Below are 140,755 nucleotides of genomic sequence, written 5' to 3'. Positions count from 1 at the left end.
GAAATGAATCAGACATGAATCCTGCCCTAGAGAAGTTTATAGTCTATGAAGCACATGGACAAGGAAACAGACAATTATCAAACAGTACAATAAATGCACTGAAAGGTTAGGGAAGCCCCCCGAAGACTTTTGAGCTAAGTCTTAAAAAAGAGCATATGTGGGCTTCCCTGGTGGCGCAGTGGTTGAGAGTCCGCCTGCCGATGCAGGGGACACAGGTTCGTGCCCCGGTCCAGGAAGATCCCACATGCTGCGGAGCGGCTGGGCCCGTGAGCCACGGCCTCTGAGCCCACACGTCCAGAGCCTGTGCTCCGCAACTGGAGAGGCCACAACAGTGAGAGGCCTGCGTACCACAAAAAAAAAAAAAAAAAAAAGAGCATATGTTTACCAGGCATTCAGGGAGAGGAATTTCTAGGCACACAGAACATGGATTTAGGGGGGAATTTAAACCATTCAGCCATGAGGGAAGTAGTGGAAATGGTGTTAAAGAGGGAAGCCCAAATCCAGAAGGAATTGCCATGCTAGGCCCTGGAGTTGGAACCATTCTACAGGCACTGGGGTTCACCGAAGAGGAAAAGTCCTTGGCAGCAGTGAAAGAGGTTGTCTAGAGGGGCCGAGCAAATGCAGAGCCCATTTGGGGCCGTCTCCCAATGGGCTGAGTGCGTCAGACCAGGGCAGTGGCACTGGGATCGGTTGACTAAGAGACCTGCTGGATACAGGGACTGGAGGAGGCCATCTCCGTTTCACAGCGGGGGAGAGTGCAGGGGCAGTGCCCCATCCAGGTGGACCCAGAGCCATGTGGGGGGTTGAAGGCACTGCAGGGAGCTGTGGCTGTTTCAACCCACAGGCAGTCCCCGCCTCTGATGCTGAGGCAAGCTGACACCTGCTCCCAGGCCTTGAAGACTCCATTTCCCACTCCCGCCCTCTGCCTCGCTGACTTTGGAGGTGATTAGTAATAAAACTTTAACAAGCATCCATAGGTGTGTCTCCCTGTCACTTTTATGAGGCCATTTCCTGAGCAAAGATATAGGGGCGCCTTCAGCCTCTCCGAGCTGCTGTTTCAGTCTCCACCTCAGCCTGAGCAGGTCCCAGACAGCTGCAGGGGCTAAGTGGGGATGCCTGAAGGAGACTGGAACACAGTTAGCTCAAAGAAGCCCAGAAAAGGCAGGTGCCAGCTCCCTTTACGCCCCAAAGCTTTCTTCCTATGGACTGGAAATTGTCGCTGGAAAGCCTGGGGCCATTTTCCCTGCTGGAGCCATTACAAATCCAAAGGGCCCTCATTTCTCTTACCTTCCTTTCCTCCACCCCACGCGGCCCCTTCCAGCCTTGTCCTAGAGTTTCACTTTCTTGATTCATTCAATCAATATGTAGTCATCCAACGCCACCACAGAAGGAAGCCAGGGATCCCGTCAAGAGCCATACTTGCTCCCTGCCCTTGGGCTGCTGGTGACCTGATTGGGGCTGGAAATGGCAGACACCTACCAAGTAATCCAAATACACGTGATCGAAGTTCTCTTAGGCAAGAATAAAACGCTATGGTGGGAACCCAGAAAATGGTGCACTTGACAAGGCCAGGGGAATGAGGAGAAGATGGGGAGTATTTCACCAGGAAGGGGATGATGGTCCTGGGGGCCTGGGCCTCACCGAATAAGAAGGATTTTGTGAGCTGGAGCAGAGAGAGGCAGCCTCTTCTTCCCTGGCAAGGTCCTCAGTCTGCAGGGGCAAGGCCAGGCTGGGCTCGTTTGCTCTGAGCAAGCTCTAACTGGGCTGAGTGGAGGCTGAGCTGGGCCGCCGGGCCGTGGGGCCCCTGCTGCAAGGGTGACCGAAGCAGCACAGCGGTTGTGCAGCAACGGGCTCCGTGCACAACGGCTGAGGGCTTGAGGGATGCAGTGCTTTCCTCCTGGCCCTGATGGTGCCTCTTCCAAGGCCCTCCAGGGAAGTGGGGCCAGGTGAACAGGAAGAGCGGAAGCTGCTGCACTTGACACTTTGACTCCTCCCTTGTCCTAGAAATTCTTTATCACGGGGTTCTGTGACCCCACTCTTTCCTGTAGTATGATCTAGTGCACTGATGCCTGAGATTGGACAGACCTGGTTTCATATCTTAGCTCCTGAATTTGAATCTCCTGATAACACCCGAGGCAAGTTACACTCTCTGAACCTCCACCTGTGAAAGAGAGATAGAGAACCTACTTCAAAGGGTTTTTGTGAAGTTCAAACACAATGATAACTGTTGGGCACCGGAAAGCTGACGGCTTGTTTGCCCAGCACCACCCCCTTTCCCGCCTCTCCGAGTGCCCTTCAGTCTTGTTCCTGTGCTCCTTTTCTTCCACAAGACCCTTGGGGTTCCCCAGGGCTGATGGCTCCTCAATCCATATGTCCTCGTATTTCTCTCCTGAGTTGGAGACCCACAGGTCTAGGCACCCATTAGATTCAGCTAGTTCATCAGTTATTAGATGCCTATCCTGGGAGATCTCTACTGGCTCCTGTGGATTCAGAGCTGGTGCCTGCCCTCCAGGATTTATAATCCCACAGTTTTATCCAATGGCCTCAGTTTCTTCGTGAAGTTGTAATTGAGGTCATCTGCTAAGAGGGGTGGGAGTGGGAGGAATGGGAGACCAGAGAATGTTAACGGTTAAAAATAGCTGTAAAAGAACAGGTCTCAAATTTCCTCTTCCTCCCACCCTTGTTATTGCTACCCCTGTTTAGATCTCTGTCATCTCCCGCCTGGACTGTTGCAGTAGCCTTCTAACTCAGTGGTTTTCAACCTTGGCTAGATGTCTGAATCCCATGATGGGGATATTTTAAAAATCTGATGGCTGGATCTCTCCCCAGAGGTTTGGATTTCATTGATCTTGATGTGGCCTGGGCATCCGCATTTTTAAAGCTCCCCCGTTAATTCTGTTGTGCAGCCAAGGACGAGAACCACTCTCCTGTCTTCCTGCCTCTGTTCTCATCCCCTCTAACCTGTTGTCCGTCCCGTGTGTGGTCGGGGTGATCTTTACAAGTTTGGTCGTGCTGTTCCCTTTCTTCCTTGCCCTTCGATTTTCGGTTCCTCCAGCACAGGGACTGTACCTGAATCAGCTCCGTATCACAGTCCCTGGCGTGGGGCCCTCAGTGGAGAGCACCCAGTTAGCATTCAGTGAATGAACTAATGAATCGGTAACCAACAAACTGACAGATAGCAGTCGGTTCTGTTACTAGGAATACGTTGGGGAGCGACAGCAATTCACCACTGAGCCAAGAGGATAAGGCCAGTTAGGTACAGATCTGGAAGGCTGGGGAGAAAGCAGACCCCGGGGAGGGTGGGAGGGAGGAAGGAGGCAGTGAGAGGTCAGAAAGGCAGAGTTTCCTGAGAGGTGAATTATCAGAGGGACCACCATGAGTCGGGCAAGCACCTCAGCCCAGGAGTAATGGAGTTAGGGAGGAAGGCCCCGGCAGAGCCAGAGAGCGATGGAAGCTGCTTAATCTGCCCCCAGGAAGTGCAGGCTGGGGACAAGCAGGCAGGAGGCAGCAGGCCATTCCTCAGCGGCTAATGCCCCCAGCCTAACGCGATTACCCCTTCCTTCTCCCTCGGCCCAGGCAAGGGGGAGGTTGCACGGAGGGCAAGCATGCCCCGCAGCTGGGGAGGGTGGGGGCCACGGCTGGAGAAATCCAATCAGGAGTTCCACTTCAGTATTAGCCCGAGTTACCCATTTTAGCTGGAGGGGCTGGCAGAGCCTGGGTTAGGACCCGGACAGAGATGCTGATGGGAGATCTGTGAAACCCTCCATTCCACCCACCCCCCTGCCCCGGTGCCAGTGGGACTTGATCCGAGACTCCCATCCCACTGTGTGACCCAACCCTGCCGGCCTGTGGCCTCCCCTCTTCTCTGAAGACGATATGCCACCTCGGGGCTGGGCCCCCTGTCGCTGCTCCTCACTCCCCACCTCTCAGCCTCTCACCCTCCCTCTCTGCTCCACATTGATATAAATGGAGGCTTCGGCTGCCTTTAAATAGTCCGATCTATCAGAGGGGCATACGCTGCCCATAAATCTGCCGGGGCTGATGGCTCCCTAAGTGGACTGATAGGAGCTATTTCCGGCAAGGTGTTCAGTTACTGTGCCCCTCCCGTCCCTCCCCCCAGCTTGCCCTTCCCCAGGGGCAGGGACCCTTTTTGTCATCTGGTAATTGACGTTTTTTCACTTGCACTTGGTCCTACAGAGAGAGTGCAGCGCCCAGCCTGGCCCTTAACCGGATTAGCATTGGCTTTCAGAGAAGGCCCCTCCAGAGTCGACCTTCCCGTTCAAGAGATCAAGATCGAGCTGTTGGCTCAACAAGGAAGGGGGCCGAGGTGGGAGGAGAGTGCCCTGGGGAGCCAAGACTAAGTGGGGGTGGGGGGGGGTGGGGAGATGAAGTCCCTGTCCCTCTCTGGCTAAGCCTGCCTGTTTCCAAGGCCCGGGCCTGTGGGGCATGAAAGGGACCAGCAGATAGGCTTAGGAGTTGGGGGTCTCCATCCTGTTAGATCCATCTCCCCCTGCCCATCAAGGCTGCTTTGGGCTAGCCTTGAGCTTTTCTGGTCTAGAAATGACCTCTATTGAAGAGGGGATGGGGTCTCTCCAGATAAGTGGTATGGATCTGAGATAGAAGCTGGGGAAGACTCAGGGCTGGCTGTTACACAGTAGGGGGTCTGGGGAGCACATACATTACCTTAATTTGGAGGGCAACTGCTAATGGATAGATTTCCCTGAGGGAGGGAGGAGGACCTCTAGAGCTCTGCCTGGCCTCCTGGCCCCAGAGCCCTGCCTAGGGAGACATAGAGATGCCCTTGGAGGTCACCCCAGTGGCCTCTGGTCAAGAGGTCATGATGGCTGCTCAGAGAACATCACTAACATAGCTCTAGTTCCCATCCCATCCTCCTATTGTTTTCAGAGGGCAGAAAGCTGAGCCTGCCTGGTTATACAGGCCCAGGCCCTTGCCCCTGCCAAGGACTCCTAGAATATTCCTAAGGTTCTTGGGTCAAAAGAGGAGACAAAGCCAGAGATGGTGAAGGGCAGAGAACTAGCAGAGAATTATCCTGCAGTGTGTCCAGGAGGCACCTGTCAGGCTTCTCTCCTGAAGTCTGGGTTCTCTAGAATGGGATCAAGTGGGTGGGCCAGGATTCCATACCAGGGTGCAGGAGGTGGGATGTTCCTGCTATGAATTCTGGTTAGGGAACCAGGAAGAGTCCAAACAGAAGGCTTGGAAGAGTGTTATTTGGAACAAGACAAGATTTGCATATTACAGTGACCCCATTTCTGACCAGCTGTGTGGGATGAGGACACAGCAGAAGGTGAAGGGAAGGACATGTGGTGAGACTCCCAGCTGGGCAGGATCCTGGGGCAGGGACAGAAGTTGGCCACATAGCCCCTAGCCAGAGTCTTGGACCTGAAGGAGACTTTATCTCCTGCTCCAGGGAAGGGACAAATAGTCACAGCAGTAACAGACTGAGCCCTGGGAATAACGTCAAGAATGCCCATATCATGGCGGTTATTAATATCAACAGCACTTCTCACGAGATCTTTCAGGAGACTTGGAGAGAGCCTACTCTTTCTAGGTTGGGGGGTGGTAGGGAGGTGTGTAACCTTTGTTTAGGAGCAATCCAGAGAGATTCGGAGGTGGCCCCCAGGACCCCAGGGGAGCCTTCCAGAGCATAAGCATAGCTCTACATCCCTCCCTCCTTCCTTTCATTCATTCATTTATTCATTTATTCACTTGCTCATTCAATGCACTGTGTAACCTGCCTTGCGCTGGTGACTGAAGGTGGGAGGTTAACCAGGCCCAACTCTTGCCACAAGGAGCTCGAGTCTAGCAGGGAGAAACAGACTTGTAAACAGATGATGAAACCCAGCCTGTGAGCCCGGAGGTCCCTGATAAAAGCAGCCTGGAAAGCCCAGCCTCGCCCTGCAGTTGCAGACTCCACCTAGACTCCTGGCCATCCCTACTTGTTTGACCCTCATGCTTCTCAGATTCAACTCACCCAAAATTGAACTTGCCGTCTGTCCCCAAGTCTGTTCCCCCTTCAGTGTCCCTAACTCAGTGAATGGTGCCATAGTGAACCAGGACTCAGCGACCAGCCAAAAGTTCAGCTCATCCTCGATTCCCTCCTGACCTTCAATGTTCACATCCAACTAGTGATTTGTCAAGTGTCCCTTTTCCCGATGTAGTTAACACCGTGCCACTCCTCTGCTGAGAATCCTCCAATCCTCCTATTCCTCTTAGGGTAACCCCTTTACTGTGGCCACAAGGTCCTGCAGGAGCTGCCTCTCCCACCCTCACTCTGCTCCAGCCACACCGGCTGCCTGGCTGTTCCTCATTTAATAATATTAATAAACACTTGCGATGACATAAGTATGTGTTATTTACACGTGTTATTTCACATAGACATTTGTGTACGTGTTCTTGACTTTCCTCCCTGTGATCTTGAGAACACTGAATTCATCTTAACTCTTGTTGGATAAATTCACCACTGTAACCCCAGTGCCTGGCACATGGTAGATGCTTGTGTAATATCTGCTGAATAAATGAATGGGCAAATACCAAATGGAGTATCCCTGGATGAAGAAAGACCCTGGAGAAGTGCACTAGTCTAATAACTCTGCAGAACTTGGAAGGTGTTTTTCTACAGCCCTTGCACTCCTGGAGCTCTGTCCAGACCTATGACAATCAGAGACAGAGAGAACTCAAGGCCATGTGACTGACTGATGAGCAATGTGCCCATGACTCAAGGGGGCCCCAGCATCTGAGCTTGGTCTTAACGGATGAGGAGGATGCCCAGGCTGGGGACCGGTGAGGATGGAGTTATAGAGGCAGGAGAGGAGAGGCGTGTGGAAGGTCATTTGGGCTGAGTTGCATCTCTCCCACAGACACACTGTGTGACTTGGAATAACTCATCTCCCCTCTCTGTTCTTTTTTCTTTTCATTTATGGAATGGGATGGGGGGATTAGATGGAAAGATTTCTGGAGGCCATTCTTTCTTGAATATTCTAGGATGCTACACGAGCTGTTTGGGTGCAGACTGACTGGGTCTGGAAGCTCAGCAGAGGAGCCTGGATTTTTGGTCTTGTTGGCAGAACAGTTTCTAGGCAGAAAAGTTGGCCTCAGAACTTAATCCGTTTCAGGACTAGAAGCAAAAACTTCCTTTCTACCCTCCAAACAGACCTTGAGGTTTTTGGAAAATTGATGAAGACCAAAGACTTCAGTTGCGGGCAGTCTGGGTGTGGAGCTAAAGAGAGGTGACTGCAGCAAAGGCATTGTCCCCCCAAGGGAGACTCTGAAAAGGAGCTCTTTTCTGTTTTTAGACTAGCCTCTCTCCCCGCCTCACTCTCCCAAAAAATTATTGTAAAGAGTTATTGCCATTAGTACGTCTTTCCTACTGAAAGGAGAAAATCGCCTCATTCATAATTTATACCCTCAATTACTATTAATAAAGAAATATTTCAGCAGAAAATCGCCTGGGAAAATTACACGTAACATTGCATTAACATTCTATTTGAACATTTTCATCACATTTGTTATAGAGTTAATAAGAGGGATACGGTCCCCTGACTTCTTCATGAAATTATGGGCTGACGATGATAGTTTAATCTTTTAGACTTTATATAATATATTCACTTTACTAATTGAGCTATCCAAGGAGCAGTTAGAGATGTTCTTAAACGTGGAGACAGAGGAATCAGGGCCATGGCTAGCCTAAGCCCCACCCTGGCCATGCCCAGGATCTTTGCACCACCTCCAAAGGCAGCAGCTACCCTGGACCAGCAGGAAGGCGTGGGGGCTGCTGAGAGGGAACAGAGAGAAAGGGAGAAAGAAGACCATGGGGAGGTGAGCAGAGAGGAGAAAAGGAGACAGAAAGGGCTTTCCTTTCTAGACCTTTCTTTCCATAGTCATTGACTTACATGCCTTATGCCTTCATTGCCCTGGGCCCCAGGGGGAGCTCAGACCCATGATGGTCTGTGGGATGGCTCTTGGCAGTGGTCCTAGGTACCAAGAGCTCCCGGAAGACCGAGGGCCATCCTAGCACAAAGGAAGGAAGTGGGGGGTGGGCCAGGGGGGTGTTCAGGTCTTAACGGAAATGATGGGTGTATGTTTTGGGTAATGGGGAGGAGAGCTGAACCAAGTTAAGACCATTATTTGTAACTGCTTTGGTTGATGTGCTCTTCCATCCATTGCCTCAGTGAGCCCCCAGCAATGCTGGGAAGCAGACCCAGCGAGGGGTGTAGTTCCCACTCCCGACTCAGCTCAAATGGCGCCTCCATGGGGGCTTTTCTTACTCATCCCTTTCCTTGTCACTCTCTATGATTGATTTGGGGGGGAACATTTATCACTTCTTGAAATGGCTTGTTTTCTCCCCTGCTGGAATTTAAGTTCTCTGTCAGTGCCATTCAATGTTGAACACCCAGCACCTAGAACAGGGCCTGCATACAGTAGGCACTCTATAGGTGTTTGTTGGGCTGACAGATGTGAAGTATAGAATAGTCAGAAAATGTAGCTGAGACCACATAGTTCTGTCTGAGCAGAGACTAAAACTGAAGGCTCCTCCTTTCTAATTCACTTACAATTCTTGGCACCTCTTTTAATCTTGCTAACCTGCTATATCAGCCAATGGGAAGGTGTCAGACCACGTCTCACCACCTTCATTGCTTGGATGGGAACGCAGGCCACCATCAGCCTTCCTTGTACCCCTGCAATAGTCTCCCTGCTTCCTTTCTCACTCTCCTACATTCTGTTCTCTATACAGCAGCCAGAGTAATCCTTTAAAACATAAATCAGATTAGATTAATCCCTTGCTCCAAACTTTACCAGGTCTTCCTATCACAGACAGAGTAGAATCCAGTGTCCTTATCCGGGCCCACAGGACCCATGGTCTGGCCCCTGGCTCTCTTTCCACCCCCACTTCCTGCCACTCACCTACAGGCTCCCTTCGCTCTAGCCACATAGCCTGGCTGCTCCTTTAGACACCAAGTACACTCCCCATCAGGGCCTTTGAACTTGGCTCCTCTGCCTAAAACACTCTTCCCACAGATTCCCATGGTCCTGTTGCTCACTTCATTCAGACACGTGCTCAAATGTCACCTCTTCAGAGAGCCTTTCCCTGACCGCCTACCATCATGCTGGGCACCACCTTTCCCTGTTTAATTTTTGTTCATTGCATTTGTCCCTTTCTGACCTCCTATTGTATTTTTACTTGTTGATTGTCTACCTCCACCAGTACAAGGTAAGTTCCACGTTCACTGTTATATTTCCAGCACCTGGAACTGTACCTGGGACATGGTAAGTGCTCAATACATTTATGAATGAAATTTTGCTCCACTTTTCCCTGCACATACTCTGGGTGATCTCAACACACCCATGGAAGGGCTACTCCAATATGTCAATGGCTTCCAAATCTTAACTTCAATCCAAATCAGTCTCCTGAGGGTCCAACTCACTTTCCAACCACCTACTGGACATCTCCCCATAAAGATGTCTAAAGCACAATACAGCCGGCCCTCCATATCCGTGGGTCCCGTATCCACAGATTTAACCAACCGCAGAATCTGTGGATACTGAGGACCGACTGCACTTCGCCATTTTACATAATAGACTTGAGCATCCGTGGATTTTGGTATCCATGGGGGGTCTGGAACCAATCCCCCGTGGATACCAAGGACGACTGTCCTTGCAGAATTGAACGTCTCATTTTCCTCCTCTTTTAGTTCCCATTTCATGAAATGGCACCATAATCTTAGATGTCCAAACCAGAAACCTGGGATCATTTTTGACTCGTCCTTTCTCACTCATACATCCAATCTCCAAATTCTGTTTATCCGACTCTTAAATAGCTCTCAGATCTATCCACCTCCCTCCATCTCCAAGGCTCCTAGCCTAATCCAGGCCAGAGCCATCATCTCTCTGCAGAATTACTGCATCAGCCTCCAGCTGGTCTCCCTGCCTCCAGTCTCCTTTTCCTCTAATCCATCCTCTACAGGATGTTTTACGTTTTATCTAAAACATAAATCTTTGAGTCAGAGATAATGTCCAGGCTTCTAGCTTGAGGAATTAGATGATAATGACTCCTATCACATTAAATGGAAGAGAAGGCAGTTTGGGGACATGTGACATTTGACTGCCTTTGTGGCATTTTTTAAAAATAAATTTATTTTATTTTATTTATTTTTGGCTGTGTTGGGTCTTTGTTGCTGCGCACGATCTTTCTCTAATTGCAGTAAGTAGGGGCTACTCTTCATTGCAGTGTGGGGCTTCTCATTGCAGTGGCTTCTCTTGTTGTAGAGCTCGGGCTCTAGGCGCGCAGGCTTCAGTAGCTGTGGCACATGGGCTCAGTAGTTGTGGCTTGTGGGCTGTAGAGTGCAGGCTCAGTAGTTGCGGCGCACGGGGCTTAGTTGCTCCATGGCATATGGGATCTTCCCGGACCAGGGCTCGAACCCCTGTCCCCTGCATTAGCAGGTGGATTCTTAACCACTGCGCCACCAGGGAAGCCCCGCTTTGTGGCATTTTTTACCTTGACTGTCTCCTCCCACTAGGTGGCAGAGATCGTCTCATTTACCTTTGTATCCTCTGTGTCCTCAGCACCCAGCACAGTGCCTGGCACAGAGCAGGTGCTCGTGAATGTTTATTGCATGTGACTGTCACCCTGAAATTCATTAGAGAAGGAACTCTTTTGACATTCATGCCTCAAAGGCACCCCACCACTGCTATTATAATATTTATCATACCATACTGTAATTCCTGTGTATTCGTCTGATTCCTTGCTAAATGATGAGCCCCTCTTTCACAGATAAATCGTCAGCCCAAAGTAGTGCTCAGTAACATTTGTCAACTAAATGACAGCCTGACTCTCTCCCTGGGACATTGCAACATTCCATTTACTGGTCCTTCTACTCCTCCCGCGCAGCTGGCCTCCACAGCAGCAAGGCCAGCCATCTTGCCCGGCTGATCTCTGGCTCAGCCACTTCTCAGCTCTCTTGGTGTCTGTGACTCACTGCAACAAGAGTAGCTTTTGATCTCTGCCATCGGCTACCACCACGGAGGATCCTTCTCACCCCTCTTCTCTACAATATCAAGTACCCATGCCGTCTAAGAGAAACGTCTGTCCATACAATTTTGTCCTGTTGCTCTGCTTGTGGAGAGATGCTCCTGAGGAAGGATGATGGGGAGTTCACCAAGTAAACAATAAAGGGAAGGGTCCTCCAGGTGGAAATCACACTGGATGAAATGGACAAGTACAGGGAGGATTGAAAGAGGAGTTTTCTTGGACCTCATGGGGGAAAGCAGGTGGGAGAATAGCATGAAAGAAGACTGAAGAGAAAGAGAGGCAGCAGAACACGGGTTGCGGGGTGGGGGAGCTTATACTATAATTATAATACACTATAATAGAAATTATATAATTATTAAATTATTTAATAGTATTTAGTAGTAATAATAGCTGTTATTAATTGAATGCCTAAAATGTGTCAGGTGGTGTGCCAAGTGCTTTACATGCATTATCCTATTTGCCCTTCACTAGAACTCTGTGAGTTAGGTGCTAAGCAGTTTGAACTTCATCTCATTTATCTTGAGGGCATGGGGATCCATTCAGGGCTTGAAGAAGGAGAATTGCTTGGTCATATTTGTCCAGAGCTTGCACATGGAATGTTGCATGCAAAAAAAGGAGATGTCAGAGAGAATAGACTGGTGGTTGCCAAGGGGCAGGGGGTGGGAGAGGGATGGATTGGGAGTTTGGGATGAGCAGATGCAAAATGGTATATATAGAACGGATAACCAACAAGGTCCTACTGTATAGCACAGGGAATTATATTCAATATCCTGTGATAAACCATAATGGAAAAGAATATGAAAAAGAATGTATGCATATAACTGAATCACTTTGCTGTACAGTAGTATTAACACAACATTGTAAATCAACTATGCTTCAATAAAAAAAAGTGGGGAGATGTCAGGATCAGGAAAACCATGGGATCATTACTAAGCTATCAGTCCATGGGGACAACAGGCCAGAGAGAGGAGAAGAGGCCAGAATCCATGGGAGGAAGCTAAAGGTGGGCATCATGGAGAGTAGACCTTCACTACGAACCAGGGCAGAAGCCTGAACTAGGAGTCTGGAAGTTTGGAAGGATATCAGGAGGAGTTCTCTTGGATAGTTTGAGTTTAAGGAGTTTACATCCACTGACAGTTGGATGTAAGAGTCTGATACTCCCAAGAGAGTCACAGGGTAAACATAAAAATTAGAATCAACAGAATATAGATGGCAGTTGCCTCCGTGGGACCATATCCCCATTCAGGACAAAGCACTGGGCTTACCAGGCCCTTCATCAGTTAACCCTTGCCTACCTCTTGGGAATCATCCCTCAGTGTCCCCTCAGAGTTGCTCTCCCCTCCAGCCATACTATAATTCTTAGATTTCCCCAGCTGGACCATGCTGTTCCACCTGCAGGCCATTTCCTGGGCTTTCCTTTCTGGGAAAACTAACTTTTCCCAACTCCTACTTCAGACAAAACCAAGCTTTAAATTGCTTGCCCTTGAGAAGGCTGAGGTGCTAAGTCCAGGAGAACGTATATTCATCCTGTGCTTCCTGTAGTCCATAAGTACACCACCTCAAGCCCCTTCATGCTCCAGTTTAAGAAGCTTGGGTAGCATAGGCAAAAGCTTCCCAAGGCTTCACATCATTCCTTAATAAATTCACTTAGGGAAGACAGATCCAGCCATTCACTGGCCCCAGGTGCCTGAGAGCCTAAGGCCTCACCCTTCAGTACTATTTTGGGAGGACAAGAGAATAAGAGAAGTCACCGGGTCAGCCTGCCCCTGCACCGCCATTAGGGATTCTGCAAGTTCATTCTTCCTTCATTTAATGAGCACGTTTGTTTACTATATCTTAGATGCTGTTGCCTCAGAGAAGCCTTTCTGACCTCCAGGTCCAGGGAGGTGCCTCCTCTGTACTTGCTCAGGCCCCTGCACTCATCCCAGCCATAGCATTGCTCTCACTGGGTTGTTTTCTTTTTTTTTTTTTTAAGTACGTTTATTTATTTATTTAATTTTTGGCATCGGGTCTTCATTGCTGTGTGCGGGCTTTCTGTAGTTGCGGTGAGCGGGGGCTACTCTTCCTTGCAGTGCTCAGGCTTCTCATTGCGGTGGCTTCTCTTGTTGCAGAGCACAGGCTCTTGGCACGCGGGCTTCAGTAGTTATGGCACGCGGGCTCAGTAGTTGTGGCGCACGGGCTTAGTTGCTCCGCAGCATGTGGGATCTTCCCACACCAGGGATCGAACACTTGTCCCCTGCACTGGCAGGCAGATTCTTAACCACTGCGCCATGAAGGAAGTCCCTCTCACTGTGTTTTTCTTACCTGTCTCTCCCATTCGTCTGAGAGCTTCTTGAGAAATATTTGCTTAATAAATAGAATAATTGTGCCCCCACTATGTGTCATGCTCCATGATGGGCCCTGGGGCCACCAGGTTGACTAGGCCAAGGGCCCTGCCTTGAACGGCTGCCAATCTAGGGGCTTGGTCCTCATCCCTGGAGTTCAGCTATTTGACTTCAATGAATTACTATAGATCACTTCATCATAGTAACAAATGCTTTTCAAGTCTTTGCATATACATAATTTCCTTTGATCCTCAAGCAGCTTTGAGGGAGGTGGTAGATGAAGCAGAGATTAGTTCCCAGACCTGAGCTACCAGGAAGAGTGGGGGGGAGGAGTGCCATCTTTGTTGTCATAAGTTCACCACTTGAAAGAACAGAGATGGAGGCCATGGGATTCCAGCAGCTCTCCTTTGTCGGGGGCTGCTTAGGGCAGAAGTGTGGCTATGCGGCCAGGTCTTACTCCATTTTTCACTCTCTCCTGAGACATTGCCATCCGTGGCCCTAAGGCACGTAGGATCCCCTCAGCCTTCCTGCTCCTCAGCCTGAGATAGAGATTGAGGAACTCTGGGCTGAGAGAGGCCACTGGCTGGGCCCTGACTCGAGTTCCTGGCCCAGCCAGAACAGGATGGGCCCCAGTGTAAACCGGATTCGCCTTGTAAACAGCTGAGCAGCTGGGCTCCATCTTGGCAGGGGAGCTCCAGCAACAACCCAGCAGGACAGCCCCAGCCCAGCAGGGCATTGTCCAAAGAAAAAGGGGGGGAAAAAAGCTGAGTAAACAAAAAGGCTGGCCAGTTTTTTCGTCTCTGACTTGTTATTTCAGCCGACAGTTGCTGTGCTGACCGCGGGGCTGGGTTGGGCTGGGCCAGGCGAGTTTGGCTGACCGGGGCCAGGCTAAAGTCACAGTCAGCCTCTTCACCTCACCTCACTCTGCCTTCCCTGCTGGAGGCGCACTTCTGGGAAAGGCGCCAAAGATGGGGACTGCAAACCAGTGGGGACAGGCCCCAGGAGCTGATGAGAGGGTAAGGGGTTGGGCGTTTGCCAAGTTTCCGTGCGCACATGGAGGTAAGCGAGGTGCTGGGAGAACGTTAACAGACATGTGACTAGTCGGGGCCGCTTGAGTAACACTGTCTCCGACAGCACCGCTCTGACCCTGCAAAGCGAGCTCACTCCAACCTTCCAGTGATCTTGATCCCAAAGCCCCACGTGGAAGCCTAGGATTGTCATTCCTATTGGGTTCCACATCCTAGTCTTCCTTGGTCACTGCCCAGGTACAAGCCCCTGCAGGCTTCTCCCCTGTATTTTCATCCCCAAACCACCGTGCACTCCCTCCCCTTACCCACAGCCACCTCCCCTCCCAGCTTTTCCTCTCTGCCCCCTGAAGCCACAAACCTTGGCTTCTTAATATTCCCTCTACTTCCCAACTTAACTGAAATTCAACTCTCTTCAGAGGCTTCTGCTTCTCCTACAGCTCTCTTCAATAGAGGCCATTCATTCTCCCAAGATGTCAGCCTCCTTCTCCTCTCATGCAGCACTTCCAGACTGTCATGAGTCTACCCCCGTGTAAAAAGAAAATCCCCTTTCCCTTCAAGCTCTTGCCAGTTGGCTAGACCGTGTATCACTTGCTGTCTTCATAATCTACCAACTTCTTTGTTGTTCCCTGACATCTATACCTGTATCAGTCTTCTGTACCCTGTCTCCTTCCCTCATCTTAGGGATCTCAGGGCCCGTGAAATGATGAGCCATCCAGTACCTCAATTCTCAGGTCTTGATCGCCTTAACTTCAGTGACCTTTCCCACCACTTTATTTGTCCATCCCTGATCTAATGTCATTCATTCATTTCACACATGTTTAGTGAGCATCTACTCTGTTCTCAGCACCAGAGTGGTGAACAAAACCCCGTTGTCAAAGCGCTTTTGCTTTAGAGGCAGGAAACAGATGATGAAAAAATACAAGATAATTAAGAGGGCATATTATGTATTATGAAGGAAATAAATAGTAGGATAAGATAATGTGGTGGGAGGGACTCCTTTATATAGGATGATACAGGAAAGGACTCCACGTTACATGTAACATTCACGTTGAGAACTGATAGATGAAATGGAGTCAGACATGCAAAGAAGGATCCTAAGAAAGGAAAGAACTGGGTGGAATAGGACCTGATAAGGAGGCCAGAGTAGCTAGGATGTAGAAAGGGGAAAGTGGTACAAGAAGAAGTCAGAGAGGCAACAAAAAGCCAGAATATGTGGGCCTCATAGCCTATGGCAAAAAGTTTGGATATACAATGGGAAGCTACTACTTAAAGGTTTTTAGATAAAAGGTTTTCGATAAAACTGCATTACCTCTGAAAATGTCACTCCAGCAATCTATGCTTTCCCCCCTTTCACACCAGTACTCCCACCCGAGAGGCAAAGACGGCATCCATCAGGTTTCACCCCTGTATCCCTGGCACATGACTGGTTTCCAAGAAATATTGTTTGCATGAGGGAATGAATAATTGAATAAATTAATTCACAGTTGAACACCTCCTCTTTGACCTCAACAAGATCTCCAGTACCCAGTTCTAACATTTTCTCCCAGTGTAAAACCTGCTTGCTGTTTCTTTACCCAGATTCACCGCTGCACCTGCCCTGTAACATTACTCAGCACAGCCCTGACTCTGTATCGTTGCCATGCTCTATCTCTATGCCCAGAGCTGAGAGCTACTGAGCAAAATTATACAACTCTGCAGACATGTCTTCCAAACCATCTTCATCTCCGTGTTGACCCTCTTCTATCCCTCTATCGCTCTTGCAGCCTATTTTATCTAGAAAACAAGGACACCTACATACCATCCCTCAACTTTGAGCCTCTCTCTTCAACTGCACTTAGACTCTTTCTTCTCTCCGTCTCTTTTTCCTAGAGGACTACCTCCTCTTGCTCAGTATCATGCTCCTCTGCCTGCATACAAGTCTCCCTGTGGTCTGATCTCTACCTTTCCTTCCTCATCTCCCTTCATTCTGTGTCTTATCCTTTCACACCAAATCAGGCTGAACCCAATAGCCAACATAGCTAGTATGTATTGAGACCTTGTTATGGATCTGTCTCTGTTCTAAGCACTTTATATAAGTTAACTCATTTCATCATCACCATGACCTGTACTATACTATATGACTCTATAATATACTATCCATTCTATGCTACAACTGTCCCCCTTCTACAGATGAAGAAACTGAGGCACAGAGAGGCTAAGTAACTTACCAAGGTCACACAGCTAGTAAATGTTAGGGTTCAGATCTTGGCAGTCTGACAACAAACCTCATGCTTTTTGCTCTACTGTTTCTCTGCTGAGAGTACCCTTGTCTCTACTTCTTGGTCTAATTTCTACTCCTCCATAAAGACAGAGCTCATGAATCATTAACTCCAGGGAACACTCCCTTACCACCCTTCCCCAATCTCTCTCCCAGCACCCTAGCCCTGCTGCAATGAATATCTAGCATGTAGTAGATGCCTGATAAAAATTTTTAACAGCATTATTGAGATATAATTCACATACCATATCATTTAAAGTGTACAATTTAATGTGTGATAGAGTGTTTTTTGCTTTTTGCTTTTTTTTTTTGTATATTCACAGGACTGTGCAACCAATACCACAATCTAATTTTAGAACATTTTGTCCCTCCTAAAAGAAACCCCATTAGCAGTCAGTCCCCCTCTTTCCCCTCCACGGCCCTAAGCAACCACTGAACAGCTCTCTCTATAAGTTTGCCTACTCATAGCAACAGAATTCTTCAATCTGTGCTCTTTTGTGTGTGCCTGGCTTCTGTCATAGAGCATGTTTTCAAGGTTTATCCATGCTGTAGCATGTGTCAGTACTTCATTCCTTTTCATGACCAAATAATATCCTATTATTTATCCATTTATCAGTTTAAAGGCATTTGGGTTGTTTCCACTTTTTGACTATGATGCATAATGCTGCTATGGACATTCACATTCATGTCTGGGTTTTTTTTGTTTTTTGGTGTTTTTTTTTTTTGCGGTACACGGGCCTCTCACTGTTGTGGCCTCTCCAGCTGCGGAGCACAGGCTCCGGACGCGCAGGCTCAGTGGCCATGGCTCACGGGCCCAGCCGCTCCGCGGCACGTGGGATCTTCCCGGACCAGGACACGAACCCCTGTCCCCTGCATCGACAGGCAGACTCTCAACCACTGCGCCACCAGGGAAGCCCCACATTCATGTTTTTGTGTAGAAGTATGTTTTCCATTCTCTTGACTATATACCAAGTGAAAATTACAATCCCACCAGCAAATTATGAGGGTTCCAGTTTCTCTACATCCTCATCTACACTTGTTACTAGCTTTTTGGTTATAGCCTTTTGAGTAGGTATAAAGTGTTCTGACAAATGTTTTTTAAACTAAATATTAATCCAGGGTTTCTCAAGGAAGGTTGACATTGGAGTTAGGTCCTGAAGGGTGAGAATGAACTAACCAGGTGAACAAGGAGGACTGAGACACCTGGTTGCCAGGCAGAGGCTGTGTTTTCTCTCTGCTGGCTCTGAGCTATGGAATATCACAAAGGACCTGAAACCATGTTGATGAGACCTACAGAAGACATGATCCTAGGAGGAACAATGACTGAATCAGAATATCAAATGATCTTGATTGGCTCGAACAAGGGGTAGAATCTTACAGCCAGATGAAATGCAACCAGGATAAATATTTGAATTTGAGTACATGCAGAGGGAAGGGAGACAACGCTAAAGAAGCTCAGGGGGATTTTTGATGGTAAATTCAGAAGAATTCAACAAGTACTATGGCTACCCACAAGCAGCTGGTATCATCTGGACCCCAGAACAATGGAGGGGACACAGAGTTCTGCTTTACCCTGCATTGGTCAGATTAACTTGGGGGCCTACATCCAATGTGGGAGACTAGGCACTGATTAACAGCTCTAATCACGACCCCCCCAGAACACAGAACTTGACAGTCCGCCAAGAATGACACAATTCCTATTATTTAGTACCCATGACCTTCACAGCTGTCCTGGGAGCAGAATAATAATAATAGCTAATTGCTATTATTATAATAATATTATATATAATAATAATATTATTATTATAATAATAGCTAATAGCTAATATCGTTGAATGCTTACCGTGTGCCCAATATTTTTTGTTCCAAGTGTTTTACACGCGTAAACCACATAAGCCTTGTAACAACCGCGAGGTAGGTAAATAGTTCAGATGAAGAAACAGGTGCGGAGGGTTAGGTGACTTGACCAAGATCACACAGTTAGCAAGTGGTTGGACCAAGATCCAGAGCCAGACCACTGGAGAGTCTGAGCAAGCCGAGGATACAGAGGCTTTTTGGGAATCGGCACTAGTTGCTTCAGCAGGAAGGTCAAGGCTGGATCTTAATCTCTCCCCAGACTTGAGAAGCCCCAGCCTGAGCCTACACACTTGAGTACTGGTGCTGTGGGGCCTGGAAGGGGAGGGGCTCCATCACTGAGACAAGCAGCCTCTTACACGTGGGCTCGTTTGAGCATGAAGGGCAGGAATGGGGACAGACTGCGTGTTTGAAGCTATTTACTAGGATTTGGGGCAGTTAACTCTGGGCGCTTGTCTGGGACAAGCAGCTGTTTTGGGATACTGTTTGCTATTTCTGCCTCTCTCCTCATCCTAGGACCTCTGTGGACCTCCTCTGCTTGGGCAGGTCTCCACTAAGATCCTGGTCTGTCCTTGGACCACATCCTGAAGAACTTGTTCCAATGGGGAGGTTGTTCCTCTACCTAGTGTTATAATAGAGAAATGAAATCTCCAAAAGGTGAAGTACCTTCCTCAAATTCGTGTCACTGTTAAGTAACAAGGCTGAGATTTTGAACCTTGGGCTCTGACTCTCGATGCTTGCTTTTTTCCCCTTTATCATACAGACTTACTTTTCCTACCGTGACGATAGAAAATGGACATAACATTCTCAGTGGAACAGAACTGGAGTGCCGATAGGTTATGATACTTGAAGTTGGGTCTTAGTGGGGACCATGGACTAGAAATGCTCCATCTAGAGAAAAGAAGACATCAGGGGACATTATTGATGTTTTCAGATTCCCAAAAGGCTATTGTGTAGAACAGAGATCAAACCTTTTCTGTCTGAGCCCAAGGAGTTATATACAGCCCAGTAGGTGGAACTTCCAGAGAAATAGATTTTAGTTCAGCCTCTATGTGAACTTTCTAAACAGCCAAAGTTCTCCAGAGCAGACATGGTACCTGGGGATGCCTGGAGTCTCCTGGCCTTGGAGGTGTTTAGGCGGGCCACCTGTCAGGGATATTGTGAAGATGGGCTGGACCCTGAGAACTTTGAGGCTTTAAACAGAGTAATCTGGGGTTCTTGGCTCCAAGTCCAGCCTCTCCTGGCCTTCAGAGTTCTGAAAGCCTGAGTACCACACTTGCCACCTGGCCTGATCTCTCTGGTGTGTGTCCTTCCTGTCCAAAGCATCCTCCAGCTTCTCCAGGAGACCCAGGGGAGAAGACCAGCATGGTGGGTCTGCTACCACCATGTGGGTGGGTGACCAGTGGGTGGGTCACTGGCTCCTCCAGGTCTTGCTTTTCCTCTAACGTTGGGTAGACCTTCCCAGGCCAGGAAGTGGAACCACGGCCAGGTCCAGAGCCAGGGTCTGGGCCAGGGGAACTTCATGGGAGAAAGGCTTACCTATGCTCAAGAGCTGAGGTCTAGGGCCTAACCCTGGCTGAGGCAGGGAGTGCCCTGAAGGACTGGCTGTCTGGGGCTGAGGAGGGAAGGCTCATTTGAGAACATCTTCATTAGGATTTTCCTCTCGTCATACAGACTGTGCACCACACTCACACACATATATAACTATTGGAAAAACGATTTTAATACCCATGGCACATTGTCCTTGTGTGATATAAAATCCAATGACATGTGGCATTTGGAAAAGGTCACTTCTCCCATCAGGATTCATTAGCCTGTTTCAGCCTCTACGCCTGCAGGAGGGGTCCCAACTGCCTGTCCCCTGTAGCAGGGCCAGCTGGACAGGTGGAGCCCACAGGGACCCTCCCTAGAGAGCAAAAGGACTCCCCAGGGTGCTAGCCAGGGAATCCTTGCTTTGGCCAAGCTCCCTCTCACACATGCCTGAGGAGTAAGGAGGGGTGGGATCCAGAGAAAATGAAGTCTCTGGCCAGGCAACCTTGGCTCCGGGGTCTGGAGCGCATGGGAAGGGGAAAGACAGACCCACAGCCTCAGTGTTTTTCTAAGAGTATCATTCTCTGGGCAGAGGGAATGAGAGTTGAGAGGATCTGGAGAAAGAGCTGAGAGTACAGAGTGGATGCTATGAGGAGGTGAAGGATGTGGGGGAAGAAGGAGGCCTGGGAGGCCACATTGGGCAGGATCCTGGGCCTTCCTTGGGGACCCTGGACAGAACCTGGGGTCTCCTAGTATTTTATTCATTCCTCTTTGCCAAAGTGGAGGCCCAGGCCTGTCTTCTTACTCCACTCTTGTGTTCTGTACGCTCTTAGATTTCGTCTCTGGGTATGAAGCAGCTGCGCCCACTAGCCAGGTCTACGGGAACGGGCAGCATCTGTCAGCACTGGTGTGGCCGAGGATACACAAAACACTCGGCACTCACCTTGAGAGGTGATCCCCTTCCCAGCTAAATGGGAGCAGCCTGATCCTGGGGCTTTCGGGTTGTCTGTTGAGAGTTACCAATAGATCACAGAGAAGTCTAGTGTCAGAGTAGAAGAATGAGGACAGACAGAGGAAGAGAGATGACTTTGAAAACACTAAAACTGGGTCCCGGTGAGGTAAGAGGAGGGAAACAGGAAAGAGATACTCCCTGAGGGGAAGCCTGAGAAACCAGCACCCCAGCATAAGCAGAGAGGGCCCTGGACCCTGAATTGTGGTGTCAGCCCACTCACACACTCATGCACACCTTCTCCTAAATCTATTCTCGCACTCCAGTGTTTAGAGGATGGGAAAAGGTGAGGCCTCCTGCAAGGAGGCTAAGAAGGAGTGTCCTGTGAGGCAAGAAGAAAACAGGAGAGTGTGTTGTAAAGGAAGCCAAGTGAAATAAGTGTTTAAGAAGGAGGGAGTGATCTACAGTGAAGTTGCTGCCAGTAGAATCGATGAGGATTACAGAGACTTAACCATCGGAACTGGTAAACCAGGCATCTTTGGCCATCCTGGCAAGAGCACTTTCAAGAGAGGATTGGAGGGAAGGAAGAGAAAATGATGACGATTGACATCTCTTTTGAGGAGTTTTGCTCCTAGCAGCAGGTAGATACATTTATACAAAGATTCATTTGCGAAACATTTATCGAGGCCCTAATCTCTGCGAGGTTCTGTATTCGGCGTGTGTACCCAGAAGTAAGCAGCACAGACCTTGACCTTGGCAGCCTCACAAAGTAATCAGTGAATGAACGAGATGAAGTCTCCGTTCTCCCACTGACAATTTTAGCTTCATTTTCCTAACTGTTCACATAGAGATACTAGAAATCCCTGCCCTCTCTGCTTACGAAACTCAACACGTCCTAGATTTTCTAAACTGCCCCAATTCCAAATGTTTCGACCTATTATCACACCAGGTGGTCACACTGGGTTCTAATTTTTGATTTAGAAATTGTGGTCATTATGGGATTGTTGTGAGAATCAAAAGAATTAATCACATGAAAGTATTCCGTGACCTGCCAAGGACTCTATCAGTACGAGGCATTATTCAAACTGGCTTAGACTAGAGAGGCAGTTTAGTCACTCCCTTCTTTGTGCTTTCAGAGTAACGTGTACTTCCTCCTCTCCAGCACTGGTCTCCCTTGATTTTTAATGTGTTTCAAGGTGTGTGCCTCTCACACCAAATTGTGTCTGACACAGGGCCTGGCACCCAGTGTAGCTTCTCAATGAAGATTTATTGGATTTCTGAATGGATGGATAAATGGTGAGAGACATAGAAAAGTAAACAGCAAATTACAAAGACAGAGTAAAATGATAATTACATAGTTAACACTTACTGAGGACTAATGCTCATTTCTTTACATGCAGTACCTTTCATCCTTTCAGCTGAACTAGGAGGTAGAAGGTATTAATCTCTCTTACAGATGAGGCTCAGAGAGGTTAAATGACTTGCCCAAGATGCAGAGGTCCTGAGGGCCTGGGGGCTCCAGCTCAGTCTGGCCTGCCCCAGGCTTACAGAAAGTATCCTTTGGCCCATGGATGGTCCCTCCCTTAGCCCATTCAGTTCAGAGCCCAGACAATTGGCCATGAACCCACCACTGAAATCTCCCCTCCTTCACCAGGGCCGGCCAGGCCAGGCTAGTCTAACCCTACGCAGCCGCTAGGGCAGGAGCTGCCCAGAGCGTCATTCCTCTTTTACGGCCCTTGTCAAATTCCAAAGCAAGTTGTAAATTCATTAACCTCGAAGGGATTAAGCTGTACAGCTTACTTAGCACCATAAACAAGATCATTGGGATGTTGATTTTCCTCTTTTATTGCTTCACTTGAGAAAGTCTAGCTGGCTCCAACTCTGGAAACAGAAGTTGGCTCCCCCAGCAGAGACTGCTACTGTCCCTTAGTAGTTTGCTGGTACCAGCACGACTGGGATTTGGGGCTCAGGTGTAAGTCTCCCTGCAGGCTTGTCTTGACACAGCCAGAAGTAGCCACTTCTAATCCAGCCACCCAAGCCCCTCTCTCTAGAGCTGGCTCTAGGCATCCTGGGGAAAAGCAGAAGAAAAAAGCTCAGGTACCTACCTGCTCTCTAGGCCACCTGGCTCCCAGCAAAGATGGCCGTACGGAGGCATCTCCCTTCTCCTGGCTCCCCAGCCCCTGAGGCTTCCTCTAGCTCAGTTGTTCCGTAGTAAGGCTGCCTCTGTCCGTTTAACCCATCTCTCCCTCCAACAGATTAATGTCCCCCGTGGGCAGGAACTGTTCCCTCTCCTGGTGCTTGGGATCCCATTTCCTCAGGTCCCCTCTGAGGCCTAGCTCCAGCAATGCCCCTCTCTCTGGAGCCCCAACTGTCTTCCAAACACTGAAAAGAAACACACAATAGTCATTACGCAAAACAACCCTGTGCCACTCTCGCTCCTTCCTTCTGGTTCTTGAATGGCTTGTCCACTCTTTCCCTCCCTTTGATTCCTTAAACCCCTGCAGCTTCACGCATGTCCCTGCTGCTCCCTGACCCTGCTCTTGCCAAGATTCAACAACTACTCAAATACAATATACTGTCAAGTCCAAGAAGTGTATTTTACTCCTTTATTTGTATTCTTTCACCCAACAGATACTTAATGGGTTCCTAGATGCTGGTGACACAACAGTAAGCAAAAAAGAACAAAACTGAGAACCTGAGAGGTTAAATTCAGCATAAGCACAGTCTGCCAGCCCACCTGGGTTCATACTGGGCAAGTTCCTTAACCTCTCTGAGCCTGGCTTTCTGACCTCGAAAATGGAATGATCATAGTATCGTTGTGAAGATGGTTGTAAGGGTGAAGTGAATTATGGAGGCTCATAGCAAGTGCTCTAGCTACATTCACGTTACATAATTCACCTCATAGCACACAGCTGGCAAGTGGTCGGGCCAGGCTTTGGACCCAAATCTACCTGATTCCAGAGCCTTCACTCTTAGTGGCGTCAGCTACCCCCCTATTTTTCCTGCCTCCCCCTCACTCCCACCACCCTGGTCTATTTGGGCTTGGCCCATGGTAGTTACCTGGAAAATCTTTGCTCAATGTGTTCATTTAATCGGTTTGTTCTGTGTTTGGGGAGGCTAGGGGACCAGAACAATAGTTTGGGTTTTTTTTTAATTAATTTATTTATTTATTATTTATTTTTGGCTGCACTGGGTCTTTGTTGCTGCGCGCGGGCTTTCTCTAGTTGCGGCGAGCAGGGGCTTCTCTTGTTGCGGAGCACAGGCTCTAGGTGCGCAGCCTTCAGTGGTTGTGGCGCGCAGTCTTCAGTAATTGCGGCACGAGGGCTCAGTAGTTGTGGCTCACGGACTCTAGAGCGCAGGCTCGGTAGTTGTGGCACACGGGCTTAGTTGCTCCGCGGCATGTGGGATCTTCCTGGACCAGGGCTCGAACCCGTGTCCCCTGCATTGGCAGGAGGGTTCTTAACCACTGCACCACCAGGAAGCCCAACAACAGTTATTTAACAGATAGAAAAGAAGTGGAGGAAACGGAGCCATTTTGAAGAGAAGATAATTATTTCCATCATGGATATGTCCTTTGGGCAGTTGACAATTCAGATGGAGTTCTGGACAGACATCTAATTAGAGGCAGGTTTGGGAGGGGAAGCTGAAGTCCTCGAGGGTAAGAAGAGAGATTCTCCAAGAGCAGAGAGCACAAGAGTTATGGAGGAACTGGGAAGGGGCGACAAAGTATGGGAGTCAGGTGCACTGAAGAGGAGGGAGGGACAGGAAGAGGATAGGTGGCAGAGCAGGAGGCTTGAGGGAAAGCCACAGATGCTGTGAGAAGGAGGCCATGAGGTCCCTTATTCCAGGAGGCAGATGAGAAGCCGGAAGAAGATTAGGAAGGGAGGGAGGGACAGGGAGCAGCAAGATCAAGGGAAGGGCTGGCCATTTTTTTTTTTTTTTTTTTTTTTGCGGTACACGGGCCTCTCACTGTTGTGGCCTCTCCAGTCGCGGAGCACAGGCTCCGGACGCGCAGGCTCAGCGGCCATGGCTCACGGGCCCAGCCGCTCTGCGGCATGTGGGATTTTCCCGGACCTGGGCACGAACCCATGTCCCCTGCATCGGCAGGCGGACTCTCAACCACTGCGCCACCAGGGAAGCCCGGGCTGGCCATTTTAAGAGAGAAGTTACACACAAGTTTGAAAGGGAAAGAGAAAGGACTAACCTAAGGGCAAGACCCAAGAGTCAGAGACGAGTAGATGTGAGGGTGAAGCCCCTCTGGGGACAGTGGGAACGGCTCTAGAGGACAGTAGGCACTGGTTTTGGAGGAAAGGCAGAGATTCTGAGGCCTGGTAGGTGGAAGGAATCAAGTAGAGGGAAATGGCATTTGAGTTGAAGAGAAGAGTGGGGGCACTCCTTGTATGTGGTCATCTCAGCAACAGAGTAATAGTGACAACAGTGATTATAAAAACAGTTCCTTGAGTAGCTCAACTTGAGAGGTACAAATTGAAATCTTTACCCCCTCCAAACTTTACCAGCTATACCTCGTCAAATACCCTTTCTTGGATGGTAGTTGAAACCTGAACAGTATGGGCAAATTCCCCTGCTAATTCCCAATTACTTCTGCTTTTTAAAAGTTTATGCAATTTGAAATTCCAATCTCATTTCTGGCTTAAGGCATTCCTCTCCTGGTTTTTATTCCCCCTTCTACCACTGTGCAGGGTGAAGAGGGGGCCAAGTAAGCCTCTGGAGGATTGTCTCTCCCTCTGAACCAGCCTCCAGCTCCTCGGATGGGGTAGAGGGAGAGAGGGTGGTCTGGCCTCTCTGACCCCCTCCAGGGTGCTGCAGCCCAGCTGTCCCGTGGAATTACTATTTCCCTGGCTAACAGTTAGGGTGTGGGGCTCTCTGTAGAGCTGGTTCTCCTGTAGGGCACATGTGCTCAAATCACTTAACCTGCCTGAGCCTTAGCTTGCTTCCTTTTCTATAAAATGAGTAACAGTAGCTTCCACCTTACAGGATCAGCATTAAGGCTTAGACAAATGCTTGCGAAGCACCTTATACACAGCACTTGTTCCACAAATGGAACTCCCATTACCGGATGCACGAGGCAGATAGCTCCTAGGCATGCATGGGCATTCCTGTCTCTGTCAAGATGTGTGTGTGTGTGTGTGTGTGTGTATACCTGTGTGTGCAAGAGAGAGTTATGTGTGGGCCGGGAATGGGGCACCCTTGTGAGTCAGCTATTGTGTGTGTCATTGCCTACAGCTGACCCCAGGGCTGTAAATCCTGCCTCTGTGCCCACTGGAGTGAACACTTTATAGCCCAAGGTCAGGTCCGTGAATCATAAGCGGCCCAGCAGGAAGCAATCAGACTGAGCTGGGTGGGGCCAGGCCAGGGTGGGGTGCTGGGCTGGAGGCGTTCCCAGTATTAGGACCACTTGGAGAGGAGCCCTGGGCATATCCTGCAATCCCAGATCGCAAAGAGCCCGGCTGTTCTCAGCAGGGTTGCAGTTTCCCTGCAGCCTCCACCGGCAGGGTACCCTTCTCTACTGACAGCACCACTCACACTGAGGCTGGGGCCGCGGCCCTGCCCTCCCAGGACTGGCCTCTCCAGTATTCTGGGCGCTTGCACTGTGGGCGGGTGAGCCGCACTTCAGGCTCACCTGAAGTTGGAGGATGCGGGTCCTGAGCCCAGGATTCCCAGCCTGGTGGATATGGAGTGCCCGGCCCTTTGAGCCAGATGCTTTTATTTCTTCTTTTCCTTTCCAATCTGTCTTGGGGAAAGTGGCCCCAATAAGGCAGCCCTTTCACTCTGAAACCTTTTTATGACTCCAGCCATAATTAACTGGAGTAATAAAATTTTTCAAATCCAAATAGATATAATTAACATTTAATACCCCTGGTTGGTGCTGGTGGCTGGGCCCATTAAGAGCGCAGTATTGATTGAGAAGGTGAGCCAGCTGGGCCTGTTGCTGGGCCGGGGCAGAGGTGTCTGGAGCCTAGGGCTGCCTAGGGGCTGGGCCCCAGCCCAGGTGTGAGGAGGGTGGCAGGTGGCCAATCCCCATCCCTGTCTGGGGGACCAGGGTGTGAAGAGTACGGGGGCAGGACGGAGTCACCTTTGCCAGCCATCTCCCATGGCTCTCCCACCTTTAGACCCTGTGACCTCAGGCCTCCCTCACCACCATGCACTTCTCTACCAGCCCTCACACTGCCTTTCTGGTGCCCGAGGCCACCTCCTCTCCCAGAATGTATAAGGAGAGGACAAGGCCACATCTTCTCCCTGAAGAGTCCCCTGGCTTCAGGCATGCCTCTTCCCACTATTTCTCCTTTCTGACTCACTCTGCCGGGCTGGGTGCTTCAGGATGAACTCTAAACCCAGGAAAGAAGCCTTTCCTGACTCCCTGACATGACTTACACATCCCGACCTCCAACGGAACCTCACATGCCCCAGGAAGCTAGAGAGAGTGGTACAGTGGGGGGGAGCATTCATTTGAATCCCAGCCCCTCCACTTCACTGCTGTGTGACCTTGGACAAGTCATAAGCTTTTCTGAGCCCCAATGTGATTATCTGTGAAACAGAGATAAGAAGAGTATCCACCTCCTAAACGTGTAGTAACATCAACCTTAATCTCACTTATGTTTCAAGAGTCACAGGCGACAGGATTACTGTCTCCTCTTTACGTGTTGCAAAACAGGTTTAAAAAAGTCAAAATCCTCATCCCCGTGTCTTACACTTCTCTGTCTCTCCCAATAGTTAAATTTAATATATATTAAAAACAACATCTACACTGGGAACCAGAAAGAACAAGATGATTCTAAGATCAGACCACTGCCCTCAGGGAGCTCCCGGTCTGGTGGTGGTACAGTGCAGGGAAAAGGGGTGCACACAATCAGCTGGTTTAAGTTAAGGCTTCAAGGATAAGTGTGCAGGCTGTGAGCCCTGGTACAAGTTAAGAGGCAAAGTGCTGGAGGAGAAACAGGTGAAGGTCATGGGCCCAAGGCAAAGCCAGATATGAGGACAGAGGTATGACCAGGATGGACAAGGCACAATGGGGCCGATGTCTGTGGCTCTGTGACCATGAGGGTGCTGGCCCCTCCAATGGGGCATGGTCCTCGGAAAATGCATTTCCTGTGGGAAGCCCCAAGCTGGGGAGCAGGCACCTGGTGCTAGCACTCTCAGGCATGGTTTATAACATCCCAGCTCATCCACTCTTCATGTCAGAAGGGCCAGACTCCTCGGACAATCACCGACATGATCCCCGTGGTAGGGTGGGCAGCCTAGGCCCTGCTGGACAAGGAGTCTAGCTAGGGGGCTGAATGCCTTCCTCTGTCCGTCGTTGCTCACCTGTCCCCCTGCTCCCAGACTTACAGTCCTCTGCTCTCCATGAAGCTGGGTATTCCCTATCCTTTGGGACCTTCCTCTCAATGACCCCTTCCCAGCCTTTAGGTTGGGGCTTTCCCAACCCAATGGGGCCTTCCACCGCGGCCCTGAGGACTACCTGCTCTAGGATAGGTCTTGCATTGAACTTGAGCTCGAGTGAGTCTCTGCTTTCTCCACCAGCCCCCTCCGGAATGCTTGCTCCCAGCAGGCCCAGGACCGTATCAGCACCATCGCTGTCCTTGGAGCCTAGCCGCTCTCCCAGGGCTGCTAGCTCAGGGGTCCGTGGGGAGGGATACCGCTGACACCAGAGGCAGAGAATAGGAAGGTTGGGGCAGACGTTAGCCACCCCTCCACTCATTCTCTCGTTTGACATCATCCACTGCGCCAGGCCTGCTGAGAAAATAGAGAAGTAATGTGTAATGACAGTGTGGCCAGTGAGGCTGGGAGGCTATGGGGACACAGAACCCAAAGGCCCGGAGGGTACCGCTTCTAGAGGAGCTCACTTTGAAGCTGAGCTCTGAAAGGAGGTGTTCCAGGCAGAGGAAACAAAGTGTGAAGCCCAAAGGTGAGAGGAAATGGCCCGGTTGAGAAACCGAAGGAACTCTGTGTGACGAGAGCATCGGTGTGAGGGCGAGAAGCGGTGAGGCAGGCGGCTGGCCGGGCACGCAGTGGTCTCCACGGGAGCGCCCCGCAGGCCTTGCTGAGGAACCGGGCCCTTCAGGTCCCCGCACATGATGTGCTGGCGGTGGGACTTCCCGTATCTCGCTTGACTCCTCTGAGTCTGGGTTCCCCGCTCAGTGAAATGGGGGTAATAATCCCAGCTCCCTCACCAAGCACAAGACTCAGGCCGCTTTGTGCTGGGCCGGGACCGGCTTTCAGGGTGTGGTTACAGACATGGTCAAGACATGCCCTTCCACAAAGGGCTGTTCCAGTCACCAGCCTCAGTTCCCTGTCTAAACGCTGAGAGGGCTCAATAACATGGAGGGGGTCTATAAGTCCTCCTGGCTCTGACATGCCAAGGCCGTGTTATCCCTGCCTCACAGCGCACCCTGGGCCCCTGATGCCTACAGAACAAAGGACCAGAGGAGCCCCCAGCAGACTTTATCTCCCAGACTCCAGTATTCCCTCCATCCTCCTTCTATTCCAGCCACACACTGGCCCTGCTGGGCCGTCTCTCAGCCTCTGTCTTGGTCATGGCTCCACCCTTCCTTCTCTTGCCATCCTACACTCCAGACTTCCGGCACCCCCTCCTCCAGGAAGCCTTCCGCTCCTGTGCGTTGCGACCTCACTGTCCCCCTTAGCCCTTCTCACTTCAGCCTCGTAGTGGCATCTGCTGTGCCCAGCCTGAGAGCTTTGGAGCCTGGGCTGCACTTCTTTCCACAACCCCCAGAGCACTGGCTCCCAAACTTTGAGGGTGTTCCGGGACTAAGTTTGGAACTGCTCATGATAAAAATGAGAGAAAGAGAAAGGAAGGGACAGACCAATGGACAGAAGGAGAGAGGGCAGAGTCTCCCTTGAGCATTCCAGCCTGAGCCATGGTAGTCTTCACCCAGATCCTCCCTCAGCCCCGCTCCACAATTAGAACTGAGAACTAGGACATGGGAGCCTGGGGCCGTGGCGTTCAGCCAGGGCCTGCTGGTTGAGGCTGGGCTCAGAGGCCCGTGGCGCAGCTGGTACCAGGCTGTGCCTGGCCAGACCTCCCGGCTGCCCCGCTGTCTCTGGCCCTCTTTGCACATAACCTCCAACCCAACCCCCCACACAGCTGCCTTCCTCATGACACTGGCCTGTGTTGTCCTGATGACCGCTGACCGCTATGCCTGGGGGAGGGCTAGGCCCGCCCGGAAGGAGGGGCTCTAGAGCCTCTGGGCAGAGCCTCCCAAGGCTCCTGGTCCCCCTGCACTCCCAGGCCCACAGATGCTCCCCAGCAGGTCAGGAAGACATGCCAAGACCTACTCTGTGCAAGTCTCTGAGCTTCAGGTTCTGCACACTCTTCTCATTCACTTGGTAAAACAACCTGGGTGCCAGTATTATCATCCTCAGTCTCTAGCGATGAGGAAATGAAGACTCAGCTAGATCAAGGTACCAAAGGGTACATGGCTACTAATGCAAAGTTGGGTTTCAAGACCAGGTCTGTCTGACCCCAGAACTCATGTGCCACCTTCCCAGGCTCTTCCCTAACTCCCACTCCCCACATTCAGCTCAGCCCTGGCCCCGGGATTCTGCCTACGACTGAGCCACTAGGACAGAAAGCAGAGAGCGGAGGTGGAGGGGATGCCAATGTGGAAAGAGATGAGGAGGCCATAAGCTTGAGGGGAGAGGAGATGTTTCTGATGGGGGCACTGGGTCCAGAGCTGCCATGGTCAGTGTCTCCTCTGGGTCATGGAAGCCCAGTAGGCACCCACAGAACAGATCCAGGAACAGAGGCTACCCAGTCTCCTCCCCCTACACAGACCCCCATTAATTCCCACAATTCAACAAAGGGAGACGAGACCCACCCCGCCCCCCGCCTGTTCCCTCGCATGCACTAGACTTAGCAGTGGGCAGGAGACCGTTGTACCTACAGTCCTACACAGTCAGTCTTTGCTTCCTGATACAGATTACTTTGGCCAGATGTTTTTAGTGTAGTCGACAGAACACAGCACTGGACTCTAGGAGCCAAAAGTTTCACTTTTAAGCTTACTAGCAACAGACAAGTACTTTTACCTTTCCCTATCTAAAGAAACTGTCCCTATCTAAGGTGCTTAATATCCCAGGATATTAATAATAATAATAGCAAACACTTGACAAAGAGGGCTTATATGTGCCAGGCACTATTCGAATTACTTAAGCGTAGCCTTGTGAAATGAGTACTTTTAGTCTTTCCATTTTACAGATGAGAAAATCAAGGTACAGAGAAGTTAAGTAACTTTCCCAAGGTATTCAAAGGATCTTTTTTATGTAAATGATTGATGAGAAAGTGACTTATGAAACTATAGAGATATTTTGTAAATGTAGAAGTACTTTATAAATGCAGAGACCATTTTCCTAAATAGAGATATTTGTAAGTTGGCGGGGGGGGGGCTTTTTTTGGGACATGCAGGAGTATTTTTTTTATTACACGACGCCTCAGTGTGAGAGATGGTTCTTCTCTGATTGGACCCATCTCCTCTACTCCAGACTTGGGGAGTGGGTCACGGTGGGTAGCCCACCAGGGCAAGGCCAGATGGCTCCTATTGAAAACTGCATTCCTACTTAAAAAAATCACAGCATGTGAGACTTGGAAGGGGTAAATCCTTATAGTCCAGGTCATATAACTATCACCCCTGCAAGAATCAGCCTCTGCTGTGCCCAGGAGGGCTGGAGAGTAGATGGGGCTGGGAAAGAAGAAGTTTCCTTAGAGAAAACTTGATTTAGGTGAGAAGCCCCGGTGAGTGCTTTGCCTGCCCTACCCCAGCACTCACCGTTCTCTTCACTTCACCCCACACACTCACACACACGTACACACATCCTCCCTGTTCACCTGCAATCAGGGTTGGGCTAGTGTACATACTTCCTCCCCACCTACCCCACATCCAGGAAATGGAGCCCTTAGAACAGAAAACATGGGGTAAGACATGTTTCCCCAACAGCAAGGGGCCTTCCAGGAAGAGTGTGGGATGTCTGTTCTCAACTGGACTGCGGAATTGCGTTTTCTCTCTGCCTGGGGGCAAATGCCTGAACATTGCTGAGGTCTGGATGAGCTTGTTGGAGGCATATGTCCACCGATCCTACTGCCCCCCTGTCCTGGCTCAGGCTGGTATCTAGAAGAAAGGATAGCAGAGGACCTGGATGTTATCAGAGAGGACATTCAGTCTTGGGATAGAACTGAAGCAACGAGTAGCGCAAGCTGGACTTAAGGGGGCACGAGGACTGGGCTGAGGTTGGCATCGAGATATAGCTCTGAAGGTGGTAGCTGGGATTATTAGGGGGAGTTAGGATTGATTCAAGTTTAGATTGAAGTTTAGGATTTGAGCTAGGAGGTAGGGTTGAGTTGACTCAGAGGGCTGGGGTTAGGTTTTGCTTCAGGGTTTCCCTAGAAACTGCCTGCTTCATGCAATCCAGCTGAGCCCATCTCCAAAAAAAGGGACCCTAATAGTTACCCTTGGCCTCTGCTCTGGGAGCTTTACTGAGGAAATAGGAGTGAGGGTGAGCGTTGGCTTTGGAAGGGAGCAGAGTCAGTGTCCCCCGACTAGGGAGCCATAGAGGTTAGGATCTCGGTCCTCAGAGGGTGGTCCACAGACCAGCAGCATCAGCTTCGCCCAGGAGCTCTGTAGAAATGCAAAACCCTGGGATGGGCTCCAGAGCTATGGAATGAGAATTTACATTTTAACATGAACTCCCAAGTGTTCCACAGACATTTCCAGTTTGAGAAGCACTGGGGAAGCTTTCCTAGCAGGAAGGCCCGAGGTAGGGGTGGGAGAGGCCAAAGGACACCCAGCACCTCAGCCTGCTCCAGGGCCCCCTGCCTGACAACCCCTCCCAGTGCTGGAGCCACAGCGACACCTACTGGCCACGGGCATCTAGGCTGCCCCCTCCAGGACATCTGGACCCTATGGTCCTGCTCTGCCTGGCCTCTGCCCTGAAGCTGGCATTCCGGAGTTCTGGGGGTCTGGCTTCCCCAGCAATGCTGGAGCAGGTGTAGGATGGGCCAGGGCCTCAGGGTGGAGCAGGGCTATGTGCAGGCTGAGGCTCTGGGGTCTCCGTGTGAAGAAGGCAGGACAGGTGAGCAGGTGTCCTCCGGCACATGGAACTCAGGTCACATCCCAGCCCTGGCGTTCTCTCCACACTCAACAGCACAGAGCGCATGTCTGCACTCTTCTCTTAGGTCCTCAGCCAAAATGGACAGGGTGCAGCCTCCCATCCCAATCAGCATCCAGCAGATGCCCCAGTGGGACTTGAACCTTTGTCTAAACAACTCTTCCTGGAAGCAGGCTTTTAGGAGCTACAACAATTGAAAAGCAGCTCAGGGAAGGGGAGTTGCTGGACTATTTCTGGTCCAGGGTGGTGGCTGCTGGAGGAGACTCCCACGACAGAATTCTAAGTTAAAGCAGGAGGCTGAGGCCAAAGGGCAGAGGAGTAAGAGGATGGGGAAGGAAGCCAGCCCACCTCAAGGACGGGGCTCAAGGGACTCGCCCCAGGGGACCGGGCTGGTCCAGAGGGGCCCCTGGGTGCCAGGCTGCTGGGCCAGGTCCACCAGGATCGAGAGAGGGGCCTCCTTCTGGGCAGCAGTCATCCCCCCTCCCATCATCCCCAAATCTCAGTTATCGCTGGATGCCCCTCTAGTCTGCTCTCAGCTCTGAAGAGGGGTTTGCCTGAGAACCAAGTGATTGTGATGGCCCACCAGTGTCTGCATTAGTGGTGATTAGTTAAAACATCAGAGTCTAAACAGTCAATTGGTTCTAATAATTAATACTATGGCTCAGCTGTGATTGAGAGAGGGTGATGGAGAGAGAGAAGAGAGATGGAAAGAGGAGAGGGAGAGAGGATTGGCAGGGGAGCCCTAGCTCTTTAACTACCATTTCCTGACCCCCCGCTCTGGTCCTCCCCCCCCCCCCGGTCCTGACGCCCCCCCCGGTGCCAGGGCACATCTGGCTCCTGATTCTGTGCGCTTACAAGACTTTTTAATAAATTACATCACTGAGTTATCATAACCACCCTATTAATCTCCGTGTTACAGGTAAGAAGAATGAGGCACAGAAAGGTAAAAGCCAGTAGATGCTCAGTAACAACTTGGTAAATGAACAGATAAATAAATGCATGAAGTACCCAAAACTGAAAACCAAACCCAGGTTAGCCTGACTCCAAAAAGTTTGGGGGAAAAGGATTATGGAGGGAAGAATTTGCAGAGACAAAGGAAAAAAGAGAAAACACAACCACTCTTCTCTCTCCCACCATCTCTCTCCTTATATATGCACTCCTCTCCCACACATATTCCTCTCTGCCTCATCACAGAGATACACCTCTCTCTCTCTCTCTCTCTCATAGAAACCTCCATCATTCACCCCTCCCCCCATACTTCCCTCTCTCCGTGTGCCCTTGTGTCCCATGCACACTGGCCTCCGTAGTAAGTAAGCACTCAAAGAGCGCTTGGGAATTGAAATAAACACACCCACCCTTTCCTCCCGCCTTCCCGCACACACCCACTCTCTTGCCCCCTCCACGAGTCAGGCCCAGAGGCCTCCAGCTGGGCTGTCTCTGGCTAGGTTTGCTAATCTTTGAACTGTCCCCAGATCTGGAAGGGCCACAGGGACTGCCCTGCCTGGCAGGGGCGGGGGCTCTAGCCCTGTCTCCTTACTTATCCTGGAGCAGGCTCAGCCTCTCCCCACCCCCTCCCCAGGTCAGGCGCAGCGGCAGAGCCGGCGAGCAGGACGGCTGTGTGTGCCTTGCTATTAATCACCCCTCCTGGTCCGCTAACGAGGCTAATGCGGTAAGTGACAATAGCCCATCTTGGTTCCTGATTTAGGGGCTCAGGACGGAAGCTGGGCTCCTGGGAGCGAAGACGTGAATTCTCCACGACACTAAACCTTCAAATAAATCTCCAGTCAGAGAAGCCCAGGGCACTAAATCCCACGCGCCAGTAATTGAAACCCTTAGAGCTTTCCCGGGTAGGGAAATTGCTGAGAAAGAGCAACCAGGGGTTCCAGGTGGGGTGGCAGGGCAGCACAGAGGCCGCAGAGGGCCCTGCGACAGGGGAGGCTGCCGGGGACCCTCCCTGAGCACGTGGGTATCTGCCTGTCCTGGTGGGTATGTCTGTCTGTCAGTGTTTCCAGACGTGGGATTTTACTGTCTGGTGGCCACTGCCCACTCTCTTCCCACCAAGTCTATGAACACTTGGTATTTTTCTGGGGCAGCAGTTATGGAGTTTCTGTCTTTTGAGAGCCTCTGCCTATTGAAACCCTTGCGGCCTCTGCCTCTCATTGACCCTGAAAGCCAGGCTTCATTTAAGCAAAAGGAATTTTCAACATCACCTCAATTGCCTTCCTTCCCCTCTTCCCACCTCTCTCAGCCCCACCCACCCCATCTTTCCCTCCCCTTCTGGACATTCCCCTTCTGTACCTTTAAGTCCTCCTCCCATTAACTGGGTCACTGAATCATCCAACAGTCACTACCACTCTGTGCCAGACCTTCTCCAGGGTCCTGGGTGTACCAGGATGGGTCAGATAATTTCCCTGCCCTCAAGGAGCTCAGAGTCTACCAGGAGAGACAGATGGATAAAGAAATAACTGCAGTATTATCCGATGTGTGCAGTAATCGAGGTGTAGACATATAAGAAATATAACATGAAAAAGAGGAATTCCCTATCAGGGAAAGCTTCAGAGAGGAAGTATTGTCTGAGTGTGGTCTTAAAGAATAAACAGGAGTTACAAGTTGCCCACGGAGAGATGGATGTCATGGGCATTATTGGCGGTGAGAAGTATAAGTGAACAGCTAGGTCTTGTCCAGCCATACATAGCACACAGCATTGCTGGAAGGGATATGAGACTGGAGAGAGACTGTCTGATAAGGAGTTCAGGATTTCTGCTGTGGGCTTTGGGAGCCAAGGAAGGGTCTTAAGTAGCTGAATGATAGGATCCGATTTGTGTTTTTGGAATATCCTTCTAGCTGTAGAGATAGAAATGGATTAGAGGGGACAGAGATGCCTTAGGAAACTGAAGAGTAAAGACTGGAGATGATGATGCCTGAACGAGGGCACTGCAGAAAAGAGGAGGGTTCCGGGGTACTTAGGAGGTAAAAACAGCTACGATGTTGATTTACTGCATGTAGGGGCCTGAGTCGAGAGTAAGAGTCCGGATTGCTGATTTAGGGAATTCTGTGGGTGCTGGTGCCAGCCACTGAAATTGAAAAACAGGAGGAGGGCAGGTCTAGAGGAAGATAAGTCTTGTTTCAGGCACGTTGAGCTTGAAGAGCCTGTGGGACATCCACGTAGAGAATCTGGTGTACAGTGATACGTAGGGTTCAGGACTGGAGGTACAAATTGAGGAAATGAAACCAGAGTAGAGGTCACGCTGAGAGTGTGCAGAGAGGGGAGTGGATGGTGGCGAGGATGACAGCTGACATCAGAGGAAGGAGAGTGGTTGAGAGCATGGGCTCCATTATAGCACTGCCTGGGTGGAAAGTCTGGCAACACCACTTACCGGGTAACCATGGCAAGTTACAGAACTTCTTATGCCTCTGTGTCCTCATTTATAAAATGAAGGGGGTGGTGAGGAATGGCACAATGCCTGGCACACGGTAAGCATTTGATCAATGTTATCACTTCCCTTCCTCCTCAACTATTCAACTCCTACTTATCCAGCACATCTCATCTTGCGTCTCTTCCTCAGTGAAGCCTTTCTGGATTCCTCTGAGCAGGGCAGATCTCCATATTATAGGCTCCCATAACCCTGTTCACCTCTCTTTGACACAACTGCAACGTTACAGTTATTTGTAAAATTATTTTATTGCATGCTTCCTCACTGCTTTGCAGGCTCCATAAGGACATAGATTTCGTGGTATCTTTAGACCTTGGTGTAGTGCCTCACACATGGAAAACACCCAATACATATTTATCGAATTAATAAATGAATATAGCTGAAGTTCCATCATATTTGGCAAATGATGACCATCAAGGATCTGACTGAGAGCAGATTGATTGAGAGTAGGGTGAGGGGGTTGAAAATCAGACTGCAATGAGTTTATAAGTGCTTGGGAGATAAAGGAGTTTGGACAGCAAGCAAGACTCCTTGGAGCAACTTGGGTGAAAAGGGAAGTAGAAGGAAAGGGCATTAGCTACGATGCTAATGCCATAAGAAAGAGAGGGATGCATTGTTGGTACTGTTGTAACGGGGGAGACTCGAGGATGTATATGCTGATGGAGGGAAGCATGAGGAGGGAAAGGGGAGGACGCAGGAGAGAGGGGAGAACAGGACAGCTTCCCGAGGAATGTGGGCAGGAATGGGATTCTGAGTCCAGGAGAAGGGATTAAGCTAAAACAGGACGGTGAAAACCTCTTGCCCTGAAACTGGAAGAGGAAACAAGGAAGTGAGTTTGGGTCTGGAAGTTGAGGGAATTTGTGCCTAAGGACTTCAAATTTCCGAGTGAAGTAGGCAGTGACACCACCTAGAAAGAGAGAGAGGGACAGAAGATGGGGAGGGGGACTCGAGACAGTAAAATATTATTGGATTGTCTCTGTGGGAAGGGGAGACAGAGCTGACCAAGGGCACGGAAGAGGATTGCTTAATAGTGCTGAGATTGGAAACTATGAATTTTTATTGGCACATCTCTGCGTGGCTTTGTGATTTTCCCCAGCTGCGCTGAGTCGCCTGTGTGTCTGAGACAAAAAGGAGAATAGCTGGGTTGTAGAGAAGGCAAAGGAAGTAAAGAGGTTGAATATGTTGACAAGAGGGTGTTGCAGTGATGCGCCCTGGGGTCCAGGCTAGAATCCATGGGTAAGTGGTCTCAGGAGGTGGGAGGAGGGTAGAGAGAGAGAAGCAAGTGTGATGGGTACAAGGACATGAGAGGGCCGGGGGAGAGGGTGTTCTTTCACAGAGCAATTTAGGTTGTTGACAAGGTTCTCCAGGGGGAAGTGGAATACAGGACAAAATAACAGGAGCTGAGGAGGTCAGGGCAGTGACAGGGCTTGGGGTGACAGGTGAGTGTCAAGTCCATGGCAGATGTGGAGAAGGGGGATAACAGTGATGAGGGATGCAGCGTGGTACTTGCGCTCAGAGCCCGATGAGTGGAGAAGCAGTGCTCTGAAAGCGGCAGTGAGCACTAAGGAAGACACTGACCCCACCTCCTGGCCTGAGGAACCTGGAGTTGGAAGAAAAACAGCCAGCACTGGAGAGGACTGCCGGGAAGCGGTGTCTCTGGGGAATATACCAGGTTTCCGGGAAAGTGAAGAGAGGAAGTAAAGGGAGTATCCAGGGAGCGAGGATGAAGAGGATTTTATTGGCATGGTATTCAGTCCCAGAGGGCGTGATGGGAAGATGGTCAAGAGCCCCCACCCCCTCCTTTCCCAGCATCTCTCCTAGGACTGTCTGCATCTCTAGCCCACCTCCCCCCACTTGACATCACTCCTCCTGTACCATCTACTCCCCAGCCCACCTCCCACATGCATGTTCCCCATCCCACCCTCACGGCCCTCCCTCCTCTTCCCATACCTCCTCCCCAGTTCTCTCCTCCCCAAACCCTCTTCCTGCCCTGCCCCACCCCAGCCGGCCTGAGTGAGCAAGAACCCCTGCACCTTCATTTCTCAGGTCACTGCTTGGCTAATGGGCTATTAATTTGCTCAATCGTCCCCTGTGAGGCAAACTCAATTTCTGCCGGCCAGTCGTCCCTCCCTGTCGACAGCGTGATTGATTGGAGGAACAGCTGTCACCGCCCGGCTGCCTGCTCCCTGCCTCCTTCCCCACAAGTGCCCGCCGCCCCTCCTCCTCTGGCCGCCGCCCCGCGCCCACAGAGGCAGCGCACCCCTGCCACCTGCCCAAGGATCTGTCGCCAGCAATGAAAAATGACAGAAATATTTAAGGACAAATAAGGCTTCCCAACGCAATTGAAAATGATTACAGGCAGCTACAGATGGGGCCAATCTGATACGCAGCAGCAAATCAAATCGAATTTCCTTATCGGTGTATTATTTTAGGCGTTATCTGACACGTTGATGCAGTTATCAATTCAATTTCAGCCGCCGGTCCGCTGTTTACTGTCTCGGCTTTGCTGGGAAAAGGTAAACATGCTCAGCCCAGCAAATTAATTTCTGGCTGAAGCCAGAGGCTACAAAGAACTGCTCCGCAGGACTCACGGCCCCCACCTTGGCCCTGGGCTACAGTGGGCCAGGCTGGCTGGGCCTGGGGCAGGCCAGAGCTTGCCCAGAGAGCAGAAGCCCCACTAGCTGCCTGCCCCTGCCTGGCCCCATCCCCAAGCAGGATTCAGGGCTCCTAGCGGGCTGAGGTGACCGCTGTTGACTCCGCGGCTGGTGCCAGGGAGAGGTGAAGGTCTCCCATTAATTCTCAGCTAAAAATGACAAGTTCGTCTTGGACGACAATTAAATGAAGTCAGTAATTGATGCTAATTGATCTCCAGATGCAAGGGCTCCCCTCAGCCTTAGCAGCACGTGGCTGTCTTGCTCGCTCTGCCCACCCCAGCCCTTGCACACCCCCAGCCCTCCACTTCTCTCTCCTCCTCTCCTGGTCCTTGCACAACCCCCCTGGGCTCTGGGTCTCTGGACCCCAGAGGTCTGTGGGAGACAGCTGGCCAGGGCTAGGCTAGCAGGCAGTGCCCAAGGCCAAGAAGCTGGCCCACTGCCCACCCAGCCCCGCAGACATTTGTAATCAGTGCCCCAACTTCCCCCCCATGAGCTTAGAAGGCAGGTAACGCTGCCCTCCTCGGCGCTTCAGGATTTACTGCCCACAGCTGCTGGAGGTTCCCCCTTCATTTTTATAAGCCCATAGTCAGAGCCAGCAGGGGGTAAAGCACACTTGGATTTGCTTTACACAATCCAGTCCTAGCATTTTGGCTCCACAGCAAGGAAGACACTGGGGGAGAATGAAGTGTGTGGGGAGAGTGTCCGGGTGTACTCAGTCTACACTTGCATATATCCGTGTGCTCACATGTGTTCATCTAGATGGGAACAAATACCCACACTTGTCTGAGCACGTGTGTGTGCCAGTGCCCACACGTGTGTGTGTGTGTCCAGACATTTGAGAGGATATGTGTGCATGTCTCTATGTGGATATTGTCCTGAACTGGGCCCTTTTCTGCAGTTCATAATAAAGCCTAATCCCAGGGAACGCTGGGAAGCCCATCTGCCCTACCCACCACTGGCCTGGCCCAGCACAGGGCACTGTCTGGAAGTCATTAGCTAAGGGAGGAGGGGAACTTAGCTAAGAGGAAAGAGGCTGCAGTTATGTTTGGGGCAGCCAAGGTCAATGGTGTGAGATAGCTGTGACCCCTGAAGCCCCACCAGCCTCTCAACAGTCTGGCTGGTGCACTTGGCTGGAGCAAATGCTCACGGGGCCAAGCATTTAGGGTCCACGCCCAAGACTCAGTGAGCTTGATTATGCCTTGGCCCAGAGCCCTTGGTTCCAGCTAGAGCCCAAGCGTGAGCCTAGACTACCCACAGGCTGACCTCCTCCTGGCTGTCTTGCAGATGTTTGCCATTGGCCACCCAAGAGCCATGTCTGGCTCAATCCAGGCCCCCTCTATGGCTAGAGACAGTAAACAGCACCCATCACAATGGGGGTCAGGGCACCAGCCCGGCTCCTGTTTCACAAGAACGTGGAGCTGGCAGGAGGCCATGTGGAATGGGCAATGCCTATCTGAGTCTCTGCCAGCAGAGTAGAAGGGGAAGGGAAGATGGCAAGGGCATGTGGGCGTGAACATGTCACCCCTATGAATTCTACCTGAGTGTATATGTCACGTGTCAGGGAGCCAGTGCTGTGTGAGGGGGTCCTCCTTATGCAAGGAAGAGGAGCCAGGGAAGAAGAGCATATACAGTAGGATAGATGACCAGACCAGCCCAGACCAGACCAGGGGCGAGGTAAGGGCAAGGAGCCAGAGAAAACCCCCTCAATGTCTCCCAGCTAGCATCTGCATCTTCTGGGGGTTTAGCAAGGTCAGTGATCACTTATTCATTCATTCAAGGAATATCTTTTGGTTCCTACTTTTACTACTACTATCCTCTTACTTTGGGCTATGCCCTCTGCTAGACACTGGGGCTATAGCAGTAAACAAGTTACTCCCGGACCTCAAGAAATTTACAGTCTAAAGAGAGCAACAGGCACATGATAGGCAATTATAACACCGTGTGACCAGAGGTAGCGCAAGAAGCTGTGGGAACGCAGAGGATGCACCTAGTGCAGTCTGGAGGAGTCGGGAAAGGCTCCCTGGAAGAAAGAATTCAGAGCCTTAAAGGATGAGTGAGATTTAGCCAGCCTGTGCAAATGGTCCCTGCCGTACCCTTTTTGGTTGCTTGGCAAGCCCAGAGCAGAGACAGATAGGCCTATTTGGTTCCAAGTGACTCTGGAACTGCTAAAAATGTCACCAGACCACCAGCCACTGCCCTGGGGTCTGGGCAGGAGGGTGCACAGCTGTTTTCAGGGCACCCCTGGGCACTGGCGGATAAGGATAGGCCATAGCTAAATACACGTCTCCCCTCTGCCCGCCCCACCCCCACCTCCTCGATCAGGGATGCCTATTCATCCTGACAAATGATGACTTACGAACATGTAATGCAAACTGATTCATCATACATTCAAATCCACCGCCCCGCCCCAGCGGGAGGCCCCAGCCAGACAAGTGTATTACACGGATAATGTATTTGACGTATTAATAAAACCAGCCGCATTGCTGTGGCGCGGGGACTGGGTAATGCCAATATACGATGACAGATCACATATTGATGAAATCCAGATGTTTGGAATCATAGTCTTGGGGCCTTGTTCATATTGACTGAAGGTAAAAAATGCCATCTGTCAGCATGTTAACTCTTCATGTCCCACGCTCAGCAGAGGCACCAATCACGGTTTTCTGGAGAGAAGAGAAGGAAGATGGGAATGAGTGAGAGGGCAGAGTGGTGGCTTGGATGGATGTGCTGGGGTAGATGGGTGGACCCATCATGTGGACATGATGGGTGGAAGGGACCCTTTTCATGCCTTGTGTCCTTAACCTCTCAGCAGCATGCGACCCTATCAATGATGCTCCCCCCTCCTTGAAACTCTTCCCTTCTTGGCTTTGATGACATCAACTTGTTTTCATCCTCTTCTTGGCTGTTCATTCTTAGTCTTCAATGACTTAAACTTCCTCCACCTGTTGGAGTTACTCAGGGTTCTGTTCCAGCCTCTTCTTACGGTACACTCTGGCCCTAGGTGATCTCACCTACTCTTAACTTTTGTTAAGTATTTACCATATGCGAGACATTGTTCTAGACACAGAACATGCAGTGGTGAATGTCAGTCTTTATCTCGTCAGCATCTCCAGTTCTCTAATTCTAGCTCTGGCTCACATATAGTGCCTACTCAGCATTTTCACAGGGTTGCCTTAACAGTTCCTCAAAGTAAGTTTATCCAAAACTGAACTCATTTTCTTCCTTACCAAGCCTACTGCTCTTCCTCCTGTTCCACAAGTCAGTAAATGGTCTAACACCTAGCCGTTGCTCAAGTCAGGCAGCTTGGAGTCATCCTTGACTCCTCTCTGTCCTTGAACCCCCATGTCCAATCCACCCGCTTCTGTTCATCTCCATCATCATCCACATCATCTCACTAGAGCAGGTCACCTTCATGTCTCACCTGAGTTAGTCAGATAACCTCCTAGATGGCCTTCCTGCACTTGATCTTGTCCCCTTAGACCATTCTCCGCTTTGCAGTTAGAATGATCCTTTTAAGATGCAAGTCTGGGACTTCCCTGGCGGTGCAGTGGTTAAGAATCCGCCTACCAATGCACGGGACACGGGTTCGAGCCCTGGTCCGGGAAGATCCCATGTGCCGCGGAGCAACTAAGCCCGTGCGCCACAACTACTGAGCCGGAGCTCTAGAGCCTGTGAGCCACAACTACTGAAGCCGCGCACCTAGAGCCTGTGCTCCACAACAAGAGAAACCACGGCAATGAGAAGCCTGCACACCGCAACAAAGAGTAGCCCCCACTCGCCACAACTAGAGAAAGCCCGCGTGCAGCAACAAAGACCCAACGCAGCCAAAAATAAATAAATTTTTTTTTAAAAAAGATGCAAGTCTGATATGTCACTTCCCTGCTTAAAATTCTTCAATGGCTTCTCACTGTATGTTAAAAAATAATAATAATAAGCCAAAATCATTAACATAGTTGAAAAGTCTTCCAGGATCTGGCCTCTCTTTCATCAGCTCTCAGTGCTCTGCCCCTCACTCTCTGCTCCAGCCATACTGGACCCTTTTCAATTCTTCACTTAGGCTTTCTCCCCTCTGTACCTTCAAACATGCTGTTTTCTATCTAGAAACACTACTTCACCATCATTGCTTGACTGGTTCCCAGTCATTCTTCAAGCCTTTGCTGAAATGTCACTTATTTCTCCTCCCAGACCAGATGATATACTCCCATAGTTCCACGTACTTCCCTTGTTCTAAGACCACGCTGGGGATGTTTGTTGAATGTCTCTATCCACAGTTAGTTCTTAAGCTCCCTGAGGGCAGAGAGTGTGTCTGTCTGTTCATTACCGCATGGCATCCATACTGTAGCAGACCCATCTTTGGTACTCAGTTGACATTTGTCAGTGATTATTGAATCATTACCGAGGTGGGTGGATAGGTAGGTAGGTAGCTGGGTATTATGCAGTGGTTAAAAGCACTGGCTTTGGAGTCAGACAGATATGGATTTAAATCTCTGCTCTGAACCTTCCAGTTCTGTCATTTCATTGTTCTGAGCTCCGTTTTCCTCATCAGTGCGATAGAGACAGATTAATTATACCTATCTCATTGGACTGTTGTAAGGATTAAATGAGATTACATATTGCAGCATTAAACCTACAGCCTAACATATAATAGCACTCAATAAACTCTTATTATTGTTAATGGGCAGATAATGTTTAAGTGGATGGATGGATATATTGACAAACAAACCAGTAAATAGTTATATGGGTATGGATGGATAGGAAGAAGGAACTCCATGGAAGCCAAAAGGGCCAGGGTACCTACTGAGTGGTACACAATCTTGACCATAGCAGGGAAGAAGCCTGGATACAGGGCAAGGCCAGGCTGGTGTCAGGATGGGGTAGATCCAGGCACAAACAGCAAACTGTGCTAGTGTCCTACTAGAGATAATAGTGACTCAGCACACAGCCCTGATTTAACTAGATCCTCACAAAAGTCCTGAGAGTTAGTTGTTATTATCCCTGTTTCAGACAAGAAGAAACTAAAGCTCAGACGTGTTAAATGATTTGCCTAATGTCTCACAGCTAGTAAGAGGCAACTCTGTTGAACGTTGCTTGAAGGCTCTCGGTCACCAGGAAATGGAAGCCCTTCCGTCGGGATTGCAGGAGAAAAAGGGTGGAGCGCACACATATGTACACATAAACACACATGTATACACACGTACATACTCTTGAAAGTCCCAGCCTCCGTTGCCAGTTGTCATTAGAGTTACCCTCCCCCTCATTTTAACCCTCCCCATTCTTAAGTCAGACACCAGTCAGTCAAGCTCTGCCTTTTGTGGTCCGTGGAAAAAAGATAATGAATTTGGGGTTTGCTGCTTGAATAAACAGAGAGGCAAGAATGGAACCCACAGGCAGCAGAACTGAGACAAAACCAAACAGGCCAAGCTGGAGAGGCAATCACATGTTTGGGAGTTGCAAGGCGGGATGTGGGTTAGTGATCTAGGAAGGGAGGGTTTTCCCTTTGAATGAGACCCTCATCCTCCAGGGCCCAGTTCTGCACCGGGCCTCACTATGCAAGATGGCAGAGGAACAGCTGTGCCGGCCCTTGAGCTGCCAGTGGTCAGCAGTTCCCAACACAGGGGCACAACAGAGGGCTGATCCTGGACCCCAGGTACCTGAGGCCTTGATCCAAGGCTTGAGGGCCGGACTAGCTGGAGCCTGGCCCAGGCTGCACTGCCCCTCCTCAGCAGGCCTGGCCCCCGCTGCTTACAACCACAGGCAGTCACTTCCCGGTGGAGCCTGCGTGTTTTCTGGTGGGGAGGTATCCCGGCAGCTCAGAAAGGGGAAGGGACCCTCTGGAGGTCCCACGACTAAGGAGCCTCCACGCAGGGCCTGACTCAGCCCTGACTCTCTGCTCTTTGAGCTGGCGGTGCCCCGTGTGAGGCCGGGGATAGGGTCAGGCCGCTCTGCTCCCTGCTCTCCTCCTGCTTGGGTGATACCTGCGGCAGCTGGAGAGGTGGAGGTGGCAGGAGCGGCGGAGCCGGCGGCGGGGCGGCTGGAGGGAGGTGCGGTAATGAATGTGGACGGGAGGCGGAATGAGCGATCCATCTTTGCATGGGAGGGGAGGGGAGGGGAGGGGGCCGCGCGCCTTCCCCCCACACACTCACACACTCAATCAGGCGCTGTCAGACCTCCGGCCGCCTGGCATTTTGGTGAAGAATCTCTCAGCTAAAAATTGTTGTCAGTCCCATTTCCTCGTTATCAGTGCAAGGGCTGAGGCAGCGCCCGGGGATTAGCAGAAGCGGCGAGCGCCCGCACCGCCATCCACTGCCGATAACACCGGGCCTCCTGCCTCACCTCCCCCATTCATCATCTTTAGCAGTGACAGCCCGTCCCAGTCGCTGTCCCCATCCCCTCATGCTTCCCGCGTCTCCCCACGATGCTGCTCAGCCTGGCTCCTGACCTCCCTGGAGAGCTAGGCCTCCTGAAGAGGGACGGGATTCAACCTAGGCCCCTCGGACCTAGACCCACCTGTGGCCGAGGGCTTGGCCAGCTGTGGGGTGGGAGGGCGGGGTCAGGAGTGAGGAATGCTCTAGGAGAAGATGCCTTCTCTCAGCCCGCCCCTGGTGGGCTCGGTCTGCCTACCTGCGATGCTGGCAGCGGTGTTGGAGAAGGGATTCCTGCATTAGATGGGCAGCTGGACTAAGGATTTCTGGAAGCCTCTCCAGCCTGAGATGGACTCCCAGACACTGGGAACTGTGGAAGGGAAGAGCCAAAGGATGCCTAGGAAGAGTAGGGGGTTGAAGACTTTGTTCCCACCCCTGCAAGACCACAGCCCCTTCCTTTTGGCCATCCCCAGCGGTTTTATGGCCCGTTTTATGGCCACTGTAATGGCCCAGGTCAAAAGCTTCAGGGAGCTGTATTCTGGGAATTATGCAAACGAGGAGCAGGCCCAGGGCCAGAGTATGGATTTTGTCATTAAACCTGGGCAGGCCATGTCGTTAGTGCAGTAAAACCCACGTCATGACCACAGGTCTCAATATAAAATTATAGGGAACACAGCTGGGGAGGGGAAGAAGGGGGCCCACAGCCATGCTGACACCTGCCATTCCAGCCCTTGAGAAAATGGGGGTGGGATGGAGGGCATAGTCTGCAGGGTCCCTCTGCTGATCCCTGTGAGTGCTATTCCTGAAGCTGGGAGCCAGGAAGAAGACCCTTCCCCAAAAGGGAAACTGAGGCCAACCTCAGAAAAGTAGATCCCTGTCAACAAAGCAGATGAACTGAGGACAGGTATATGGGAATGCTGGTGCCTGCTCCCAGGTGTAGAGGGAGGAACCTGGGCTCTAGGAAGCCCTAAGAGCCGTACTTGGTATCCCAGGCTGAGAGGGGCTGGAATCCTGATATTTCCACCTCAGCTCCTAGCCCATGCCCTAGATCCTACTCTTTCTCCATTCTTCTCTCTTACCATTTCCCCTCTTATGCCCATACCCTTCCTCAGTGCTTGGTTTCAACAGCCTTGTCAACTCTCCCTTATTCATCCTTCATGCCTGCCATCAAGCAATGCCCACCCCCCATCCCCCCCGGCTGGGTCCTACCACCATCCTCTGGCCCCTTCCTGCCCACCCCCACAAGCACCCATTCATGCCTCCCTCAGCCCTGACCAGGGCTGCACTGACTGCAATCACTGATTTTCTTTTTCAGCTTTTCCACTAGTTTGTGATCTCCTTGAGGCCAGGAATGTGTTATCTTTATCTCTGAGAAAGAGATAAAGATATCTCAGTTTCTCATAGAATAATACCTGATGTAGAATAATTGTTTAATACGTGTTTGCTGAATGAATAAATAAATGAAGCAATGAGATCAAGAGCCAAGTTCAGAGGCCCCTGTCTAGTTCTGAGCCTCAGTTTCCCCATCTGTAAAATAAAGATAATGGCCTGCAGAATTTCTAGGGCCTCACTCACCTCTGAAATTTTCTGGCTGAATAAAGTTAGAATGAGCTTAGACTCCTCATCTCCTCACTCCCAGACCAGGACCACATCTGCTTCTTTTACTCAGAGCTGCCTTCCAGCTGTCCCCTGAGCATCTGAGGCCCAGCCACCAGGGCACATGATCAGTAGAGTCCCTTCCCTTCCTCACAGACCTAGCCACACCAACTAGAGCCATCCCGACCCCGACCCCGGCACACACATAGCCTCCCCAGCTGACATCCCAGCTCTGCAAAGGTCATCTTGCTTCTGGGGAAGTTAGCTCTTCGTTCCTACCTCCCCTCCTTCCCTTCCTCTTCTCCACTGTCTCATTTCACCGTTGAGCATCTAATCTATGCCAGGTCTTTTTTCTATTGTCTATAGATTAAAAGATGGTTAAGAAATGGTCCCCACCCACAAGAAACTCACAACTCAATCATTCATTCATTCATTCCTTTGCTTCCATTCTCTGCCTGGAACTCTTTTAAGGCGCATCTCAAATTTCATTTCTTTGGTTAAACCTTCTCTTTTTCCACTCCTCAAAACACACACCCAGAATGAATCACTCCCTCCTCTGAGCTCTCAGATGACCTAGTCTGGGCATCCAGGAGAGCCGTGATCACCCTCAGTCTTGTGTCAAAAGGAGGTGGGTTCTTGTGTTCAGCCTGAACTGGGAATTCCCTCAGGCATAGGGTTACTAGACTTAGCAAATAAAAATACAGGACGTCCCGGTAAATTTGAATTCTAGAAAATCGATGAATAAGTTTTAACATAAGTATATCCTGTGTAATAGTTGAGACATATTTATACGAAAAAATTATTCATTATTTATGTGAAATTCAACTGGGCATCCTGTATTTTATCTGGCAACCCTACTGAAGCAACCATCTTAGTCATCACTGGCATGGCCCTTTATCTCTCTAAAAGCTAATTTGACCCTCCCTAAGCACCAGAGGAAAGAAGAAGCAGGGAGAAAGCTGTGGCCTTAAGCTAAAGAAGTCCTTCCTACAATCAGAGTTTACATGGATAGACAGGGATGTTTCTAGATGAATAGGGTTCCTCAACACTGTGCCTGTTAGCAGAGGCCAGGGGAGCATTGGCTGGGGAGAGCGGCAAGGGAGGGAGTTTAGGTATCCCAGTGGGTGCACTAGGCAACCTGCAGGCCCCTTCCTAGCACCGTGTGCTCTGGTTACCATCAGGGACAGGGTGGGGACAGAGTTCAGGCTCCCAGTGGGCCCCCAAGTCAGCATAGCCAGTGCTAAACCCACGTGTGGTTGTGTATTGGGGGTACACGATTTGCAGGGCATTTTGGAGGGGAAGAGCTCAGAATCTGTTATACTCACAGAGGCCAATGAGGTTATCCAAGTGAGAGGGAGTGAGACCTGAACTGGGAGAATGTAGATTCCAGGAATATTGAAGCAGAATGGAGAGGACTTGGTGGTTAAATGAATGTGGGAAGGGGAGTAAGGCCAGGGAGGGGGCCGAGGGCGAGGCGAAGGTTACTGGCTTGGGTGACCAGGTGAATGCAGGTGTCTTTCACTGAGAAGAGCACTGCTGAAGAGGGCGGGGAGGGGAAAGTGAAGAAGCTGAAGTATTCAATTCTGGATTGTAGAGTTTCAGATTTTTGTGGGACATTCAGGCATTTATGTCCATTAGGCATTTGGATATAGGGGTCTGAAGAATACGGGAGGGATCTGGCATAGAGAAATGGATTCTGGAGTCGGCAGGGCACAGGTGGGAGTGATGGCCATAAGAATGAACAAGATCATCCCAAATGCAGAGGGAGGAGAGGAGAGGCCATGGAAAGAAGCATGGGGAAAAGTGAAGAACTGGGAGAGGATGCCACCCTGGCAGTCATCCAGGTCCTTTTCTGTCTTTCCCACTAAACTGTGAGCGCCTCAGTTTCAGGGACTAGATCGGATTATATTCTGTGTCCCCACCACTCTGCACTAAGCCTGGTTCAGTGAAGACATCAATGTTTGTTGAATGACTGCAGGAAAGAATCCCCTTTCTCCCTCTTTTCTTCCTTCTCCCGCTTTGGGGAGTGTGAAAGCAGTGAGGCTAAGGTAGAGACAGAGAGGGCCCTGGATACTCTGGCTGATGGTGTGGTTAAACAAGACCTGCTTCACTAACGTGTGAAATGAAGTGATCAAGGTTTGATTGCACAGAGCATTGATTGCGTCCTGATAGATTTCCGAGAGGGGCAGCAGGCTGGGGAGGTGCCGTGCACAGCCACAGCCTCTGGAACTGCAAAGCTGAGTGATGTTCATGGGCTCTGAGACCCTCAGGCTCACCCTTCCTCTAGGCCAAGAAGCCCTAGGAGGTAGCAGCCGGCTTGGGGTGGAGGACTGGGACAAGGCATTTCCCTCCACATATAGCCCGGCTTATATGTCTGTCTCTTCTTCCCTTACCAGGTAAGAAAAAGGCAGCAGCACTGTTTGACAGCCAGGCCCCTATTTGCCCCATCTGCCAGGTCCTGCTGAGGCCCAGCGAGCTGCAGGAGCATATGGAACAAGAACTGGAACAGCTGGCGCAGCTGCCTGCCAGGTAAGCCACCTGATGGGGAGCCTGCCCGCCGGAGGCCTCCACTCGGGGTTCTGGACAACAGGTCCCAGCCTTTTGGCACAAAGCAAGGCCCTGCTGCCATTCTCCACTCTGCTTTCAATCCTCAGCTCCACCAGCGGAATGGTGCTGCCTTTCTCTTCTTGCTCTGGTTTTGGAGATGTGAGGAGAGTGAGCCTCAGCCTCAAAAGGGCACAAGAGGAGCTGGAAAGGGGAGGAGCCTCAGGGCAGGGTTACGGAAGCAGGGCCCGGGCCTGGCAGCTCCCCCAGAAGTGCAGCCTGGGGTTGCCATCCACCTTCTCTATGAATCTCAAGGTCTGAAAGGTGACAATTTTGAGAACGTGCTCAGGCGTGTCCCCCCTGCTCCACCCCACCTCCCTTGTCCCTGCCTGAAGGACTGAGCAGAGCCTCCTCCCGGGCCTTGTGGAGGAGCTATGGTTGTTAAAGGCAGCAGAGGAGGTGTGTAGCAAATTACCCCAAAGCTTAGCAGTTTAAAGCAACCATTTCATGATGCTTGTGGAATCTGTGGGGTCAGGAATTCAGACAGAGCACAGAGGGGGTGGCTTATGTCTGCTTCATGATATCTGGGGCCCCAGCTGGGAAGACATGGTGGCTGGAAGCTGGGATCGCCTGGCTGCTTCATTCACACATCTGGTGGTTGATGTTGGCTGTCAGCTAGGACTTCAGCTGGGGCCGTAACCAAAGCACCTACACATGGCTTCTCCTTATGGCCTGTGCTTCCTCATAGCATGGCAGCTTAGGGCTCGAAAGCAAATGTTCCAGTCAACGAGATGGAAGCTGGACCACCATTTATAACTTAGCCTCAGAAATCACTTAACATCACTTCTGCTGTCCTCTCTTGGTTGAGGCAGTATTAGCCCACCCAGATTTTAGGGGCAAGGACATATACCCCACCTTTTGATGGAGAAGTGGCAAGCTTCTATTACAGAAGAGCATGTGGGATGGGAGACATGGTCATGGCCATCTTTGGGGGAAAGGGGAATACAGTCTGTTCCACTACTCCCAATCCCACCCCTTGTTCAGTTCAAGTCACCAGACTTGACTGATCTTCCTTCCTCTACCCTCTCACCTAATCCCCCGTGCAGGGTGTAGGGGACCAAAGGTGAATCAGAAATGGTCCCATGTAAGTTGGTGCAGCCAATATGGAAAACAGTATGGAGGTTCCTCAGAAAACTAAAAATAGAGCTACCATATGATCCAGCAATCCCACTCCTGGGCATATACCCAGCCAAAAGTGTAATTCAAAAAGATACATGCACCCCCATGTTCACAGTGGAACTATTCACAATAGCCAAAACATGGAAACAACCTAAATGTCCATCAACAGATGAATGGATAAAGAAGATGTGGTACATATATACAATGGAATACTACTCAGCCATAAAAAAACCAACGAAATAATGCTGTTTGCAGCAACATGGATGGACCTAGAGATTATCATACTAAGTGAAGTCAGAAAAAGAAAGACAAATACCATATGATATCACTTATATGTGGAATCTAAAATATGGCACAAATGAACCTATCTACAAAACAGAAACAGACTCACAGACATAGAGATCAGACTTTTGGTTGCCAAGGGGGAGTGGGGGGGGAGTGGGGGAGGGAGAGGGATGGACTGGGAGTTTGGGGTTGGTAGATGCATACTATTACATTTAGAATGGATAAACAACAAGGTCCTACTGCACAGGGAACTATACCCAATCTCCTGGGATAAACCATAATGGAAAAGAATATAAAAAAACATGTTTCGGGCTTCCCTGGTGGCCTAGTGGTTGAGAGTCCACCTGCTGATGCAGGGGACATGGGTTCGTGCCCCGGTCCGGGAAGATCCCACATGCTGCGGAGCGGCTGGGCCCGTGAGCCAAGGCCGCTGAGCCTGCGCGTCCGGAGCCTGTGCTCCACAACTGGAGAGGCCACAACAGTGAGAGGCCCGCGTACCGCAAAAAAAAAAAAACATGTCTCTATGTGTATAACTGAGTCACTCTGATGTACAGCGGAGATTGGCACAGCATTGTAAATCAACTACACTTCCATTTAAAAAAAGAAGAAAGAAAGAAATGGTCCCACCCTCAGGAGCTCATAATAGCAGAGTAAGGAGAGCCAAGCACTAGAAACCCTGAGGGATGGAGACTGCTCTACAGGAAGAACAGGAGCTGTGGGAGCATTGAGGAGGCAGCAAACCCAGCTCAGAGCAGAGAAGGCCTCCTAAGGGAGGTGAGGCCTGGGCTGAATTTTGAAGGCCAAAATACTAGTTGCTGTGTTACAAATTCCTCCAAAAATCCATGGCTTAAAACCGCAAACACTTAATATTTTGGTTTCTGTGGGTCATCAATTCAGACACAGCTTAGTTGGGTAATTGTGGGTAGTTGGGGGTAGTTGTGGCTTCTGGCTCAGTCTCTCATGAGGCTGCAGCCAGGATGTCAGCCAAGGCTGCAGTCATCTGAAGGTTTGACGGGGGCTGCAGCATCCGTTCCCAGGTTGGCTCACTCGCATGGCTGTTGGCAGGAGGCCTTAGTTCCTCAACGTGCAGGTCTCTCCACAGGGCTGCTTGAGTTTCCCTGTGACATGGCAGTTGACTTCCCACAGAGGAAGTGATCCAAGAGAAAGACTAGAGGGGAAGCCACAATGCTTTTTATGATCTAGTCTGGGAAGTCATACACTATGGCTTCTAATGTATTCTATTCTACTCACTAGAAGCAGGTCACCAAGTACAGCCCACACTCAACAGAGGAGAATCAAACACTATAAGCTGTTGAAGGAGAGAGCACCAAAGAATTTGTGGGAATACTTAAAACTACCACAGAAGACTATAATAATGATGATAATAATAATCCTGGTGAACACCGTGTGCCAAGAACTTTATATTATGTCAACTTATTTAACCTTCACAACAACCACTGAGCTAGGTAAAAATTATTAACTCCATTTTACAGATGAGGAAACTGAGGTCAGAGAGGTTAAGTGACTTCTCTAAGGTTGCACAGCCTGTGAAGTGGTAAAGATTCAAACCCAATCAATCTGACTCTAGAACCCATGCTTTTAACCACTCCCGCCTCCCTCACACACACACACACACAGACACACACACACACACACACACACACACACACACGCAGGACCAGCCTAGAACAGGCAGGGAGTGAAAGAAACACTCTTCTGCAATTGAGTTCCATACCTTGGCTATCCAGGAGTGTTTCTGGGTAATTTGCTCCCAGTAGAGGACTTCTCAACAGGAACTAAGAATAGAGGCAGAGATGGAGGGACCCGCAGAGCCTTGTAATCGCAGTGCACCCCTAAGGGTCTGGAGAATGAGGGCCAAAGCTCTCTTTCTGCCTCTTCCTTGGGGGCCACGCTACAGCCTAGTCCTTGTGGCCCCATCCCTGCACTGCCCAGGGCATCCACTTCTGCCCACAGAAGTGTTCCACCCCCACCCGTGACCCTGCACCAAACACTCCTCCCTCACGTCCTCTCAGAGCATCCCCTACGTCCACACCCTTCGGCCCACGTCCATTCCCTCACCCGGAGCCTTCACATCTGCCCCGCCCCTCACCGCCATGTCTTGCGTGCCCCACTTCTGTGCCCCTCTCGTCCAGGCCCAGCCCAGCACCCCCTAACCCTTGGCACGTCCCCCCCTCCTCAACCCGGTGTCTGACAGCCGGACAGCGGGATCTGCACAGCAAGTGAAATTCCCGTCGGATCGATAAAGCCGAAGCGCTGGCGGCGACGGGTCGATGGTTTTATCTGTCTCGGCCCCGCGCGCCCGGCGCGCTGACAGTCCGACCGGCCGGCAAAGGCGTTCAAGGGCAGCCGCGCCCTCCGCCCCCTCCTCTCTTCTCTCCCCCCCACCTCCCTGCAGCCGCTGCACCCACCGGACTGCAGGCTGGACCGGTCCGCCGCCGCCCTTGTGATTTATCTGGATTTTTAATTGGAAAAAATTTGCGACTTAATTGATTTCAGGAACTTGCCAATTAACATTGTAATTGGGTGCGCGATAAATTCCCAAGGAGCGTGTCATCTCCCTCCGGGCTGAGGGCCGTGGCGCCTGGGTAGCTCGGGGAAGGACCCAGCCTTGGATGCCCTTGCCCCGCCCCTGCCCGCTCTCTAGGAGGCAGGAGAGGAGAAGTGGAGGTTGGGAGAGGATGTGGCACCCGGGCTCCCTCCCTCCTCCTCTTCCCGCCATCAGCGCCGAGCTTTAAGCAGGTATTTCACAGATGGGGAAACCGAGTCCTGCAGGAGGGCAAAGCTTGTGTGTGCATCACTCAGAGAGTTCTGGTCAGAGCCCAGATGAGGGCATCCCCATCCACGGCATGTGGCCAGCAGTTTCTTCCCCAGCTCTCCAATTCTCCCTTTCTGTTCCCTTCTCTCTGCTCCCCTCCCTTTCTTTCCTTTCCTCTCCTCTCCAATTGTCCCCTCCCCTCTCTTACCCTGCCTTTGCCTCCTTTGCCCTCCTTCCCTTCCCTCAGCCTAGCCAGCTCCTGAGTCTGGATGCTGCTGCCAGGGTGCCTCTCCATCACCCTCCCACATGGCTGGTCCCAGAGGAGCTCTTCTGGGTGGGCCTGGTTTGTGCTCTGCCCCCTTCTGCCCAACAGCACAGAGCAGGCTGCTATTTTAGACACACCCAAGGGCTCACACAGAGGAGCAGGGACCTTCCAGCTCCCAAACTAGGGCTGGCTGTTTTTCACAGACACAGGCGCAAATGTATGTCCACAACATACAGGCACACGCACACAGCCCCATTCCAACACACATAGATGTGCTCACACCTAACCCCTAAAAGAACCACTTCCCACATATGCTCATTCCCACAGGCACAAGGGCACACAGACACAGGAAGAAGAGTCAGAACTCCCATTGGCAAAGCACTTACACTTTTCAAAGCACTTTTCCATTAGAGATCAGAGGCTGTGCCCACACACCCTCCGTCACCCCATCTTCTACCATTCCCCCTTTCAGTCCTGCATAGGAACTCCAATAGGCCCCAGGACTCGGCTACCTAGAATGAGAAGGGCAAAGTTAGACTGAGGACAGACAGTGGAGAGCCTTCGATGCTGGAGGGTGGTCTTGGAGGTAATGGGGGAATTAGAACATCAGTGAGCTGGAGAAGCCTATCAGAGAGCTGAGCTGTAGGAGAATCACTCTGGAGGCCAGTGTGGGACATGATTTGGGGGTAGAAGCAGGGAAGCAAGTGAGGAGGTTAGGCAGGGTCCAGGGGACATGTTGTGAAGCTGATCTAGGACAATGGCAGTGGCAGTGGGAACAGAGAAGGAATAATGAGAGACTGGTGGGGGGGAGAAGCAAGAGAACTTAGCTGATTACTTGTGGGGTACTTACTAGGAAGAGCTTTCTGACTTGGGTCACAGGAAGAGTGATGATGGCAGAGGAGCAGGTATCTGAAGGAAGGAGGGGACAGCGGACAGAGCTCTGGGCACGCTAAGCTTTCTCTAGGATGGTGATAGGGTGGAGACGACGTGTACAGACAGACAGGCAGGAAAATAGATGGGGGCTGAAGGCTGAAGGGTAGGTCGGGGAGTGGCCCCCAGTCTTCTCTGTGGCCTTCAAACAGGAGTTTCCACCCAGAGAGAGGAAAGAGCCTTGGATGCAGGAAGATTGCACAGAGCTGAAAGGAGGGCTTGGCTTGGTGGGGCCTGAGCTCAGAGACCTTTTCCTGGAGGCTTCCCTACTTTGAGATCTGGCCTGTAGGCTGGGAAGCAGGATCTCTGGTCAGTGCTTTAAAGGGGCTGGAAGGAGCCAGAGGGAGGCTGGGTGACTCTAGATGGGAGGCGGGGTGTGGAGATGGCAGTGCCCCCACCCCCACTTAAGCCTTATTTAAGGCCTGCCTGGGTGTTTGGTTGGGTAATGAACTAGATAAACAATTCCCCAAATAGATTAAAACGAAGTGTAACTTACAAAGGCGGCTGGTGATGATGGTTTATTCCCGGGCAGCACACCATTTCTTTATTTCCAGGGATAATTCAGTGTAAATCACCTTAATTAAAAGTGTCAGCCCAGCCCATGAATATTGTACTTAGGAACGCGTTTCCTGGGTCCCAGTTATAATTTAAAACCCATGGTTCACTAGGCAGCGAGTGACTAAGAAGGGAGGAAATCGTTGGGGGCGGGCTGTGGAAACAGGGAGGGACGAAGGCAGAGCAGAGTGGATGGGCTGGGCAGGAGCCCGGCTTCCAGCAGCTCAGGGCTCGGACTCTCTTCTCCAAGGTGGGCCCTTCGCCAGACTCCTGTGTCTGGGGGAACCAAGCACACTTGGAGGTAAGCAGGTTGCTGGAGGAAAGGTAGGGCAGTGGGGCGCTTGCTCAGGGAGAGGGAAGGAGTCTGGCATAGTACCAATCCAACTCGAGGAAAGGGGAAGAGGATTGCCAGGAAAAGATCCGTAGGACTGGCAAAGGGAGAGGCTGGACATCCTGGCCCTAAACATCTCCATTTCTATTCACCAGCGCAGTAAACTAAAGCCCAGAGTCAGAAGTACACTCCCCAAAGTGAAGAGAGAAAAAGAACTCAGAGCTCAGCCCTCCATCCTAACCCCTGAGTGTCTTTAGGAGGCTGTGTGGCCAACCGAAAAGCAGCACTTTGGACTCCGTCAGACATGAACTCAAATCCCAAACCCTGCATGGGCTGTGTGAGCAGAGAGGTGTCACGTAGCCTGCTAGTCAACTTTGTAAAGTTTTTGTGAAGATTTAAAGAGATGACACATCTAAAGTTCCTAGCCCATGCCTGTCATGTGTGGTGGGCACACAATAATTGTTCATTCTTTCCTCTTCTGTTTCACCCTGATCTTGCTCGGATAACACTCAGACTTCAGTCCAGGGGTCTGGCGAGAACAGTGTCATACAGTAGATGCCTCAGTTCTGCACCCGTTAAGTCCAGGAATGGGGCTGGCACAACGGTGACGTCAGCACTTGTTGACTGAGTGAAGGAAAGATAAAAGTAACAAACTCGCACCTAGCAGTTCCTCAAAAGCAGCTCAGTTTCCTCTCTGTATCCCTGGTGCCTGGATCAGGAGCAGGACCATGGGGACCATTTATAAACAAAATGGCACTGACTGGAACCCAGTCTGGTGGTCCTCTCCTGCCTGTGATGCCCCCACTGTGTGATCAGACAGGCAGACGGCTGTTTTTTGTTGTTGTTTGTTTTTTCAACATTTTGGCCATGTCCCGTGGCGTGTGGGACCTTAGTTCCCCGACCAGGGATTGAACCTGCGCCCCCTGCAGTGGAAGCTCGAATCTTAACCACTGGACTACGAGGGAAGTCCCCAGACAGCTGTTTTTACACTCAGATCTTAGCCTCAGCCTGCTGCTGCCAAGCCTTCTGGACCCTGCACTGTGATGTACGTGTCTGCTTGTGTGGGTGTGTATCCATGTGTGTCTACATTTGTGGGTGCACGTGTCAGGTGTGTGTTGGCGCACGTGGGTGTCTGTGCATGCTTGTGTGGATGTGGGCACAGCTCTTCATCCAGGCCTGGGTGACAGTTGTGAATGTGTTTTTAAGGACACATCTCTGGGAACAGGACTCTGTGTGCCTGCACCTCTTCGTGCATGTCTGAGCCTCCAGGTGTGACCACACGTTGACAGAATTATAGACAATGGATATGTGTGTATCTGCCTTTACACCAGGGTTTCTCAACCTCAGCACTACTGACATTTGGGGCTGGATAATTTTTTGTTGTGAGGGTCTATCCAGTACCCTGCAGGATGGTTAATCCCCTCTACCCACTCCATGCCAGTAGAAAACTCCCCGCCCCCACTTCTGACAATCAAAAATGTCTCCACACGGGGCTTCCCTGGTGGCGCAGTGATTGAGGGTCCACCTGCTGATGCAGGGGACACGGGTTCGTGCCCCGGTCCGGGAAGATCCCACATGCCGTGGACCGGCTAGGCCCATGAGCCACGGCCGCTGAGCCTGCGCGTCCGGAGCCTGTGCTCCGCAACGCGAGAGGCCACAACAGTGAGAGACCCACGTACTGCAAAAAAAAAAAAAAAAAAAATGTCTCCACATGTTGCCAATTGTCCCCTGGGGGGGCAAAATGGCCCTGGGTGAGAACTCTTACTTTATCCAAATCTGCCTATGCCTTTGCTCACATGTTGGGTGTGTCTATACCTGACCCAGTGTGTGTTCCCTGTGTATACACCACCCGTGTGTGCCTGGTGTATCTGCCCTGGGGGTGCGTCTTTTGTGCTGTGTGGATCTCTTGGGTGTGCTCTACCTGTACACCTTGTATGTGCATCTGTGTGGGGACCCTACGTGAATTGGCTGTATTGCCTCCTGTGTGTATCAGCCAGCGCCTCTGTGTGCATGTAATATTTCTGTGCGCGTGATAGCACGTAAGTGAACGTGTGAGCACAGATGTGGTGAGCACAGTCGGGGTGGCAGGGAGGGAGGGCCAGGAACAGGGATATTAATGTTTCTGAAGTGGATCTGATTTGATACGTCTTGTTCCATTGTCAGCATCTGTTTAGCGGGGATTTGTAATACTTCGTGGCTCTGGATCACTCATGCTTAGCGCAGGATTTGGCCTTGCATACCAATTTTGTTATTAAACACAGTCCTCGCCTCCCCCACAGCCCATCCATCACCTCCCACCCCTGCTCCCCCCACTCTGAGCCGCCCACCGTATTTCAGGGCCCAGCTACCGCCCACCTGCCGCGCCTGATGCCGGAGGGCCTGGGGCTGACAAATTGAATCAGGGGGAGATCATTCCTGGCCTAACGCAGTTTGCAGCATGTTGGAGGGAGAATTGACAAGAGCCATGTCAGTTCTATCACCCCAATCCCATAGGAGCTAAGAGCAGGCTGAGGACTGGGTTGGAAGGAAGGGGGCAGGACAGGAAGAATCCTCAGGGCTGATAGGAGCAGTCAGGTAAAGCCCCTTTCCTCAGATCCACGAGACAGCCTACCATGCCTAGTGTCAGTACCCCTGCCCAGGAGCCCACTCTGGCCCCTGATGGAGGCTGAGTGAGGCAGGGCCAGCTGGGGCTGAATGGGCTGGGTGGAGCTTGGCTGTGGGGGGCTGGGCTAGGCTGGCTATGTCTTCTCTCCTTGGGATCTTCTTCCTATTCTACTCTTACACGCCCTGGGCAGCAAGTGGAATGGTCACCCTGTTCTCTTCTTTCTTGGCAGTAAGAATTCCCTTCTGAAGGATGCCATGGCTCCAGGCACCCCCAAGGTAGGTGGACAATTGTGTTTTCCTCCAGCCCATCCTAACCTAAGCCCACTCAGAACTGGTTCTTGAGAAAAAGGAGCTCTTCTTGGATCCCCAGCTGTTTTCAGGGTTTGATCGTCAGCCTGAGGCCTCGGGCTGCCCTGTGCACTTGAGTACATGTGTGTATACATGTGAGTAACAGTATGCTCACCTGACTTTCTCTTCTAGTCAGGATGGGGTAAAAGCCAAGAATGACCTGGGGGTGTGGGGGACCCAGACACTAAGTCTGGGGAGACTCAAAGGAGGAAGGTGAGCTGTAGCAGGTAAAGAAAAATATAGAAGTGCAGGTCAAGACAGGTGCTGCAGGGCCTTAGAAGCCAGACCATGGGGTGTGTGCATGTGCTTTGTCCTGAGGGCAACAGGGAGCCAGAGAGGATGCTGGGCTCTTTTGGGGAGACAATCTGACCCTCTGAACAGACACTATGGAAGGGAAGCTTGAAAGCATCAGATGGAGAAAGGAAGAGTTAAGGACAAGTGGCTCAAAGGAAGGGCCAGAGGCCTCAGCAGAATGACATGACTTGTACCAAGAACTCCCATAGATGGCCACACAGGTAGATGGTACTGCATCCCCAAAGGTGATGATGTTTTGAGGGAGTGAGGAGCTGGGGTTGGAGGACTAAACACTCACTCACTGAGTGTCCTCTCCCCCACCCCTCAGTAAGGTGGCATCCTGTCTTATAAGTTCTCACAATGACTTGTAAAAGCAGAAATCCTCAGCCCTTTCTACAGGGAGTGAGGAATGAGTGCTGAATGGATACATTTTTTTTTTTTTGGCTGCGCCGCATGGCTTGCAGGATCTTAGCTCCCCAACAAGGGATTGGTCGAACCCTTGGCAGTAAAAGTGCGGAGTCCTAACCACTGGACCACCAGGGAATTCCCCAGAATGGATGAAATCAGTAAGGGAGTGTGTGTGGAGAGATCAGAGCAGAAGCCAAGAAGAGAGTCTGGGACTCCTGTGCTGGGGGTCAAGAGAAGGTCCCAGAGCCAGGGAAGGAGCAGAAGAGGAACAGTGATGAGTGAGGAGGGGCACAGGAGAGCATGGTGTCCCAGGATCCTAAGAGAAGAAAATTCCAAAATGTCTGGGCTGGTCAGCAGTCAAGCAGAAAAGGGCTAGAGAAGGAGGCCATTGTATTTAGAAGTCTTAAAAGCACTGGTGACCTCTGAGAGAGCAGTTTTGGGAAAAGGAGCCAGAGTGACAATCTTACTTCCAGGGGGTTGGCCTGTCTCCCCTGCAGGCCCTTCAAAAAGGTGGGAGTGGACTCCGCATTTTCATTCAGGAAATCACTCAACACAGCAAGCTGGACAGAGGAGGGGCAGGGAACCTAGCCCAGCCCTGGACTGATGCAGGCCCTTGCCAAGGAAGCAAAGCCCTCCCAGCCCTAAAGAGAAAAGGCGTTGGGGGAGAAGTGGGGGGCCACACCGGCAGAGCTTGGCCCAGGCTGCAGTCGCCAGTGGCTATGGTTAAGGCAGGCAGGTCACGGACGTGCTGCCAGGTCAGCCACAACCACTGACCCCTGACACCTGAGCATGGCCGGCAGGCTGGGGACTGGACCCCAGTGAGGCCTGTGTTCAAAGCACAAACACAGACACGATCCACGACCACACCTGGTTCCCCACATACACAGATGCACACCCACCTGGCCCCGTCAGAATACTCATACAGGAAGTCTTAAATATGTGCAGATTCCTGCAACCACCACCGCGGGCTCATTGATAATCAGACTTAGAGGCAAGGGCCACCGCTCACCCACTTCTAGATATAGGCTCACGCCCCCAAAGCTGCCTGTCTCAGGGTCTGTCCTCAGCCTGGAATGGGGCTTTAGGGAAGCAGGTCATGGGTAGAAGAGGCACGAGGTAGAAGGTTCAAGCAAGAGACTGAGAGGACAGGGAGGAGGGAGGGAGGAGGAGGAGAGGGCGAGGGGGCCTCAGACAAGATTGATGGCCTCGTTGCCATTAAGAAAAAAATTAGCCGGTGGCGGCTATCATATTAAAGGGTGAAGAAGCCGTGAATTATTTTCTTAAAGATCTTATCGCTTACAATGATAATTTTACCTTCCAAAAGGCCACTTTTAATGAGGCGAAGAGCCAGGCAAAAAGTCATGATTTAATGTCGGGATTTTTTTTTCAAAACACATTTTACTGCTTTTTGGTCCATGTTTAAAAAGCGCCAGTGACCTTTTTTTATTCCGCTTGCCCCAGGTGTAATGCTGAGGCCTCTCAGGGCTTCTAACCTAGAGAGAATGAAAGAGAGCACACAAGCGTGAACTTTCTCATGATGGGGGGGCAGGGGCCCCACGATGCTTCCCCTCCTCAGCATCCTCCTTGGGACCAGAGAAGGAAAGGCCATTGCCTGAAAGCCTACCTCTTTTCCGAGCTGGGGGCCAAGGCACCCACTCGGCCTCCCACTGGGCCTGGGTAGGTGAGGAAAGGGCTCCAAGTTGCAGGGAATCCCATCCCAGTCCCTGCCTGGCCTCTGCCCTCCTCTGCTCTTGTGATGAGGCCGAGTCAGGGAGCCCTGCCAGACCAGCAGCTGCTCCCCTTCCCAGGGCCCTCGCCTGAGGATGCGCAGCGTGGCCACCGCATGCAGGTCACATCCTAAGGCTCAGTCGGAGATGAAGGATAAATGGCTGCTCCATCTTTCCCAAATTGCTTTCTTTGGGCTGTCAGTGGCGATTTGGCATGGTTTTCTAAGCTGGGGAGGCCTCCTAGGGAATTGTATGCTTCCGGCTCTGGGCTGTGCAGGCTGGAAAAGGTGGGGGGGAGGAAGTATGGATTGCTTTCAGGCCTCCAGGCCCCAGTTTGCAGTTGAACAGGCCTTGGCAAGAGGCAGCAAGAGCAGGCTGAACGTGCCATGTGGTATTTAGAATTGCGGTGCTCGCGTACAATTTAAAGCAGACAGTTTATTAATCTAAACTGCGGGCATATGTAGAAGAGCCCATGCAGGACTGACATGGGGGGATTAATTTTGCTGGGATTTTTGCTGGGGTCATCGCCACAGTACAGGGATAAATGGAGCCAGTGTACATCCCTAGCTGCACGAAGGAAACTCTTACACACTATTTAATTTACTGTCTCCATAGCGGGGCTGCCACCAGCCTGTATTAGGGGCAGGCAGGGCAGCAGGGATGTGGCTTTACCCCCAACCCTTCAGAGGGGTCCCAGAGTCTCTGCTCACTATGGGAGAACAAAGCCTATATATAGTCTCAGCCCACTGGGAGGCCTGCCCCACTGGGACAGAGATTCGCTGGGGTGGAAGAGGTTGGACCCTCTCCAGGGGTCTCCACCCATCCCTAGGATCAAGCTATCCTTTCCCACAACCAGACTCTGGGGGCCCTGACCACATGCCTTCAGAATCTCAAGCGGTTTCTACCCCTCTGCCCTCCTTTTCTCTGCCTCTATCCCAAAAGCTCCATAGGACTGGACACTCTAGGGAACTGACTGTAGGTCTCATTCAGCCTGAGGCCACGTGTCCTTTTTCTTCTTCCAGTCCCTCTTGTTGTCTGCTTCCATCAAGAGGGAAGGAGAGTCTCCGACAGCATCACCACACTCGTCTGCCACCGATGACCTGCACCACTCAGACAGATACCAGGTGAGGAGGGGTGGGATGGGCCCTGCCTTAATAGGGCAGGCCTGGGGCTAACTCCTCCCATCCTCAGGATACAAGGGGAAAGGCCTGAACTGTGTTTGGTTCCCTCTGTGTCTAATGCTTCTAACTGAACCGAAAGGCACAGGTGTCAAGGAATGTGCCGTAAATAGATGGATTTTAGGGAGAGATGCCAAGGTCACCTGGGCTCAGGTGGGCTCTTCGGAAGCATCCCAGCCATCTGGAGGTCTCCTCTAGGGTTCCGTTTCGAGAGAGAGAGAGAGAGAGAGAGAGAGAGAGAGAGAGAGATATTGCCTGTGAGTGCCTTGGGCATAACTATACAATCCTAAAACATCAGAGCAGGAGGGGGACCTAAGGGTAATATCCCAGCTTATACAGACCTTATTTGTGGTAGGAAGGAGAAGGAGCTTCCCCCAGAAGCTTCTGAGGAGAGACAGAGCCCTGCCTTCAGGAGCCCCAGTCAGAGGGCAGAAAACAGGGCTTGCTCCAAGGAACATGCTATCTAAATGGCAGCACGGCTTCTCAGGCAGCCCTTATGTGAACAGGGAAACACAGCCCTGACTAATGCAAAGAGACAAGGCAGCAGGGACCTGTCATCTGGGGTAGAGAACCAGGGCCACTGCTGGTACACAGGAAGCCTTTCTTGGAATTCGAGGTCTTCTCTCTGGGCACTTTTTCCTCCTAGCTGACACAGCCTGGCGTCAGGGTGCAGAGTTTGGTGAGTGGAATACGGAGTGTGGGCTGTACACCAGCTTCAACTAGCACCTCCTCTGCTGGATGCCCTTGTCTGGGACTCAAACTGCAGAGCCCAAAGTGCCAGCCCTGGGGAGGGATCCCTGCTCTTGTGAGCCCTGGTTTGAGAAAGGCAGTCAGTCCTCACCCAAACAATCCTGATTCAAGATGGAGAAATGACCCAACTCTAGGGGATTCTGGGATAGGGAGACAAGGCTCCATCCCAGAGAATTCTATCCCAGAGGGAGACAGAGCCCTGCCTTCAGAGGCGGATCCTCTCTATTTCAGCCCCAGCAGTCAGCTCCACTATTTGTTGAACTAGGGGAAGAGTAACCATCAGGCATAGGATGGCATGCTAGGCATAGGCTAGGTGTGCAAAGGCATAGCACCAAGGCCTCTGTGATTTAGAGTCAACCTTTCCAGCTTCCATTTCTAATACTGCCTTCCGTGAATCCTGTGTGCTCACCAGATTAATGCTAACCACTCGTTGGCTGTGCCACTCCTTTCTTGCCTCTCTGCTTTTACACATGCTGCGTTTAACCGGGTTATTTTACCCCACCCCATCAAATTTCTATTCATCCCTCAACAACCTGCCCAACTTCCCTCTGCTCCGGGAAGCCTTTCCGGATTAGCTTTCTCTTCTCATGACCGCTTCATGCCCATGTTATTGCCCTGATCATCTTATATCAACACCCATTTAAGTATGTTTCCATTATCTTCTAGTATATAACAATCCATCCCAAAACTTAGTGGCTTAATACAACTCATAATCTCTCATGATTTCTCATGATTCTGTCAGCTTAGTAGGCCTTTCCTCATTCATTAAGCTCATTCAGCTAGAGGACTAGCTGGCCTAGAAAGTCCAAAATGGCCTCACCACATGTCTGGGAGATTAGGGACCTTGGTTTTCTTCCATACGGCCTATCATCCTCCAGGAGGTTAGACTGGCTTCCTTACTTGGCAGTCTCAGGGCAGTGTCATGCCAAGAGGGCGAAGGCCAAAGCTGAAAGGCCTCTTGAGGCCTAGGCTCTGGAACTCACAAAGCTAACACAATCAAGGGATGAGGAAATACAGCTCTTTGATAGGAGGAGCTGCAAAGAATTATGAACATACTTAATCTATCATGATGAGCCTGACTCTTGCACTAGACTGACGGGCTCGCCAAGGCCCCTTCTTTACTCCCTTCCTTTACTCAAACACTTATCTAGTACTCACTCATGCTCAGCCCAGGCTCCCTGCCTTCACGGGGTTAGATGTGCAAATAGATAATTACAGCCCAGTGTTTTAAGTGCTATGAAAGAGAAAATCAGAATAAGATTCACAGAGGAGGTAATGACTGAACAGGATGAGTAGGAGTTCACTTTGGTGGACCAGGAAGAAAAGATATTCCAGATCAAGGCAACACTATGTATGTGCAAAAGGCAGAGAGGTGTAACACAGAATGATGTATTTGGGGACCCACTAGCAGTTCAGTTTTGTTAGAATGTAAAACACAAGGGGAACTGGTAGAAAGTGAAGCTGGAATCCCCTGATCTTTACACAACACCTGGCATGTAGTAGTTGCTCAATTATGTTGGACTGTTTTTGAAAAATCATCAGACTTGGCCCTGAAATCAGAAGGTACTGGTTTCTGGTTTGGATTCCCATTTCCTTAGCCCCTGCGGGGTTACCTAACCCTTTAACCATTACCTCACTTTACCCTCATAGCAACTGTGCAAGCTAGGATTCACTGCCCCCAATTTATAGCTAAGGAAACAGGCCTAGAGAGAAGAAGTGACTTTACTAAGAGCACTTATGTTATAAGTAACCAAGTCAGGATTTGAACTTGAGTTTGTCTGGCCCTGAATCCTAGATTGTTTCTCAGCCCTGCACTGGGCTTAGGGGCTTCCCTCATAAATATCCTCCTCCCCACCCCACGGATTTCTCCTGCATGCCAGACCCTGTTACTGGATAGAGATGACCTCCCAAGTAGAAGGGACAGGTCTGTAAACAGTCAAAATATCCAAGTTCAAAGGAAAGCCAAGGGACTGTGAAAACTCAGAGGAAGCAACTAACCCAACCCTGAGGGAAAAGCGAAGTCATCCCAGAGTCCTGCAGGATGAACAACAAACAGTTATCCAAGCAGGGAATATGGGTGCATGGAGAATAATATAGCCCAAAGTCCAGAGTATGGGGTGCTCAAAGAGCTACAGGTGGTGTCAGGAGGGGAAAAGGAGAGAGCAGGAGTGGCAGAAGAAGAGTCTGGAGAAATAGGCAGAGCACGTCAGAGACGACCTGTATGCCACGGTGCAGATCTCAGTGGAGAACCACTAAAGGATTTAAAGGGGAGAAGAAAGAGGGTCAATTTTGCATGATACAAAGATCACACTGCATGTACAGTGGAAGATGGGTTACAGGGAGAAAAGCTGGAGATGAGAAGGCCAGATGGGAGACAGCTGCAAATTTAGAGAGCTCCTAAGATTATGAACCAGAGCAAGGACATCCAAGATAGGTATAGTCACTGAAGAAACACGCAGGGATGGCTGGCCTGTGCCCAGCGCTGTGCCGGGCTCTGGCTTCACCCAGGACTCACACATGGCCCCATACCTGGAGTGGTCAGCCCACCGACAACCATTTGTACAAGCCATACTGAGAGTAGAGATGGAATTAGAGAGGAAATGATATTTTTCGGTTAGGCCTGGAAGGGCGAGAAGGAGATACACAGAAGGGGAGATAAAAAGATGTAGGAGACCTTTAGAGGTAGACTCTGAGATGAAAGAAGGCTTGAGTGTGAGGAACTGAAGGAGGGTGGGGTCAAGGACGACTCACTCTCAACTATCTGGTGTGGGCACACCAGAGTGGATGGTGGTATCCCGTTAGAAACTGAGAATCCTGGAAGTAGGCACTTGTTTGAGGGATGCTGGGTTCCACTTTGGCCGCGTGGCTGTGCGTTGCCAGTGGCAGCTCCAAAGGTTGTCCAGAAGACAGGTGAAACGTTGGGAATCCTCTAATATCGGGATTGATGAAAGGCTGGGGACTGGGGAAGAGACAGTTGAGACTCGCGGTGAGACGGCCGCTGCGATCAGGAAGTCCTACGCTATCTCCCCAGCAAAGGGGTAGCCGCGCGGGAGGCGGGAGCCAGGCGGGGTTCCGGGACGGAAGGAGCCCCGCGCTGGGAGGGGCCGTGGAGTAGGGTGGGAGGACCTCGCAGCCACTAAAACCTGGGCGGGTTGGCTTTGCGGCCGGTGGGAGGGACCCCAGGGCGGCCTCAGCCTGTTGCTGCCGGAGTGCGAGCCGCTGTTTCCTGGTCCCGGTCCGGCAGCCCCCACCACTTCTTGAACTTTCACCCCCGGCGCGCGACGGCGGCGAGTCACGTGATCAAGGCCAACATGGCCGCCGCCGCCGTTGGGAGCTGAGGTGCCGCCGCCGCCGGGCAGCCGGGGGGAATCCGCCCGCATCGCCGCCCTCGCCGGCCGGGCGGCCGCGGGGCCCGGAGCGCCGGAGGCCGGGGCTGGGGCGGCACTGCGCGGCGGCCACGGGGTCCCGCTAGAGCAGCCTCCGGCGGCTATGCCGAAGGCCCGGAGCGGCCGGCGGAGCAGGGGGGCCGGCGGGAGGGAGGAAGTAGGTTTGTTTACGGGCTGTTTGGGGCGGGGCAGGTGTGGACCGGGGGCTGGGGCTGGGGCAGGGGCAGGGGTCGGGACTCGAGGCCGCGCTGACGCTCTCTTCTCTTTTTTGCATTTGCCCGGGATCTTTTCCCAGACCTTCTTGCGAGTGCGAGCCAACCGGCAGACCCGACTGAATGGTGAGTCTTGCGCGGCCCCTCCCTCCGCCCCACCCCCGGCCTCCTCCTCCCTCACTGCCTGCAGTTCTTGACTTCCCTGGGTCTCTTCGACATTAGGGCCCGCTGGCGGCTTCTTCACAGTCACAGCTCCTGAGAATATGCTGACCAAGGCGGCTGCCCTCAGTTTCTCCATCTGTCTAGTGGAGGTTATGGTCCCCAGCTCTTGCGTGAGCCTCTCTAGGCCTTGAAGAACCCTGGGGGTCAGTAAGTGCCAGAGAATGAGAAACAAGCCACACAATTCCACGCGGGAGCTCAGTTTTGAATTTGCAAACTGCTGGGACCTCACTGTACAAGCCGGCAGGGCGCTGAGAATGTTTTTCTTCCAGTTTTTAATCAGTGCCCAGTAGTGTGAATACAGCCTCTCTGCTGAGACTTGACAATGCAGTGAGATCTGGAGTTCCCACGGCAACAGGAACTAACTCATCCCAGGGCTTTTTGAGTTATCAGTCGGCCCACATTTCACAAAGGTGATCAGCGTGGGCTCGACAGCTCTTAGAGGCCTTCTCTGAAAGCACTCCGTGTATGTACTACCTGGCAGGCCACCATCCCGCCCCCCCGCCCCGTGCCCCTTTTGGATTCAAGCCTCTGGAACATTCCTATTTGCTGAACACAATTGAATGATCTAGTTTTTTGTGCTGGCTAGGGTGTGGTATATATGGGGGTTGTCTGTAAGGGGCTTGGGGGTCTCTAGGCCAACTGGTGAGGGAGGTCATGGACGTTCAAGATCCCCAGTTCCTGCCACTTGGTTTCTGCTGGGAGGCTGAGCCCCAGACTGGGAAAAGGAGAGCATTTATCATGGGCCGGCACCATGTTAAACACCTTTATCATAACTGAGAGGAAGTGTTAACACACATTTTGTAGATGAGGAAACTGAGGCTGGGAGAGGTGAAGGTGATTTGTTTATAAACCACACAGCTGGGATGTAACTGCGCCATGGTTTGAACTGGTTTGTTTATCTCCAGAGCCTGTGCTTCTTGGACCATGCCATGCTACCTCCTTGGCAATACTTTGACTTGTCCTACTCAGTGGAAGCCTCTAAGTAGGGAGCAAACTGTCCCTATCATGTTTTGGCAAGCTTAGTTCGGGACTTAGAAGATGAATGGCAGTAAAATAATCAAACCTCAGTTGCTTATCTGAGAATTTCCAGGTGATGCCCAGTCCATCAGGGACTTTCCTGGGACTACAAGGAATTTTCTGGCATGGGTGGCCTGGGCAAGGAGAGCATCCAGTATCATGCCTTCCTTGGCAATCCTATGAGATTCGTTCCTTTATTTAATTATCAGTGTCTGTCATAGTCTCCTTCTTACCAGAGAGGCACTCCCTTGAGCTTTAGGCCGGGTAGGGGAGGAACCTTTGTACTGGCACACTGCTCCATACAGGCTTCTAGAAGTCTCAGGGTACCTTGCTCAATGCCTTTCTGATATCTAGCATCCCTTCTGCATCCTAGCCCTGGGTCTAGAGCAGTGGTCCCCAACCTTTTTGGCACCAGGGACTGGTTTTGTGTAAGACAATTTTTCTACAGACTGGGGCGGTGGTGGGGGGAAAGGATGGTTTCAGGATGATTCAAGCGCATTACATTTATTGTGCACTTTATTTCATTACTATTACATTGTAACATATAATGAAGTAATTACACAACTCAGCATAATGCAGAATCAGTGGGAGCTCTGAGCTTGTTTTCCTGCAACTAGATGGACCCATCTGGGAGTGATGGGACCACCTCAGCTCCACCTCAGATCATCAGACATTAGATTCTCATAAGGAGCGCGCAACCTAGATCCCTCGCGTGCGCAGTTCACAGTAGGGTTCGCGCTTCTGTGAGAATATAGTACTGCCGCTGATCTGACAGGAGGTGGAGCTCAAGCCATAATTCGACCAATGGGCAGCGGCTGTAAATACACATGAAGCCTCCCTCACTCACCTCCTGCTGTGTGGCCAGGTTCCTAACAGGCCATGGACTGGTACTGGTCCGTGGCCTGGGGGTTGGGGACCCCTGCTCTAGAGTGTCAAGATGGCCCAAGCCTGAGAGTCCAAGGATTAGGGAAGTCAAGGTGAAGGAGTCTCGATCTTTGTCCACAAAATCAAGCAGGGCACCAGAACATAGTCACATAAATGAGCTACCCTGTATAAGGTATTCGGCTCTGAACCTTACACACAATTGAAGCTCTAAACTGTAACTTACCGACTCTCACCTACATCACCTTTCACCTGTGTCTCGCTCCCTAAACTGCATTGATGAGCTTTCCACCAGGGTCAGTATCCACAGGAAGTTCTTTCTGGCCTTGCAGTGGGGAACCCTTCCCTCCTTGGCTGGCTCCACCCCTACCCCCACCCCAGTCAGTCTGGTCTCAGAGTGGCTAGCTCTACTCTTCTTGCATCACAGGAGTGGATAGAGGGAACAGAGTCCCTTGTTTTGACCCCTTCCTGCTTCAGTGACAGGAGGGCTGCAGAGAGGGATTAGTGAGCTAATTAGAAATGATTGTATCTCTCGGCATTAATTAGCAGTGCTGTGGGCTTGCAGCATGCACTTTGGAATTGAGCCCCCTGCGGGACAGCATGGCAGGGAGCCCTCTGCACTGATTAGAAATGATGGAACAGGTTTGGGTAGGCACAGTAAGGGCTACCCTCTCAAGGTATCTGGGCTGTCTGACTCAGATCCTCTATACCTTTATGACTGGGCCTCAGTCTCCTCTTCTGTAAAATGGGACCAGTGGACATGAGAGAAATTTCACTGGGGTAATTCTACATAGGACACTAAGGTCTGTACCTCAGGGCTCTTGGCCAGGAACAAAGGGGTTTTAACTGATAAGTTAACAGCAGGCCAGATCAGGCCCCTGGAGGGACCTTGGATTCTAACCAAGAAATGTTCTCTAAAGTTATGCTTCTTGACTCTAAAAGAGCCTGTGGTCTTGGCCTTCTGGGGAGACACATAGCAAGTGCCAAGGAGAGCATCTTTGCTCACTGGATTCATTGAGCACTGCAGGTAGGAAGGTAAGGGTTGAGCTTGAGCCAGCTGTGGCCGAAGAGTGGACACTTCACTGGCCTAGCACCAATCTCCTCCCCAGGTGCTCTTGGCAAGGTCCAGTCCCCAAAGGAGCTGAAGGTGCTGCATGATGAGGGCCAGATGAGGCACTGAACAAAAGGGCTAATGGCTGGCAGGAGGTCAGGATGTGTCAGCTCCACTGGGACCTTGGGAACTACAGTGACCGTCTGCCTGTTCTATGCTTTGTTTTCGGTTTCTCCATGCAGCTCGGATTGGGAAAATGAAACGGAGGAAGCAAGATGAAGGGCAGGTATGTCCCCTGTGCAGCCGCCCCCTGGCAGGATCGGAGCAGGAGATGAGTAGGCATGTGGAGCATTGCCTTTCTAAGGTAGAGGGGCCATCACCACCTCCTTCCCCTCCCCTCCTTCCCCTGACACTAGCTGCTCACTGCCTCCAGATCTATGGGCTGTTGGGGTCTCTCTGTGGTCTCAGCAGCTTCTTACTCTCTGTTCTTTGCTCTCTTCCTTTGCTTTCGCTCTCCCACTCCTCCCCTGGGGCTCCAGTGGAAAACTATTGGGGAAAAGCCCAGGTCTTTGACCTCTAGATTGGTTTACTTCAAAGGAGCCCTAGAGCTGGGGGCCTGTGGGGCACACTGCAGCTCGGGGCTAGGGCTGTGCCTTCCTTGCAGGCCCTGGGGAGCAGGTAGGGACGGCCTGGGACCCACATGATCCTGCTCTGCTCTTCACAGAGGGAAGGCTCCTGCATGGCTGAGGATGATGCCGTGGACATCGAGCATGAGAACAGCAACCGCTTCGAGGAGTATGAGTGGTGCGGGCAGAAGCGGATACGGGCCACCACTCTCCTGGAAGGTGGTTTCCGAGGTACAAGCAGCTGACACATAGGCAGTGGCACTCGGGCGGCCAGGCCTCTGCTGGGTATCCATTTGTTGGGAGCCAAGAGGCCAGGGCTGGTGGCTGGTCATTCCACCACGTGCGAGCTGCTGCTGGTGGGGCTCCTTTGTGACCGTGCTGCCTGCCTGTGATGTGCATATTAAAATGGATGTATTTGGGTGGGGAAATGGAACTGTGAGGCTGTAGGCTAGGAGTGACGAGGGGGTCTCTCAGCCTCGGGTGATGCATTGAAGGTGACAGCCAAGCCACGTTAGCACCTGCATAAAATATTAAAGGGACGGTTATGCATTTATCACTCCATCCCTCTTAAGGCTGATAAATGAGAATCCAGCAACCTGCTGTACACCTCCAGCACTGGGGGCCCCGAGGGCTTCCAGGCAAACACATTGGATTCCCCCCCCCCCCCCCCCCCCCCCCCCCTCCCCCCCCCCCGCCCCTCCTCCTCAGCCCCATGTCAGGGAAATCAGTTACAGAGGAGAGAGTGAGTTATGGCAAAATTTGACCTCCCATGAGCTTCACGGGTGAATCTAATTTTAGCTCTGATCCCATCTCTTCTCCCTGGGCACCCTCTGCCCTGAAGCAAGAGGGGCCTGTGCCCAGCTGCTCCCTGCTTCCCTGGGACTCTCCCCCACTGCTGCAGAGAACTCTGCAGGACCCTGCCCAGCCCCACTACCTACTTGGCTCCTTGGAGAGATATAGCTTGGCCCAGTGGAAGTCCCCCACCCCCACCAGGTCAAATAGCAGACTGGTAGGTGCCCAGGGTCGGTATCCTCTTGTCAAAGCCTTCTGCCTTGGGCAGGGCAAAGGGGGAGCTGTCAGCCTCCAGCTCTTCTCTCTTTCTGTGCACAGGCACAGCTGGCACTGCAGCTTGTGGTCATGAAGTGATCCAGTCTGCTTCCCATCTGCCTCCAGTTCTCTGGGCAACACCCTTGGGAGTATTGCTGTGTCTGGTCCCTGGGGAATCTCACAGCAGCTGGGAGGAGGGTCTCTGCCTCACTGGGGCAGTGCTTCTCGGGCTGGTGCTGAGGATCGGTCCCCACAGTGCCATCCAGGGCAGACTGGCTACATGAAGGGGCCACGAGCCCAGGTGTGGCGTTATGCTTCTGGGCTTCTCTCATATTGCCCGAGCGTTTGGGGACAAGCCAAAGTGTAAATCAGGAAGGTTAATCAGGCCAAACCATTTCCCGAGCTTGAGCGCTGAGCTGGGAGGATGTCCGTTTGCCGTTTCACTCTGGTCCTATCCTGGAGTTTCCGAGTGTCTGAGGCCCAGGGAAGATGAGCAGCAAAGCCCAGGGTCCAGTGACTTGTACACACAGGTGTCTGTTCAGGGGCAGTTCCAGGATTCTGCTCTGGGTTCGCTCTGTTGTGGCTGCAGATTTTCATATCTTCCATTACTGCGGCAAGTTTTTAGTCAGGTTTCTTGGCACAGAACTGGACCTGGTGGCTTCTGGGCACCAAACAGGGCTTAGGAGGATGAAGCTGCATGGGGCCTGCTGCTACAACCAAGTATTTCCCAGGTGCTGGGACGCACTTGCAGAGCGGGTGTGAGGGGCTCTTCAGCCCTATGGGGGGGTGTCAGTTTTCCCTGAGTGTTTACACTGTGAGGTTGTTCTTTTCAAGAATTCCTGAGAGGAGTTCAAAGGGGGCTTTTCTTTGAGCGATTTGGAGAGCGAGAATGAGAGTGAGACTTGAAGAGGGAACGGGGGCCGGAGGTGCCTTTATCTGCAGAGAATTGCTCCGGCTTTCCTGATAGAAGCTGCTGCCGCCTCTTAAACAGCTTAGTGCAGTCAAAAGACAGGCAGACTTGAAAGGCTGTTTTACAGCGAGATCAGCAGGGGCCACGAGGCAGAGAGCAGGGCGCAGTGGAGCGGAGGAGGCTGAGGCTCCTCGGTGGGGGGTGCTATCAAAGGAGGCCCTGTCTGATCCTGACCGCCTCTGCCCCCGAAACCCTGTCTGCAGGAGCTGGCCATCTGTCAGTCTACCCTCCTTGGCCAGGACCGATAGGCCCCAACTCTTGGGGGGTTTGGTTGGGTGTGGCCCCGCCAGGCGGGCTGGTGTCAGTGTAGCGCATTGATCGCCCGCCGGGCGGGCTGGGCCGCAAGCCGGGCAGCGCGTGCTTAATGTGATTGAAAGGCAGTTAAAATGGCGGTGACCTTTTCAGGAGGAATTAGATTGCCTGCCAAGACCGGTTAGAGGGAGTGATAACGCTGGCTGAAGAAGCTGCCCAGCCAACTTCAGAGAGAGGGAGCAGAGGCAGGATGAGCAGGCGAGTGGTGAGGCCCATTTAAGCCAAGCTGTGCATGCTGACAGAACAGAGATTGCTGTTCTTGTTGGATATGAAAGAATTGCAGATAAGTTCCTGTATCTGATCACCCCCTATCCCTCCTTCCGGACCAGGACCCCTTCATCATCCTCAGCAAAGCTTCCCACCAGGCCCACTGGGAGCTGGTCTGGTGGAGCAAATCGGTTTCCTTGAATGTATTCTGCCGTGGAACCAGTGAACAAGCAAGAGGTTTTGGTGGGACACTTGGCTGAGGGGAATGGGCCTTGGAGATGGGGCCTGTGGTTACTGAGGGTGAGGCCCAGATTGCTTAGGCCTGGGAGTACTTGGAATTGGTATTTTAGGACAAAGCGAAGGACCAGACAGAACAGGTAAGCACTGAGATAGGTCCAGCTGGAAGTGGATCTTTAAGAATCTGAAGGACGAGAGAAAGTTTTTAAGAGAGTAGTTTGGAAGAAACTTTCAGTGACTAGGAAACGCTCTGGCCTTCTCAGTTCTCGGAGACGCCCTGGGCTGCGTGCCTAAGCTGTCGATTGTCCTCTCTGAACCTTAGGTTTGCTAACCTGCTACTGCTGTTTCTCCCCACCCAGAGTTAATAATTGCATAAAGGGCAGCACGTGGACCCTAGTATTTCACCAACATTCCCCTAAAAGAGCTCAACAGTTAGGGAAGAAAGATGCTCTTCTGGTGCCCTGTGCCAGCCCTGGGCAGAGCAAGGGACCTCTAGGCTGGGCCACAGCGGACACCTAATTATACAGCCCTTGGGGACAAACCCGCTCCTGCCTGTAGTCAACGGAGGTACGTGATGAATGAGCCCCAGCTCTCCTCATTGCCTGTCACCAGCTCCTGGGTCCCGGAGAAGAGACTAGTGGTGGGAGCTTTGGTCCCTCCTGTTTTGGTTGCCAGTGAAAGTTCACCCAGCTGGATTGGGGGAGCCTGGAGCTCATCATATCTGGAATGGACAGGCTGGACAGAGAATATGGAATGGTTGGCTTCAGATAAGGTCACAGTGATGTGGTGGGCACATGAGTGGCGAGATGGAGGGATTTCCCAGGAGGCAGCACAGGAAGTGGAAGGTGCTGCAACTCCATCTTTGAGCCCTGGAGGAAAATGCATCCCTGGAATCCAGCACTGAGCCCCTTTGAATCAAACAGGTGTTGGACAGGGATGATACTAAGAGAACCCACTGTCCAGGGCCTCTGCCCTGCCCCAATCCTGGCCTAGGGACTGCATCTTTCTCGAGTTCTTGCCTTAGATTTAAGCTGGTTCCATGTGGCCTGGGATGAGATGCCATGGAGAGGACAGGCAGGGCAGCTGTGGCACAGGTCTTTTAACTGGCTGTTGCTTGATAAAACTTCAGCTCCAGATTATGGGTCAAGGGGTTGAGAGGTGTTCTTAGCCCAGGGGCATGGAGAAATTGGCCTGGCCGTAGCTGCTGCCTCCTTTGCTGTGTTGGTTTCCAAAAGATAGGAGCCCCAGATGCTAAAAATGTCCCCCAGCACAGCCCTGCTGCCAGGTGCAGTCAGTGACAGGTGTTGGAACAGCCGACTGCTGCAGGCAGTGTTGGAATGGAGAGCGTTAGGGCTGCCACCTTCTACCTCCTTACTACCTTTAGTTATGACTGTTGCCTGCTGGGAGGGGCGAGAAGAGGTGGCAAGGAGCAGGGCACCTTCTTGTCCCCTGTGGCGACTGACGGGATTTAATCGCGTTTTGGAACACAATTGTTAAGCTGGGACCGGGGGAGTACAGGCAGAAGGAGTAAGTATCAGTGGTTTTAAACGGCGTCTGTCTCTCTGCGTCTCTCCTGACGTGAGGCAGTGAAACACGTTATCGAGGAGGCCCGGAAAGTGGCTAAGTGCGTTTGACACACGCCAACTCCCTGCCTCCACACTGGATAATTGCATTGTCAACTGTTCAGCGAGGTGGCAGGTGACACTGCAGGCCGATTGATTGTCCCGCATCGCAGCTCCCCAGACTGTCAGCTCCCCAATCGATGGCATTTACACAAGACACCGTAACTGCATCTGTAACTAATTCCAGTGTAAAACTCTCCGGAAGCTGCTGCTCTGCACCACCACCCCCAAACCACACCTTTGGAGAGCACACGCCTCCAGAGGCCCCAGGACTCCTTTCTCCCTGGGCTCTGGTTTTGTTGGGAGCAGCAGGTGAGGAAATCAATGGCTCCATTTTTGTGGTTTCATGTTCTACGACGTTACTGCCCCCAGTAAGCGGGCATCTCCAGTTTCTCAATCGATTATCTGATCAGTTGATCAAATTAATGCTGATTTTTTTCTCTCTCTCTCTTTGACCTAAGAAAAAAGGAGTTTATGCGAGGGGGGTCGTTTTTATAAAATTTAGGCTTTGCTTATTATATATGCACTTAACCCTCTCCCTTTCTATTGCTAGTGTCCAGTTGGAGGGAAGAGGTTTTTTGCACCGCCTGTCCTCCCAGGACCAGGCCCCCACTGCTGAGCATCACTGACTCTCAGGCTTAGTCTGCCTGTGGGCAGCAGCCCAGCCCTTTGTGCCACAATACAGTGGGGCTGAGCCTCAGCAAGGCGGCCTCCCTGGTAACTAAAGGGTACTCTGGGTCATCTTGCAGGTCCCAGGGGCAGAGTCCCTTCCCTGGATAGTAGCATCAGGAGTGGCAGCTTGCCTGTTATCCCTGGAGCTACACAGAACAGGAGCCAGAGGCTTGGAAAGGAGTACTCTGCGCCATCTTGCCTCTGAGTACTGGCTTGGGATGTTCCAGCAGCTGAGAACATAAAATGACTGTGGAGCCTTCTTCTCGAAGCAGGGTGGGGGGCGCAAGCTGGCAGGGGCGCTGTCTGCATAAAATGGCTTTATGGCTGTTTCTTTTTATTATGATTCTGCCAGAAGTCAGCAAGTGACATTTCATTAAGAAAATAAAGTTTAATGTGCTGGGAAGGAGGTTGGAGCTGGCTGGGGCAGCACAAGAGTGAAATTGGTGGCGGCAGCCTGTTCTGAACACCTGTGGGGGTAGGGAGAGGTTCCCAACATCTGTCTTTGCTGGGGGGTGGGGTCAGGGTCAGAGGAAGCTGCTCAGACCAGAGACAGGCCTTTTCCTTGGCAAACAAGATGTGTTGTGCTCTCCATCCTGCCGGGCTGGTCAAGGGAGCAGAAGGTCGCGGCTCACCCGAGAGCTGGGGTCTGAGAGGGAGGGTTGTGGCCTGAGAGGTTTCTCCAGGCCACCGGCTAATCAGGCCTTGGCCTTCCTTCCGGCACAGGGCTCCCAGGACCTAATAGAACAGCATTGTTGGCATTAAGCCATTACTGCTTGCGTGTGTTGTATGGCACCCACTGTGGGCCTGGCCAGCTCTGTGCTGGATGACGCTGAGATCACAGACTTGGGCCTTCATTCTGGTAAGGGACAGTGACAATACATGGTAATAAATGTGACTTTGGAGTTGCACAGGAGCCTGGATGGACGCCGCAGAAGGGACCCCTGTGTAGAAATGTCTGGGGACATCTCGTCCACACTCAGCACCTTGAGGGTAGGAATCAGATCTGGAAACACTGTCATCAGTGTCAAACCAGGCAGAGGGTGAGTTCGATAAAGGTTGAGAGAATGTTGAGGTGAGTTCATTCAGGAAGTATTTATAGAGCAACTACCATGTGTAGGCACTATGAATAGAAGGCATGATTGAGAAGAGTCAGGCTCGCAGAGCGAGCAGGAATTTGTTCTGTAGACCAAGAGGGAGATGTTTCTAGGCAGAGATAACAGGAAGTACAAAGGCAGGGGGGGCATGAGAAAACATGCACACAATAGCTATGTTCCACTGGAGTACAAGACCTGGTCCAGGCCTGGTAGGCGATGAGACTGCAGAGATGAGGACTTCGGCCACTGGGCTGCTTTACGTGTTGAGAAGCTAGGACTTTTCCTAGCAGTTTGGCGGTGCCCAGTTTTCTCAGCTTTGCCATGGGAGCCATACTGGGCTGAGGAGTGGTGCCAGGATTCTCAGCTTTGCTGCTCGCCCACCCAAAAGGCAGGGCCGGGCAGGCCCTGGCTAAGCCAAGGATGTGAGGCTGACTGCTGAGCTGCGTGTACTTGGGGGAGGGAGGTTGGCAGAGCTCGGGAGGTGCAGGCTGTAAGTGAACCTGACGGCTACATTGTGATTGATGGCGGAGTTTGTCTCCCAAACTGTCAGAGGGTTTATAGAGGTGCCATTCACCCACAAGGCGGGAATTGCTTGTCAGGACACTTGGCCGTGAACAGTAGACAGAGCTGTAACTTGGTGTTTTCTCAGCTTAATGGCCCTGCTGCTGACCTGCCTGCTGCCTCGAGTTTGTTGGTGCCTCATTGTGGAGGGCAGATGAGGACTGGCAGGGAGGGGTGGAGCCTGGGCAGTGCCTGGCCTCTCTCTTTCCCTGGTGCTGCTTCCCTTTGGGTTGGGTGGAACCTTTGTGAGACCAGAGACCAGAGGTGTAGGAGGGAGAAGAAGGATCAGGAAGAAAGTGCTTTCGAAATGGGCTTGAAAGGTGGAGAACATTCCAGATGGAGGGGAGAGCATGAGCAGGACATGGTGACGTTTGAGGTGCAGTAAGTAGTCTATCCGTATATGTGGAGCTTATGGAGTGAAGTGAGAGAAAGAGGGAAGGTGGAGAAGTGGGGGCATCCGGAGCTTAGCGTGTCTAACTGAGGAGCTGGGACTTGGTCGTGTATGCAGAGGGGAGCTGCAGACACTGCTGGAGCAGGGAAAAGAAGGGTCAGAGCTCTAAGGAACAGGGTGAAGGAACAGGCGAGAGGCATGACAACCCGGTACATGTCTGTTGCCCTGATGAGCATGTTAAGACCCTGGAAGTGGGAAGAATGAACAAGAAATTTCTGAGATCATCGGGCAGAACCCTGAGCTGCTTCACACCTCTGATTCCACTCAACCCGGATCCCATTGCTTTCAGCCCCTTTTGTCCCTGGCAGGGCTGTTCCACTGGCTCATGAGATGTGGTCTGAGATGGGGACCACTGGGAGAAGACATGGGCAGGGAGGGAGAAGTAGCTTTGTGGTCACTGGCCCTGGGCCACCAGGAAGGGTGGTCCTGGGAGTCAGACCACATGGCAGGTGAGCGGGCCTGGAGTAGCTTAAGCAACTCAGCGCCTTACATCACCACCGCCGCCCCTGGCCGAGAGTGCCTGTGGCTGTGCCAGATGCTCCTCGGTGAGGTCAGCTACCTGCCCGGCTCTTGGCCCTGCCTCCGCCCACCTGCTTGCCTCCATGGACTGCTTTGAGAAGCAGGTGTGCATGCTTTTTCTCCCTCGGCCATCCCTTCTTAATCCCTCTATAACTGCACTTGTCCAGGAATCTGGGCTGAGTGAGGTTGGGATGAATAATTAATGTCAGGCACTTCAGACACCAAATATTTGAACAGCTGCCTGGTGTTTTTGCTGGCGAGGACCTGATGGCCAAAACCAGGACGTTGGCTGGGGGTCCCGCTGTATGGCTCTGACAGGCCTTTGCCAGCCTACTCTCCCTTCTGGTAGACTTGTCAGGCTGGACCATGGGACACGGGATGCCCAGGTCCTGGGTGGGGGTGGCCTTGTAGACCTGAATGTCTCTGTCTTCTTCCTGCTCTTCTTAGACCTGGAAGACAGGTGTTCAGCAGGCCTAGACTAGATGTCTCCTGAGGACCTGACCTAGTGTATGAATGGGCTAGTTTATAAGCAGAGACCACTTGGAGCAGGAGGCAGTGCAGAGAAGGCTGAGGTATGCAGAGTGAAAAGGCCTGAAATGTCAGAGTCACGAGCACCCAAGTTTCTTGGCTCTCTATATCCCAAGCCCACGTTTCTGTTTGGCCTTGCCTAGCCCAAAACCTGAGCCGTACCTAGGGAAACAGAAGGGGTACCCTTGGACTCGTCTTGCTGGCCCCAGGCCCTCCTCATATCCTGCTTCCCACAGGCTCTGGCTTCGTCATGTGCAGCGGCAAAGAGAATCCGGACAGTGATGCTGACTTGGATGTGGATGGGGATGACACTCTGGAGTATGGGAAACCACAGTATCCTTGGGGCACTGCGGGACAAGGTGGGGCTGGTGGGACAGTCCAAAGGGAATAAGAAAAGTAGCGAGCACCTCCGGTCACTCATCCACACCCCCCCCCAGGGTCAGTGTCTCAGCTTGGGCCGGGGGAGCCCTCCTGAGGATTCAACCCTCATGGCCCACCGCAAACTAGGATCCATTGTCCTTGACCACCGTGCCAGATACACGGAGGCCGACGTCATCCCCTGCACAGGCGAGGAGCCCGGTGAAGCCAAGGAGAGAGAGGCACTCCGGGGCGCAGTCCTAAAGCAAGTGTGGGCACAGGCTTGGGTGGGGGGGTTAGAGGGATGGGAAGCCCTGAGGTGGGTGTCAACCCAGTACCCGCCCTCAGGGTTATCCTGCCTGCTTCAGGGCCCACTTCGTTCTTCCTCCTTCCTTTCCTCTAGTGGTGGCCCTCCCAGCACACGCATCACACCTGAGTTCTCTAAATGGGCCAGTGACGGTAAGTCCTGACGCAGGTTAGGAGTGATGGGGGGTGGTAGTGACTGCCTTAAGCCCAACCCCTCACCTGTGCTGCCCAGTCTGGCCAGAGTGTGAGTTGCCTCTCTGTCCCAGCAGAGATGCCATCTACCAGCAACGGTGAGAGCAGCAAGCAGGAGGCCATGCAGAAGACCTGCAAGAACAGTGACATCGAGAAGTGAGTGTTTGGCCAGGAGGGAGGCCTGGGGAACCACAGCTCAGTTGGAGGGCGAGGGGCCCTTTGCTACCAGGAAGGCTTGGTGCCCTGGGCACACAGCCGACGGTGGGGCCCAGCTGGTGCTGAGCATGCCTCTGTGAATTGATCGCTGGGCCCAGGCCCTGGGAGCCTTGGTGGAGGGAGGAGCAGTCAGCCTGCCTGCCTGCCCGCCCGCTGCAGAGGCCTCCACCCAGGGAGTGTGATGTATGGCTGCCCAGCCCAGCCAGCACACTTGATTCATCTCCAGTTTCTGTTTCTTAATCGGGAGCTAAATTGGTTTCATTTTTCTTGTCCCGGTGGCGCTTGCAGTGGGTTTTAGGCAGGAGTATTGGGTCTCATCACTTCTGGTAGGAATTTTTGGCCGGTGTTCTCAGGCAGGGGAAAAGGGGATCCGTTAGCACTTCTCCCAGGGTTGGGCAACCCCTGGCCTGGATCCTCAGGAGCCACCAGGATTTGAAATCAGCAGGGCACCTTACTGCCTTTCCAGAAGCCCAGGCAAGGCCAGTTCTGGCCCCAGGAGGTGGCATTGTCCAGTTCTGGCTGCCTGGAGCTGCTGCCATTGGCCATTGCCTAACTCCTCACACCCGCCCCTCCCTCCTCTCGAGGCTAGGTTGCCCAGGGTTAAAAGGCAACCTCTTCATTCCAGGGCCAGTGTTCCATCTTGCCTTCTGCCAGGAGAGTGGATTGCAGGCCGGTGCAGGGCCGGGTCGGTGGCCCAGGGTCACCTCCCATTTGTTTCCCTCCATTTTGTGTTGTCATAAATTCATTCCAGCCCGTTGTGGTTGATCAGTTTATCTCGGCCAGGGCCGTGAGTGCTGCTGGCATGATGTATGGGCCGCAGCGTGGGGCCCAGCTGCCCATGAATCACCGCAGCTGCTCCATGTCAGCGCCGGAGCGGGCCGCACGGGTTCGGCGCAACCAGCTTGAGGTGGGGGGGAGGAATGACGTATGGATGTTTATTTAATAATTCTCTCCTACTCCAGCTGAGCAGGGCGGGCGGGGCCGTAAGGGGCACCTACCCTCATCTGGAGGGGCTGCTCATAAATCAGAAAGACAAGATCATTAATCAGGGATGGCGCCCAGGGGGAGGTGGGGGCCAGAACCAGTGGCCATCCATGAAGGTCCTACCCGCTGAGGGCTGGGGGAGCTGGGGACTGTCCCACCTGTGTGAGCACAGGCACCAGTGGGCAGGGCTGTCTGGGATGAGCTGGGGACTGGCTTAGTCATGTGCAGAGATCTCCATTGGGTCTGGATTTGCCAAGATTAGGGCCCTTCAGTCCCCATGATGTCTCTCTTCCCCGTACACATTATGGGTTCCCATCCTAGATCTTTTTCACAACCTAGGGGAGGAGAAAGGCAGGAAGACATGGCTTCTTCCAAGAAATTCTCCACCCCATACCCTAGAGGGGCTCAGGAATAGCTCACAACCTACCTGGGTCAGGGGCCTGGAGGACTGGGTAGTTCACCAGAGCAAAGAATAGAGGCCAGTTATGTGCCGAGCAAATCCAAGATAGGGCGGGCTCTGGAATTGGATGTGGCCTTGGAGCCTTTGGAGATGGAAGTGGGAAATGGCTTCATTCTCTCCTGGCCCCATCCTTTTTGCCTTCCCAGCTCTAACTCATTCTCTGGTTTGGGGTTTGACAGTTAGTTTTCTACTCGGGTAGGCTGCCCCCAGCTCCAGGCCTTGGTTTCCCAATCTTTGAAATAACCTCATAGGATCAGCCTGGTCCTTGGAGAGGAAGGGAACACAGCTACCCATCCTTGTCTCCTTGTCAGGAACTTACCAACAGTCCAGGTGGGGATGGCACACAGAGCATTGGGCAAAGTGCCTGGGGGAGGAGCCAGCCGTGCAAGTGCTTGTGAGGAAGGAGGGGATGGTAAAAGCTTTCCAGAGCTGGAAAGTTGAATGGATGCTCCCAGGAAATCCGCCAATGCCAGGAGGAGTTGTAGTCAGAGCCTTTCTCAGCTTCCCTGGAGAGAGGCAAGGCAGAAAGCATCATGGACCCATGGAGTGATGGATCTAGAGCATCCCTGACATAGGGACACAGCCATCAGGAAGTCACATTCTGGGTTGCTGCTAGTGCCCTAAAAGAGAAAGGTCAGAGATCAAAGTTCATTGCTGCCCATGAAATGTTTCCCATCATCCTACCCATGCCCCCCCATTACCACTTACACCCAGCAGGGACAGACTACCTGTAAGCTTTCAGGCTTTCTGGGCCAACTCTCTCCCCTAAGCTGGCAAGACAGGCCACCCTAGGAGATGGTCCTTGCCCACACACCACCCTTGTGATTCTACCTCAGCTGATTGAATACACCCTTTAAACCTCAGCTCTTACCCTTTACAGCCCTCTTCCAACATTCTCAACAACTTCCTGTAAATTGCCAGTAAGATAAACTTTCCTCTCTGATTGCGGCATCTGGGGTCTTCTTGGACACAGTCTCCTTTCCCAGTGTAGCACCTTCTGCTTACTCAGAAGTGAGCCTTCCAGCCAGATGGGGCTCTAGGGCCTCTAGGCCTTGTTCCCACTGTTCCCTCAGCCTGGAGGCCTGTCTCCTCCTGGGTGTAGCCAGTGTAGGGTAGCGGTTACTTACACAGTTACTGGTTGATCACAGAATCAGTCTGCCAGGGTTTGAATCCCATCTTCCCCACTCTGTGAACCTTGGACAGGCTACTTTTTCTGTGCTTAGTTTCTTCATATATAAAATAGGAGTATTAGGATCTCATCATGGGGGTTTTGTGAGGTGTAAATAAGATAATTACTTTTAATCCCTCAGTACAATCCCTGGCATTTAGTAAGTGCTTAATAAATTTTGGCTCTTTTATTTGTATTATTGTCCTTATTATTCCCTAAAGCCTGTCTCCAGTGCCATCTTTTCTACTCCTCCAGGAAGCATTCTTCATCCTCTGAGCCTCTCCAGGTTCTGTTGACTTGTTTTAGGAGAGGTGGGAGGGATCACTCTTTAGAATAGTCCTAGCTATTCCCTGTTCAGTATTGCAGCTCAGAGAGTCTTCAGGAAGTTGTAGGGACCTTGTGCAGGGCTTGGACTACGGGTGAGGACCAACAGGACATCTGACATGTCTAGGAAGAAGCAACCAGGAGCCTTTGAGATAGGCTAGGACTGTAGCCCAGGGGCCTCATCAGTCCCCACATTTTTCACTCTCCCTGGGGGTTAGACCAGCTGTTTCTTCAGCAGATGTTTATTCATAGTCACGTGCCTAGTATGGGGCTAATGTTCAGAGTGTAGTGGTGTAGTGAGCAGCTTGCCCTCTGGGAAGTGAGTCTAGCAGTGACGGACATTTGTGGTTATACTGCTGTGGTGAAGTCCAGTACAGGGGCTGGAAGAGCACAGAAGGGGCAGCCACCATTGGGGTACTGGCTGGGGGCTTGGAAAAGGCTTCTGGGAGGAGGTGGGAACTGGGCCTGAATGATGAGATGGGACTAGTGAGTTAGGAGGTGGGGGTGATCCAGAAGCAGCAGAAAGTGCTGAGAGGCCAGTAGAGTGAAAAATGGTGGGGTGTGTGGGGAAACTCAGGAGTTTGGCATGGATGGAGCATAAAGTACGTGGCAGGGCCCTTGAGGGATGCGGCTGGCGGGGACCGGCCCGAGGAGGCCCTTGTGAGCTTGTGGAGAGTTTGGTGGAGCTTTATTCTGAGGTAGACACTAAAACGTTAGAAGTAGAAGTGGTCAGGTTTGCAGAATTGTGGGTGCCAGGAGAACAGAATGGAATGAGGGGACTGGGGTCTGAGAGGCCATTCAGGTTGATGGCACAATCCACAGAGGAAATCATGAGCACCTGGACTAGGGGTGGTAGCTATGGAAAGAAATGGAGATGCCAGAGATACTAGGAGCTAGATGACAGATTTTGGATGTGAGGAGTGACTGGGAAGACGTGGTTTGAGAATGGTTCCCAGGTGTCCGGTTTAGAAATTCACCAGGACGGAGGTAGAGGAGCAAGGAGAGGGTGAGGAGTGCAGTTCTGGAATGTGGAGTGTGCGGATCGAGGATATGGGTGGGGCGTCTAGCAGACAGCTATATATGCGATTCTGGAATTCAGGGGAGCTGTAGGCTGGAGGTTCAGGTTAGGGATGCCAGCCTGCTGCCTGCCCAGGTATGCCATCCTCTTTGCAGAATCACCGAAGATTCAGCTGTGACCACGTTTGAGGCCCTGAAGGCTCGGGTCAGGGAACTGGAGCGGCAGCTATCCCGTGGGGACCGTTACAAATGCCTCATCTGCATGGTGAGAGGAAGGGAACCTCGGGCGCCCTTGCTGAGGCTTCAGTGCTCCCTGGGGGTTGGAGAGGGTCTCTGCCCTGTGATCTGGGCCCTTCAGAGGGTGGGACAGCCTCAGAGTGACCCCTTCCTTCTCTGCCCATTTTCTCCCTAGGACTCATACTCGATGCCCCTAACGTCCATCCAGTGTTGGCATGTGCACTGTGAAGAGTGCTGGCTGCGGACCCTGGTGAAGTGGCATGGGGGTCGGGAGTGGGTGGCCATTTGGGGTACTGCCCAGATGTCCATGCTTGTGCTTGAGCCTGCTTCGGGGGAGGAGGAGCGAGGAGCAGGGGAGCAGAAGCATAGACCACAGCCCGAAGCCAGGATGTTCACCCCCAAGCTCACTACCCTCTCTCCTCCCCGACCCCAGGTTTATTAACTTCTCCCCACCGGTGGGTTCTCTTGCCTGCTCCCTTCCCCCATCCCCCCACCCCAGCAGGCCCACGTATGACGCATAGCAGTGAGATCCCGGGTCAGGAGGAGGCTGGGTGTGGGTAAGCAGGACCAGGGCCTCAGCCCCTCCCCCTCCCATTACTAAGCTCCTTCTGCTCCTGCCCCTGTTCTTCGCTCGGGAGCAGCCATTAAAATGTCGCCCGGAGACAGCAATAAAAGGCCCGGACGTGGGCTCTGTGTCCTGATCAAAGGCCGCGTGTAATCTCGTTAGGGCCGCGGCAGCCACAGCTGGACCCAGCCTTGTTCTCATTACTGGGGCTCCCGCTGCGGGCCTGGCCAGCCGGTTTGATCCTGGCGTCTCCCCAACACAGGAACGTGCCTGCCTGCTCACAGAAGCCGCGCATGCCTCCCCAGCGCAGGCGGGCAGGACCAATCCGAGGCCCCAGCACAGTGGTTCGGGGAGATGCAGCTGCAGGCCCAGGGGCTCACACGAGCAAATGTGCGGCACAGGGTATAACCAGAGCCCTCCCTGTTCTCCCTGCAGGGTGCCAAGAAGCTCTGCCCTCAGTGCAACACCATCACAGCGCCCGGAGACCTGCGGAGAATCTACTTGTGAGCTAGCCACCCCAGGCAGGCCTTGCCTCGAGTGCCCCATCTGCCCCGCCTGTGACGTGACCCCCCCTTGTACATACTTACACACAGGTTCCCCGTGTACATACATGCACACACGAATGCGCACACACATGCACACACACAGGACTCGAGCCAGAGTGGAGGCTGAGGCCCAGGCCCTGCCTGCTGGCTCCCACCAAGACTGGGGACCATACCTGTTCCAGGTTCCGTTCCCAGGGTGGGGCAGGGAGGTGGGGGTAGGGGGAGTAGCCAGGCAAGGCTCCTGAGATCCAGCACCCCCCCCCACACCGACTGACAGATGGACAGACAGACATGCAAACACCAGACTGAAGCACATGTAATATAGACCGTGTATGTTTACAATGTTGTGTATAAATGGGACAGCTCCTCACCCTCTATCCCGTCCCCTGCCCTTTGGTTGTATGATTTTCTTCTTTTGTTAAGAACACCTGGAAGCAGTGCCTCTTTCAGGGCTGGCTGGGGGCTCGGCCCATCCACCTCTTGGGGTGCCTGCCTCTCCCTCCCCACTCCCTCTCCCGTGGTTCTCTTCCCTCTCCCGTGTGCTCGGTGTTCAGTGGTGTATATTTCTTCTCCCAGACGTGGGGCACGTGCCCCAAGGGACATGATCCTCTCCTTAGTCTTAGCTCCTGGGGCTCCTCATAAGGAGTTGGGGGAGGGGGGAGGCACAGGAAATGGGAACCGAGCTGAAGCAGGGGCTGAGACTGGGGCTGGATGAGGGTGCTCCTGGCTACCCAGCCTTCTGCAGAGAACCTTTCCTGGGATTAGACTGCTGTTCCCAGGGAAAAGTGTTTGTCTCCCCTGCCCTTCTTGTGGGCCCCATGGTGTGATGCTGTGTTTGTATATTCTATACAAAGGTACTTGTCCTTTCCCTTTGTAAACTACATTTGACATGGATTAAACCAGTATAAACAGCTGCTGCCTCTGTGCATGTGTATAGGAAGGGGTGGATGATGGGGTGGTATGAACAGAGCCAGTTAAGGGGTTAATTCCTGGCCGCAGTGCGGGAAAGGACTTGGCTACGGGTTTGTAAAGCAGTGTGGGGTTGGTCTGCTCAGGGGCCCTGGAGCACTGTCGGTGGGGGTGAGGCCAGGACCTGGACTCCTGACTATTGATGGGTAGGGGCTCCAGGTTAATTCCTTATCGATGCAGAATCGTCAGCTCGTTAATCACAGAAGAGGTCAGAGCTTGGGGCTACAGAGGGGTTGCAGGCTCTATCCCCCAGTCTAGGGCTGGAACAGCTATAAGCTTGGGTGAAAACGTAAGCCCCAAACCTCTGTCCGTTTCTAGTCCCTTGAAGTGAGCCAGGGACCAAAAATGGAACCACCATCTCAGTCCCCTGTGGCTTCTTCTGTTCTCCATCCTAGTGACCAACAGCCTGGTATAGTTAACTGCCCAGATGAAACAAACAGTAGGAACCCCCTTTAACCAAAGTGGGCCTTTAAGTCAGGGAACTGAGGCTGGGCAGCCAGCACTGGAGATGGAGCTTTGTCAAACAGTTATCCCCATGGCTGCCCAGTGCCAGTGAGTGAGCAGCATTCTGGGTACTTGGGCAGGGGCTCAGAGCTGCAGATGAGTCCTTGTCCCCCACACACAGAAAGCTGTTTTGACAAAACAAGATTCTGCTAAAATTCAAGACCTCAGAGTATCTTTATGACTCCAGACTCCTCTCCTTCACACATTCTCACACAGCAGGCCCACCCTCCATCTTCCCAAATCTGACACACCTGTCTCCTCTGGGCTGCCCACAGTAAATATTATAGAATCAGGTCCAGTTGGCAGCTCCTGTCCCTCTCTGCACCCAGATGACAAATCATCCTGGTTGGAGTCCAGCGAAGGCCCTTCACAGGCCCAGGCCCAGCTTGATGACACCAAATATTCTGAAAGCAAGGATCCTGGGCCCCAAGATTTTAGGGAATGTATGTGGCCCGTTGAGGCGGAGCAGCCGCAGTGACAGCTGAGGGTTTGGAACAGAAATGGGCAATGCCCAGCCCCCCAGGCTGGCTCCTTTCGGCTCTCTACTCTCCCCTCTGCCTGCCCTGGACTCACGTCAGTGGGTGCTTGATGGCTGGTTACTTCCACCCTGGGGACCATATGCTAACAGGAGACGTTAACCCAGAGTGAGGGCATGAAACCCGCCCTGCTGTGGGATCCCTGAGCACTGTCGCGTGCAGCACTGCCACCTGTTGGCCATGGCTAGGAATGCAACCATGCAGGCATAGGAACTGGCTGCCACAGTAGTGGGGGAGTCCCAGAGGGCTGAGGCGATGTAGGGAGAGCTTGGCTTGGAGCTTGGAGACAGAGCTTGGAGACAGAGGGTCCATCAGCCCTGAGACTATCTATCAGGGGTCAGCTCCCACCCAGAGCTTTTCCAGCCATCTCCTTCGCTGCAGGTCAAACTTTCAAAGTCCATCCCTGCCCCCCAAGTCCCTCGATCACCACAGTAAGCTCATTAAATCAACAAAAATTTATTGAATGCCAGCTATGTGCCAGCATTGTGCAGCAGTGACTTGTAGAATAATAGATGATACAGGACTCTCTAAGGCTGAAGCCACCACTTCTACCTACAGAGGATCCAAGTGGGTCCCCCTCAAGGAGATGAAGGAGTTTTTTTCAGGCCAGTGGTTCTGGTTCTGGTCTTTAGGGCTCCTGACTCAGCTTGTCCCAGCTCCCATCTGGCGCTGCTGTCTTCCTGCACCCCACTCCCTCTGCCCATTACACACACATCTTGCAACTTTCCTGGATCTAGCAGCTTCCTGGCAAAGTGTGGTACACCTGGACAGGCCCCCCACCTGTGTACCCTCAGCTCCCCATCTGGCTTCCACATTAGACTCCCTGGCAATGAGAAGCCTGAGTGAACTGCTAAATGGGATCCACAGGGACGGCACTCCATGCTGTGGGGCTCTGCCCTTCCGGGACTTGGGAGCACAGATCACAGCCCTTGCCCCAGCCTGCCCCTACCCTCTGGCGCCTCCCTGCAAAGCTCACCTTCTATTCAAGGAATCAGAGATCAATGCTGGGGCTCATCCTCACCCCTACCCCCCACCCGCAGCTTTATTAACCCTTCACAGCCTAAATGCCACAGGAGTCAGCAGCCTGTTGCACTTATCCAAACACAACCACTGCTAGGCTTCCGCAGAGACCTGCGCAGGCACTCCTGCCCCAAGAATCCTGGGATAAGCAGACCACCACAGTCCCCAGGACAGAGGCCCATGGAAATTCTCTACCTGGAGGACCATAAAGTCCCAGAGGGCTGCAGGGAGTTGAACCAGAAGAGGACCCCACCCATGGATGTAGGTCATGGGGAGGTGTCAGGCATTTATTTCTGGAGCAGAGGTGAGGTGGGTAGGGCAAGGACCTCAGCACCGGACGCAGCTGCGCATGAAGTTGACACAGAGGCTCGTGTAGTAAGTAGGGTAGTCACGGAGATGGCTGACGTGTGCAGATGACTCGAAGTCCACAGAGTGCACCAGGACCCGGTGTGCCAGGCGTGCCTCCACCATGCGCTCCACGTCCCTGGCCAGGACCACCTCGTCGGCCCTGGAGTAGAGGTAGAGCTCTGGCCAGCGAGAGGCTGCGTCGAGCAGCCTGTCATAGAAGTGGGTGTGGAAGAGGGAGGTGAGTGGCGCCAGCAGGACGTGGAACAGGACTGCCACCAGGGCAAAGGCCACCAGGAGCAGCAGGCGCAGCGCGGCAGGCCGGGGCTCCAGGATGGCTGCCAGCGCCCTCAGAGCCCCCAGCAGGTTGCCGTCGCCAGGACCACTGTCAAAGATGGTGCCCACCACACGCAGGTGGCAGAAGCGCCGGTGGGTCTGCAGGAGCTCCAGCACGTATCGGTACAGCATGACGCCGGCGTTGCTGAAGACGTGGAAGAGCAGGGGCTCCTTCTCAACCTCGTAATCAAAGAGCAGCTCAAGCAGCTTCTGGGCCAAGACACGAAGTGAAGGGATGCCCAGGGACTCGGAGAAGAAGACCATGTGCCAGGGGGCTGTGTATCGGATCACGATGCAGCCCTGAGGAGAGGAGAGAGGCCCTGTCCATCCTCGGGGATGGGGTGGGGAGGTGGGGAGCAGCTAAGGTCAGAGGGGTCCAGCAGCTCCAATTTCCACAGGCCCATAAGCTGGCAGTGCTCCAGGCCCTGCTGCAGTCTGGGCAACAGCTCACCTCTACTAGACGCAGGAAGGTCCACTCCAGGCCCATTTGTGGAATAAGCGCTTCATGCTGGCCAAGCCCCCTCAGCCTGGGATGGTATGCGAGGCCTGGAGCCCAGAGCTCACTTTGGAAACATCTGGGCTGACCAGAAGGAAGCCTCCTCACTCTGGTCCGCTCCCTGTCTCCCTCCCACCCCTGACCCTGCACCCTCATCTGCTCAACTCTGGCACATTTAAGGCCTCACTGCTTGGCTACACCCTGCTACAGCGACTCTGCTCTTGCCTGTCCCTACTTCCCAGGGACAAACAGGTATCCCCGCAAGACCCAACACCCGAGACAGCCTGCAGGCCCAGCCTTGACCACCAGAGGCCACCCGTGAGCCAGGCCCACATGGCGTCAGTCTCTGGCCACTGCCACCTTCCCGCAGGGCCCTGAGAACAGAGGCCATACTCCCAAATGTCTGGTTCCAAGGCCTGGGATCACTCCTCACTCTCCCTGAAATTCCAAATACAGTAAACTCCGTTGTTCCTCAAATTCTAAAATCCTAGCTAAACTCTCTCTAGGCCTCTGTGCCCCTCAATGCCTGGGTCAAGTACACCTCAAGGTCTCCACACAGATCCCCTTCTAGGCCAGTTAGAACAGGCAGCCAAAGCCACCCTGAGTCCTAATCCTCTCTCATTAACATGTGCCAGAGACAAAGGGCCCCTTGTCGGGGGAATCTGAGTTAGGCAGGCTCTGGGGTCAGACAGTTCTGGGCTCAATTCCTGGGACCAGCACTTATTAACAGTATGGATGAACAGCAATTTACTTCATCTTTCCGAGTCTGCATTCCCAGCTGTAAGTTGGGATAACATCCATCTCATGGGATTGTGGTGAAAATGAAACGAAAAAATGTACCTCGAGTGCCCAAAACAGCACTTGGCACAAAGTCCTCAGCTAAGAACAGCAGTCATTAGTGGTGGTAGGAGTAATAACAAGGAGAAAATTACATGCGCTCAGTACCCGAACGACCCAGAGCCAGAGAGAGATGGTCAGCTGAGGTAACCCTGCCATCAGCCTCCTGACTTTGTCCCCTCCCGCTGACTGTTATCACATGTGCCCCAACTCCTCCTGGCTCTGCTCTCACCAAGACCCTAGCGTACCTAAGCACCCCTCCCAAGACTCTGCAGGGGGGGTCACGGATGCTACCTGGCCCCGCAGATCTGGAAAATTTCACAAAGAGCTCTGCTCCAACTCCCCAGAGGGTGCTTTCCACCCACCCTCAACTTACACACAGCATCGCCCACGAACGCAAACATACTCCACACCACCACCACACACACACGACCCTTGGGACTAAACACAGCCTTGTCCGCCTCACACCCCACAGATGCAGACACCCATGGCACCCACTGCACCACCTGTGAAGTGTACAAAAAAGCACAGCCACCAACGCACACCCACAGCGCACACACCACTGTAGGTACTACCTTCAGGAGCCCACACATGTGCGTGCACACACGCCCACACACGCTTCTCCCCAGAAGCATTCCCATGCAGCACTACCTGTTGATACAGGCATAAACCCAGCAGCAAGTCCTGGGAACTCACCGTCTCTGAGGGCGCATGTGCCCTCCACCTCCACGTCACCCATGAGTGCATGCACAGAGCTTGCCTTGTGAACGCCCAACACCCCCTGTGAAGGAAGGGCACATACACCAAGCTTCCCTGGGCCTCGCTCTGAGGTTTCCATCTCTGCTGCCACCTCCCGAGTCAGATGCTCCTGGAACCCCCCTGCACCAAGGGCCGGGCTCTCACTGGCTGTCCGATCCCAGTCTCTTCCCTCTCCCCTGAAGCCAACCATCTCTCCATCTCCACACATGCTCGGTCCCAGCCTGATCCATCTGCCCTCACCTCACTCTACTTTCAGTCTCTTCCTCGTTCCAGATTCCTGCTCAAACCGATTTCATTAAAAAAAAATTAAAGCCTCTGCCTTCCTACCATGTTCCCCTCTAACTCTGTCCCACCCTTTCTTCACCTTCCCAAACTTTGACACCCTCTCCACCTGGTCCCCTCCCACTGACTCACTCTGACAGCTGCACTGCTCTTACCATGGTCGCCCAAGTTCTCCCGAATGGCTAAATCCCATGACACCTTTCGGTCCCCACCGTACTTTCCTTCCAGCAGCATTTGGGATTACGAGCGCTTAGAAACACTCTCTGATAGCCCTGGCTCTTCAATAAGACAGAAACAGGAAAAAATGGACTGTTCTAGACTTATAAGAGACTTAAGGAACGAAATAACTAGATGCAATGGGCGATCCTGGATTGGACCCTGGTTCGGGAAAATCAGCTGTAAAGGACACTTTGGCGACTATCAGAGAATCTGAATATGGACTGGAAACTCGATGAGATTAAAATGTATTAACATGGGACGGTGGAGATCATGGTCCGAAAAAAAGCAGGATATAAAATAGTGTATTCAAGAGATCTTATTTAGGTAAAGAAAAGATGCACAAACAGAAAAAAAGCTGAAAGGATATATACTAAGGCTAAATAGAGGTGATCTCTAGGGAACAGACTATGACGTTTTTATATTCTTTTAAATAATAAAGTATCAGGAGTTTGGGGTGGGAAAATTTTTTTCTCTACCCCCATCTTATCCTCCTGACCAAAGGCACCCATTCCTTTCCCAGACAACCCCCTGCCAACGAGCGCTGCCACCTCAACCCCTCTGCCTTCCCTGGGATCACTTCCTCCCTCCACTCCATCACTTCCTCCCATGCCGTCTGCCCCAAGAACATCTTTCCTCTCTCCCTCGACAGTGGTCCATTTCCCTAAGACTCTCTTCCTGTGGATTCCATCACATTTCCCTGAGTTTTCTTGTCCACCTGTAGCCACTCCTCCTTTCCACGTGGGACCCTCTTCGTCTTCTGCTCCTTTAAGCTTGGGTTCTGTCCTGGGCCTCTTCTCCTTGCCCTCTACACACTCCCTGGGGGAAATCTCATCCACCCCAGAGCCCACGGCTTCTCTTCTAGTGCTCCTTGTTTCAAAGAACCCAGGATCTGCTGCAGCCAGAAACCTGGCATTACCCAGACCCCTCCCTATCCCTGTGCCCACACACAATCTCTCATCCAATGACCACTCTACCTCCTAACAAGCTCCTTGATCCATCAACTTCCCTCCACCAGCACCACCAGCCCCAAGGTCCTGGCCACCTCAACAAACTCACTTCCCAGCCTCTGGTCCTGGCCCCCACAGTCCTTTCCCCACTCAGCAGTGAGGGACTCTCAGAAGCACAAGTCTAACATCACACCCCTGTTTAGTCCCCTGAGGACCCTCCCAGCCTCATCTCTTCACACTTGCCCTTTCTTTTGTCCTCTGTTCTGGCCACACTCACCTATTCCCAGTCCTCTGCCTGCCCTCAAGGATCTTAGTCTAATGGAGAAGCCAAACCAGCCTCACCCAGGAAGTAGAATTCAGAAGCAGCTGAAACTACTTAAGGAATAAGGCAATGCCAGAGGACCAGGCTTGTTGGTTGAGGGGAGGCCTCAAGCTCAGAACTACATCTTTCCTCCAACTCCTCTCCCATTCCAGGGCCACCACACACCTGGGGCACAGCACAGATGTGGGTCAGTGGAGGGAGGCTGAGAGGAGGGGGCCCCAGCTGGCCCTTCTCCCAGGTGAGTGCCATTCCTCCTCAGTTCAGGGCTTCCAGCTGGTGGCTGGGGGTCTGTACTGATGCCTCCCTGCTTTGGGAGGTCTGGGCTGAGGAGGGCAGGGTCAGGCCAGCGGCCAAAGCTGTGAAAGGGGCTTCCCAGAGGCTCTCTCCAATAACCACAGCCTCTACATACAACTCTTGGTGCATCCTGAGATGAAGCAAGGAAACCGCAGTCCTGAATCTCTCTTCCAAGAGGCCCTTCTACTCTGGAAACGTGAGGGGTCATGGTCAGCCCTAAGACAGAAACTCACCTGGTCAGAAAAGGAGAAAGCCCCAGGAGTCCAGACTATGCCCAGCACACCTGGCCCAGGTTCCTGCTGCCCAGAGTGGCAGCACTAGCCAACAGAGACTGGAGGTCTGGGCTGACTCCGCAGCTGGGAGCACATCTGGGATGGGCTGTCCACTGTGGGACTTGGGGAGGAAGGAGGGGGAGCAGGTCAGGGGGCTGAAGGGGACAGACCAGGCCACAGAGCTGGCTGCAAAGGGTGGATAATCCTGCCCAAGTCCCCATGGGCCCAGCGTCTTCCTCACAGGCTATTCTTGGTGCCATTCCCAGGCCTTCCTGGGCTGACTGGTGGTCAGCCTCCACTGCAGCCCGGAGATGAGGGCAGCCAAAGCTGGGAGAGCCCCACAGAGCGGCCCCAGTGCACTGGGCGTCCGCACACCGGCAGTACTCACCCTTTTGTGGTAGATGGCGCTGTATTTGGCCAGGTTCTTGTCCGTGCAGCCACCCCAGCCCAAGAGAATCACCAAAGGCTGTCGAGTCCCCGCCTCCTTCCCACCTTGGTTGGGGCTGTTCTCTGAAACACAAGCAGGATGAGACTGTCATCCCTGGAGCTAGGGTTCGGGGTGGGGGTGACTGGCCAATCCAGAGCCAGCGCTACTCGGGCTGCTGGCAGGGGAGCGCCAGGTACCAGGCCCAGGCATCCTGCCGGTCCCTGTGCCTCAGGTTCCCAGGGGGCTCCTTCCTCTGTCCTTCACTTCAACTGGCTTTTAGGCTTCTCAGGAGGCGCTGCAGGGTAACTGGAAAAACCCACCCGAGGGCCCCTTTCTTTAGTGACTCAAAGACATAGCCCAGGTGAGAAAAGTGAATAAATACTTCTACCATGCAATTTCACCTTCTAATCCAGGGATCTACAAACTACAAGCCATGGGCCAAATTCGACCCATGATCTGTTTTCATATGACCTTCGAACTAAAACTAAAAATGTTTTTTACATTTTAAAATGTTTTTGTTTAAAAATCAAAAGAAGATTTTGTGATGTGAAAATCATATGAAATTTAAATTTCAGTGTCCACAAATAAAGTTTTATTGAAACACAGCCCAGCTCATTCATTTACATAATGTCTACAGCTGCTTTCAAGCTAAACAGCAGAGCGGAGTAGCTGCAACAGAGACCACGCAGTTCACAAAACCTAAGATACCGCCCTTTACAGAAAAAGTTTGCCAGTTGCTGTCCTAATTCCATGAGCAGACGGAAGAAGAGGTCTTTAAAAGGAGAAATGGGAGACTTCCCTGGTGGCGCAGTGGTTAAGAATCTGCCTGCCAATGCAGCAGACACGGGTTCAAGCCCTGATCCGGGAAGATCCCACATGCCACGAAGCAACTAAGTCCGTGCGCCACAACTACTGAAGCCCACATGCATAGAGCCCGTGCTCTGCAACAAGAGAAGCCACCGCAATAAGAAGTCCGCACACCGCAACAGAGTAGCCCCCATTCGCCGCAACTAGAGAAAGCCCGCGCACAGCAACAAAGACCTAGCGCAGCCAAAATAAATAAATAAAATAATTATTAAAAAAAAAAAAGGAGAAATGGATAGGGCAGTATAAGCAGGGAAGTGAAGCAGACAGACTCTGGCGGCCACTACCAAACCACCCACCCTGTCCTGACAGAGAAGAATAACAGCCAGTATTTACTGAGGTTTAACCCTCACAACAACAATACGAATAATATTATTACAGATGAGGAAACTGAGGCATAGAGTGGTTAAGTTACTTGCCTAAGGTCACACAGGAAGTGTAGAGCTGGGAATCTGGTCCCTGCTCCCCATCCTAGCTAAGTCACTTGAGACCTCCTGTGCAACCAGCCCCGTCCACAACTAGAAGCTCATCTCCTTCGGTGATGTGCCAAGGCACAAGCCACCTGCCTCCTCCATGGCTGCTTCTGAAGGCCTCCTTGCAAGCTTGTCGGTCAGACCTCATCTCATTTCCCCTGCCAAGTGAGTACCCACCCTCCTTGGGGCGACTTCTGTGCACGGACTGTCTGTTGCTAGTTATCTGCCCTTCTGAAAGGACCAGGGTGTACCCTTCCAAGGATCAAGCCACTTGGCTATGCTCAGCTGCCACCCTAAGATTTACGGATGCTGGTGGTGACCTGGCGACAGTAAATTTCAAGGCTAGTTAAGAGGATGGTAAATATAAATCACTAACCTTTGGACAAAAGGAAGACAACAATTTCCTGTGGAAATTAATGTGATTGAAAAGTTCAGTGTTCCTGCTCTCCAGCAGTGGCAGCTCCGGCCTTTGGAGATTGACTGCCTGCACCCATGGGGATGCCAGACTGAGTTGCAACTCAGCCTGGACCAGGAGCTCCCAGCACCTCAGTCCCTTGCTGACCCCTGCCAGCCGTCCCAGGCTCCCCTGACACCGGCCTCAGCCTCTGATAAGAGAGATGGTCCCACAGCTCTAACCAGGCCACTCTAAATATTCTCACCACCTTTCTTGGCCTGGTGGCCTCCTGTCCTTGGCCAGGGCAGCTCTTCGCCTGCACTGGCCTTTCTGGTGGAGAGGCTCTATCTGGGCCTCATTGGGGCCCTGGCCCAACCTGGCAATGACTACCCGTAAAGCTCAGGCTGCAGCAGCCTCATGCGTGGTAATCGACAGCTACAGTTTGGATCTGCCTTTGACCCTCTGAGGTCCAGCAGCTGGATTTCTGAGACTTGCCCCAGGGAGGCTCCCTAACCTCTGTGCAGCTGTCTGAGCATGGGCTCCCTTCCCCCAGCCTATGGGGCTCCCCTCCAGGTACCACCACCAAGACACCAGCAAAGGGTTTGGGGGTTTATCTCAAAAAGAGAGAAGGCAGCCAGGGGCGGTCACATCCCCTGGTGGCCGCCCTTACCAGCAGTGGTGGGGCATTCCCAGTCCACGAAGGTTCAGACACTTCTGCCGGGCCTCTGAGCTGCCCCTCACCCCACAGCAGGGCTCTATAACTCCACTTTGCTCCACTGCAGGTTTTGCCGGCACCCTTGGCTTCACCAACTCAGGCAGTAATGACTCTTCACCAGACACACATCTCCACAGAGAAACTCAGAATACGGACACCCTGGACACACTGCCTCTTCCCAGAGCCCAAGCTTTCCATAACATTCCTAAAAGGAGGGAATTTGTCCTTCTACTCCAGCCAGGCATTTGAGGCCACCCCCCTGAACCACAAGGTGCTCCTCCTACCCACAGGCATCTCCCACGCCCCGACACAGTCTCTTCCCAGGGCCCCCTCTCCATGCCCATTCCTAACTCAGAGCCTTTGTCATGACCTCCTCCCACTGGAGCCACGCTGCCCACTCTCATTCTAGACATGGAGCGCTATAAACCAGAAAAGTCCAAGATGCTCCGGGAACATGGCTGAGAGAGTGATCGTGACCGCGAAAGGCCTCCCACAGGAAGACTCGCTTGCTGTGCTGGCCTTGACGGACCGTAGGAGCATGCCAGGTGGAGAAAGGGCATGAGCAGGGGCAGGGGACGATGGAGATGTTACAGTTGCTCTGGGGCACAGCAAGCAGTCCTAGGAGGCTAGAAGCCTGGAAGAAGGAGCAGAAGTGGGCAGGAGAGCTGCCAAGAGTGGGACTGGGGCCCAGCCATGCTTAGGAGTCAGGATTTTATCCGGAGCAGTGGAGAGCGAATGAAGATTCTGGAACTGGGGGAGTGGCATGATCCAGTGTGTATTGATTAATGACTTGCACAGTTACTCGTATAATGTCCGTCTCCCCTCAGCCAGTAGGCTCTGTGAAGGCAGGACCTGGGTTTGTTGCATTCAGCGCCAGATTCCCGGTGCCCAGCACTGTAGCTGGCCTGTCTAGGCACTCAGCAGAAACATGCTGAATGAATGAGCACGTGGCAGCAAACTGAAAGACAGATCCAAGGAGAAAGAGCTGGCATTCTTCTTGTTACCTATTGCCCTTTCCAGAGTAATAAAAGTAAGAGCTATGGCTATTGTTATTTATTGCCACCTCCGGGTCATGATTCCTCCATTCTCTGTAAAAGCCCCTGCTCCTTTTATGCTCCTTCCACTGGTCATTCCCCTATCCCCCTCCCACTGCTGACATCTCCTGGCCTCTGGCCACTGCCCCTCAGGCACTGAAGACTCGGGCACTGGCTCTGTCTCCCACTTCTACACCAGGACTTACCACAGCCCTGCACAGGCAATCAAACCCACCTTGGTCCTAAACCATCACAAACCTCTCTGAATTCCACATCTCCTTTAGCTCCTACCTCCCCTTCTTTGCCATCACCAAGAAAAACAATAACGATAACAGCAAAAAGAGAATTGTGTCAGGCACTATTCGAAGCACTTTATATATCAACTCATTTAATCCTCACAACAATCGTACGAACAAGGTACTGTTATTATTCTCATTTTACTGATTAAAAACTAAGCCACAGAGATAGTATATAATTGTTCAAGGTTACACAACTAATAAGCAGTGAAGCTGGAATCCAAACCCAGGTGGTCTGACCCAGAGACTAGCTCATCACCACTACCCCAGGGGGCCCCCTGGGTAAAAAAAACAAGTCTTAACCAAATCTCTTTCCACTCAGCTCCAAACCCGTACACATGGCTGCCTCTGTATATCAACAGATCCAACACCAACCTCTTCCACCTGCTCCTCCTCAGGGACTGGCCATCGCAGTCAGAACCTCAACATACGCTGCCTCATTTGGTCCCTTGACCACCCTAGGAGTTAGCTACTATTGCTATCCCCGTTTTACAGATAGGAAAACTAAAACACAGAGAGGGTAAGTCTTTTTCCCCCAAAACACACAGCCAGGAAGTGGCACAGCCAGCATGCATCTCTGGACCACCATGCCACACTACCCCCCGCCTCCAGGACCTTGCACATGCTCCTCACTCCCCAGCCCTGGAGGCTGATGCTCCATGTTATGCTTTGCTAATGCCCACGCCACCTGCTGAGTCAGCTCACTGTTGACATCCAAGAAGCCCCCCTTGATGCCCTCTCCAGCCCCTTCATCACTAGACTGGGTTAGATGCCCCTCCTCTGTATTGTCACAGCACCACCATCACCATGCCACTGTGCTTATCCACTGCACTGAAAGGGCCCGTTAAGAACAGGTCGTGTTACTACTGTAACATGCAAGGCAAGAGTTGGCAAATGCCTGAACCAGAGCAGTGGGGGACAGGTAGGAAGGGGGAAGGAAATGATAGGGAGAAGAGAATCACAACAATTTTGGAACATGTATTAAAAGCCTCAAAAAACATGCACTCTTTGACTTAGTAATTCTACTTCTATGAAAGAAAAATGTTTAATCATACGGAAATAGTCTGTAATACATTAAACATACATTAAACATATGGAAATAGTCTGTAATACATTAAACATACATTAAACATACAACATACATAATGTAAACATACATTATGTCTACAGATCATAGACATAAATGTAAAACCTAAAACTATAAAACTCTTAGAAGAAAATGTAAGAGTAAATCTTTGTGACCTTGGATTAGGGAATGGTTTCTTAGACATGACTACAAGTACAAGGAATAAAAGAAAAAATAGACTTCATCAGAATTGAAAACTTTTGAACATCTAAGGACACCATCAAAAAGTGAAGAAACCGGACTTCCCTGGTAGCGCAGTGATTAAGACTCCACCTGCCAATGCAGGGGACACAGGTTCGAGCCCTGGTACGGGAAGATCCCACGTGCTGCGGAGCAACTAAGCCTGCGCGCCACAATTACTAAGCCTGCTCTCTAGAGCCCGCGTGCCACAACTACTGAAGCCCACGAACCTAGAGCCCATGCTCCGCAACAAGAGAAGCCACCACAATGAGAAGCCCGCGCACCCCAATGAAGAGTAGCCTCCGCTCACCACAACTAGAGGAAGCCCACGTGCAGCAACGAAGACCCAATGCAGCCAAAATAAATAAATAAATTTATTTTTTTTAAATGAAGAAACCCACGGAATGGGAGATAATTTTTGCAAATCATATATCTGATAAGGGGTTTGTATCCAGGATACATAAAAAAACTCTCACAATTCAAAAATAAAAAGACAAATAACCCAACTTTAAAATGGGCAAAGGATTTGAAGACATTTCTCTAAATAAGATGTACAAATGGCCAATAAGAACATGAAAAGGTGCTCAACATCACAGTCATTAGGGAAATGAAAATCAAAACCACGAGACAGCACATTATACCCACTAGGATGGCTATAATAAAAAGTCAGATAATACCAAGTGTTGATGAGGATATGGAGCATTCAGAACCCTCATACACTGCTGGTGAGAAAGCAAAAAAGGTGCATCTACTTTAGAAAGCAGTTTGGCAGTTCCTCAAAAAAAATTAAACATTGAGTTTCCATATGACCCAGCACTTCCACTCCTAGGTATATACCCAAGAGAACTGAAAACATATGTCCACACAAAAACCTGTACACGAATGTTCACTGCAGCATTATTCACGATAGCCAAAAAGTAGAAACAATCCAAATGCCTATCACCTGTAAATGGATGAAAAAAATGTGGTATATCCATTCAATGGAATATTATTTGGTCATAAAAAGGAATGAAGCACAGCTACAACATGGATGAACCTTGAAAACATATGCTAAGTTAGAGAAGTCAAACACAAAGACCGTATACTGCATGATTCCATTTATATGAAATGTCCAGAATAGGCAAATCCACACAGTAGAAAGTAGATTAGTGGCTGCCAGGAGCTGGAGGGAGGGGGAAATGGGGAGAGACTGCTAATGGTTCAGGGCTTCTTTTGGAGGTGATGAAAATGCTCTGAAATTAGACAGTGGTGACAGTTGCACAATTTTGTAAATATACTAAAAACCAATGAATTGCACATTTTAAAAGGGTGAATTTTATGGTACGTGAATTGTATCTCAATAATGTTATTATTTTAAGAATTAACAGTAACACATTAAGTGAAAAAGCAAGCTGCAAAGAAGTGAGTACAACAGAATACCTATATACATACATACACACATACCTATACATACTTATGTATAGAAAAAATACATCAAACATTAATAGCAATTATTTCTGGCATCAGAGGCAATTTCTTTTTCATGATTTTTTTTTCTACTCACTTTCTAAAATCCCTATGTATCACTTTTGCAATGAGAGTTAAAATATTATTTTTTTAAAAAGGGTGGGGGGAGGTGTCCTGCAGAGTCAACAGCACTTGAGAAGTCAAAGAGATCACAGATACCCAGAAGCCCCTTGGCGAGGCAGAAGTATTCTTTTCAACCCTGGCACTTCTTGAGTACCCCACAAAACAATTTAATCCCACGGGCTCTCTGTCCTCTGGACTTCTCAGCAAACAACACTGACACCAATAATACAAGAATTACAGATACATACTATATTGTACAACAGTTCAAGTCATAAAACTAAAGCATAAATTGGATTGTGTACATCCCAGGGGCTTATGGGGAAGACAAAGGAAAGGGCTGACAAGATATTGTTCCAATCTGTGGAACAATATGTGCTTTTCTTCTGCAAGCCGGAACGAAAATACAAAGAACCTATGTTTTCTTCTTAAAATACAAGGAATAAAAGGATCCTCAATTTCCTCTACTCCCAAGAAATACTTTCTAGAGTCTCACAGTTCCTATATTTAAACCAAATTACTTCATTTTAAATTTACTTTTTTTTTTTTTTTTTGGAGTAACAGCATAGGAGAGTAGCATGGTATCTAGGAGTGCATACTGTATAAAACCATACCTGGGTTCAAGTCTCTGGTTCTGCCACCAATAACTATGAAACAGACCTTGAGCTAGTTCTCTAAGCTTCAATTTCCTTATCTGTGAAATGGGGATAATAATACATAGGACTGAATAAGACAGTGACTACTGAGGGCTTAGCATGTTACCCTGGCACAAAGAAAGAGTTCAATGAATTGAAGTTATTATTACTTCATGAGGAATGCATGCTCACTGTAGAAAAAGCAGAAAATGAATATCTCATAAAATTGGAACCATACTGCTTTTGTAATCTGCTTTCTTCAATTTAGCAATATATTGTGAACATCTCTCCCTGTTGGTTTATATATCTCTGCCCCATTCTTTTTAGTGGCTGCAGAGCAGCTATAGAATATTTCATAATTTATGGTGACCAAGCTCCCATTATTGGACATGATGTTGTTTCCAATCTTTTGCTGTTATAAAAATACTTTAATGGACACCTCTTTCCTCCTGCATGTCCTTAACTGTTTCCTGGAAATGGAACTGTATGTAGGCAGTACTTCCTGATGGCAACTGAAATCTGCATGCACAGGCTTTGGAGTGAGGCTCCCAAGTTGGAATCTGGGATAACTTGGGGCAAGATACTTCACCTCCCCTGAGCTTCTGTTCCTCATCTGTAAGACGGGATAAGAGTACTCCCTACTTCACAAGGTGGTCGTGAGAAGTAATAAAATCATAAGAGAGGTTCCTGGCAGGCCTGGCATGTGAGCCAGGCATGGTCAACAATGTAAGTGCAACAGAAACCACAGAGACCTCAGGCAAAGGAGGCCAGCAAAGGGTCCTTCACGTCTGGAGCTCAGATCCAGGGCCTAGCACGGTGCCTGGTATAAAGCAGACAAATTAGGAAGGGTTTTTATTAATGTATGAAAGAAAACATACCGTGATTTAAAAAATAAAACTCCACTGTTTAAAAAAGAAAAGCACCTACGGGGTCCCCACAGACAAGAAGAGGGTCTAGTCCCAACCCTTCGCCCGGGCCTTTGAGGCCTCTCTGGTATGACAGCTCTTGAGATTTTCTCTCTGGCTCCTGAAAGCACCCGGCGGCCTGCCGCCAGGGCCCTGCTCTCTCGGGCCACTCTCAGTCCCCCCAGTGCCCCTAGTTCTGCACTTCCTGCTGCTCCCCATCTACCTGTCAGCCCTCCCGCAGCTCCGGGTCCAGCTTGGGCCACTCTACTCCAGGAAGGCAGCTGACCCCTGGGGCCCACCATGGTTGTTTGGACTGTGGTCCACCCCAGACTGTTTCCCCGGTGCCAGGGAGAACTTCCTGGGGGTCAAGACAAGGTCTACATTTCTTTGACCCCGGCAGGCGCTCAGCAGAAGAGCAGACTGGCAATTAAGCCTGGGCCTACAAGAAACCTATCACTTCCCTTCTCTGTGACCCCCCCCACCGAAGGCTTTCTTTGTACTCTAAGAGTGAGCCCCTTGTCCCAGCCTCATTAATTCTGTGAATCAATTATTTCTAAAAAATGTTTACTGAACATGAAAGCAACAGGGTGCCTTTAAGAAGGCCTGCTGGCCTGCCAGTGAGCCGCAGAGGGGCCCCAGGGCAGGGCTTGGCTGACCATTCTCTGGCTGGGAGGAGGGGCAGCACAGCCCTGGCCTGGGATGGCAGAGCAACTTGGGCCAGGCCCAAGTGCTGCCTAAACGACTCCCTTCAGCTCATTTGGCACTTCATCCTTGCCAGGCTCTGGCAACACTGAGCAAAACCTCCAGCAACACGACAGGGATCCCTGCTGTGGGAGCCCCGAGAACAGAACCTTCCCCAAAGAAATGAGATGAGAATACCCGACTCTCACTTAGGAGGGTGAGGGGATCACTGGTCAAAGAGGAGTGGGTGGGATGGCGGGAAATGCTAGGTCAAGAGATCAGCTTCAGCAAAGGACCAGGCAGACGACCCTCATTTGGCCCAGACAGCCATGGATACTTGCTGGTGGAAATCCCAGCAGAAGGACCCTGGGCTCTGAACGACCCCAGATCTGTAGCTGCCTTCCAGCTAACTGATGTGCCAGCAGAAGCTGCTCGCCTCTCTATCAACTCACAGCAGTGCTGGGCTCTGTGGCTCTGATGCTCAATTATGGGGGAAAAGCAATTCCAGAAACCAAATATGACTGTCCTACACACTTCTCCACCATTAAACAGTAATTGCAAAAGAGAGACAATCTCTGGACCCCCAAAGATTGTCTGTGAAGCCCCGTCAGCCTGGAGGGGAGCTCTCTGCAGACAGGAAGAAAACAGATTCAGGGGATCACAGTGCTGTCACTTCCTTCTGAGAGGGCCATACCGCCTTGAGGTCAGCTCTGGGCTATGCACTTTGAGAGGGAAAGGAATGAGAAACCAAAGCCAGTGCAGAGGAGCAATGAGAAGGAGGAGGCTATTAGAACCACACCAGAGGAGGAACAACTGAAGGCCCTGGAGGTATTTCTCTTGGAGAAGAGAGATGAGCTTGAAAAGAGAGGAAGAGAGACTACCTTGCTCTGTGTTGCACCCACCACGACCTCCTAGCCCTGCGGTTACCACGTCTTTGTGAAACCCCCTGCTTCTGAGCCCTCAGCCCTCCCCAGAACCACAGCTCCTTGAAGGACTCTGTGTGTGAGTCACTTCTGAGGCACCAGCAACTACTAACCCATCGCCAGGACACAGCAAATGCTGAACTGAAAGCAGAAATGACAGGAAGGCCTATTGTGGCTCAAGAAAGGGAAGTGCTTTCTAACAATCCCAGTTGCCTCCAACAGGCCAGGATATTTGGGAGGAAGCATCCTGTCAGGGAAGGGTCTGGTGGCAACAGCATGCTCTCATGCCAGGAGAAGGATGCAGGACAAAGTGGCCCCCTGAGATTTCCTCCAATTCTAGGACCCAGCCCCCTGAAGCAGGGAGGGGAGCCACAAGGGGAGGAAATATACCAACGGAGCACCTGCTCCATGCCAGGCACACACATCCAGTCACTACCTTGTTAACCCTCACAACAGGGAATCTGAGGCTCAGAGAGGTTCAATAACTTGCCAAAGCCATAGAACAGCAGGAGGTAGAACTGAAATGCAAGCCAAGACCGCCAGGTTGCCCACGTGGGATGAAGGAGAACTTCTGCCCTCCTGGCCATGCAGAAGGCAGCCCCAGCTCTTTGCAGCTGAAGGTTCTCCAAGGGCAATATTACTAACTGGCTTTATCTCCCACTGATGCCAAAACTTTTCAAAAGCATTTTTACATCTATAAGCCTAAGAGCCCTCGGCCAACAGAGGGCTCTAGGGGAATACAGCTGGTCTGGAGCCATCTGTTCTAGGGGAGCCTAGGGGTTGCACTCCCCTCCTAGACCCCACCCAAGGAACACAAGATGCAATAGGAGGGGTCTGGGAAGGCTCTCCTGAAAGAGGTAACATCTGAGCGAAGCCTTAAATAATGAACTAGGGAAGCGAGGGGGCAGTGTGGGGCAGCAGAGGGAAAGGGCATTCCAGACAGAAGAAATGGAGGGAGCACAGGCAGAGAAGCAAGAAGTGTGTGGAGAATCACAAGCAGTTTGGGGTTCCTAGAACATAAAACTCAAGTTGAACAGTGGAAGGACACAGTTGATCAAAGAGGTAAGCAGGGTCTGCTAAATTATGGAGGACTTTGAATACCATGCTAAGGAATCTGGATTTGATTTATCCTGAGGGCAATAAGGAGCCACTGAAGGGTTTTATGTAGAACAGTGATAAGATCAAAGCTTTGCACTGGGAAGATGGTTGTGGTAGCAATAGAAGAGGCTGAGCTGCAGCTGGAGGTGTGAAGACGATGTGGAGTAACGCAGGCAAGACATGCAGCTTAGGCTGGGGTGCATGTCAAGGCTCCTCTACCATGATTCCCAATCAGGGCCAAACTTTCCATTCTCTGGGCCCCCAATCTGACTCACACTGACAGGGACCCAGACCTGTTCTACAGGCTACTAATTTTGTGGAGCCTCCCACACATCTTTCTGTAATGATATGACTAGAGAGGAAAACAAAGCTAATCATTAAGCTCACTCTGTGCCAAGCATTATGCTGGGTCCTTTAGACAAATAATCTCAGTTGTGCAACCAACAACCCTAGGAGGGAGGTTACTATTGGTACCCCAGCTGTGCAGATGAGGAAACCGAAGTTCAGAGCTGGAAGCATGCCAAAGGTCATCCAGCTACTAAAGGGAGGAGTCAGGATTTGAGCAGACTTCTATTTCATGGCAGAGACGGCTCTGTAACCACTGCCAAGGAGAGTGCAGAGGAGGGAGGGATGAAGGCTCTGTGTCCTGGGCTTTTGCATGGACCCCGAGGAAAACAGTGGATGAAATATAATGGTTGGGACCCCTAACCACAACTGCCGAAGAAAGGCTAGCTGTGGGAAGCCCGACCCCAAACAAAAGAATCAGGAGGGCCTTCAGCTACCAGGAGAGAAGTGAAGGTACGGGCCTGGGAACTCCGACTAAAGAGACAGAAAGAAGGGCCCCAACCTACGGGGTTTGGGGTCGGGTAGACGCCGCGAAGGGGCGGGGCTCGGACACCAAGAGCACTCTGGGGGAGGGGCTTACTAGGGGGCGGGGCTCTCTGGACCCAAGTCTAGGACCTGCGGTGAGAGGGGCCCCCCCGTGAGGGGGTGGGCCGCGAGAGGACAGGGCCGCGAGAGGAGCGGGGCCACAGCTGCGCTTGAGACCCACAGACTCCTTAGGTCACCTCCCCACGACTGGACCCAACCCTCATTCCATACCCCGGCTCCGGCAGGGCTGATCCGGGATCTCGATGGTGTAGTCCAGCTGGGCCGAGGCCATGATGAAGGCGCCGGCCCTCAGCTCGGGCCTCCGGCCGGAACTCTCGCTCACGTTCCCGCACCTCACCCGGGAGCCTCCTGGGCACCGCCCAATCACCACCCACCTCCCTCGACGCTACCCAATCCCTGAGCCGCGCTCTGTGACCTCCCGCCTTAGCAACCACCGAGTCTCTCTCGGGGCCTCACGCAGCACCCTGCTAGCTCGGCCCTAGCAACCATGCCCCGCCCCGCTCTATCCCTGGCCCTCAGCCATTGGCTGACTCGCTTGATCTGGGTCAGGTATTGGCCAGCCAAGACGCCGGTCAGGAAGAGTCCCCACCCTCCTGTGTAGGTAAGAGGGTCTGCGGGAGAGTTGCTGTGTTCTGGGGTCGGGGAGGGTTTTCCTTCCTAAACCGTGTCTTATCGTACTGGGTGGACAGCAGTGCCCTTTGACTTACATCACCTAGCTATCTCTACTACCCTCTACCAGCCGCAGCTCCGAGGGCTAGAGGTAGAAAACCGTACAAAACGACCACAGGAATGCGTGCCAGCCCATCCTCCACCCAGCTGGTCGAGGAATATTCTGACTGGTGAGATGGGGAGGATGCAAAGGAGGTGCTATTTTCTAGCGAATACTTTAGAGAATGCCCTGTTCGTGCGGGACATAAAGGGGCTAGGGGGTACAGTTTTCTTAAATTTATCAACGCGCTTAAAAAATATTTACTGACCACCTGTTACATAGGTGGACTCTAGTGAGGATTAAGTTTTTGGCTCTGACTTCCGTAAGTCTTAAAAGGAGAGGGAAAGAAATCATGCATGAGCCAACTGCAATACTGTGCAAGGGATAAGTACTACAAGAAGAGTAGGCCCTAAGGATTTTAGGAGCTCAGAATTAGAAGGGGCATTTATGGCAGTGCTGATGGCTCTTGAGCTGGGTTTTGAAAGACTTGTGGAGACGTGAGACCTTACAGGGCTCAAAGAGAGGAAAGTGAGGGCTTCCCTGGTGGCGCAGTGGTTAAGAATCTGCCTGCTAATGCAGGGACACGGGTTCGAGCCCTGGTCGGGGAAGATGCCACATGCCGCAGAGCAACAAAGCCCATGAGCCACAACTACTGAGCCTGCACTCTAGAGCTTGTGAGCCACAACTACTGAAGCCTGCGTGCCTAGAGCCTGTGCTCCACAACAAGAGAAGCCACCCAATGAGAAGCCCACTCACCGCAACGAAGAGTAACCCCCGCTCGCCACAGCTAGAGAAAGCCCACGTGCAGCAACAAAGGCCCAACGCAGGCAAAAATAAATAAATAAATTTATAAAAGGAGAGGAAAGTGAGGGGTCGGTGCCAGGAATTATGAGCATTTCCTGGCCAGAGGAGAGACTAATGGGAGAGCAACCTTGGAGGAACAGGTAGGCCCAGATTCTGGAGGGTCTTTGATACCACACTCAGCTCTGAACTTATGGGTAGATCTTACTGATGGAAAAAATTTCCAATGCAGTTTACACCAATGAGCACAAGAGCTTAGACTTTATCCTAAGGACAATGGGGAGGCTGCAGGGCTTTAAGTGGAAGAGTAACAATCAGATATGTGTTTTAGAAAGATCAATGAAGAGAATGGATTGGGGACTGGGAGAAGGAGGGAGACCAGTTTTGGAAGTTGTTTTAGTAATGGGGAAGGATTATGGTGGCCTGAAACATGGAGAGGTAACAGGATTGAAGAAAAGGGGATGGATTCCTTAGACACTTAGGAGTTTAAAAGAACTGGACTTGGTGACTGGTTGGACATGGGGTGAGTAGGAAAAATGAAGAATGACTTCTAAATTCCTACTTTGGGCAAACAGAAAGGAGAGTTCTTAGGAGAGGGTCAGTTCTGGGCATGGTGAGTTTGAGGTGCCAGTGGGACATCCAAGTGGAGGTGTCCAAGAGGCAGCTGAGTATGCCTGACTGGAGTTTGCAAGATAAGTCTAAACTGGAAATTTAAATGTGCAGTCTGTTGTGCCTTATATGGCAGCCACATGAGTGGATTGATTTGTTGGGCTTGCCCAGGGAGTATGTGTAGAGTAAGAAGAGAAGAGGGCCTAGGACAGAGCCCTGAGAAGCACCTACATTTGAGGTTCTGCAAAAGTAATTGAGATGAAGTGTCCACAGTGGTTAATTAATCAGTAGTAGAACATGGTTTCCCAGAAACCAGGGGAGGAAAGTGTTGAAGGCTGATGACTAATCAAGTAAAATAAGGTCTAAAAAAAATCCACTGGCTTTAGAAACAAGGAAGTGGTTGTAAAGGCAGTTTCAGTGGCGTGGTGGGAGCTGAGGTCGAATTACAGTGAGCTGAGAAGTGGGTGGGAAGGTGAGGAATGAAGACTACACTTTTAAGAAGTTTGGCTCTTTAAGAGGCAAAAAGAGAGAAGAAGATAGCTGGAAGGAGAGGCAGGTTTTTATTCAGATGGGAGAAATGCTGTTGGCATGGATCCAGCAAAGAGAAAAAGATAATATTATAGGGAAAAAGAGATGACAGAGAGTGGCGCCCCCAGAAAAAGAATAAGGTAGGGCAACAGTCCCCAACCTTTTTGGCATCAGGGACCGGTTTGGTGGAAGACAATTTTTCCACGGATGGGGCAGAGGAGGGGATGGTTCAGGCGGTAACGCGAGCAGTGGGGAGCCATGGGAGCGGCAGATGAAGATTCGCGCCCTTGCCCGCCGCTCATCTCCTGCTGTGCGGCCCGGTTCCTAACAGGCCATGGACTGCTACCGGTCCGCGGCCTGGGGGTTGGGGACTCCTGAGTAGGGGATCCAAAACATTAGTGGAGAAGTTCGCTTAGAGGGACATTTGCACTGTGACAGAAAGGAGGCATGTGAGATGAGTACATTAGTAGATTTGGTGGCAGGAACTTGAGAGAATTCTTGTATGGTGGTTCCTACTTTTTCTGTGGAATAAGGACATGGTATCAGCCAGGGAGAAAGGGATTGGAGATGATTTACAAGATTTGAGACCAGCAGAGAAGGATTGAAATAGCTGCAGTGGAGAATGGGAGCAAGATGACCGAGGTAGCATACAGCTTTCCGGGCAGTTAGAGCCCTATTGAGGTTGGTGACCATTATTTTGTAGCAGCAGCAGTCTGCATGGTGGTGTGCTATGTATTTTTCCCCCAACAATATTCAGCCATCTACTGGTGGCTGCAGAGAGGTGAATTGAGTTGATCCAGGTTTGAATTTTATCAGGTGGATGAAATGGAAGGACAAAGGACAAGGAAGTTGAGGATCCTGGCAAAAGAGTGGTTGAGATGGTGGATCTTAGACCTAAACTGCATAAGAGAGAGTAAAAGTGTTACGGGCTGGAGGTCCCAATGAAGTCAGAGAACCCATATCTTGGAAACAGTTGAATGAGAGAGTTATGATGAGAAAGTGGAGTAATGAAGTTTGAGTAGTTTCAAGTGATGACAGGGTCCAGGGTATGACCACGGTAGCAGGTGGCCAAAGTGGAATACAGAATACAGCCAAGATGTTGACATGGCCATTGAAATCCCCCCAGATGATGGCAGGACCTGAGGAAGGAAAAGGAAAGAGGATGCTTGTGAGCCAGGTACCAGTAAAGCAGGTTGTTCTGGAGTCTGTAGATGACAGCAAAAGGAGGGGCAAAGGTCAATACAGCTGAATGGCATGACCCTAAAGTAGCAAGGGTTTTTACAAAGAGCAGGTAGAATAGGAACTGAATTGGACTTTGGTGGCGAGACATTAGCCCCTCTCCCAGTCCTGAGATCCCTTGGGTTTAAGAGTATAAGCAGCTTCCTCCAGGGTCGGCTATGCAGAAGTGGCGCCCTGAGGAAGAGCCAGCTTCCAGGGCAGGCTGGAGGTGGGCAGAGCGAGTGTGGAGCCGCTAAGTGTGGAGGAGACTTTGCTGATCAGAAACAAAAGTTTTCCAGGGAAGAGTAAGAAGGTTGGGAAGGGAAGGAAGGACAGGAAATCAGGTCAAGGAAGATGAAGCATAGAGCAATGAAGGGGTGCGGAGAACGTGGGCAGAGAGACTCTGGTTGACCTAGAGAGTTACATTTTGTGGGGAGGGCATGAAGCCAGGCCTGTGGAGTGGAGCTGGGGGCAGAAGTGAGAGGAAAAGGGGGTCCATGGGTAGAGAATGAGGGTAGGTCTGGGAAGCTGGTGACGGCAGTAGGTTTTGCAGGAAGGAGATGGGGAAAATGGTCTATGGAAACAGGGTGGAGGGAATGGTGGCTGGCTGTGGGGAAGAGATGGGGCAGATGGAGTCTGTGAAGAGGGTATAAGTGGGGAGCAGAAGGAAGGGCATCTATGAGAAGAAAGTGACAAATTGTGTTGCATTTGGCCCTGAGGTGGAAGTAAAGGCCAGGACACCCTCTTTGGCTGGGCCTGAAGTTGAAAGGAGAATGTTTCTGTCTCTGTCTCTATCTCTTCTCCCTCTCTCTCTGAATGAGGAGCTGAAAGTAAAGAGTTGGGTTGGGAGAAGGCCTCTGTCCCATTGTGCAGGTGGAACCCACAGGAATAGGAGACAGTGACTGCCTTATCTCTGAGGCCATGTGGGGACAAGGAGCCAGGCTGGCAGCCCATGCCCTGGAGGCTTCTTGCTTTTAGAAATGTGTCTTTTGATTTAGGAGGAAAAAAGCCCTCTGAGAAATTTTATTTAGAAGTGAAACCTAGTGACCTTTTGATTTTTTTTTTTTTTTTTTTTTTTTTTTTTTGCGGTACGCGGGCCTCTCACTGTTGTGGCCTCTCCCGTTGCGGAGCACAGGCTCCGGACGCGCAGGCTCAGCAGCCATGGCTCACGGGCCCAGCCGCTTCGCGGCATGTGGGATCTTCCCGGACCAGGGCACGAACCCGTGTCCCCTGCATTGGCAGGCAGACTCTCAACCACTGCACCACCAGGGAAGCCCTGATTTTTAATACCTCTTCTCACTTGTTGCTAAGGACCTTTGACTTAGTACAAGAGCCGAGGGTTTTGAGATTTCTGTGATTTTCGTTTCCTGGCACGAACAAGAACCGTTTGGCTGCTATAGAAATGATTTATGGATGAGTCCAGATTTATTAATCACCTCTGAAGATGGAGAGGAAATTAAAAACAAAGAGTCCACTCTGGGCTGAAGACAAAGTAGGTTTGTCGTCCTTGCAGAAGACCTTGCCAAGGTTAGAAGGCCACAAACAAACCAATTTGGACCGAGGTTCCTAATCCAGATTTTAATTTCATGTGCTTTGATTTTTTCAGACCATTTTCTCTCCAAGGTAAAATAATGACCATTTTAATTGGCTGCCACTTACAGAGAGTTTCCAATAAGCATGATGGCATACGTATATTTTTCCCTGGCATTCTAGGTGTGCTCTGGTTCTTACGATCAAGCTGGTGAAACTGACTTTTACTGCGTGCTGCGTGCCATGATCAGTTGACTATAAATGAAATCCTCTTTTCCAAAAGCCATTATCCATTAGTGCTAATTTGTTTGCTTCTCATTTCCACTGATCATTAGAGTCTCTGGTTGTGAGCACCAAATTGGAAATGATTTCGTTGACATTTCAAAAAATTTTCTTGAATGCCATTTGGCTGCAGCTAAAGAACATTATGGTTTGCAGAGGAACAGTTCACTCCAATTACAATTTAACTGACCGTTCATGGCACTGAATCCCTGTCCTTAGTGTCCAAAGATGACACCGCTGCTGACATTGCTATTTCCTGTCAGCTGTAAAATGCCTCATAGACTATGCACTGGCCTTCTTGGATGGAGACTCTGCCACTCTGCACATGGCAGCTTTGGGAAGTTGGTAGTTTTATGGACCTACATATCATGAACATTCAGATATAACCATCTAAACGGGAGCTGGCTGATTTCTTTACTCATTCACCAGCGAGCATTTATTAAACATCTGTTTTGTGCCAGGCATTAGGCAGGCCCTGGGGACATAGAGACAGGGAGGACCAACCCCTGCCCTTGAGGAACTCACACTCTAGTGGGAGGGACGGTGAAGTTTTACAGCATAGCAAGAGAAGAGGTGGCATAAGTGGGACCACAGACCTGAGAACCCCTAGCTGTCTTGGGGAATTAGCCAAGGGGCAAAAAGGAGGCTGGCCATTCCTGATGGCAGAGCAGGGTTGAGATACAAGTGGGCCCTGGAAGGGCCTGGGGAGTTGAGAAGTTGGTGTCTGCTGCAACGTGGAAGTCACTGCAGATGAGGCTAGGCTGGGGTCAAGTTTTGTAGGATCTTGTATGCCACATTGAGTTCAGACTTTATCCTGTAGGCCAGAAGGAGAAATTTGGGGGTGAATAAGGGAGAAAGTGTAGAAGCTTGAGGGAAAGGCTTTGTTTATGTATTTGTTGGGGTTGACAGAGATCGAGCAAGTTTAAGAGGAGTCAGAGGAGATGGAGAGATTGAAGATAGAGGGGCAGAATCTAGTGCACACAGAAAGGCTGCGTGCCCATGTGGTGAGGTTAAGAATAGAGGGAGAGGACTTCCCTGGTGGCGCAGTGGTTAAGAATACGCCTGCCAATGCAGGGGACACGGGTTCAAGCCCTGGTCCAGGAAGATCCCACATGCCGCGAAGCAACTAAGCCCATGCGCCACAACTACTGAGCCTGCGCTCTAGAGCCCGTGAGCCACAACTGCTGAAGCCTGCATGCCACAACTACTGAAGCCCCCATGCCTAGAGCCAGTGCTCCGCAACAAGAGAAGCCACAGCAATGAGAAGCCCACGCACAGCAACGAAGACCCAACATAGCTAAAAAAAAAAAGAATAGAGGGAGAAGGAGTTCCCTGGTGGCCTAGTGGTAAGGATTCCAGGCTTTCACTGCCGTGGCCCAGGTTCAATCCGTGGTCGGGGAACTGAGATCCTGCAAACCACGTGGCACAGCCCCCACCAAAAAAATGGAGGGAGAGAAGGGAGTTGCTCCTGATGGGCCTTGTTTTCTCTGTGAAGTAGGAAGCAAGGTTATCTGGGCATCCTCGCTGATTCCTCCCCCTTTCATCCTCCACAGTCAGACAGTCACCAGGTCCTGTCGCTCCTTCCTGTGTGGCGTTTCTACTTCTCTCCAACCCTAGTGTCATCAGCATCTTTTGCCGAGATTATGGGAACAGCTTCCTAACTGGTGCCCTGCCTCCAGTCTTGCCCCTTTCGGATCACCTTTCTACACTAGAGTCAAGATGCTATTCCTAGAACAAAGTCTTTTCTTGTCACTCTTAACTTAAAGCCCTTGACCTAAAATCCTCACGTTGCCCTCAGGGTAAAGTGCTGACCCTGCAGCAGAGCATCAAGGGCCCCTTGTTCTCTGGCCTCCACCCATTTTCCCAGCCTCGTCTCTTGCCGCTTCCATCCTCATACTGTACTCCAGCCACTCTGAACAATCTCAGCAATGAAAATAAGAACTAAGCTTTATTGAGGGTTTCCTATATGTTAGGCAGTTTGTTGACCCTTATGAGGGTCATAACACCTCATAATACCTTATGAGGTATTATTATCCCCTCTTCTCAGGTAAGAGAACTGAAGCCTGGAGAGGTTAAGTAATTTGCATAAGGTCACACAGCCGGGAGGTGGAAGATCACCCAGCTCCAGTGTCTTTGTTCCTAACCGCTACGCCACACTGCCTTGCACTCGCAATTCTTTAAATATACCTTACACTCACGCGCTTCTGAGCCTCCGCGTGTTTTATTCCCTCTACCTGGAGTACAGCTTCCTCACCTCTTCACCTGGCTAGCTGCAGATGCCTTTCAGCCTGGATGGCATCTCCTCTGGAAATTTTCCATAGCAGCCCACACTCCAGCTAAGGCTGGGTTAGGTGTCCCTCGCTCACATTCCCAAAGTATCCTGTGCTTGCCCCATCCTAGCGCTTACCACACTATTGGACTTAAAATGGTTTATTTACAGGGTTCTATGCCACCCCCAAATTGCATACCCCTTGAGGGAAGGAACTCTGTTTGGTTCTCACAATTATCCCTAGAGGCCTAACCCAAGGATGGGACACACTTGTCTCTCAGTATTTGTTGACTTTCACGTTGAGTGGAATTGCTGATAGTAAGGTTGGCAGTGGGGCAGAGGGACTCCTAGTCAGGTCTGAGACAATTTACGTACAATGTGACAGGCACTGGAAACTGAAAGATGAGATGGCAGGAGGCAGCAGCCAGGGATACAGGCTGTCAAAGAGAAGATGTCAGGGTGGAGAGGCATCAGGGAAGAAAGCCTTTTGAGCAGGAGGGATGGTCAGTGATTTTAGTTGTTGCAGCAACAGAACAAGTAAACAAAGGACTAAGATGTCCTCATTGACCTGGACAATTAGGAGGTTATCAGAGACATGGCTGAACGTGCAAGCAAGTGAAGGGGGAGTGCAGAGAAGCAGAACTGCAGTGGGTTGAGGAGACACTGGTCCGTGGAGGATCAGAAAAGAGTGTGTAGACTGTTTTTAAGAAGCTTTTCTGTGAAGGGCAAAAACCAGAAAGGTGACTGCAGGGGGACAAGAGGGTGAGGTAAGTGGTTTTTGTTTTCATTTTTGCTTATTTTTGTTTTAGGATAGGCAAGAATTAAGTAAGTTAACAAGAAAAAATGCCTAATTAAAGAGAGCAGTTGAGGATCCAGGGGAAGAGGGAGTAGTGGATGGAGTGAGGGCTCTAAGGAGGCAGGATGGGTGGGTGTAGAGCTCTGGTAAAGGAGTAAAGAAGGAAAAGAGAGGGATGGGTATGGATACCATAACATGGGAAGAATGAAGAGATTGTGAGGATGTTTTTGCCTAATGGCCTATAACTTTTTTGTGAAGCCCAAGAGTAGATCTCCTGAGAACAGATGGAAGAGGTGGGAGGGTAAGGAGTTCGGAATTGTAGACTTCCCAGGCTATTCACAAAGTTTAGGCTATGGACCATGAGTGTGGATGCTGGATTGGATGGAGGTCACCAGAGTCCAGATTTTGTGCCTCTCCTACAAGCCCCAGCAGACCTTGGGATTTACCCCCATGAGAGCACTTTACACTTTTCAGTAAAATCATCTGGTTCCCTTTCTCTCTACCCCACCAGTTTGTAAGCACCTTTTTTTTTTTTTAACATCTTTACTGGAGTATAATTGCTTTACAATGGTGTGTTGGTTTCTGCTTTATAACGAAGTGAATCAGCTATACATATACATATGTCCCCATATCTCCTCCCTCTTGCGTCTCCCTCCCACCCTCCCTATCCCACCCCTCTAGGTGGTCACAAAGCACTGAGCTGATCTCCCTGTTCTATGTGGCTGCTTCCCACTAGCCATCTATTTTACATTTGGCCACTCCATGCCACTCTCTCACTTCGTCCTGCTTACCCTTCCCCTTCCCCATGTCCGCAAGTCCATTCTCTACATCTGCGTCTTTATTCCTGTCCTGCCCCTAGGTTGTTCAGAACCTTATTTTTTTAGATTACATACATATATATGTGTTAGCATACAGTATTTGTTTTTCTCTTTCTGACTTACTTCACTCTGTGTGACAGTCTCTAGGTCCATCCACCTCACTACAAATAACTTGTTTCTTTTTACAGCTGAGTATATATGTGCCACATCTTCTTTATCCTGTCGTCTGTCGATGTACACTTAGGTTGCTTCCATGTCCTGGCTATTGTAAATAGAGCTGCAATGAACATTGTGGTACATGACTCTTTCTGAATTATGGTTTTCTCAGGGTTGTAAGCACCTTGAGGGCAAAAAATATATTTGTTATGTTGACCAATGCCAGTCCCAGTGCTTGGCTAGGAGTGGCACCCAGGACATCTGTTTAATTAATTACTGTGTGAGATTAAGGAAATTAAAATGCTCATTATGAGCACAGTGTGTTGGATGTCAATTTAAGTAACACTTGTTGAATATCCATGATGTGCCAGGGACGATGCTAGCCAAAATTACGAAGATGGAACAGGTTGATGCTGAAATTGCCTAGCAGCTCATGGGTAAACGGGAGGACTTGGGTGCAAGTGGGTATGGCAAGTAAATCAGCACTGGGGCAAGGGAGACGGGGAAGTACAGGACGCCTGACCTCAGAAGAAAAGAAATGATTGAGAAACAGTATGAGGACTTTATTATTTTTTTATGAATTTATTTATTTTTGGCTGTGTTGAGTCTTTGTTGCTGTGTGCGGGCTTTCTCTAGTTGCAGCGAGCAGAGGCTACTCTTCGTTGAGGTGCACGGGCTTCTCATTGAGGTGGCTTCTCTTGTTGCGGAGCACGGGCTCTAGGCGCGCGGGCTTCAGTAGTTGTGGCTCGAGGGCTCTAGAGCGCAGGCTCAGTAGTTGTGGCGCACGGGCTTAGTTGCTCCGTGGCATGTGGGATCTTCCTGGACCTGGGCTCGAATCCATGTCCCCGGCATTGGCAGGCGGATTCTTAACCACTGCGCCACCAGGGAAGTCCCAGCAGTATGAGAACTTTAGAGAATGGTGTGTGAAGCATGGGGAAGCTGGCAGCCTCCCCTTAGTTCCTACTGGAAGCAGTGACATGGGGGGCGGGGTAGGGGGAACAGACTCATATTTAAGGTGCAGCAAAACTTAGATGGAAGACGTTCTTCGGCCTGAATGAAGAGGGGTAATGGGGAGCAACAGGAGAGTTTTAAGCAGGGAAATATGCTCGATTTGCATTTTTTAAAGAATCTCACATCACTACCTGGAGAATATAGCCAATATTTTGTAATAACTGTAAATGGAGTGTATCCTTTAAAAATTGTATAGAAAATAAAGCACATTTTATTTTAATGATATAAAAAGAAGACTGTCGCATCACTGTGGAGATTAGGTTGGGGTAAACCCGAAGATCAGTTAGGAGGCTGCTGCAGCAATCCACGTGAGGGATGGGGGTAAACTACAACAGTGGCAGTGGAGATGAAGCTAAATAGACTGATCTGAGGGAGATTTAGGTGGTATAACTGGCAGAACCTGGCAGCAGATGGGATGAGGAGGGCAAGGGAGGGGAATACGTCAACATAGCTCTTGAGTGACTAGGAGAGTGGTAACAGTCACTGAAATAGGACCAACATAGGGAAAGGAGCAGGGGTGAGGGCTTGATGAATTCAGTTTGGGACTTATGGATCTGAAGAGTGTGTGAAACCTACCAAGGAAGACGTCTGTGGTCATTTAATCATATTCTCAGCCTCGGAGGGAGGCCCAGGCTGAAAATATGGATTTGGGAGTCATAAAGGCTACGAATGTAACATGAACTCTTGAAAGTGGTACGTTTCCCCCCTTTTCCCAGTTTTCTTTCTTTAATTCTTTTTAAAACTGTACTTATTAGGTTTTAGGGGTTTTTTTTCAATCATCATCAAATCTTATTTTGAAGAAAAGTTGAGATTAAAATAAATATATGGCTGTAGTCTCTTGATTAAACATGGCTGCCCCCCTGTATTTCCCCCTACCTCTCAAAACCTTGCTGACTTAACACTAAAGAAATATAAAAGGTATTAAGTTACAAAAGCTCAGAGAAGGAAGCAACAGCAGATGAAAGTCAACAGATATATGGAAGTAGAAGGCAGGTGGGGGAGTGTTACCTGGCTTGAAACATCCTAAGAAGTTCCAGACCAGCTGTCAACCAGGGGAGATTACCAACAAGAAGCAAATCAGTTAACCCAGCTTACTCTCCAAGACGCTTAATGCCTTGGAAGCATGAGTGACTCCAGAAGGTCAGCAGTGAGGTACAGGGCTAATAAACATGGCGGCTTGGCTGGAGTCTGCGTGCAGAGCACTTTGCTGCGGCCCCAGAGCTCTGCTCTCAAAAGCCAAACGGCTACTCTAAACTCTTGCCGCATAAGGAGGAACTCTGGAGGCCTCCATACTTAGGGACTTCAGGCAGGGTTTGAAGGGCAGGGATGAGATACAGGGTGGAAAACTGAGGGATGGAGGGAAGATTTACACACTACATGGTGGCAGCCCTAGTCCCTCCCCCACCCCACCCCCAGGATGCCAGCAGCCAGGCGCTTAGCACCCTTACCCTCTCATCCTCCCTGGGAAAGTAGAAAACTCTTCTCCAGAGGCCCTGAGAACCCCAGGTGGGGAAAAAAGAAAAAAAAAAAAAAAAAAAACCCTCCACTGACTGACATTTGTGAGTTTCTCAATGAAAAGTCTAGTTGTTGCCTGTTAAATAAATTTTCAAAAACTGAAGGGCACAGGATGGAAGGCTTAGTATAATAACTGAAAAAGACCCGCACCAAGGCATATCATCATACAATTTCAGAAAAGGTTTTCAAAGCATGAAGAGTGAAAAAACAAGCCACAGACAAAGGCACAGAAATCAGAATGATGTCAGATTTCTCAAAAGCAACCCTGGGATGCTCAATCGAGGGAAGCTTGTTCTAACGTGGAATTACACACCCAACCAATCTGACATGAGGTCAGAATACTTTCAGATTTTCAAGGACACAGAAAAAAATTCATGTCTTAGGAAGCTACTGGAGAATGTGATTCAACAAAATGAGAGTAAACCAAAGAGGACGAGGTGGATCCAGGAAATAGGGCAATAGCGAAGACAGGCAAAAGGAAATCCCAGGACAACATTTGTACGCCAAGCTTAGCAAGCAGCCAGTCCAAACTGGAGCAGAAAGACAGAGGGCCTTGGGACAGAGTTCTCCAGGGAGAAGATGGGACTGATCAGTTAGGGGTTGAACATTCAGAAAGATCATTGCTATGTGTTTGGAATATTTGGAAGAAAACAGCTCTAGTACTTAGAAAATTAAACAATTGAACAAAGAAACAATTATTAACTCCAGGTAAAACCAACTTGTAAGAGAAGGAAAACGTAATAGTAGTTTACAGCTTGAATGAACAGTGTTTATTTACTTGGTCAATAATGTAAACACTAACTATTGATTTAACTATAAATTGTGGAAAACTATATTGTGAGAATGAGGGGAGAAAAATGGGGGTTAGAGGGTGCAAGAGAGCTAATTCCTCAGAATTAGAAATAAATAGTGCCTAAAATTGACGAACCAAATAATAGTAATGTATTAGTTTGCTAGGGCTGCCATGACAAAGTGGCACAGACCAGATGGCTTAAACAACAGAAATTTATTATCTCACAGTTCTGTACCTCTGATAAAGGTGTCCAAGATCAAGGTGTCACAGGATTGGTTTCTTCTGAGGCCTCTCTCCTTTGCTTGCAGATGGCCACCTTCTGGTGTCTTCAGATGGCCTTCCCTCTTTATGTGTCTGTGTCCTAATCTCCACTTATAAGGATACCAGTTATGTTGGATTAGGGCCCACCCCGATGACTTCATTTTAACTTAATTACCTCTTTAAAGACCCTATCTCTAAATAGAGTCACATTCTGAGGCACTGGGGATTAGGACTTGAACATATAGATTTGTTGAATTCAGCCCATAGCAAGTAGTATAAACTCATTATTTGGACAAATAGAAGTAGCACCAGAAGAAATAGCCAAAAGAGTTGAAAGTGGTTGCCTCTGGAGTGAGACGGAGGATGGAAAAGGGGGAGGCAGGTACTATTACTTTTTTACTTTGTCAGGTGGGCAGTGGGGCCTTGAACCCAGTCTGACTCTAAATCTCATGTTCTTCCCCACTGCTACGAGATTTGGAGCTCCTCCAGGCCAGGGCAGTGCGGTGCGCCTCTTCACACCTCCCTCAGCACCTTGCACAGTGCTTTACTATGTATGTACGACTTACAGCTGTATCACTATGACTTTAAAGCTGCCATTTGTCAGTTTTCTTTTCCTGTTTAAAAAAAAAAAAGCTGATGGGGAAGACAGATCCAAGGAAACCTCGAGGGGCCATAATATGGAGCATCCAGCTGAAAGTTTCCCACCCTTGGTGTTCTAGAATCGTTGGGTGCATCTCTGATAGCACTTTGAGTTTTGATCCTAGAAACGGTCCATCCACGGCAGGGGAGGGGCACAGGCTGCTTTCCTGCTGTTGGTGGTGTATCAACCCCTCCTTCCTGGGGTCTAGAACAGCCACTCATCCCCATTTTCTTGAGTCCAGTTTGGCCGTTAAAGGTGGCCATGGCCTCTGTAAGTTATTCTCAGACTTAGGGCTGTAATGTCATTCACAATGATTGATGCCTGATCCCATGAGGGCTTTTGGTCATTTCTGTGTTTCGGTTGATCCTCAGTTATTCACCTGGCTGTTAAGGCTGACAGGACATTGTAGCTGGCTCCATCCCTGAGGCTACGTGGACGCCCTTCCTGGGAGCACATACCCGGTGTCCTCCGGGGAGCAGTGGAGGTTGGTGTGTACGTCTGTCTGTCTTAGCATGTCTCAATTGCTTCCTGATAAAATTCTGAGAGTTGGGCCCCATCAATATCTCAAATACATGTGAGGAAACGTTAACTTAGAATCAGTTTTAAGATGTTTCAGACTGTAAAGTCCTTTTAACTATATCTCTGGCGAAGATGTAGAAGCACTTCATGGGACTGTAAATTTCACGTTGAACAGTCTTCATGAAATACACATCTCCCCTACGCACAAGCTGTTTTCTCCATATCAATCGTGGCCCTGCAAGTAATGTTTCACAAATATTCTGTAAAGCACAGAAAACCCCATGATAATGTGAAATATGACTTTCACTTGTCTGTTAGACAGAAGAATCACACATGCCTCTCTCCTATCAGCACTAACATTTGTTATGGATAATAACACTTTCAATCACAACTATTTTTGGAAAGCGGGTTTATTTTAAACCTTCCCTCCCCCACTGAAAACACTCTCCCAAGGACACAGATTCCTAGAAACCACAGCCCGTTAATCTAACTATGGAATGAGAATGTTTTCTTCCCACTAACTTTGTTTAAAAGTTGTTTTTAAGAGAGTGAGTCTAAAGGCCACAGGTACAAGATGAAGGAGCATTTTACCTTTCTGGCTGACTGGCGTAGGAGGGGCCTGGGTCCTTAAGGCCCAGGCTCTGATGTTGTGTGAGGTGAGGGCCGAGAGAGGCCATGGTTTTAGGCAGCATCTGCATTTCACCTGGAGCCTGTGGTCCTTTTAGTTGCGGGCACCAGCAGAGAAGCCAAAGAGCTAAAGATTTATATTGTATATTCTTAATTCCATGACAACACAGCTGGATCCTCCCTGTTCAAGTAGCAGGTGACCAGTCCTAGAGGTGTATTTTGAACGTCACTACATCCATGAGGGTGACAGAGGCTCACCCTGCCTCCAGATGATTGATGGAAAAGCAAAACTCACAGAGTAACTACAGGCCTTGCATGGTTCTGAATACTTTGGTAACCTGTCTGTTTTCCCTCCTCTGTAGCCAACTTGAGGACTCACTGATCATGACTTCTATCAAGGAGCAGGCAGCAATTAGCCGGCTCTTGAGTTTTTTACAGGATTGGGACAATGCTGGCAAAGTCGCAAGGAGTCACATCCTCAACAATTTCATTGAAACCAACCAAGGCAAGACTGCCCCTGAGCTGGAACAGGAGTTTTCCCAGGGAGCCAGCTTGTTCCTGGTCCGCTTGACCACCTGGCTTAGACTCACGTATCCTTTGCTGAACAGGAAAACAAACAGGCAATCTTCAAAAGAGAAAAGGAACAAAGATAGTCGAGGGAGCTCTTCTCCTGATTCTCAGTCAGATTTTAGAGCAGGACATCTAGTGATCAAAATACCATCCCTGAAGTCAAGAACTCCCTCAGCGTCCCGTCTTCCCAGTCTATAAAGATATCCTCCTTCTCACTGCTAACCTCTCTTGCTCCCATCAGAGTTGAAGTGGGTGTTCCTTGTCTAGGACTAATACTCTGTGTTCTGCTTGAATCCCCTCCCATCTCCCCAAGGACTTTATTCGTTCCCTCCTATAGCCTTCACTTCTGCCTCATTACCAGCTTTTTCATCAGCATTTATGTATGCTCAAATCTCTTCCACCTTAAGGTTTTAATTCAATCCTTGTCTGGAACCTATATTCCACCTTGCTTCTGCCCTTCGTGCTGAAGCCTGTTGAAAAGGCTGTTGACCTTCCCCGCCTCCCTTTCTCCTGCACCCACTGCAGCCTGACTTCCGTCCCCTCCACTCCACTGACGCAGGTCTTGCCAAGGTTACCAGTGCTTTTCTAATTGTGAAACCTAGTGACCACATCCTCAGACCTTATACAGGACCTCTCAGTGGCGTTTGTCAGCCAACCATTCCCACTTCTCAAAACATTCTTCCCTGAAACTAATGTAATGTTTATGTCAATTTTACCTCAATAAAAAGAGAGAGAGAGAGAGAGAAGGAAAGCAAAAAGAAGCACATATAGACCATATCACCACACACACACACACACACACACACACACACACACACACACTCACACACACACACTTCCTGTGGTTTCTGATACCAGTTCTCTTGGTTTTCTCCTTTCTTTCTGTCCATCCTTCTCCTCTTCAGCCATGCCTTAAATGTTGGTGTTTGCCGGCCTCCAGCCACAGCCCTCTTTTCTGCTTGCTCTCAGCTTCTCCCTAAGTGATCTAGCCACTGTCAGGATGTCAACACCACTCCAGTTTGAGGACTCTCAGATGTGTACCCCGCCCACATTTCTCTGGAATCTGAGCTCCATACCTGTTAACCCAGCTGCCACCTCCACTTGTCTCCCACAGACTCTCACGTTTCTGGCTTGGGAAACTAGGCGAATGGGACATCATTACGTGGGAAGAGAATACAAGGAAAGGAGTGAGTCTGGGGGTAGATAAGTTTGATTTGGGACATGTTGTGTTTGAGGTGCCTGTGCTCTGGAGCCCCAGAAGCAGACTTGGGGCTGAAGACAGATTTGGTCCCCATGATGGTGATAATTTGAGTCGTGGGTGGATTTCAGGATATTCCTGCTCCATATGCCCGTAGCACTCCATGGATTCATCTCAGACCCTTTTCTTATGTATTTTTCTCGTTGCCTGAACCCTCTTCCCTTCCCTAAACCTCCTCTTTATTTAACTAATTTCTACTCCATTATTCAGGTCTCAATCCAAGCATCACTTTCTCAGGAAGCCCTTTTCAGAGCCCCAGACTAGCTTAGGTTCCCCTGTTAAATATACTCAGGGCACTTCCTCTATTTTAATAGTCATGACATCTTGTTATTACGTGCTTAATATCTCTCTTCCCCCACTGGATTGTAAGCTCTACAAGGGCAGGAATTACATCTGTTCTACTCCTCTCTGTATTTCTAACACCTAACACGTGCCTGGCACATAATGGGTACTTAATACATGTCTGTTGAACAACGGAATGAATGAACCAGAGACTCTGAAGCTAAGCAGAACTAAAGGCTTAGGTAAACACAGCTCTCTCTTCTTATAGTTAATCATTGATTAAATTATTAATTAGACTCAGGCCTTGAACACAGTCTGACGGGAATCCACTGAATACATCTCTGGGTTAACCCCAATATTCTCAGACATTAATGTGCATAAAAGAGGTTTAAAATGCAGGTAACCAGTCTGCCTCCCCACCCCACGACCAGGTTTTGATTTAGTAGATTAAGGGTGGGTCCCTGGACTCTTTATTTTTCTTTTCTGTTTTAAAATTAATTTATTTATTTTATTGTTTTTTTTATTAGAATAAAATTGCTTTACAATGTTGTGTTAGTTTCTGCTGTACAATGAAATGAATCAGCTATATGTATAGCTATATCCCTTCCCTCTTGGACCTCCCTCCCAAGCCCCCCCATCCCACCCATCTAGGTCATCACAGAGCACTGAACTGAGCTCTCTGTGCTGTACAGCAGGTTCCCACTAGGTATCTGGGTTTTTTGTTTGTTTGTTTTGTTTTGGCTGCATTGGGTCTTCGTTGCTGCGCACGTGCTTTCTCTAGTTGCGGCGAGCAGGGCTACTCTTCATTGCGGTGTGCAGACTTCTCTTTGTGGTGGCTTCTGCTGCGGAGCATGGGCTCTAGGTGTGCGGGCTCAGTAGTTGTGACACGCAGGCTCAGTAGTTGTGGCTCGTAGGCTCTAGAGCGCAGGCTCAGTAATTGTGGCACACTGGCTTAGTTGCTCCGCAGCATGTGGGATCTTCCCAGACCAGGGCTCGAACCCATGTACCATGCATTGGCAGGCGGATTCTTAACCATTGTGCCACCAGGGAAGCCCAGCTTTTTGTTTTACACATGGTAGTGTATTTATGTCAAACCTAATCTCCCAATTCATCCCACCCTCCCCTCCCCGCTCTGTGTCCTCATATCCGTTCTCTATATCTATGTCTCTCTTCCTGCCCTACAAATAGGTTCATCTGTACCATTTTTCTAGATTCCACATATATGCGTTAATATACGGTATTTGTTTTTCTCTTTCTGACTTACTTCACTCTGTATGACAGACTCTAGGTCCATCCACATCTCTACAAATGACCCAATCTTGTTCCTTTTTATGGCTGAGTAGTATTCCATTGTATATATGTACCACATCTTCTTTATCCATTCATCTATCATTGGACATTTAGATTGTTTCCATATCCTGGCTATTGTAAATAGTGCTGCAATGAACATTGGAGTACATGTATCCTTTTGAATTATGGTTTTCTCAGGGTATATGCCCAGTAGTGGGATTGCTGGGTCATACGGTAGTTCTATTTTTAGTTTTTTAAGGAACCTCCATACTGTTCTCCATAGTGGCTGTATCAATTTAGATTCCCACCAACAGTGCAAAAGGGTTCCCTTTTCTCCACACCCTCTCCAGCATTTATTGTTTTTAGATTTTTGATGATGGCCATTCTGACCAGTGTGAGGTGATACCTCATTGTAGTTTTGATTTGCATTTCTCTAATAATTAGTGATGTTGAGCATCTTTTCATATGCCTCTTGGCCATCTGTATGTCAGGACTCTTTAGTTTTCAAAAGAGCCCTGGGTTGACTCTGATGCCAGTGGTCCACAAGTGGTGCTTTGAAAAACATCAGGATCTACAATCTGGCTTTGTCCCCATAACTCATGACACCAACCTCACCAAAATGTTGTCACTAACTTGACAACATTTTCCACTCGACCAAAGGGTGACGTGAGTGAGGCAGTGTCAGATCCTAGCTTTATTTAAAACTTTGATATTTTATTCATTGTGTATTTTTATATTATTTTTTCTTTTTTTAATAATGCAGGAAATATTATTTAGTTACTGAGATTTTGATGCCCCCTTAAATTTCATACCTGAGGGCATTCCCTGACAGTCCAGTGGTTAGGACTCCTCGCTTTCACTGCCAAGGACCCGGGTTCAATCCCAGGTCAGGGAACTAAAATCCCACAAGCCACGCGGCCAAAAAAAAAAAAGTTAATACCTTAAGCAAGTGAGTCACTCGCCTCACACCCTGGTCCCAGCCCTGCTTGACCACTGCCCTTTCTAAAGCTCTCCTCTCTGGACTTCCCTGGTGGTCCATTGGTTGAGACTCCACACTCCCAATGCAGGGGTCCCAGGTTTGATCCCTGGTTTGGAAACTAGATCCTGTATCCATGCTGCAACTAAGAGTCCGCCTGCCACAACCAAGAAGTCCACACGCTGCAACTAAAAAGATCCCACGTGCAGCAACTAAAGATCCCGCATGCTGCAACGAAGATCCCATGTGCCACAACTAAGACCCGGCACAGCCAAAAAAATAAATAAATAAATATTTTTAAAAATAAAAAGTAAAAAAAAAAAAAAAGCTCTTCTCTTCTCTCCCTTCTCCCATCACCGTTTCTCAGTCACTGTTGCAGGGTCTTTCCTACCACCCCTTAAATATTAGTGTTTCTAAGATTTCTGTGTTCAGCCCTCTTCTTTTTAAATTTAATTAAATTAATTAATTTATTTATTTATTTTTGGCTGCATTGGGTCTTCGTTGCTGCGTGCGGGCTTTCTCTAGTTGTGGAGAGCTGGGGCTACTCTTCATTGCAGTGTGAGCGCTTCTCATTGCGGTGGCTTTGCTTGTTGCGGAGCACAGGCTCTAGGGCACGAGGGCTCAGTAGTTGTGGTGCATGGGTTTAGTTGCTCCGCGGCATGTGGGATCTTCCCGGACCAGGGCTCGAACCCGTGTCCCCTGCATTGGCAGGCGGATTCGTAACCGCTGCACCACCAGGGAAGCCCAAGCCCTCTTCTTTTCTTACTCAATCATTGCACTTGTTAACTGAGGCATCGTATCATTCTTCTCCACGTCCTAAGTGCTAATCAGAGCACCCAACATTTAGTGGACACTCAGCCAATGTTTATTAAATGAGCCACGCTTTTTTTTTTTTTTTTGGCCACGCTGCGCGGCTCGTGGGATCTCAGTTCCTGACCAGAGATTGAACCCAGACCACAGCAGTGAAAGCCCAGAATCCTAACCATTAGGCCACCAGGGAACTCCCAAACCACGCTTTTAATATACAGTTGTATATTCAGTTTCTACACCTGGAATTGTTCATAATTTCCTAACTTTTTGTGACCTTGTCATACAGGAGAGAAAAGAGACTGGCTGAAGAGACATAGCATTTTGAATCAGTGACCACCCCCACTTCTCCTCCCCACCCCTCCAGTTACGGTGGATTTTGAAGGAAAACAAATCAATATAGTATCATTATGTTTTGTAAAATTGACTGCCACCTAATCCCACATTAGCTTCAAACCCCTTTTTTAAACTTGAACTTCTAGAACCAATCAGTAAAACTAAAGATTTATATATTATAATAACAAAAATTATTAGTTACCATGTATTGAGTCTTTTTATGCTCTAGGCACTGAACTCTGTGTACAGCACAAATATCTCATTTGAGCCTAACACCAGGCCTAATAGGTATTGGTATCATTCCCCCAACCACCACTTTTTTTTTTTTTTTTTTTTTGGCCTCCCCCCGGGGCATGTGGGATCTTAGTTCCCCGACCAAGGATCAAACCTGCGGCCCCTGCAATGGAAGCATGGAATCCCAACCACTGGACCACCAGGGAATTCAGTATCATCCCATTTTATAGATTAGAAAGATGAGCCTTGAAAAGGTTGAATAATTTACTAGCAGGTGGCAGAGATAAGGATTAAAATGGGTGGTCTGGCTCCAAAGCCCATACACCATCCAGGCGACTTCAGTGAATCCCTGCCACGGTACCACCTCCAACACCATCTGTGTCAATAGCCCACTCCCTCCCTCTGTTTGTCTGTAGGCAGGAAGGGCTGACAGTAAGAAGCAGGACTCTGAGTTAGGCTGCCTAGGTTCAAATCCCAGTTCCATCAGTTAACCTTGGGACCATGATCAGGTCCTTAAACTGTCTGAGATTGTTTCCTCATGAAGGAAGTGGAAATACTGATAGCACCCACTGCAGGGTGCGCTGAGGGTTAAATGAGACAATGCCAGCGAAGCAGTTAGCACAGTGCCTGGCACACAATAAATGCTTAGTACTTGTTAGCTACTGCTGATATCGTGGCAAACTTCTGGAACTAATTGCTGGAAATAATGGGCCAGAAATATGTATAATGAAGTGGTTATGAAAATAAGGCTAGCCTGGGACAGAGGAAAAAGAAGGTGACGAAAGTTGGTCAGCCTCGCTGATAGTTGAAGAAAAGAGGCACTGAGAAGGCATGGAGGCAGAAATGGGGGCTGGGGTTACAGAGGAGCTGGGTGGTGGGCTGACAGCCTGGCCCCCAGCTAAAACGGCAACAGGCAGGGGAGCCTGGCTCCAGAGCAAACACTGTTTTTGCAGTAAAGAGCCTTTTCTAATGAGCCAATCTGTCTCTACTTCTATTGGCATCCTGGGAACCAGGGTGCAGCCGAGATAATTTGCCTCATGCACCCTCCCTCCCCAACAAAGCACCATTACCTCCAACCCATTACATTAGCCTTTATCAGTCTTGGAAGCTTTCAGTCATCCTCCATGAGCTGCAATAATTTCAGCTAATTTCTTAAGTGTTCTAAGAGCCTGTGATGTGTTATGAGCCTAGTAATTGTTGACTGGTTCCTCTTCTGTTGTGGCTTGATTTCATACCTTGTATCCGAGCTGAAGCGTGCTCTGGGTGCTTTATTACAACGAAGCTTTTTGCAAAAGCTCACATTAAAAAATAACATTAAGCACTGGGGTTGTTTTAAATCAGAGTTTAATTTTTCCACCATCTCCTGTTGTTCTTATTAGGAAGACACACAATTCTTCATAAAGATAGTGACCTCCATTATAAAGCTTTGAGCAAGTACAAAATTGAGAATTAATGATGAAGCTGATTATTTTTAGAGAAGTCCAAGAATGAGGCAAAAAGTAATGAACTGGGCTGAGCCCAAGGGTGCAATGGTCACGGCACAGAGAAGCTTCAGAAATTGACCCCCAGCTTTCTTCATGCACCCTCCATTCATCAGCGCCTCTTACTCTCTAGAGAGCATGTTAGAGACAAAGTGGCTGAACTACCCCAGAAGAGCTTTCTGGAGAACTATGAACATGCCTGCCACCACCACCCATGCCCCTACCCCTTCAACCTAGTTGCCCCTCTCAGATAAAGGATACAATTCAGCTGTTGGTCATCCTGGGCCATAGGTGGTATCAGGGATCAGACACAGGATGGAAAACCACCCTGAAATTCACTCTTTAACTTGTCGTACAGCTACATGACTGGCTCACGTTTAGATAAGCTGCTCAGGTCCATTGGCATCTTCTTATCAGCTGTAAGCAGGTGAGTTCTGTTCTAGCGAAATTCTGGGGTCTCAGTTGCCTACCTGACTCATGGTATCCTTGACATTCACACCACATGGGACCTTAGCTTCTAGTTATCAGTGGGTACCTAAGCCCTCAGGTTGGACCCAGAGGTGGTGGCAGCTGTGGTCCTGGTCTAGTTGCTCCTCCATCCCATGTTCTCCATTGATACTTTGCTAGTCAGCACCCTCTTGGTTGTGAATTACAGAAAACCGACTCATACTGGACCAGGAAAAAGTAGAAATTATTAGACTACTTAACTGAAATGTCCAGAGAGTGGAAATCCATATTTCAGGCCTGACTATATCCAGGGGCTCAAAAAATGTCATCAGTACTTGTTCTCTCCCACTTTTTCTCCATTTCTCAGTGCTTGGTCTCTCCCGCTTTTCCACCATTTCTCAGTATTTGGTCTGTCCCGCTTTTCTCCATTTCTCAGTATTTGGTCTGTCCCGCTTTTTCTCCATTTCTCAGCTCTGTTTTCCTCTACTTTCATAGGCCTCCATGTGTTGTAGTCCTCAGTACTCCAGACATGCACCCTTCTAGCTCAGTCACACCAAAAAGAGAACATGTATTTCCCAAGCGTTCCCAAGAAAGTCCCAGGTTTTGAGCCTCATTGGACCAACTTAGGTCACATGCCTGGCCCCAAACCAATTACTGCAGCCAGAAGGATGACACACCTTCACCTGCTTACCCTCCCAAAACCACATGGCTCGTGAGTGGTGGAAGGGTGATCTCCCATGGGACAGTTGAGGTGCCCTTCAAGAAGAAGAGACACAGATGCTGGAAATCCAAGCACAGGAAATGGCCATTGTATTTAACTTCCGCATTTCCTTCTGGAAGGAAGCATTTCCAAACTATTGTGTCACTTTACCCACAAACATTTCCTGGGTAGGAGTATATGAAGAAAGGTCCTTGAGATCCCTTAGAAAGGTTAGTGTCAAGGAACTTGACAATGTCTTATTTCTACTTTTCTATCCCTCTGGACAGTAATCGATATCTCATAGAATTTCTTGAGGTTGGTGGGGCCCTAACACTCTTGGAAATACTTGCACTGAAGGAGATCGAGGAGGAGGACAAGAAGGAATCCATCAAGCTACTTCAGGTTATCTCAAACTCTGGCAGAAAGTACAAGGAGCTCATCTGTGAAAGCTATGGTGGGTACCACGTAGAACGAGAGTGTCACTTCTCCTGTCTCCCTGGGGGCTGCCCCCAGCACTGCTAGAGGAAAACGCATCACGGACCTGGTTGCACAGGAAGCGTTCTGTAGGGTGGACCCACTTAGCTCCTGTCTGGATCACCACCGGAAGACCCAGAGTTACGATTGTCTCGATTTATTTTTTGCTCAAATCTTTCCATGGTGGTTTTGGAAATACTTCATTTCAAGTATATCCTGTTTCGTGCATCCATTCAACAAAGATTTGTTGAGCCATTTATGAATAACTCTAGAAATAAGATTGAACTAAAAGCGTTGAATATGTGTGCTAGGTATACGCTAAGGTGCTGGGAACACAAAGATGAATAAAATACAGTCCTTGTCCTCAAAGAGCTTACAGTGCCGTGAGAAAAGGAAATAACCCGGTAATTTCAGTATGTCCCACCAAGTGGTCTGCTTGAGGTGTGCACAGGAGATGCCATCCCCCACGCATCCCTCTTTAAAGCACTTCCCTCACTGCTCTTCCGTCATTTCTCCCCCATGGCCTCTCTGAGCCTCGGTGTATTTATCCTAAAAAGGGACCAACACCTCCCTCTCAGTGTAGTTTCCAGGGCTAAATAAGGTAGTATTTGTCAAAAAACATTTAGTGCTGAGCGCTATCTATGTGTTAGTTATCATACAGCAATCAAAAGTGCAAGTTTTATTTGTGCATTTTGCAGAGCCATTTTAAATTTTAAAACAGATTTTGACAACATGCCTACGTGGAAACAAAATCCCCCAGCCACCTAGGCACGAGGTGAAAACAGTAGCGATGCAACATGAGAACAGAGCCTCGATTTTGCTTTGACTGGACAGGCCTGGTTAAATACATCTTAATCCTATTCCCTCATATTATGTAGCCTTGAGTAAGGATTATTTTCATAAACCCCTTCCGGTTTAGCATTTCCTCTCTCCTTTGCTCAGGGGTACGATCCATAGCAGAGTTCTTGGCAAAGTCTAAGTCAGAAGAGACCCAGGAAGAAGTGCAGGTTCTGCTGGAGTCTTTGATCCACAGTAATCCCAAGTATCGGAATCAAGTGTACAGAGGCCTAATAGCTTTGCTGCCCTGTGCGTCCCCGAAAGCTCAGCAGCTGTCCCTGCAGACCCTCAGGACTGCCCAGGTGAGCCCAGGCTGCATGCTCCGGTGGTTCTGATTCCAACTCAGTCATCTGACAATTACCTTCCACAGTTGCACTCCACGCAAGCATGAGAAAGAGAGCTCAGCCTCCCACTGCGTGTCTGCTGCTCCATCAGCGTTACTTCCAGAAGGCCAGGGCAGGGCAGAGAGTTCGTGTCTCCCAGCAGAGTGATATGTCCTGTTTGCTTAAGGATCAGAAAGACGTTGGCAGACTTAAAAGTGGTGGAGACAAGCAGCAAGGTTGATGAAAGGACCGTAGAAAAGATTAAAGGAGTCAGTTTGGTAGGGAAAGAATCCTGGTGCATTTGTAGGCAGCATGTAACTGAAGAAAGAAGCCAGATCTCCGGTGCTTGGGAAACCTCCATTTCTCTCGTTGTCTTCTGCCTTCCTCTCGGTGCCCTAGAATGCAGCAAAGTCAGCTTTGGGGCATGGCGACCACACGAAGACACCATACAAGGAGGGAATAGAGGCTCCAAGAGAGGTTTTGAGATGAACCATCGAAAGCTCTCAGTAGTACAGCTCCAGGAAGGGCTGGAGGCAGGGAGGCAGTTAAGAGACCAAAGGGATGATACGGCCTGAACCATGGCAGGAGAAATCAAGGTGACCAGGTTGGACAGACGTTTCGGAGGCAGAGTGTATGGGACTTGGGGCAGTAAAAGAAAAGGAGTCAAGGGCTTCCCTGGTGGCGCAGTGGTTGAGAGTCCGCCTGCCGATGCAGGGGACGCGGGTTCGTGCCCCGGTCCGGGAGGATCCTACGTGCCGCGGAGCGGCTGGGCCCGTGAGCCATGGCCGCTGAGCCTGCGTGTCTGGAGCCTGTGCTCGGCAACGGGAGAGGCCACAACAGTGAGAGGCCCGCGTACCGCAAAAAACAAAAACAAAAACAAAAAAAAGAAAAGGAGTCAAGAAGACGCCAGCTTTGGACTTAGACCACGGGGTGAGTTGTGTGCCACCAAGAGAACAGGAAAAACGGATCTGATTTAGGTTTTGACCCAATAAACTTGATGAGCCTTGGTGGCTCCCAAGTGCCCATCTCAGGAGAAGGCCAAGCTGGTTGCAGAAGATGTAGATGGATGACTTGTGCAAAAAATACTGAACCCTGAGCTCCCCTCCTGTGGAATTTGACAGCTTGCGGGTGGCCTTTAAGTTTCCCCCACGCAATTCTGATTCCTAGCTCAGTTGAGGAATCACTGCTCGGGACGTGTAGTAGAGATGCCCACAGGACAGTAGAAAATAAAAATCTGAGGCTCCAGAGAGAGATCGGAGATGAAGATGGCAGTTTGGAGTTCATGAACAGAGAAGTGATATCCGAAAGAGTAGAAGTCAGTAAGATCACCCAGGTAGAATACGCCAAGTACGAAGAGAAGGAGCACTGCCAGCATTTAAGAGATGAGCTGAGGAAGAAGATCAGCAAAACATCTGATTATCATTATTGTTTCCAGTTTCCGTTTATTAAGTGCCTCCTACATGCCAGGCACTGTGCTCAGGGCTTGCTTACACTGTTTCCTTTAGTCTTCACAGAGGCTGATGGAGACAGGTATTATCATCCCCATTTTAAAGGTGATGCTAACAAGCCTTAGGAAGGTGTTCAGTGACTTATTCAAGGCCACACACTAAGTAGAAGATATATACCAAGTGAACATTAAAATCCAACTCAACTCCAGAGTCTTCTTTCCATATACCACTCTGCCTCCTTGAAAAAGAATGATGGCAGGGGGTGGGGGTGGGGGTGGGATGAATTGGGAGATTGGGATTGACATGTATACACTGATGTGTATAAAATGGATGACTAATAAGAAAAAATAAATAAAAAATAAACATTAAAAAAGAAAAAGAATGATAAGCCATAAAAGGAGAAGAGGAAAACACAAGGCTGTGAAAAGTAAGGGAAAAGAGTTTCAAGAAGAAGGACATGGACTTCCCTGGTGGCGCAGTGGTTAAGAATCCACCTGCCAATGCAGGGAACACGGGTTCAATCCCTGGTCCGGGAAGATCCCACATGCTGAGGAGCAACTAAGACCTTGCACCACAACTACTGAAGCCCTGGCACCTAGAGCCTGTGCTCCCCAACAAGAGAAGCCACCGCAATGAGTAGGCCCTGCTGTCCACAACTAGAGAAAGCCCACGCACAGCAACGAAGACCCAACACAGCCAAAAATTAATTAATTTTTAAAACATCAAAGTAGAAGGACATGATCAGTTGGCTCAAATACAGCAGAGAGATTCAGTGCAGGTAGAACAGAAAGCTGAGCTCAGCAGGAAAAGTTTTGGTAAATTAGGGGACTGTCCGATGGCAGGAAAAATTAAATTACAGCCACCTGTCAAAGGATGCATGGAGGATGAAGAAGTAGCTTCCCCTGGGAAGCTTAGGTGTAAAGGGGGAAAGAGCAGTAGCAAGAGGAGACAGAGTTGAAGGATGGTCGCTTTCAATCTGGGTGATCTTGAGAATGTTTAATGCCAAAAGACAGGAACCAGTGCACGGGTAGAAGACACAGACAGGAGGGTTGCCTGATTAGGTGAGATCCTGAGAGAGAGAAGATTTAGGATTTTGGATGAGTTCCACTCTCTCCAGCCTGTGCCTGTCTTCCCTGCAGCCAAGATAGCCGACTTGTCCCTGAACCTCTAGCAGTGGCCAGCTAGCCTCCACCGAGTGCCTCCTGAGCCAGAGGGTTCAGTGGCAACCTCGACAGAGTCTCTGGAGATTCCTGGCTGCCCGTCTCCACCCTTCCTCTCCAGAAGAAATTAACTTCGGACTTCCCTGCTGGCGCAGTGGTTGGGAATCCGCCTGCCAAATGCAGGGGACACGGGTTCAATCCCTGGTCCCGGAGGATCCTGCGTGCCACAACTGCTGGGCCTGCGTGCCTGGAGCCCGTGCTCCACAGCTGGGGAGGCCACCACGGTGGGAGGCCTGCGCACCGCAGCGAGGAGTGGCCCCCGCTTGCCACAACTAGAGAGGGCCCACGCGCAGCAACGAAGACCCAACGCTGGCAAAATAATTAATTAATTTTTAAAAAGAGAGAGAGAGCTCTCCCTCCTTACTAGTATGCAAAAAATTGACTATAATGTTAAAAAAAAAAAAGAAAGAAAGAAACTAACCTCTCGGGTGCGGGGCCAGGGCCCAGTGACTCACTGCTGGCCCCCTCTCCCCATTCAGCTAAGGCTGCCCGGCTGTTTGGAAGTCAGCTTTTCACTTCTCCCAGGTGGACTAGACGGAAAGGAAAGAGTAACCACCTTGTCCTGCTGTCTTTCTTGCCAGTCGATCATCGGGACAACACACCCCAGCATTGTGGACTGCGTGCTGAAGGTGCTGCGCACTGTGCACCCGGAAGTCCAGTATGAAGGTAGGGGAGGCGGCCGGGTCTGCTCCAGACGGCACAAGGTGGCCATGAGAACTAGGCAGCTTTGCTCTGAGACGTTTTCTCCCGTTCACAAAGAGCCTTAGTGAGTGAGTGTCCTAGGCAGCCTCGGCAGACGGAAGGTGCTGGCTCTGTGCTGATGGGCAAGTTATTCAGAAAACGACAGTCACATTCTGGGCCTGGAATCAGCCACATGCTCTAGCAGTTGTCAGAATGTGCCTGGGTGCAGAGCTGGCTCTCGTTCCCAGACTTATGTGGCATTTCCCCTCCAAACAGAAATCACCCTGAGGACTGTTCTTCTAAGAAACCAGATTGGGTAATGATAGTATTAATACGTTTTCATTTATTGAGTATGCCTATGTGCCAGCCACTTGCCATGCATTGCTCCATTTAATTCTCAAAATAACCACAAGAGTACAGATTCTGGTACATATTAGGTATTCAGATGTTCAAATGAATGAATGGTGGGGGTTGGCATTTTTATGTTTTTCAAGCTACAGCCCTGAAGCACGGAGAGATTAAGTATGCTTCCCAAAGTTACACAGCTGACCGGACTCAAACCAGATCTGTCTGACTCCAAAGCGTGTGCTTTTAACATGCAGCACATGGCAGGTGTTTCCAGGATGTTATTTCCTTCCCTGCTCTTCCGATGGTTCAGAGAAGGGAGATTCTGTTTTCAACAGGAGAGATCAAGGAAGGGTTCTCTGGGAAGGTGGTATTCGAGCTGAGCCTTGAAAAATGGGAAGGTAGAAAGCAGAGAAGGGCATTCTGGAAAGGGGAATGGTGTAAAGGAAGGCCCAGACACAGGGAAGTACAAGATGTGTCTGGGGAGTGGCATGGAGATCATTTGGTGGAGGTTTGGTAGCGGTCTCGGTCTAGGAAGACCTAGGAGGGTAGGCCAGGACCAGATCATAGAGCACCTTGAACATCAGATGGAATAGCAGGCCAGAGCCACAGGGAGACTTTAGACTGGAGTTGTTCAGACAACAAAATGGAATGTGCTGATCTAGCAGGATAGAGAGGCCCCAGGAAGAGAGAGAAGGGACAGGACTGGGGAGGGCCTGGGTGTGGAGAGTGAGATGGCACATGAAGGGGGAATGGGCCCAGCCGAGGAGGCGAGGGCAGGGAGACCCATAAGGCAGGAAGGGTCTGGGTGGCACTACATATCAGGATTTCTGTGCAGGATGACCGGCTGAGCCCCAGGTCCAGGAAGCCTAGGAGGGTCAGAGGGAGGAGGCCGGTACCAGGGTTAAGGTATACAAGTGAGACCCTGGGGATCAGCAAAGGCCTGGCGCTCACTCCCAGCCTAGATTGTTTTTTGGAGGCAGCGTTGAGATTGAATGCCCACCTTATCTTTCCTTCAGCAGCACTGTCAACTTTGTATTTGTTTGACCCCTGCGGGGGTACATGGACTCCTGTGTTGGGAAGTAATGCTATGTTGGAATCGGTTACCAGCTGGAGCAGAGCCTCCTAGCTGGGGAGGAGTTGCCAGGTGGAGTGGTAGAGGCATCTAAGTCAAGGTCAGGCCCAGCAGCAGAGAGGTGTTGCTGGCATTGGAGCAAGGGGGTGAGCTGGCGGTGGAATCATGTCAGGAGGCTTAATCAAACAGCCCCGAGGAGACTAGATTGAGTGGCGCTGTGACCTCCCTCCCCTCACCCAACTTCCACGTGGCAAAGTGACCATTCCGCCACTTCCCACCTTAAGCATTTCTTCTCTGAGGGCTTCCCTGACCTGCCGTCACCCCTGCCCAAATGTCAGCCTCCTTCCTTTTTACCATCTTGCTCCCTCCTCCCCGCCAGCACCTGCCTCCATTGAAGCAGTTATCTCCAGAATGGTAACTTCCCTTTACATAGACTGTGCACAGTTTCCGTGCAGCTCTCATAGTTTTTGTCCTTATACCCCCAGCACAGTCCCCAGCGTATGTTAGGTCCTTGGTAGGTGTTCGTTGAGTGCGTGAGGGAGGGAGGGAGTCCTGCACATGCACACTGTATTAGTGACTACCTGCCTAAATGCCTTCCCCTCTGAGCAGCTTCAGGGCAGGGACAGGGTCTGATTCATTTCTTTTTCCAGCTCAGGGCCTGGCATATAAAGTGTGGTGTGCAGTAGAATTTTGTTGAATGAATTTATGCAAAACTGGCTTTGCTTCAGTTTCGCTGATGAAGTCCTCCAGAGTTGAACTGGCCCAGCTTCTTCCCATATCAGGCCCAATCTAGAGTCCTGCTGCGTTTATTACGTAACAGCTGACTCTGGCAGAGACAGCAGGAGCATGAATTGTCACTGCCTTTTTGGTTTGATGTCTACTGGTGTGAAACTGTGCACCTCAAAATAATTTCGGATAAGCCAGACTCGTAACAGGAGTACAAGAAATGTCTATTGAATGAAAGAATTATTCTTTTTTACCGGGCACTTCAAAATAGTCTTCGTGGGCTTCCCTGGTGGCGCAGTGGTTGAGAGTCCGCCTGCCGATGCAGGAGACACGGGTTCGTGCCCCGGTCCGGGAAGATCCCACATGCCGCGGAGCGGCTGGGCCCGTGAGCCATGGCCGCTGAGCCTGCGCGTCCGGAGCCTGTGCTCCGCACGCAAAAAAAAAAAAAAGTAAAATAGTCTTCGTGTCCCTGGGAATATAGAGCATGCATGTGCATTGATCGTCCACCAGGGGGAACTATTTCACACGATTGGTGGAGTGGAAGTTAAGGGCAAGAATATGGTTCTCAGTTTTCACGGCGACTCCTCCAAAGGCAGGGGAGGGAAAGTCTGACAGGTCTTAGGTGGGGCCTAACACTGATGACCGGAGAGGATCAGAGATGAATTTCTCTGAGTTTGAGGACACCAAATTGCAAGACCAAGGTGGAGCTCCCCCAGGATGGTGGCAACATCATGGGGAGCCAGTGATACAGCTGAAGGGACTAAGCTTTATAAGGGCTTGTTTTTTAAAAACAAGTATTAATGAACATCTGTGGTGTGCCAAGTACTACGCCAAGTACTAGGGTTTTGTCTGTGTTTGTTTGTTTGTATTTGAGGAGAAAAAGGAATGGTTTGGAAGGAGGAAGTTACGGAGGCCGTGCTCTCTACCCTGCGTGCTGCATGGGGCGGGGGACGACATCCTTCCCTGAGAAGGCTCCAGGGAAAGTGGATTCTCAGGGGGAGTCCCGTGAAAACAGGAGGTGGAGAGGTTCGGTGGGCCTGGTGACACTTTCCCTCGCAGTGGGCGTCCGTGATGGAGGAGCCAGGAGATGACCTCACCTCCTTTTCCAGTGAGACCTTCCCCCCTCCACACCTACCAACCTGCCTGGCCTGTTACCCACCTCCTCTACTCTCTTTCCCATTACAACAGAGTGTCCCTACTCCCGTCACAGGCCACCTCCTTGACCCCAAGTTCCCCTCTAGCTCCTCATTTTTCCATTTTCTTCCATCATATTGGGAATAAAACTTGAAATACCTAGTTTTTTCAGCCCAGATGGCTAAGTGGAAGCTGTGTATCTTAAGTGACTCTTTACTTTCTGAGAGTTCTTAGGGCAAGGCGCAAGGTTCGGAGGAGGAAAAGGAGAAGGAAGGTAGGAGATGATAAGGCTCTCGAGCGGGGGGGGGGGGTATTCTGGCTACCTATTTCTTATAACAAGTCACCCCAGTTTTAGTGTTGTAAAACTATCACTATTTTATTCTCACATGTTATGTAGGTCAGGAATTTGAACATGACACAGCAGAGATGGATTACCTCTGCTCCATGATTCCTGGGGCCTCAGCTGGAAGACAGCTGGGACCACAGCAGGAACTCGAGTGAGGATCACTCTTACTGATTTTTCCTTTTGTCTCAGGCTCCAATATGGCTCCAATATGACTCTTACTGTTTTTATTTAACATTTTGATAGGTCGTTCTTCATTCATTTTTTTTGCATTGATTTTTTAAATTGCATTAAAAAGTATCTATCTTGATTACTAGATTTTGATCTCTCCCTTAAATTTTGCATCAGAGGCAAATGTTTCACTTGCCTCACCCAAGACCAAGCCTTGAGCAGCACAAGGAGGCTGGGATCTTCTGGGTCTTGAAGGTGGGACTCAGAGCTGGGACTGTGCACTGCAGCACCTACATGTGGCCTCTCCCTGTAGCTTAGGCTTCTCTCAGCTTGGTGGCCAGATTCCAAGAGGAATCCTGAGTGAGCTTCCAAGACATTGCAGACTGAAGCTGAATAGCCTTTCCTGACCTAGGTTTTTTTTTATAATAAATTTATTTATTTTATTTATTTTATTTTTGGCTGTGTTATGTCTTTGTTGCTGTGTGCAGGCTTTCTCTAGTTGCAGCGACCGGGGGCTGCTCTTCGTTGCGGTGCACGGGCTTCTCATTGCAGTGGCTTCTCTTGTTGCAGAGCACAGGCTCTAGGCACGCGGGCTCAGTAGTTGTGGCTCGCGGCTCTAGAGTACAGGCTCAGTAGTTGTGGTGCAGGGGCTTAGTTGGTCCGCGGCATGTGGGATCTTCCTGGACCAGGGATCGAACCTGTGTTCCCTGCATTGTCAGGCGGATTCTTAACCACTGTGCCACCAAGGAAGCCCAACCTAGCTTCTTAAGTCACATAGCATCACTTCCTGGCCAGATTCAAAGGAAGCAAGTAGATCCCACATCTTGATGGGAGGGGGATCAAATGATTTTGTGGCCAAGTTTTAAAACCACTGCAGTGGGCCGTGTGGGGCACATATGTTGTGGTGGCTCCATGTCTGTCTAGGTGGGATAAGCTTCTCTTTCTTCCTTTTTCTCCCCTTTCTCCATATTTTCATGCAGTTTCCTGAAATATGTTTGTCTGGCCAAGCTGGGTTTTGTAACATTACATCTCCTCCATACCCATGCAGGAGCCCCTGGAGGAGGGGTGGGTCAGGGAGCCCCACGTTGAAGGTCGTGGGGAAAGCCCTGCCCTTCCAGGTTCCTACAAAAGAGTGGAAGAGGAAACCTGGGACCAAGTAATGGCTTTCTGGTCCCCACTGCAGCAGATTCTGATTGCCCATTCTTGTCTGTTCTTCACTTTGAAGTAGAAATAACCAGGGAAAGGGTTCTGACACTTACATCTGCTAATTTCTGAGGATTGTTTGGTTTTGGTTTTTTTTTTCATGGAATTAAGACTTCAGAATTTCTTTTAATGATGATTCCATTCAGTCTAAAAGAGTCAAAATTAAAATTAAGGGAGGACTTCTCCAAAGTGGTCCTGCCTGGAATTTATCTCGATTTATAATGGAATTAGTGGCAGGCAGGGACTTAATCATGACGAGCAGTCTAAAGCCACAGAAGTATTCACTCACTGGTCTCCCTCCCTGGAGAAGAGAAATGTCAAAGTCACAACATTTTTTGGAAGGAGAAATTAATTCTGTTGGGAATTTGAAATATATATGTGTGTGTACATATATTAGTATCTGTTACAAATAAATTATTACCTTAGGAACATAAAAATTACTATGTATGACTTAATTAGAAACAGACAAATTATTGTAAATTAATTTGCCAAGTGTATGCTTACCCAAAAATCAACTGGCCAGATGACCAATTTGCTGAGTACCCAATTCACCAAATTACCAATTTACTGAAAATGTTTACTTTAAATGTTTAAAATATTTAAAGTGCATAGCAGTTCCTCTTGGTTGTATTGGTAGGGCCTAGGAGAGCTGGGAGAAGCCGGAACTTCTGAGTTCTCAGGGGTCTCAGCCTCTCTCGGCCCCTCAGTACCACTTTCTGCCCTTGGTTGGTCCCCTTCTCTGACCCTTGCCCTCCCTTTCTCTGCCCCACCCCCTCCCCATCCCCTCTTCTCCCAAGGATGGGCAGTCTAGGCCATGTAGCATGGTGACCTCCAGCAAGTTTCCTCACCAGGTCCCCCCTCCTTGCCCCTACTCCCTGCCACTGCAGCTACAGAGAGCTTGGGCAGAGACAAATGAAGATTCCTTAAAATGCTGCTATGAAGGCCACATGAAAGGCATTATATTCAAACTTTGCAGAAATCCGCAAAAGCTGTTAAATCTGTCCATCTATATTCATTACCTATTGCTATATAACAAATTATCCTAAAACCCAGTGACTAAAAAAAAATAAACATTTATTATTTCCCACAGTTTTTGTGGGTCAGGAATCTGGGAGCAGCTTAAATGAATGATTCTGGCTCAGGGTGTGTCATGAGACTGCAGTCAGGCGGTCAGCTGGGGCTGTAGTCATCCGAAGGCATGATCTGGTCTGGAGGACAGGCTTCCAGGGTGGCTCACTTACAGGTGGCTCACTTAGTGCTGGTTGTTGGCAGGAAGCCTCCGTTCTTCACCATGTGGACCTCGCTATAGGGCTGCTTGAGTGTCCTGACATGTCAGCTGGCTTCTCCCAGAGAGAGTGATGCAAGAGAGAGCAAAGAGGAAGCCCCAATATCTTTCATTATCTAATCTCAGAAGTTGCACATGTCACTTCTGTTTCACTCTGTTCATTGGAAGCCAGTCACTAAGTTGAGCCCACACTCAAGGGGAGAAGAATTGGGCGCCACCTCTCGTAAGGAAACATACTAAAAACTTTGTGGACATGTTTTAAAACCACTGTACCATCTGATAAAAATTGCTGAAAATTTAACAGATAGCTCTAAGAAACAAGTTTATGGTAAAATGGAAATGTTTGCGAA

At 50.5% G+C, this 140,755-nt stretch overlaps 3 protein-coding genes and 1 long non-coding RNA gene across 17 annotated transcripts; 2 read left to right on the top strand and 2 right to left on the bottom strand.

Moving 5' to 3' along the window:
- Positions 1–58,874: 58,874 nt before the first annotated feature.
- RNF220 (ring finger protein 220) lies at positions 58,875–86,244 on the top strand. 9 transcript variants are annotated; one of them, XM_027108754.1, is made up of 12 exons: positions 58,875–58,915; positions 62,439–62,540; positions 67,026–67,068; positions 70,357–70,400; positions 70,839–70,971; positions 79,197–79,293; positions 79,496–79,582; positions 79,721–79,776; positions 79,893–79,971; positions 84,141–84,249; positions 84,397–84,471; positions 85,222–86,244. In XM_027108754.1, the coding sequence occupies exons 1-12, from the start codon at positions 58,895–58,897 to the stop codon at positions 85,291–85,293; spliced, it is 918 nt and encodes a 305-aa protein (XP_026964555.1). In that variant the 5' UTR covers positions 58,875–58,894; the 3' UTR covers positions 85,294–86,244. The 9 variants fall into 9 exon arrangements, with proteins under 9 accessions (XP_026964555.1, XP_026964563.1, XP_026964558.1 ...); XM_027108762.1 differs by lacking the exons at positions 58,875–58,915; positions 62,439–62,540 and adding an exon at positions 66,641–66,683 and having other exon boundaries at positions 85,222–86,243; XM_027108757.1 differs by lacking the exons at positions 58,875–58,915; positions 62,439–62,540 and adding an exon at positions 66,660–66,887 and having other exon boundaries at positions 85,222–86,243.
- On the bottom strand, positions 61,036–66,542 carry LOC113621676 (uncharacterized). Its single transcript, XR_003433266.1, has 2 exons — positions 66,096–66,542; positions 61,036–62,788 (listed from the first exon to the last, which is right to left on the bottom strand). It is a non-coding gene; the product is annotated as an uncharacterized LOC113621676 (long non-coding RNA).
- Positions 86,245–87,780: 1,536 nt separating the features above from the next.
- Positions 87,781–106,160, bottom strand: TMEM53 (transmembrane protein 53). Of its 2 annotated transcripts, XM_027108764.1 has the most exons (4): positions 105,888–105,988; positions 95,610–95,838; positions 93,858–93,979; positions 87,781–89,341 (listed from the first exon to the last, which is right to left on the bottom strand). In XM_027108764.1, exon 4 carries the CDS (start codon positions 89,303–89,305, stop codon positions 88,688–88,690), a length of 618 nt encoding a protein of 205 aa, XP_026964565.1. In that variant the 5' UTR covers positions 89,306–89,341; positions 93,858–93,979; positions 95,610–95,838; positions 105,888–105,988; the 3' UTR covers positions 87,781–88,687. The 2 variants fall into 2 exon arrangements, with proteins under 2 accessions (XP_026964565.1, XP_026964564.1); XM_027108763.1 differs by lacking the exon at positions 95,610–95,838 and having other exon boundaries at positions 105,888–106,160.
- On the top strand, positions 105,422–136,602 carry ARMH1 (armadillo like helical domain containing 1). 5 transcript variants are annotated; one of them, XM_027108767.1, is made up of 7 exons: positions 105,422–105,584; positions 119,985–120,097; positions 121,122–121,349; positions 128,352–128,420; positions 129,428–129,594; positions 130,557–130,753; positions 134,024–136,602. In XM_027108767.1, exons 3-7 carry the CDS (start codon positions 121,144–121,146, stop codon positions 134,207–134,209), a joined length of 825 nt encoding a protein of 274 aa, XP_026964568.1. In that variant the 5' UTR covers positions 105,422–105,584; positions 119,985–120,097; positions 121,122–121,143; the 3' UTR covers positions 134,210–136,602. The 5 variants fall into 5 exon arrangements, 2 of the variants coding, with proteins under 2 accessions (XP_026964568.1, XP_026964566.1); XM_027108765.1 differs by lacking the exons at positions 105,422–105,584; positions 134,024–136,602 and adding an exon at positions 106,258–106,516 and having other exon boundaries at positions 130,557–131,470; XR_003433264.1 differs by lacking the exons at positions 129,428–129,594; positions 130,557–130,753.
- The last annotated feature ends 4,153 nt before the right edge of the window (positions 136,603–140,755 follow it).

This window comes from Aethalodelphis obliquidens, unplaced genomic scaffold, assembly GCF_003676395.1.
Source record: "Aethalodelphis obliquidens isolate GAN/ISIS:26980383/991018 unplaced genomic scaffold, ASM367639v1 scaffold9, whole genome shotgun sequence".
NCBI lineage: Eukaryota > Metazoa > Chordata > Mammalia > Artiodactyla > Delphinidae > Aethalodelphis > Aethalodelphis obliquidens.
This window is presented reverse-complemented; position numbering and strand designations above follow the sequence as displayed.

Excerpts from the sequence above, each read along its gene's own strand:
- RNF220 (XM_027108753.1), top strand. The coding sequence starts at position 66,834 with ATGCCGAAGGCCCGGAGCGGCCGGCGGAGCAGGGGGGCCGGCGGGAGG. Across the intron at positions 66,888-67,025 it reads GGGCCGGCGGGAGGGAGGAA|ACCTTCTTGCGAGTGCGAGC; the intron begins GTAGGTTTGTTT and ends ATCTTTTCCCAG. Across the intron at positions 67,069-70,356 it reads CCGGCAGACCCGACTGAATG|CTCGGATTGGGAAAATGAAA; the intron begins GTGAGTCTTGCG and ends TTCTCCATGCAG.
- TMEM53 (XM_027108763.1), bottom strand. The coding sequence starts at position 105,948 with ATGGCCTCGGCCCAGCTGGACTACACCATCGAGATCCCGGATCAGCCC. Across the intron at positions 93,980-105,887 it reads TCAGCCCTGCCGGAGCCGGG|AGAACAGCCCCAACCAAGGT; the intron begins GTATGGAATGAG and ends CTTGTGTTTCAG. Across the intron at positions 89,342-93,857 it reads GCGCCATCTACCACAAAAGG|GGCTGCATCGTGATCCGATA; the intron begins GTGAGTACTGCC and ends TCCTCTCCTCAG.
- ARMH1 (XM_027108767.1), top strand. The coding sequence starts at position 121,144 with ATGACTTCTATCAAGGAGCAGGCAGCAATTAGCCGGCTCTTGAGTTTT. Across the intron at positions 128,421-129,427 it reads TTCTTATCAGCTGTAAGCAG|TAATCGATATCTCATAGAAT; the intron begins GTGAGTTCTGTT and ends CCCTCTGGACAG. Across the intron at positions 129,595-130,556 it reads GCTCATCTGTGAAAGCTATG|GGGTACGATCCATAGCAGAG; the intron begins GTGGGTACCACG and ends TCCTTTGCTCAG.